The sequence below is a fragment of the Battus philenor genome, unplaced genomic scaffold (genome assembly GCF_028537555.1).
Source record: "Battus philenor isolate CCGP_79_NKW_IND1 unplaced genomic scaffold, ilBatPhil1.0.hap1 SCAF_7, whole genome shotgun sequence".
Classification (NCBI taxonomy): domain Eukaryota; kingdom Metazoa; phylum Arthropoda; class Insecta; order Lepidoptera; family Papilionidae; genus Battus; species Battus philenor.
The window spans coordinates 9,622,603-9,766,781 of NW_027181737.1; the positions used below are offsets into that span (position 1 = coordinate 9,622,603).

The following is a 144,179-nucleotide window of genomic DNA, read 5'->3' on the forward strand; positions in this document are numbered from 1 at the left end:
TTATTTCATTCCTAACAGAATTTTTACAGTATGTTATGTACAATAATCATTAATATAATGACATCATAATAAATTCGAGACATTATACGGAAGTGTCTTACAAAATAATACATATGACAGTTAATGTATATAAATAGTTAATACATTATATTTACTATTAATAACTGAAACGAAAGAAATTTGGTCATATTATTTTGGTCATAATTTGAAATATTGGTGTAAGAGCTTAATCTCTAATTATTAAATATCTGTAACATATAATTTTATTACTTTATTTTTCATTAATAACACTGTATGTACAGGTGAAAGTTATCGTATAAAATTTATGTACCTATTCCTAATTCCATTCATCTTCTTGCATCTAATTTCCACAGAGACGTCTAGGGAATTAACACATCCGTCATGTATAATACAACAGCAACATATGCCAGGAAAGTACGAGCCAACAAAATATTTTTCGTTTATGTTTAGTAGTGTTTTATTATATAGGGCAAATATAAAGATGCATCTTATCTGTATTCGTAATTTTAAAAATTTCATCATGTACTAGCTGTTCCGAAAGACTGCTCTGTTAGAACGTATTGGCCTGACGCATTCAAATAGAAAAATAAATTATACGTTAAATGTGTATTAAATAAATTTATTCTGTGATCTTTAAATGGTCAGTATTTATCATCTTTAATTATTAAACGACAATGTGATAATCCGCAGCAAAAAAACTACCAAACGCGCCAAATTCCTGTGAATTGTCAAATTTGTAATAGTCGTCGTGTTTTCTGTAATTTATCAGGTTTCTGCGCATGGTCCTTAATATTTTTGTTATTATAACCTTCTACAAAATGTTAGGAAACTTATAAAGAAAGAGGAATGAAAAGGGTTATAGTGATTCATCATCATATATATAGAACGAAGCAAAGTCATATATAAAGATGAAAAAGTATATTAACGTATCTAATTTTTAGATAATCTAAAATATTCCTTGCAATACAAGTTGCTAAGTAATTATTACATGTGTACTAGTTACTTTGATGGCTGAATATGATTAATGAACAAATTTTTATGTCTTTATTCCTTTGAAAGTGATAAATTTTATATCACTTTAACGAAAAAGATCCCTGTGGATTTTAAGACTTCAGACCGGCTGACAAATGAGATTTATCATTGAAGTATTTTCAATCCGAAGTAATACATCGTAATGGGACTTTTATGTTAAGAAATTTATTATCAATATATGAATAATGATAAGTCGTACAGTTACAGTTAAAACAAATTTTTATTGTACACAGTTATTGTATTGGTTTCCAAGGTATTCTACACGATTCATTTGCTATCATGCGGAAGCATATATTTTAATAAAAATTTGGACATATTTATGTACATATAAAGACCAACATTTCAATGCTTAAAAATAATTTAAACTTTCATATTTTGCTATTATTAGCATTTGTTACACTGTAGATGTAAATTTTGGGATATATATAGGGTAATTAATAAAATTATCTAATGTGCGAAAATTCAAACATGGCTAGTGCTTAAATTTTATATACCAAGAAGTATTATTCTGAACTATCAAATAAAAAAGCACGTAATTAAAGGCTGTTTATATTTTAATCGTGTAATTTAGTTTGTAGTATTTAAAAACGACGCTATACTATTAAATAGGTTGGGTATTAAATTTTATATGATAAACATCAACAAAAGGATATATTAACTTTAAGTTTTTTTTTAAAATATCGGATCAAAAATTTAGCCCTAACTTAACATTTTAGATTTTCAAAAGGAATTATATTAATCGGAAGAGTAACTCGGAGTCTCTGCGGCGTTTTTATAATTACTTTTGTGAAAATTTTATAATTTAACAAAAACTAAAATCAAGACAAATTATAAGTGCATTACTTCTATTAGTATTAAGGTTTCATGGTCGAGTATAATTTTTTAATATTACTTAATATTACTATAACTTACTTTTTTATTTTTAACAATCAAACAAGGTGGGACAAACTTTGAGAAAGGATTTCTTTAAGAGATCGAATAAAGAATGAGGATGTCCGAAAGGCGAACTACAGTAACGCCCAGAACAGATGGCTGATGGGGCCTTTAAATTCTCGAGTGCAGATAACTGACCGGTGAGTGCGTGACGTCTTTCCTATAAAGTTCTTCGATGACCTAGACTCGGTAGACAGACGACCTAGCAAAGGATTTAGGAAAGACGATGCATGCAGGCAACTTCCAACCAGGCCCATAGAAAATCTGTGAGAAACCGATTTTCAACAATAGTCGTTTTAATTCTATAATAAACATGATCTAGTGTTTCTTTTCCTTCAGGGAATTTATAATTTGTAAAGAAGTGCCTTCGTCATAAATTAAATCTGAACTGGTTAAGTTCTTTTTTTTAAATTAATGTGCCCCGTTTAAATCAGAGAGCCAATAATACAAATCATAAGCTAACATAATATGATCTTAATAAATGATATTAGAATAATGATAATAAATAAATATTGAGGAACAGAGTTTTGAAATAGTTACGCGCGCAATTAGACCCTCGTGAATTTACGCCACTTCGGTCATCAAGCCTATATAAAATATTATTGAACAAATTGGCTGAACAAAGGCTCTTTTAGTATCAACACGTTCACACATAATGCAAAAATATTTTTAAATATTAATTGTTACAGGTAACTTGTTATATGATCATTATTTTAATAATTTTGACCGGTCCATATTTCAAATACTACTTCGTCATATCCTGAAACCGCTAAATATTATTAATTAATTGGTTTCGTGTTATTTAAAAACATGTTGTTCGAGATTACAAAAAGAAGTATTGGAGTGTAAAATTAACAAAATTGATGTTGGTTATAATTGGTTTTAAGTTAATTGTTATTCAATATGAAATAAAATAAAATATTCAACTCGTAAAAAGTTATTGTCGATTCTGAACGATTTTCGCTATGGTCACAAAACTTAATTTTTAATGATATTACGGATTTCAAACTATTTCATTAGAAAATCTTTAAAATTATAAGTAAAAGTTAAAAGTTGTGTGACTATGTTTTGTTTAACTGACATTAAAAGTTAATGAAGTAAGATACAGCGATTTAATGTGCCGGTTTATCACTTAACCTACTTCAAATTAAGTCTGTAAGTTTGTTCTCTTTATTACTCCACACCGCGCAACTCGCATAGGTACATGTTCAGTGAACGACTGGATTAGAACTGCTTAATCTGGTGTTTAAAGTAAATGTTCGAACATGGGTCGCAATAATAAAACATAAACATTTTAGGAAAACTCAATTTCGGTATAAATGGATAACATCATACGATCACAAGTTTTTGATGTCAACTCGAGTTTCGAGAGGGTTAATCGCTTACAATTAGACCCACGAGAAATTCCAAAATGAGCTCTGCCGGAATGAATAAAAGGTGTTTGGATATTTAGTATGTTAGTAGGGATTAGATAGAAATTTGAAGCAATAAATATTAAAGAGGGAATTTCGCTAATGTGTTTGACTACTTTTGATTTGAAAAACATTTTATAGAATTACTATTTTAAAATTTATTACCGTACTCTTTAACACAGAAATATATACTCATGTGAATAAAGCGTAAGTCATATATCTTGTCGCCATATATCATGATAGATTTTAAAAAATATATCAGATATTGTGTTAAATTTTATTTTAAATAATATTTTTAAATTCACGTCTCCTAAATATAAGTACATGGCAACATTCGCTTTCTCTTTGGAATTACAGAAGTTAGTCTAAATTATACGGTACGATTAACAAATAAATAAATGTAGAAGTTGATCAGCTTTTACCTCAGATACATAAATCCGTGGAAAAGTCCATATTTCATTATTTACGTAAAAATTTAAAAAATCTTGGGATAAAATCTGTACCTGTGTAACTCAAAGTATCTCCATTTATTCTACCTCAGGGGCTTGTTTAATCATTCCTACCCGAACGTAACGTTCGTATCGCAATATATCCTTCCTTTAATATTTTATGATCATAATTAGATTCCATAAGTAGTCTATGAACATGGATCCGGAAGATTGGAGTTGCGGTGTAACTGTAATATTAATAAAGATACATGATACGGTATTAACGTACATACATATAAAACATTGCGTATGTTATACACAAGACAAGTTAAAATAATGTACGTAAATAACAAACGAAGGAGTATTTATGTCTTTTCCGAAAAAAATAACTTTTAAACTGTATATGTAAAATAATTAAATGTAACATGTTTTCAATATAAAATAAGTTATCTTATTTAAAGTATTCTTTAACAACTCTTTAAGAGTATAATTTACTTGTCCAAGAAATCATGCAATATTTTTAATTTTTGCATAACATATTTACAGCTTTCCAGGTATCATGAAATCGAACCATTTACTTGCATCGACTTCACGCAAACTTGCACACCTTTCATTGGAGAGCTTCCTTGTTGACAGTTGGCAAACACGAGCCTGCTAATTGAAAACCTTCATCTCTCTTTACCTGCCGACTTTGCGAGCTATGTGACGTCTCATTGATATACGCAAAAAAACTAAAAAAAAAACTCGCAAACCGCTTTTGACACGCCACTTATTTTGTTTGTACCTTAGTAAATACAAGTTTACTTCGTAGTAATTTTACTTATATGTAATATAATTGAAGGAAACATTAGTCCATATAGAAATCAAATTTACGCCGAACTATTACACTCTCTTAATTTTGAAGCGGAAAATTTCGCTCCGTATTACGCTTTACAGTGTAAGCCATGTTCCTCGTTAATTAATATCTTATAGTAATGCTCACGAATGGCTTTTAAGGATGCAAAACTAACACAAACGTCTATCTAAGGTACCCATGTATGTTGTGAATCGTTTTAACAATATACACAAATGACAGTAACACTTCGGTAACACTAGCGTTATGCGGGGCCAAATCGGACTGACAAACCCCTAACGACGCCTACATCTGTCCCTTAAACAATGTAATCCCACATTTGTTGACTTTTAAAACATAACGCATCCTACGCATTCCTCTTTTTGTTCAAAACTAGTGTCCTCACAATTAAACTAAACACAGTGACACTTTACTACGATGACATCTGCCCGTTCCTTAGCCTACCGCAACAACCTTGGGAGCAAAATGCTGAGAGACCTCAATGCCATCACCTTTCTGACCATGATATGACATGATTGGCGTCTTCCCTTGATATAAAGCTACACCCAATGCTCAGTGTACAGAAGGTGGTCATTGATGACCGGCAGTGGGTACGTATGGCTCTTCAAGACAGCGTACGATGTTTGACGGTCCACAAAACATGGCATACGTTCGGAAATGTGGTAATTTAGGAGAAAAAGCCACTTATTGCTGGATACTAACGTAAATGTTATTTACTTAACATTTCTAACAGTGAACAAAAAAATTTAAATGTTTAAATCAATTTTATATAACCTAAATATACCTTAGTATCTAACATAAGTAGTTTAAAATATTCTTAAGTATTATATTTCAGAGGCTCGGTGTGCTCAGTCATGCTTGCTTATATTTAATGGATGTTGCGTAATGTCTTAAAAAGTTTTGCAAATAATTGTGTCGTTATAGACGTTATTGCTTAATTATCCCGTTTACCTTTTCCTATTTCGAGAGGCATTTAATCTTAAATGCCTTCATTTATTGTTTCAGGTCACGTACTACTTTTATTTCTTGGTTAACTAGGCATATAGAATTTAAATTGTTTGATTATAGCTCTGACAAACCATTGCGTAAAATCACTTAATTGGTAATACCGTTGCAAGCATTCCTCAATCAAAAATCTATTAGAAATGTTAACAAAAATTTAAAGTCTATTGTACCGAAACATTATAATTATAAACAATAAAACAAAGTGTTTTTTCGATAAAATAAAATATTATTTTTACCAAATTTTTCTTTGTTCTTAATATAAAAATCCCTGGAATTTTTATAATACACTAAACATTTCCTTAAATCATTTTATGTCTAAGAATACATTTTATACTCCTTTTGTTATATGTTAATCTTACATATTTTTAAAAATAAAATTCAGAAATAAATAGAGATTCTATTCATTAGTGCACAAAACAAACGAACTTTTTATTATATAAAAATCATTAACGGAAGTGCGCTACAGCTGGTAAACCTTTTTTAATTTTGTAGCAAACATGCTGGTCCTAGAGTAGCATGTTTGCTACAAAATAGTAGATATGCTTATTGCTACAAAATAATAGAATATGCTAGAGAGTAGTAGAAATACTAATTCTTGTTGTAACAATGTGAAAAGTTCCCCTTTTTAAATAGAAGGTTGTAATAGGTCTTTCAATAAGTTAAAACATATTCTTTTTTAATTATAATTTTTACCCACGGTGTAATTCCTGCCATCGCCAACCGCCGACCAAACGTGGCGATAGTTATATCCCACCATAGATATCTATGGTGAAGCCTATTCTTTGCAGTCTGTGGATTGAAATGATGACGAAGGCGAGTTATTAAACCAAGGATCTAGTTACTAATTAACACATACCAAAATAGAAGAAAATAATATTTACATAAATTACAGTATTACAATTAATGTATACATAGTTAAATATTTATGTAGGTTTTTGACCACCTTAAGAAATATAAGCGTAAAATTATTTTCAATATCAATGCGATACAAAAATACATATTTATTGATAACACAAAAGACAAAATAAACTAAAAGTATATTATATCCTGTTCAATGAACGAGCAGTCAAAAATATATTTTCTGAACAAATACAACATCCATTGAAAATTTTTGTTCAAAGGACACATTTAAAATTGTTATTTAACTAAAATAAATGACTACGTCGCCGGTTGTTTGATGTTTTACATAAAAGTTGAAAAACGTCTGTTTACTACATTTATAATACATACAGGGTTCTGTACAGGCTTGATTGTTTTGTTTCTAAACTTGTTTTGCAAAACATTTACAGTACGTTAAATTCTATTATCCGTGGTACTTTATTAAGAACGAAAATATTTTCAAGAATAAATATTCCAACCATTACAAGTATATGAATATTATGAATCATTAAAAAAGCTATTTAAAACAGAAATAAAACTATAGTTTTCCACTATTATTTAAAGTATAGGTGCATAAAAGTATCCATAAATATAAGGAAAATCACAATTTAAAAAGGACTACAAAAAAGAAAAGCTTGTTGTACCTTCCTCTGGGCTTCTAAAAATAACTCTTTTGAGGCAATTGTGTAAGGAATTACAATACGCTCCCATATAACTTCTCTGAATAAACTTGGAATAAATCGAAGAGGTTCATTAAAACTTAAAAAGAATCCTTTTCGAATGTAAAAGACGTGATATTAAAGCTGGAGAACGAATTGCTCTAATAATGTGTTTAGGATGTGGTAAAAGTGACCACGTAATACTCGTCTGAGTTTATTATTAGTTTTTCTTAGAACAGGGCACTTATGGAACCCTCGAAAATTGTATTTGAAGGATAGCATTATAGGAGAGTGTGATCTGATTGTATTTTATAACAGATTAGACTCTTCTGGCATTCATCTCATGACTTGGGCTTATAAATCAATGAATATTACAACAAAATACAAAATGAAAAAAGTGAAATTTTATTGGTTTTTGACAATGATAATGCTAATCACTAAAAACTTTTTGTACGTGTTCTTTGAAACTTTGAACTAAAGTAAATAATTTGCCCCTAATTTACGACAAAGCGGAAGACAATTTGAAAAACTTTCTTTAAAAAATAACTCCGGGAACATCTCTAATATTAGCTGTTATCTTCTATACGAATTGTTTATTTCTATATGTACGTTCTTAATAATAGATTTTATATTATATTTAATTTTTATATATATTTGTATAATAGTATAATTTTATTTTATATATTTGTGGACGATATCAGGAAAGATCACAGTTTTATGTATGTAATAACACACAATTCAATATATCATCCATTTCTTTGTTAGCACTTTTGGCTTTTTAGTAATTCCAGCCAAACGAGGATAACGAGCATATACATAAGAAAAAATATTTCACTATCATAAGCTACTTCCCGAACGATATAAATACATGTTGCTAAATAAAGTTCATGAATCCCGTCTTTGACAAACATAATATTTACCCTCCATTAACGTAAGTACGGGTATTAAGTTACTAACCGAAGATTTCTAAATTGAATGAAGAGCGCGTCGAACTTCGGCTGTTTTCTTAAATAGCTGATACAAGCTAGTTTAATTTTAGTACGCATTTTTTTCACGTGTAAAAATTTATAATGAATATATTAAATGTTTAAATACGTTTACATTGCGCAATACATGCTACACCTATCACGGTAGCCATATGAAATAAATAAATAAAAAAAAATGAACGCTGCGTGACATGAGATACTTTTATACTTAAAGAACACTTTTATATTTGAAGAAAAGAGAAACAAATACACTGAATATAGATTAGTAGCTATAGTCCAATAATGACTACCGATCGACCAAAATTCGACCCATTATCGAATGTTAAAAGCGTCTTGAAAGACCGCTAATGCCGAAGTCTGCTCTACGAGGCTAAGGAGCGCATACTACATATAGATACTTACAAGCTTGATGGCCTCCTAATCAAAAGAACAAATTACAGAGCTGGGCCTCCAGAGCAAACCCTTGAGCATAGGTTTAGGCTAGGCAACTTCTGCACTCTCTCTCACCCTATCTCTGCATCTCTCTTCTTTGTAAATATCGACAGGTAAATAGCATTTATTAATGATTCTAAAAAGATAGCAAGAAAGACTGCACTAGATATTACTAAAAATTATTAAAAATATATTACCAAGTAACTGTAATCGTAAATTGATTTTTGTACTTTATTAACGGTTTTTAAGTAAGCCATAATTCTGTTTTTTTATTTTCCCATAACTTAAATTATGGTTATGATTTATAACTTAAAACACGTTTTGTATTAATATTTAACTGCAGTAATTTTTGCTGGCAACCGTAGTGTCTTCACGTGACTCATAGTAAAGAACGCCAAATCACTGCATCTATAACATTTAAAATATCATACAGTTGAAGAAAAATTTTGTGAAAAAATATAGATATATACAGGTACAATTAAAAGAACCCTAGCTATTGCAGAATAATATACGAAAAATTTAATGCCGTTGGAAGCGACTTGCATGTTACTCAATGTTTCATCGCAACAGCACACCTTATACAATAACAGGGAACTTTAAGCAATCGCAAATATAAATAAGTAGTCTCTAAATAATGCCGCTTAGGCATATTTAAAATTCTTAATAAGACAACGAAGACTAGGCGGCCCATACCACTTATGAGCTGGCGAACATCTTACTCGTCTTGTTCTCTCACTTATCACTTTGAACCAAAAATACACTGTAACATAAATTGTGTATTTTGCACGCTTTAATTCTATTTTCAAGGATTTTTTAGATATCAGTATGAATCTTCCAAACATATGCTGTTACACGGGTATGGGGTTGTGTACGATTTATACTGAATGTGATTATATTTGGGATGAGCTCTGATTATCACCACCCTGTAAGCAGTAGGACGTCCACGGCTAGACATTGACATGGGTCTTACCCATAGATTTCATTTAAGACTTATTTGGCTCTTGTGGTTAGTAATAAACACAAATACATGCCGCCTTCATTCTACACTATTAAAAAGTATTTTTACACTATTAAAATTCTATTCAGTTTTGTCGACTTCCATTTCTCTAAATGATCGAGGTCTCTACGTATAACAGCTGCGAATGGAAATCTTAATAGCTCCGATCGAATTGTTTGTGAATTAAACGTTTATTTAAAGAACTATAATTACTTTCTCTTATTTTATATTACTTACCGTTTTTGATAAGGTACGTTGAACGAAATATTTTAAAATGTTTTCATTTGTGTAATACTGTCCTTTGGCAAAATTTAAAAACCGATGATAAAATTTTACGGCAATAAAACAGAGGGTAAATTGAATCTGGCGTAATTAATTCTTTGTATTAAACCTTATTAAATTTTACAAATGGACAAGTGAATTTATAGTTCATTTGTCAAAACTTACGATCTCAATTAAATTGAATTTGAAAAACTTTGTTCCAGACTTTAACAACAATATTTACATTAATAACATTTGAATACACACACATAAATAAAAAATTTGTAAGTGCAAAATATTAAATGTAATCATTGTACATGCTATTTATTCATTATATAATAGATTATATTAAAATGTAAGACATCACCAACAGAACATTAAATCCTTTCTAAATACAGAGTTAAGACTATTTCAAGTTTCGTTAGAACAAGTTTTCACTTACAACCAAATCTTCAGCAATAACTGTATCTTATCCACGTACAGAATACAATTGAGACTAACTAGCGTTTTTTTTTATCACGTAGGGAGATTCTACATAGCATAAATTACCGTTGCGAGATAACAAAAGGGCTTTACTTATGCCCGACTCCTATCGGCTAAAACGTCACGGTCTTTTTTAAGATGTTTTATCAAAACTACGCATACTGCCTTATACTGCTATAGTTTTAACGCTAGTTGACTTAAAGCCTCAGCGCCTTAGGGTAGAGCTGCAACCCTCGCATGCCACCATTGACCATAATACAAATACAAAGATAATGCGGTGCATTATCCCAAATTTGTTGTGAAAGCTTTATTATAGGTGTTTGAATAGTGCATAACTTCCTCCGACGTCCAGATCTCCAGCTGCGGAGGGCGAACTCTGAGGTTCTTTCTCTCTCTCTTTCTCCGTAGCATCCTTTTGCAGTATTACTAAGATTAACCAATCTATAATTAATGACAGTTCATCTTTGATAGAATGTCATCTTTCGAACATTTTCAATCTTAGTCGAATACGCCGAAGGATTATTTTCTTTTATATTCTATCATTTATGTAAACCGAAAATTTTTCATATTCTGGTGTGCCATTTAGATAAATTGTCTCGATAATAAAGAACTCCGAAACGTTTAATGTGAGTTGGCTTCCGGAATGTAACATTGAGCAGTAAGAGAAATTATTGCTCACTAGATATCAATTGTAATTCAAGCAAAAACATTGTAATTAAGCGTATCTAAAAATTATCTTCTATTGCAATCTTTTGTGTTAATATGCATTTTAAGAATGAATAAACATGAGCTATTAATTGCGTTAAATCAAAGGCTCTTAGACTTTTTATTTATAGACTACTTTCAAAATTTAGCTGGTCCCGGTGGCCTCCTTGCAGCAACATTCTTACCATATTCTCAAAATTCGATAAAAAAGAAAAAAAAGGTTTAGATCTAACTTTAGAAATTTGAGTTGTATACTGAATATGCAAATTTTTACAAGTACCAGTCGCAGGGATTCTTAAAAAATAATATGGCTACGTTGGTAAGTGAAGTCAAGCCCACGTTTTAATTCTTCACTGTTGAAAGCAGATAAATTTTCGTGGACTCTTGCTTACGAAATATGATTCCCTGTTTTTTTGTCACACCAATAAAGATCCCGTCGAATCTACCATAGATCCGTGGTGATCCACCCTGACGAATTTACGTTAAATTATTTTTAAAATGAAATTTCCGGAAAATCTTCCTGGACACAATCAACAACATCTTTTTCATTTACTTACGTTCTTACGTTATAAACGTACATCGCCACAATGTTTATAATATTATGCAATAAATATCGAATGTAAATTTCCAAAACCGACACTGGTATAAATATTTTTTGATTAAAAGTTGCAAAGGTAATTTTATTTTTTTCATAAATAATTTAGATATAAATAATTATATATTAATTCCATTATATCATCGTCCCGACTACCGTCGGTCATCTACCTAGTGAATGCTATGTTGCAATTTACCGAATATTAACACCAATCCTGATAGAATAAAAACTTTTGATATCCGGCTCTGCTGTCTAGATAAGATATTTCAATGATATTAAACTTCAGACACAGACTGCCCGAGATGAAACCAATTTTCAGTTTAAGCGAGTTCGAGCCGAGTTTAAAGTATCTCAGGATATTTTATTGTTGGCATATAAAAAGTGGTGTTTATTGCCAATAACCGTATATATAACAATTTTTTGCTATTATTAATTATGACCAAAATAAATTATATGTACATTATGAGATTAATAAATATAAAATAAGCATGATGCTGCGTTCCGCGGATACCAGGTTTCTTATACATAAAACCTTATTGAATAAATTTTCCTACGATGTTATGAATATATTCGATAAACGTCATGCGGTCGAATTTTTACAATCACAGTTTTATAATATTTATCTCTTTGTAACACGCTTAAGAAAACTGTGCTCTTTTTACTTATAACTGCGTAATAAGCATTTATTGTAACGAACAATAAGTGAAAAAGGTTAGAAAAATCTGTTAAAAAATAAAAGTATCCAGATATGTTTATTCTTACAAAAAAAAATTATGAATTAGTGCCTTTTAATAAAATTATCTCTAATTATAAATTATTATTAATTTATAATATTATTTGAAAAAAAGAGATAATAAAATTAGAATTATCTCTAAATATAAATGCCAGTTTATGAAACTTTACAAAGGCAAATGAAAAGTTTTTCTACTTTGAGTAATCAGAAAAATCCAACAAGAAGAAAAGTTAACTTAAAAATGATTGGATATTACACATACAACAGATATGTTAATTATAAAATTATAGCTGAAAACAATATTTTGTGGAAATCATGTTGTATTAATTCATCTTCATGATAAATTCACAATTTTTATTCAGTTTAAATATCATCATTTAATAAGTACCAAAACATGAACCTCGCAACGTGTATTCACAACTCCATTGGGCATTATTATCTAAACAAATTACACAAATCCAGAGAAGAATTAGTATTGGTAAAATAAGTTATCGGAATACGAATAAGACTTCTAAGCTCACAAAGAGAGAACAAATTGTTCTGGTAATCCTAAACCTATTTGCGTACTCATTCCTAATTTCCACAGAGACGTCGCCTAAATTACGATGAATCATCCTTATATTATGCAGTAATTTTTTAAATAAAAATAATATTCTTTGCTAAATGAAGTAAACATAGCAGGGGGAATATTCGTATTATGAACGAAAATTTAAAACGGTAATAGAGCCGGGAAAAACCTGAGCGCTATTCAGGTACACAGATTTCCGTAGTGCAAAAATGAAAATTTTAAAACCCCGAATAGCGTATAATATATATAAAATTTTAATTAAAATGTAAATGGATTGCGGACGCAATTTGATCTCTGGCAGATATCACTTTGTGTTAATAATATAACATCATCAAATATCTCGATTCACAAATATTAATGGAAACCGGCTAAGGCCAATAATCTAATTCAATAATTAATTAATCTCAAAGTATGTTCGACCTCTACGTATTTTAGGAGGTATCTAGGTAGGTATCAACATTACAAGACTAATAGCAATAAAGAATCCTGTACATTTAATGCATAATAGTATATCTTGTTAGTTAGTAAGCAGTTCACAACTTTTCCCTCCATTGGACATACACTGATAACATAGCCAGGCTTCAGCTTGTAAAAAATTCAAAAACACCAAATCACCGTCATCATTACAGCCATAGGACAGTATCCAGCAACTTCCGACGACAATAACAAAGTCGTTTGTTCACCTTATGGTTCGACGTTTTACGCAGTGATTCTTGATCCTTGGCCTCCGCTCCAAAATCATCTATCTACCCGATAACAAAAAAGTATAATAAGTAAAAAAATATCTATGTAAGTTTAAATACATAAACAATACATCCTTTTCTTTTGACATTAGAAACACTCTTAATTTAAAAGAATACTGAGTTTATCTGCCTAATAAATCCCAAGTGCAGCTAGTTTAAATACTTTACCATGATTATTTAAGCCGTAAGACCTCCGTTGCGGGACACGGGCATCCAGCATAGACTTCCAATAAGACCTATACGAAGCGGCCTGCACTTAACATCTTCCGGCGACCTTAACGAGGTCGTCGATCCACTTTGGAACGTCCTACGCTGCGCATACTACTCCGTGATCTTTACTCCAGAACCTGAAGGCCCCATCAGCCTTACAATTTGTAAATTTTACCACAATATTTAGGAATATTAGAAGCTGGAAGGTGACAAAATTGTAGTTATAAAATAATTTTAAAACATTAAAAGTTTTTAATTTATTATTATACACGCATTACTAAACCTACAAAATAGATAAAAATATTTTCGACAATACAAATATTTCACTCGAACATATTTTTCATATCAACGCTAAGCGGAAAAATATAGGGAAAGTCATAGGGAGTAAGTTGTACAATATATAATAGTACCGAGCATACAAATAACGTCTCAATGTTATTCCGGTTAACTTTTAATACTCTGAATGTAACTTTCTGACAAATATGAGCGAAGAGCGAATTATTTTTATCGGCTTGTTATCGTTGGAGCAATAAATCGGAAACTGCCGCTTGCGTTCAAACATACTGCTTCATTATCGATATCCAATCGAAATATCAAACACCGTTGTTTAATGGATTATTCTAACTTTAAATTGCTGTAGTTTAAAATTGAACCGGTTATTTTATCAGCGTTTAAATTAAATAACTAATTAACATGATAAACGTTACTTTTAATATAGAAAAATCACGACTTTCGAGTTTATTGACTAAGACTGTTTTGTTTGAAAAGCTTTACGCAGAAGTGAAATATAATATTTTCCTTATGTATAAAAAGTCACATTTTTATATTTGATAATAAGCATGTTTCCTTTTTCCTTTATAGCAACCTATATTATAATTTTTTACTCATAAATTATAAATAAGAAATTGAGCAATATGAAATCGCATTTTAACACAAGATTTCGACTCCATTACGATTTAAGTGACTCGTGTAAAGTGATGGGCGACACTTTTTAGACGCAAAGTGTTAACGGAGCTTAAGAGCTTAAAAGCTTTGTAATAGAGCAATATCATTTTATAAACACTAAGATATAAATATAATTCACAAGTATTACAATTATTTATTAGTACATATCTGCCTAGAATGGCTCAAAATAAACAACAACAAATAAAAAAGTCAGAATAAATAGACAAATGAACGAGTGTTGGGTAAATCTCGTTTATTTGTCTATTTATAATAGCAAACGCCCACTCGTAGATTTTCCTCAACATTTTTCTCTCGAACTTACCTTACTTTACATAAACCACAACAGACCTCATTATGAATCGATATATATTATAATTTATCGATATATAGAATAATTTGCCTGAAGATGAATAAAATTAAGTCTGATATAGCGCTACGGAAACTGCTATACCGAACCCTGAAGGCCGAAATCGGGACCGAAGAAAATAGATCAGCGCCGCTGCCGCTGTTGATGGCGGACTAACAGAACGAAGCGACTGGTACTTCCTCCGTCGCGCCGCGGACATGCCTGAGGTGCGGTACAGCAGTTTCGGTACCACTATAATAATGACTATACCATCTGCTTAAGTACTAACTTGACCGGTATCGTGGACTATTAACCATTAACGTATGACTGCAACGGCTTCAAATACACGTGGCAAGATAATGAGAGTGTGAGATGGATAGTTTGTAATTCACCTAACACTTTTAGATAAGACAATTTTAATATTGTTACTAACAATCTGACCAACATAGGTGCACCAGAGTGAAGATAACTGAGGAAAAAACTCATGTTGATTTAGTTTAGTATACATTACACCATTTTAATTCGAGTCCACTGCCGTTATGAAATAAGATGTTATACTTAGAAGCTTTTTCAATTTTACACGTGTGAGGGGATCTGTTAAGACTTCAAGCACTATTAAACAATTCCCTTATCTATGGATTTAGTTTTACTGGTTTTAATCAAAAGTATTTATCTCTGTAACTGCAATAAATGCTCTCATTTTGTATTTATAGTTGCAACGAGAAATATTTCGTTTCGCCATCAACGGTAAAAACACACTTAAGGTTTCTCTGTCACTTCCAGCGATAACGCTTTTTGAAGTTGGAGTAATGATAGACGTCAAAGTTCCCCGATAATTAGATTTAGTCAAGTCTCAAGCTTATCCATCAAGCTAAGATATTCAAGGCGTCTAGGCTAAGCTCCCTTCATCAAACTCGGCAAACAGCATACATTTCTTAAACTTTGATCCATTCTCCTACATAAAATTTTTGTATAAAAAAAATAACTTTCAAAAAGATTCCTATACTGTTTGAAGGTAATTTAAATACATGTCAAACACATTTAATATGAAAATTAGTAAACAAAAGATAATACGAACCTTTCAGTTATTGGACGACCAACGCTTATGTCAAAGGATTTTAATATCTTATAATTAAATAACACTTGTATTACAAGGTACCTTATAAAAATCAACTCGATACTGTATAGAAAGCCTTTATTCAGAAAGCCTTCTAAAATATATCCCATCTATTAAACTTGGAACCCTCTTACCCTCATAAAACCATTACGCTAACCAGAAAGACATTCAACCGTGACCCTCGACTGTATTGAAGTACCGTATAAATAGTATATCGACTACGGTGGTATGTAATAAACCTCTTATTGTATCACACACGCTCATAAATATAAAAAGTGATATGCTTATTTTTTCTCAAATAATTAGTTTAAATTTTTAAAGCTTAACGCAAGAAAAGAGGTTCTTCATTTTAAAATGAAATAAGACTGTCATGTGAAGTAAAATGCATACGAAACGCCACAATGGAATGCTTGAATTTATCAAATGTCCACGGCTAATTTATACACCTCCGGGAACCATATCATGGAAAGTTCTCACAATCGAGCGGCGCATAAGTTATAGTCTTGTTATACTTCAGCCGTTGCTCGGAGTTCATCGTCTGTCAACAAAACGATTATTTTAGAGTCGGTCGTGACTTGTGGGTTAGCAAGCGGATAATAAAATATATAAACCTACAAAAGGCACTCAGAGTTGAAAACTTGGATTAATGTTCGTAATAAAATAAAAAAAGCGTTCATAACCTTGAGATGAGATAAATATACATAGTTTATTTGATTGATTTTGTTCGACCGCATACAACATGGCCCATAAAAAGACAAGAACGCGTAAGAGAAGAGCCATCTTTATACAACGGCGAGTATTCATAAATACCAGTATTATACAATGCACAATAAAACATTACGCATGGATCATGCGCAGCGTTGAAATTTCCTTTTCGCTGAAAAGTGATAATTAGTTAGAGTTTATATGGGTCGAACTACTCAAACACGAAAAATAATAATTACATAAACTCGTTTTCAGAATTTGTCACTAATAGTGGTTTAGATTTATAGTATTTATCCCTACATGACCGCAGGGATCATCGAAATCATGATTTATAAAGTTTTGATTTCTTCGCTATTTATATTATAAGATATAAGATATATTATATTATAAGAATAATACTGCAACAATTTACTTTTAATTAATCACGTTTAAATATTACTTAAAAATTTTGGGACGTTACTACAGACTACAAAAGTTTTTGAATGAACCAAAAATTATCAAAAACAGTATATCTTAAACCTTTTCTTGCTGCAGTCCGTTCGGATGAAGTAACGTTACTGAACATTGCATGGCGGTAAGATGTTCGAGTTATCTCATCCAAATGTTACATAGATTTTACTGGTATATTAACACATAAGCCCACATTACAATTTTTACATTCATATTTAAATTCTTGTCTTTTGCCATTTTCACTGCAAACATGGCACCTTCGACAGTAAAACATCTTTAGGTCAACCTTAGTAGATTATTTTTGCGGTGACACTTTTATGTTTAAAATTTTAGTTTCTAAATACATATTTTCGAAGAGTTGCTTTTGAGTAAAAGCACATTCAATAACATGATTGAACCCTTATAGGAATCAATGCAAGAACGCGAAAAACAACGAAACACACGGGGCGTCCAGTGGAAGCCGGCTAACTCCGGCGCTGGTAATGAAAAGATTAAATTAATGAATTCTTATATACAATAAAATTACGTTGGTAGACAATTAGCTTCATCATATAGGAACTTCATTGAGGCACGGATGCTAACCAAACAATAAAAAATCTTTGCTGTTTTTTTTAACGAATTATAACCTAAAACAAAAATTTTGCATTAAAACCTTTTGATTTTTTAGCGAAATTTTAACTGGTCATCAAAATTTATTGAATCTAATAATTTGCGCCTTTGGCCTACAATTGTACTATCTGATATCCTGACAAATATCATCAATTTCGATTCGTGTGCCTGCTAGTCAGTTTAAAATAATTTGATACATGTTATATACCGTAACGAAATTTTTACTACAATGACTTATATTGTTCAGCGTGTAACATTATTGACACAACGATGTTGCCAACTTTTGATGTATATAAATGTAAACTAATAAGTATATCTAAAATTATTAATGTAAGACAAAGAAAATTAAAGTAAAAGTAGTAGAGCACATCTCCGTGATGAAATTAATTTGCACGTCGAACATATTATAGGTAGGTACTGCGCGAACTACCGTCACATAAACTTAAACTAACTATCCGCAAGCAAGTCTTAACAAAGTTGTGCGATTAATTTGAACCGCTCGCTTTAGAGTTTCTCTCCGTTCTGCTCGTATTGTTAAACATGACTAGCTAAGCAAGAGGATAATGTAATTTTATTTATTAAAGTTCAGAACTACCAACTTCTCCAATTCAGACCTACAATACAACCCAAAAGTAACATAATTTGAATTTGTGGCGCAGTAAACAAATATAATTGCGGAATAAGTTTATCTACAGCATGGTGAAGAAACTAAAAGATTCTGAAAACGAATATCGAAATTAAAACGTCCAAAAAAGATCGATGAATATAAAAATTTCTATTTCTCGGGTTCTGCTTTCAGAAACCCGGTCGGTTTATTTTAGCTACTTGCAATATTAATTAAATATTGAATATTAATTTCTTTCGATAAAATGTCTAGTGCTGCGAGGTTTCTTTTGCCTGTGCTCAGATTTGGGGCATTTGTCACTCGAACAGGTGATATCCAGCATAACATTGAAATTTGATGCAACTGCCTTGTACTGTTAGTAAGGTGCATAAAATAAATTGTTTATGGATTCAAATATAAAAATTAATAATTGATATTCTCACAGTCAAAATCTATGCAAGATCGTTAGCCAAACTGTTATTAATACATTTCATTAATTTAGTCAACTATTTTGCAGTTTTAGTATTTCAACAAAATTTTAATAAAATCTTTTTAGATCTACAGAATTATTGTAAAAACTAAAGTTTATTGATGTTTATATTTTCCATAAAATAATAAGTATTGGCACCACTGCGATTTCTAGACATGTTTATTAGGAAAGAAAAAATTTAGAACTTAGGAAGTAATGTAAAAATATTTGAGGAAGGAAAAATTAAAAAACAAGTAATTAATTTTCTTTTAATTTTGGTTTAACCTCTTTATAAAGTACTATTATATATACATACTCATAGTCTTCACATTCACATCTGTTTATCATCAAATGTTTTGTTTTTTATTTTCAAATGTATGTCAATAACAACAGTCTTTTTAAATAACTCCATCAAGTCATTTCTTGTTCCTGACTTTATTTGTTGTAATCTTCCGCCACCTGCTCCACTTATTAATTTCGCTAACCTTTCCGAAGGACACTCCACAGCTACTGAACATACAATTTTTTCTTCCTCTTCCAATTCATCATAATACTCTAAGTTTGTTTTTAAATTGTATGGGATTTCTTGTGGAAGAAAATCTAAAAATTTTGCTCTAACAGTTTCTTCAATTAGTATCTCAGGAGTTTGATCCGTCCATTCATCCAAAGAATAATTAAGTTTTGCATGTTTTGCATTAGATATTAAGTATTCCTAAAATTAAGAGCATATTTATTAATAATAAATTTAATATATGATTACTATATTAACTTTTTAAAATAATTTGATGGTTTTAATTTTGTCTAAATCAATATTTCCTTAATATCAATATACAATTTAATCAAAATTTAGTGTCCAAGTCACTGAAACAAAGAAACTTAAAGCCTTTTTTAAAGTTTAAGGATTTATATCAAAAGCTTATTCTAATGGTTACTAGACAAAATAAATAAATCAACAATTTTTAATCATAAACAATTCTGGTTAAAAGTAAAACATTTACTTAACAACATATGTCTTCTAATAACAACCAATAATGAATATTTTGAGAAACATCTGTAAAGAATTTCTGCATATGTTCATTAATTGTTGATAACCTATATATTTTAAGGTTATATATGTTTACTTGTACATAAGTTTTGTTTTAGAGTTGCAGATGCAGCACAACAAATAAACAGACAACATGATCATTAAATCTTTTTTAATGTTTGCCAACTAACCTTTATCACACCTACACCATCTCCTGATAAAGCCGACACCAGAAACACATCAGAAAAATTACTGTAGCCTCTTTCAAATTTATTTTTGGATTCCTGTCCATAATTAGGCATTGGCCTGCCTGCTATTACTCCATTGGTCAGATTCCTTATCGTGGTCAGCAATTGCTTTTTAGATTTTAATTTATCGATCTAAAAACACATAAATGAATAATGAATTAAAATAATTACACAAACATTGACATTTACGTTATAAAATTAAATTGTTAATTTATAAATTTATTGATAATATTATATTGCTCATTAGCATTTCTGACATGCATAGGAACTGAAAAGGTATGTGATATCAACCTATCTAAACTAAGCCTACTACACCAAATAAAAAAGTGGCTCAGACATCAAAACTAAGCCTTAGCATATCAAAGCTTAAATGAGAATATGGTTAACACAATGTCCGATCAGTGGCGAAATCCATCCTCAAATAAAATCAACATCCAGGTACTTTAGCTAGTATGGAGACCATTGGACTAGAAAAAAGCATAGCAAATATCACAAGTGAAGGGATGATGTCATTAAAGTAGTGGGTTTAATTGGACCCTGCTAAAAACAAAGATAAACAGAGAGAGATGAAGAAGGTACAAAATTTGTAGCTGAGAAAGGCTGAAACAGAAAGAAAAAAAGGGAACTAATATTTAAAGCCTTATTAACACAGTACTTTAATTTTACATCAAAAAGCCAATTAGTACTTACTTTATTTAATATTAAAAAACTGGGTATTTTTCTAGTAGTATCAAGCATTTTCAATACATCCTGATGAATATTATCTTTAGTCCATTTATTAGACACATCATGAACCACACCTATAACATTTGCACATCTCAAGCTCTTTTCACAAGCACCTAACATTGCTAGAGGTAATTTATACCTAAAAGTAGTTCATTTTGATAATTCATATCTTCTATATAATGAGAAGAAATAGAGTATTCATTAATATTAATCCACTCCTACTGATATAATCAGACAAAGCATGCCATTAATTATTTAATACTCAATGTATAATAATCAGTTGAATCCATTGAATGAATGATACTATTGTAATTTTTTCTCAACTTACTTTCGTTGTTCCTTATCTGTTATAACACCAGGGGTATCTAGAAATATGATCTGTGTATCATTTTCATAGCAAATTGCTCTGGCAAGTTTCGTAGTTGTGTGAACTTTATTAGAAGCGGCACATATCTGCAAGTTTTTATTTTTTACAAGAGTAAATCTATTAGTTATCAATTTCTGTTAAATTTTGATAAATGCTATGTCCCAAAAATACATAACTGTACAAAGTTCAAATAGATTTTAATTACGCAAAAACAAATTGATATTTTTAAAAATAACTCACTAGTACATTAAAACATACCTTTCGGTCAACAATTTTGTTTATTAAAGTACTCTTTCCCGAGTTTGGTGCACCGATTATAGCTACATGAACCACTTTTCCTATATTCTTATTAATAGCATGTTCTGTTTGTGATGAAAAAAATAAGCATCGTAAATATTTTACAAAGCTGTAAGTGTTACGCATAGATTTCATAGCAGACGTTGGCATAATTAACGCACTAACAAGAGTAAAAGGTTTACAACTATTACGTTCTATATGTATTAATACTTCAATATTTTCGTTTTAATAAAGTTTTTCTTTAATACATACACAATCGAACAGAAATGCGAAGGAATATTTGACATTACTTTTTTTTATGATGGATTACAAGGGACTGAAGATTGTACAGCCCATTATGACTTGTTCCAGCTATAACATTAACAATTGTTGATTCCAAATAAAAGTATAATACATGTATTAGTCGACAGTTCCAATCGCGCCCTGTTCTTAAAAGCTCACAATTAACTTAAACGGAGTTTAAATTTTGTAAACACATCACAGTACCCTATGTAGTATTCTAGTCAAAATGCATTCCCCAGCTTTATTATTAAAAAATGTAACACAACAAGCTAATCTTATTTCTAGCGCTTACTATGGAAATTTGTTATACTCTAAATTGTATTTTTATGCACATACACCTGAATTTCATACATATAAACTATATGCTGTCATAATTTTTCTTATTAAGTTTTTCTCTAAGATTAACGGTAAAAATAACTAAAATAGACTAATAAAGCTGTGATAACATATTCAAAATTTCCGTTTGACTATTTTTTGCCTTACTATTTACTTACAATTTGACATAATATGCAGTGAAATTAAAAAAATGATATGTTTGATAACAATGCTTATATTTTTTTTAGTAATGATTCGAAACTGGCAACTTTTACATGGGTATATTGGTTCATTTACAGTAGTTTGTACAGTTTCACGTCGTACTGTTGTTTTATTTTTATTTATTTTTTTATAGTGTACTTAACAACTAAAATAGTTGTTTTTTATATAAAGTATCTCACAAAAGATAATTAAATTTAGCGGCATGATTTTGCTCAGGTACGTATACGCTTTTTACTCATGTATTACAAATTGTTTTAATTACAAAGTTTATTTGAATTTCAGAAATGTCAGAGATAAAGTATAAAAACCAAATTTTGGCAGCAATAGACCACTTACGCTCGCGGAAATCTCGACCAGATATAAACAGAATTTGCAAATTTATGCTAAAGTGTTACAAAGTTGCACCGAAAGAAACAAAGGCAGATCTTAAACGTTGTTTAAAAGAAAGAAGTATTTTTAAAGTTGATTATAAAGATAATGTAAGCTATAGAAACGCTGCTAAGTGGCGTAAGAAATCAGCACGGAGCAATAGTAACAGTAAGTAACTATATATGGATTAGAATATGTAAATATATATATTATATGAGGTTTAACTTAACTCATTTTATTGTATTATTTAGCCATGACTTCCGCAATTGCTACAAGTGAAAGAAGAATCATTACCTCTGCAATTGCAACTCTTATTTACCAAGATCAAAGCTATTTGGAAAATGGTATAGCTTTTGATGATCTTATTCGTGCAGCAGCTTCCCAAGAGTCCAGATACACAAAAAAACAACTTGAAACTATAGTTAACAAAGAATTGTCTTCAGGCAGTCTTGTTAAATTACCAAATGGTACTTTAGCATTAGGGCCTGCTGATCCTGATGGAGATAGTTCTGATAGTTTTAAATTTGAATATAATGATTCAAACACTAAGGTATGTTGTTGTTTATGAAAATTTAACATTATTAGTGAAGTAATGATTTTAAGACTATTAAATAAGATCCCACAAATATTTCTTTTCTCAGAGCTGTATTATTCTATTTCCATGGTGATTAAGTAAACATATTATTAATCTTCACAAAGTGTGATAATTATCTCAATGAACAAATGTAAATTTCATTGGTATTTGTATAGGCTAAACTTAACAGTAGCACACTGTTGCTATATAATTTTTAATGTTTTTAAAAAATTCAACTACTTGAACTATATACTCCAAAGAACATGTAAATTGCCTCCAAAAAATTTTCAAAGTTTATTGTATTATTTGAAAATATTTATAAGCTCAAAATAGAGCATAGAAAAGTTTATCATGATCATTATCATTCTTATATATAATGAGATATATCTAGATTGATATTATTTTTTTACTTATGAATCAAAATTTGTAATAAATAAAATTGATGGTTCTGTCTTAATATTATCCTTCTATCAGGTAACAGTACAAAGGCAAGTAAAAATCTAAGAATACTGTAACAACAAGTGTGTAATCTTAAAAATGCATCAAATTTCTCAGATTCACTCATTTTGGTAAACAGAAATCTGTACGAAACAACTGTTAACAGTTTTGAATTGTTTTCAAATGCCATCATATAACTGTTATAGAATGAAATCCAGTTAATTTTAATTATTAAATCTTATAGTATATCTGAAGAGATTTTACTTCAATCATTGCTATCCTCTGAAGATATCAAAAAAGTTTGACTTAAAAAAAGCAAAAATGTAATTTTAAAAAATAACACTTACAAAAATAGTATACTCAACAAACCTTGACAGTTGCTTAATAATTTTACAAATTACACCAGTTACCTTATTTTCTTAATATTGTCTGTTGAGAGCATTATTTTCCATATTATGGAATCTAAATTATATGATTTGTAATTTTATAAACAAATTTACATTAATTTTATTTTAATGATACTCAAAAAAGTTTACATAAATTTTCAATTGTATGATGACATAATGTCATATACTAATAAGACAATTAAAAATAAACATGTTACAGATGACATCATCTGCTAATTCATCATGTAGATCATCCCCACAACGAATGAGAGGCAGGCCAAAAAAGAGACCAGGTGCCACATCCAATAGTCAAATAATAAACAACCAAAACGCTGGAGTCAGGGTTGGGGAAAGGCGCAAAATGGCCAAAAAAGTATTTGATCCCTCTGACAATAATGTACCCAGCAAACGTAAAAGGGGAAGACCAGTTGGTTCACTAAATAAGAGCACAATAAAGAAAAGGTTAATGATAGCTACTCATCTAAAAAATGAAAAAGAAGGAACTCCACTATCAGAAAGTCAACTGTCATTGGATGGAAGTGGAGAAGATATTGAATCAGAAGAACCAATTCCACATGAGACCTCTGGAGGTGTTTGTTCAGTTTGTCTTATTCAGAAACCAAGAGGTTCTAATGACAGATTAGTTGAGTGTCGTGATTGCAATAATAAAGCTCACTTGAGCTGTCTCCAGTCAGGTTCTGGAATATTAAAACCAAGACCTGATAACACCTGGCAGTGTCCTCATTGCAAAACCTGTGTAGTCTGTTATGAAACAAATGATGCAGTAAGTAACCACTTGGGAAAAAACTTTTTATCTGTACTAATGTTACATTTTTTCTAACCTTTTTTACAAAAGCAAGCAATGATTCAATTTTACAGATATAATTATATTTTGTACATTGTATTTTTATTTGTTGAATAATAGCTTAAGGGTAGCAACTTTCAACCTGATCTGCCATTGAAGAAAGCCTTTATTAAGACACACGCCTTCATAACCCCTGGCACTTATAGTACAGAAAGAAACATTGTCCCAAGTACTGCTAGAGTACCTAACAGCCAATGCAGCCTTTTCTGGCGACCAGCTATATTTATTTTTCAAAACAAAATATGCACTTCGACATGCAGATACAGCTAACACACATACACTTGCAGTTTGCTAGTTTGATTCCTGGCAAAGTACATAATTTCTATTAACAAATTACTATCATCATTAGCCTTGAAATGGTCACAAAACACATTGTGAGATTACACAGCTATAGAAATTGCAAATTCTAATACAAATATTTTTTATTTTTTCAGGGAATATTAACAGTATGTAATATTTGTTCAGATGCCTACCATGCACTGTGCCACACTCCCCGTATACCGGAGCGACTAAAAGCTTGGGATCAATGGGAGTGTAATAATTGCTTAGAATCTCGCCCCACAATAGTTGGATCACCAGCCATTATTCCTTCTAGTATTGATTACAATTCTGAATCATCTACAGTAGATCCATTCTTAAAACCACATGAGTTAGATAGAGCACCAACAAAATTGATTGAAGAAGTGCCCTATGATCCGAGTATACCTGATATTACTAATTGGACCACTGAAGATGTATACAGCTATTTTTCTGAACATTTTCCTGAAGCTGCACCAATTTTAAAGGAACAGGTAAATAAATTGCAATACATTTTTTATGAAGTATTATTCAAATAATCCATAATATTCCATAACCGGTTTTCATTTTAGGAATTTGATGGACAAGCAATATGTACGGCAAGAAGAGCAGATATAGTGAGAGGTTTGGGTCTTCCACTGGGTCCTGCACTTGGATTATACAGAATTGTAGTTAAATTACAGACTAGAAAAGATGATTGGACCATGTGCTGGGGTTAAGTTGAGCCCCATTTAGTGTTAAGAATCCTTCCATATAGGATAAAGTTCTAAGTGAATATTATTTATAAACTTTGTAATGTAAATTATCAAATTATTTTTAATCACCCATGTAAGTTTAAAAACAATGAAGTTAGGAATTAATTCTGAAAAAGTAAAATAGGTTAAAACTTACAGTAGTCAGATTAGAAATAATACAATATAAAAAATAGCCTTTTTATACATTTTCTATTGGTTTTTATTTTGATCATAATGCTTAATAAATGATAGAAATATATTAAATATCATTGTTGCAATATTTATATAGAAAACTCTATAGTGTGTTGGTAAGTAGTAAAAGTTCAAGAATTGCACTGGAGGCCAAAATAAACAGTCACCCTGAAATACAAAAATGTTCATAAATATAAATATTTTTAGAACATCCTATTATAATATTAGATGTAATTTTAAGGCAATTAGCCCTGCTATTTTAGTTTAAAAACTACCAGATTTATAAGACCTGCGTTAGATTATATATAGCTCCAATAACCAAAAATGCTATTATCTACTGTTATGTTTTTGATCAAAATGAAGCCATATTATAATTACTCAATTTTGGAGTCATATACAGCAGGAGCCTTTTATATTCCTACAAGTTTAATGAAAATCTTAGAAGGTTAATCATGGAAAATTAATAAGAACTTTTTAATAAGATTATACCAATGAAATAATTATCATTTTGTCAACTGCAAATTAATTGAAATTGTAAAATAACATGTAACTTTTAAGTGCATCTAGAATATCTAGACCTCATAATAAGCCATGCCAAAGGCTATTACAATAATAATTGATTTATCACTTATGATGAGGTGATCTGTTTGTTATCTCTATACAAATATTAACTAAAGTATAAAATAATATTTGCAAAACTCAAATGAAAGAAAAATAAACTGGAAAATGTTGACAGCTTAAAATATTATTGTAGTTGAATTATATAATATAGCCCCTGTTCACAAATAAATTATGAAAAATCAGCAAATGTTATTATAAGACTAAAAGCATCTCAACACATCCTGTGTGATAGGTTACAACCAACAAACAGGTATCAAGATTGTATAAGCATAGTCAATAAAAAAAATATCAGTACAGCATATGATAAATATAGCAGTGTTATCTGAAGTGGTCAAAGATGTGAGAGAGTAGGGGACACAACAAATTTAAAGAAGAAACTTGTTGATTGTATTTACTTCTAATAACCATTTCACTCATTCATTAATTTGATTCAAAATTCCTTAGAACATCTCAATAAGATTGGAGAGTAATACACCGTGGAAGATTATGTTGAAATTGGGTTACAAGATCACATTATGTGGGCTGCCATACATAATCAAGTTCACTACAGATACATGAAGGATGAAATATATCTGCACTAAAATATATAAATGCAATAAATTATTTAAGTGTATATAAGATATGTATAAACAATCACTTTGTTGTAGTCTCTAAATCAAATTAGAATATGAAATAATTTTAGATATAAAGCCAAGTAATAAATGAAGGATGTGTGTATTAATTAATTTCATTCAAAACTTACAGTGACTGCAAGTAAAATGAGGTACTAGTGTCTGAATTAAGTGCAATTCTAAAAAATGTGTCTTATGAATAAAAATTATAACTTTTTGTTATAAAATTGTTTAGCGATTAACAATCATTTCATTGGTACTTTATATTAAAATTAGCAATATTATTCAATGTACTCTTTTTTCAATCTAAATATTTGTAACATAAATTCTGGCACAAGACAAAACAGATATTAATAGTATTTACCAAAGTACTGGGATACTAACCATGTAAACATAAATAAATTTTTGTCTAACTTCATATGTACTTTGTTGTAGAGTTTTGTTTTCTAATGTTCCCATTCCATAGAAAAAACATAAAATTGTTGCTGGTGAAGCAAACATCTGATCACATGCTATTTTCTTAGCGACTGTTCTAAAATCAGCATTAGGAAGCATCTTGTCCAAGTAAACATAATAATAGTGATGCATTGGGCCCATTAAAAATCCAACAAAGAACATTCTGGCTGAAAAAAGTATTCATATTTAGGTTAAATTTTTGATGATTAGTAGTGTAAAATTACCAAGTACCTATTTAATTTAAAAATAATGTAAATTACAGTATTTCCGCACAATTTAAGAAATTTAAATAGTAGTTATATAATACAAACTTCATAACTTAAGCAACATGTTATCATAATACTAATTTACAAAACAACTGTTTGTAAAAGCATATTATTAATGAGTCTAATATTAATCAGTACCTGTACGTGCCCAATTGAATCTTCTTGGTAATACATGAGATTGATATTCAATTCCTTGTTGTACTATGTCTCCAAATCCCATAAATGCACCAGAGGTAATACTATTTGTTAACAGTAAATTTCTTTTGAACAAAATGTACATTCCTCGATTAAAATAGGACTTCATTCTGTAGAAAGAATTGAAATCCAGGACATCGAAGTCAATATGAAATGAACGATGGTATTTTATATTTACCTATACATTTTTATTTCATTGGTTATACAATTTCTAAATAGGTATTTCCGAATAAACTAATTTATAAACAATGAAATATATGAACACATATATTTTTATTGCATAGCAATTTCTCTGAAAACTTACATTATTAGATAAATATCTATTAATTGTAATTTTATGCAAAATAATTTTAAAAATTGCGCTTATTGAAATAAACACAAACTCATTTTCTTTTACCACAGATTATATAAGATTAGCAATACAAAATAGCCGCGGTAGAAGAATACAATTGTCATAATTGTCACCACTAATACTTATGTGTACAGATAATATTGCACGTTGTATTATTAACATTACTAAAACATTTGTCCACATTACAATACAAAAAAGAGATCCAATTATACATATAAATTTAAAAGTTCAATTTGTTATTTCTATCCCGAAACACTTTTCTTAAACGATTCCTATGCTGGATCTACCTTTCTGAACTTGACCTTGCAAAATAAAGTGAGACTGTATGATAATTATATTACAATTTGTGTTTTATTTTTAAAAGAAAATGTTAAGTTAATTAGTCTTTTATATTGATCATCATTTAGTCTTACTTTTATAACTGGGATTCGTACAGTGTTGTTGTTTGATAATTATCAAAGTATTAATGAAATTTGAAGATCTTATTACCACAAAAATGACATTTTTGGTAATAATAATTTTTAAAATTTTGTGTTAATGTAATAAATGTGATTGCTAATAAGCGAATAATAATTACCAAAAAAAAAATAAAATTGCCATGAAATATTATACGTTAAACTTAAAATTAATACAAAATATGATTTGAATAACATTCGTTGCCGTTGTAGTAAAATATATTTTTTGTTTATTACAATGTAACGAATGCATCGATTCATTATTTATATTCATTTGTTGGACGCAAAAATAGGAAAATTAAAATATCGATATTTATTATTTTGCGGCACACCACTATTTAGAATTTCCAATACTTCATAACATTTTTCCGACTTTCCAAAACAAATAGACGTATGAAGATTTATGGTCGTGAAAAAATGCTTTTGAAGTGATAATATAAATAATGGCCATACAAAGTGAAAACCTTGATTTTTCTGGCTTATTTAAGTTAGATGTTTTAGTGCATCTTGATATTGTTAATCACAGTTTTTATGAAGTCGGTCTAAAAAAATTTCTTGCATTTTCAAGCGATAAAGAACTTGTTTTCTTGTATATCAATTCCCAGGCAGAAAGGTTTGATAATGTTTATGATTGGGATTTCGTTGATAACCCCGTGTATTGCATGTGTTTTGAACCGAGTGGTACATGGGTTCTTATCGTAAGCGACCAAAAAGTGTTACTGGTACCATTTCTTCCTTTATTTACTCCAGAAAGTTTATTTGATTGCAAATGGTCATCAACAAGAGTTACAGTTCTACCACTAGGAGACATATACCAGCCAACATCAGTAGTGTGGTGGCTAACAAAAGAGTCTGAAAATATAATAATCATTGGTTCAAAGGTACTTTTGACTATTTTTGGCATACTAGATAATAATTTAACAATAATTCATTGGTGTTTTAGCAATAAGTGTCAGATCCTCGTGAAATTTGGACCCGGAGGTCTAGTACATTGAAGCTGTTAAAATATTTTGCTTTAGACAGGATTTTGTTAAAATTTGCTTTCACTGCTTAAATCACCCTTTTCTTACAAATGTTATGTGAAAAGGTTTGATGTTTTAGTGTCACAAACACAGGTTTAATTATTCCTATTAATAGCCCAGTTCACTAATATTTGGCTAATAACAAGCGAATGGAGAGTTCCAAAAATTGCATTTGGGACTACTACATTGTGTAATGCTACACAGCAATTCAATTCTCTCTATCACCTACCTTCATTTAATATCATAAGTAATTATTACATAACTTGTACTGCAAAGGTTTACATTATTATTTTTCTGGTATTGATTCATTGGTGAGGGTCTTTCTAAATATGATGTGGAATAGGAAAAGAATTAAACAACTAAACAAGTTTTGATTGATAGTAAAGACTTACTTTTACTTTTACTGATATTTCAGACAGGATTAATAACGTTTTATTCATTGGAGACTCAGACAATAGTGGGAGAAACTAAGGTTACTGCAGAAATTTTGGATTTACAGATATGTTTTGATGATTCTTTGGATTTGTTAGCTCTCTTGGTGAGTTTTTTTGTATCTGACATGTTATGGTTTTCTCAGCATCCTCAGCAAAAGATTAATAAATTGTTCTTTAGGTGTCCAGAGGACAATCTCAACAATGGAAATTAATATTAGAGCATAGATCATTGGGGTATAATTGGCTTCAGCAAACTAGGGCACAAAATGACAAAGAAAAAAAAGATGGATTTATGTCCTATATTAGACAATTATCTAAAGATAAAATTACATTTTTCACACAAGGAGGAAGCAAAGGTATTACAAAAACATCTATATTATTATTACTTTTCAATGGCCTGATTACAAAAACCATTGTTCAAATTAAGGTTTTTTACAGTACAATGATAAAATAATTATTTTTAATAATTTATATTTAATAATGATCGTCATCTTTTCAGCTTTAAGATGACGATTTTAAGCCTTCTTCATAGATTTCCAACCAGTGAGAAAGGGCTTGAATCCAATGTTTTCCAACAACTTCAGCTAGTTTTGTTATTTGTTATTTACATCTCATTGCTAAGATAGTAAACAAGTTCTCTTAAACTTGTTACATTTTTCAAATTTGTTTCTAAATTTTAAATCTGTTTTAAGCTACACATTCAAATAATTAATATTTTTCTTATAGATGATAAATCACAAACTGTGGAGTATGTATTGAAACCAATGGAATATCTACCCATGTTTCGTAAGGGTTCTAATAATTGGGCCTTAACTGCTCAATATGTTAATGGAAGGCATTTCTTAACAGCTTTTGAATTAAATGAAGGTACATTAATTGTAAGTATAAATAATTGTTTTATTCATTAGACAAGACAAATGCTTTTAATGTTGAATGTTAATTGTGTATTGAAATGTAAAAATGAAATGTTTTTCTTAGCTCGAAAGTCCGGAAGGGGATACACCGTCAAGAACCCTCAGACCTCACATAAAGAAAGATGGCCTATATATCCAAGGTTTATGGTCACAGCGACTTATCTATTTACTGAGAAAGAATGAGCTTGAAGTGCACAGTGCTAATTTTTCTGTGCCTCAGGTAAACAAGTATAAAATAATATATATGTAGCCTATAATAATCCAATATCATTAAAGGGAAGAGCATTTTCAAGATACAAATGATTTATCATCATCCACCATTTGTTCTACTGCTAGCAGGTAGCTATGCTATTTATTTGGTAAAACAATTTATCATAATGAAGCTAATGATGCGGACTATTATTATTTATACTAATAGTTGAAATGATTAGCAGATCATTCACCTGCTAGTCTCTTTTTTCTTATTTTTTATGTCTTATATTTATATATATTATTCTTTATATTTATATATACTATTCTTTTGTTTATTTGGCATATTTCATACACCCTATATTGTTGTAAGACAAGGTTTGACTGGATTCGTTTATCTTTTTATTTATGTACTTTTCTGTTATTCATCGTATGGTCTATCTTTTCTCGTCTTTTATTCTACAATTTCTAATCATTCACTTTCATATTAATTTCTGTTCACTCATTGCCTCACTGCCTTTGCCTCATTTCTCAAATATTATCTGCTAGTCTCACAAAACACTGTAATCATCACCTTGAAACATTTCTATGGTCCAGAAATTTCGCTGACTGTAACAACTATATATTATGCAGAGTAATCTCAATCTGGTGAAAGAGTAATATATAGCAGCTCAAGCCGAGGTTCCTTTGAGAGTCCTTGAACTTCGATACCTTCAAAGAGGCTAAGCGCTCTTGGAACCCTAATGCTTTCAACCCATGGACACATCATGTGCCATTTTGGGTTGTAGTGAAAGTTCCCGTCTTAAAATAACACATTAATACGTAATGATACACAAATAACAGGGACCGGCCACTCATTGTTTTACTGACTTCATGAAGACATTCTTTGTCTTTGTCCTTAATTAATAATCCCTAACTCAATTTATTTCTTCAGGTTGTTCATTTATTGAAGTCCAAAAAAGAGCATACATTGTCATTTGAAAAAGGTCACATGTGTCAGCATTCTTTTGCAAAGCTTCTGTTTAAGACTATGATGGTTATTACTGTTTCTGAATATATTTCTTGAAGCATACATGCATCACATGAGTTATAATGCATATGTAAATTTGGTTATCTGCCAAATCATGTTTTTAAACAGTTTGGGACATTGTTTCTTTATAGGTTCTTCCATCTTTTCACTGACTAGTAAATAATTCATTTTGTCATAATTTCTTCACTTCACTTCAGTTATTTCAAATTCGAAATTTATATATATTCAGTAACTTTTATGTTTATTTTTAAATATATTTTTAAGGCATAAGAACATCAATAATTAATTAACTGTTAAAATTTAGGGAGATGGTCTGTTAGGAGCTAAAAGAGAGTTCTCAGAGTTATGGTCTGCTGAGCTGATAGGCGATGTACATCGAGCTTATTTAATGTCAACTAAGGAGCCCCCAATACCGGCACCAGGCTGGCGGGAACCTACTTTTATGTGTGACTTGCAACTACCAAGATTTCCACTTGAACCTTGCCTCATAATAACCAGCTGTGGAGCATACATTTTAAATACTGTGTAAGTTTTTTTAGACTTGAAAAATATATATCAATATTTTTATTGTGTACATCATATTTACAATATTTAATTAAATGACAGTTGCCATCTATTGTTTCTGAAGATGTTAATGCTGTTAGCCCTAAGGCTTTTACAGCGTCATCGGTACTGAATTCACGGAGGGGAAGGGTCCGTGAACTAGATACAGTTGATGAGATTGATATTTTGGATAGCATTATATTATATCCAGTGCAGTGTAGAGCATGTAGTGACTTTATAGACACTAAATGACAAATAAGGCCTTTAGTTAGCTAAAGATTAAGTTTATTATTATTTATTTTTTAATAGCTTTAATGGACCTACTGTTCAAATACAGGCACCATATTTATAAAACTTGATAATTGAGGAGCGTAAAGGGTTAAAAGATTTTGTTTTAAGTAGAATTTGAGCATATTCAGTCTGTACTTGCTAGGCATTCTCTGAGAAAATAAGAGGGTTTAGCGAACTTATTGCAGTTTGGTACATGTCATTTTTGAGATCTCTGGTGCTATAAGATTTTAGTTACAATATGTTTACTTTCTCTGTTTCTAGGTAGTCGTAATTCTATATGTTTGTTAATTAAAATATGTGCATGTATGATTTACAATTGCAAGGTATTGTCCTTTATTACTGTGCACTATAAGTTGTAATCCATTTACAGACCATTCAAATGGAAAATGAAGTTGGCCTTTGTTATTGAAAATATGAATTAGTCTTCATGGTTAATACAGTCCTCAAAAAAACTTCAAACCCTACTGAGTTTATTTTTCAGTTCGTCTTAGTAGGTGGCGCATTACGAACTGACGTAAACATCATTTTAATCTGACGATTATAATGATGTCATATAATTAAGCTGTTTAGACTTGAAATGAAAATACTTCTTGCGGATTCGATAAAAAAGTTAAAAAGATGAAGATCGACAAATCTCAGGTATACATGGATATGTATAGCTGGCTACTTCTGTAAAATAAATAAAAGAAAAAACTTTAAAACAAAGCTGTTTTTTTTTTATTATATGAACAACACGATAAGTTGAAAAATTTTTCCGAGTAATATTATAGGAGGAATAACTGCATAAAAATTACAAAAAAAATATCTCTTTCGCAGATGTGAGCCTAGCGAATGGCTGGTGAGTCTGATCATGCGTGGGAGCGTCGGTGCTGAACAATCGGCTGCTGCGTTGGGCGCCTGCGTTCCGACGTTGCTGCGAGCTGCTGCTGACATGGTTATGTCACGTGGGAAAATTGCCGCTGCACAGTATTTATTCTCTTTATCGCAGGTATATTACTTTCTCTTTCATCACTAATTAGCCCATCGGTATTTGCATCAGGTATGGTAGAGTGCTGAAGATGCCTAAACTAAGTCTCTTAGCTATATATAACTAAAATGGTACCTTGGCTTGAGGAGTAAAAATATGAGATCAATACAATCATTTATAATTGTCGGCGTAAATTTAAGTTTACGTTATTATGTAATGCACCATCAACAGTGGGGTCTGTAATTTTTTTTGTTGTTTTAACAATTTTTTCCTTTTTCCTTAAATTTAGAACAATTCATTAAGTGTTGTATTAAGTTTGTGGTGCCTATAGAGATGTTTGTTTTATCTGATTGTTCTTATCTCAAAATCGTAAGTTACCGTAATAAAAAAATTATTATTTGTTTAGATTTTTATTGGATGTATGTAAATCACTTGTAGATTAAATTCATTCTTGTTTTTCTTACAAAATAGTTTTATTAATCCATGCATACTGTCTAATATTTCACATTCAATATAATATTGATATTTCAAAATAAATTAAAACCTTTTCAGAGCCAACCTGATGGCTGGATTGCACGTCTAGGTGTGTTTGGACGCATGCACGAGCTATCTCTGTACAAACACGTGGGTGTTGTGGGTAGTCTTGGGAATGCTGCGATAACTGCAAAATTGTTAGCAATGCTGCTTAAAGCTGGTACTAACAGCGAAGAGAAGTTTAATATGTACGTATGAACTTTCTTTTAATATTACTATTACTACTTTTAATATTATTAAACGATTTAAAGAATTTTAAGGGACACTCTCATGACTAATTTATCTCTCAATTGTACATAATACCTGTTGGTGGGTTCCATGATTTTATTAAGTTATTCATATCCTGTATATGAAATCCTGGTTCAAAATAGGTATAAACGCTTTAAAGTGGTTTATTAATTAATGAATGGTATATGCTATTCAGTAATCTATGATTTCAGATAGAAAATAATAAATTCAAATTTAATCAGTTTTCAAAATTTAAATTGCCATATTTAAAAACAGTAGTTATTTACTGCAAACTTTGTACTGCCTGAAGTTTTTGACCTATAGCATTTCATTGGTTTCAGTTATCACTTTATACAGGATGATTTGAAATTGGTGTCAAAACATAGCTATGTATTTATCCTTTCAAAGCCCGTTCTATTAGCCATTTTCAATCAGGCTTGCACGTATTCGTAAATATAACTCCATACCTACAATCGTATAATTTGACTAACAGTATCATCATCATCATTTTAACTACGGGATGTTCTCTGCAGGACATAAGCGTCCTCCATAGGTTTACAATACTACCAGTTCGAAGCGGCCTGCATCCAGTGTCTTCCGAAGATTTTGTCAAGGTCATCTGTCCACCTTATGGGTGGATGTCCTTTGATGCCCTTGCCTAAAGCCCCAACGGCCATCTATTCTGTCTTCATTTACTGATAGTTTATTGATATTATTTATTTTAATATAAATTTAATAAATCTGGCCACATAGTAATTTAATATTTCCATTTTAGAGATTTGCAGTTCATAACATTAACTGCGGTAGAACTATTGGAGCTAACGTCTATAGCTGCTGCCATAGGTCTCTGGGATTTAGTTCCGTTGTTTAGTATTTACCAGGGTCACCCTCATTTAATGTTGACAGCAATAAAGTCAAGGAATGTTTTATGTAGAGGCGCGGTAGTTTGCTTATTGCGACATAGCTGTCTTGTTCCAATCTTACTGGAGGAAAATGGGCAATGGTTCTTTGATTTTATCATAGCGAAATGCAGTACGTTTGATACGAAACTATTAAAGGTAATTTTGAACAAGTTAGTCAATTTATGTCAAATTTTGTAAAACCTTGAACGTCCTAGATATTAAGATTGTTTTTAAATTTCAGTGTTTGTGTCTATGGATGAATCCTCTACAAGATCAATTGCGTCCGGTTATGAGAGATTTAAAACAGGGTATAACATCTATTTATGTAAGTATATATTATTATACATTGCTATATTATGCTGTTTTAAGGTTGTTAAACATATGTATCAAATTGGTAATTAAACAAGCGTGATATTAAAAAGGTATTAATTTTAGACAACAAGGATGCTCCAGTTTATATCAACTTTCATGCATATCGTATGTAACATCGAAGCACGAATACCTTGTCCTGACATTAATGTGGAGGTGACAAAGAAACCGGAGACATGGAAAAATCAGTACACGCCTAAAAGAGCCTTGTCATGTGGTCTGGGTCATTGGGCGATCGTAGATGACGGTAATGCTAAAATAATGATGACGAATACACCCGTCAACACGGAGATCATAGGCAGGGTTGTGGATGTTGCTTGTGGCAGGCATCATACATTAATTCTGACCGAAAATGGCGTAAGTGTTATTATTTGATATATACATAAAGTTTTATTTGAATTATATAGATATATATCGGGATTCGAGTATCTCGAGGTAAGACAGTCCAGCCAAGCTGACGTAAGTTAACTGTATATAGCGAGATAAATGAAAAACTACAGTAAATTACTTCTTTATATCACAGTACAGTTTATAATTTTTTCTATTTATAAAATTCTTCATTTTATATTATTTTTTATTAGTTTCTAGTATTTTGAGTAAATTTTATTTAAATTTTACTTGCATAGATATACGCGGCCGGGGACAACACGTTTGGGCAGCTAGGAGTAGGGTCAAGCTGGACAGGAGCTACTGGGGACGCTGCCAGTTCCGCGGGGGCGCTGCTCCACGTCAAGTACGAGTGGACGGCTCCTCTCGTGTCCGTGGCAGCCGGACATTACCATTCAGCGGCGGTGGACGCCGGAGGAAGGCTCTACATGTGGGGGTAAGTGGATTGTATATTTAGGAATACGACTTGTTTTCTAACTGAAGTAAAATGAGTTTGGTACCCCGTATGGCTTTTCCTAATGGAATGCTTCATCATCATCATTATATCAGCCGAAAGACGCCTGCAGCAAGGCATAGGCATCCCCCAAATGTCCCCACAATGACCTGTCTCGCGTTCAAAACTATGTCTACCAGCATCTGCCAGCATTTTAAATGTTTTCTTTTTAATAATTATTCCAGTTGGCATACACAGCTTCACCAGATTTGATGTGTTCGCCCTGAGGGCGTTTTACTTAAACCTCTTTGCAGTAATTGATCTTGAGAACTGCCACGGAAACCCTGGGTTCAGAACATTACATAGTTTTTTTTACCGTGCATCTACAGTACAGCAGTTTTGATCAGACTTATAATTATATATATATATATATATATATATATATATATTGTTACAGATGGGGTATTCACGGTCAGCTGTGTCTTGGCAATATCGACAATCAATGCACGCCTCAGTTAGTCACGAAATTTCAAGGTAGAAAGGTAAAACTATATATATTTTACAATGTTAAAAATAAAGATAAGCTTGTTATATCTGTCTAGGCTTTATGAATCATCTGTATGAAAGTAGTGATTATTTTGTAGACAACTGTGTACAATACAATCTCATGTAATGAATCTCAATGATCATATAATAAATGTAAGAAATTTATGAAAAAAAAACTTAAAAAAATTTGTTGTGTGAAGAATTTTTTAAGTTATAATAAAGCCTGGAAATGAGTTGTACTATATTAAAAATATTGTAAAAAGCAAAAAAAAAAACGTTTTATTATGGGGTGTTTGGAACCCAAAGAGGGTTTTAAAAGGACGCCATTAGCATGGAGCTCAATCTATTTAAAGTTTTTACCGAATTAGGATATTCTGCTATTCTTATTACGTATAAAAGTGGTCATTGTGAATGATTATTTCCATTTTTATTAAATAATGTTTGTGTGTGGTAGGTTCTAAGCGTGGGCTGTGGTGCGTGCCACACGAGCGTGCTGATGAAGAACGGTGAAGTGTGGGCGGCTGGCGCAGGCGTCTTCGGGCAGCTGGGTGGCGGTGCTCGTGACAAGAGCGCTGTGCCTGTTCGCGTACCCCTACACGAACCTGCCCGCCGTCTCGCCGTCGGATACTTTCACACCGTACGTGTATTTCACATTCAAAACAGACTCAATTAATAGATATTACCAAAAAAAATTCGTATCATCACTATTTTAGCTGTAGGCCTTCCACAGCCTCCTCCATAGATTACATCCAGTTTTTGACGATCGTAATAATGTCGTCCGTCTACTTTGTAGATGAACCTCCCTCTCTGCGTTGCGGTAAAAGTCACTTCCTTTTAAATATTTGTAAAGATAGGGTTCTGTCTCACTTGATATCAATATAGTATTACGTATAGTATGTACATAGAATACAAAAATAGTATTTTAAATACAAAAATATGAAAAAGTTATAAAAGCTGGACATTATTATGAGAATCTTATCTTGATTTTTTTGAAGCCATGTGTCCAGCAGTGGACTTCCTACGACTTTTTTCTATTTAATGTTTAATAAATAAGAAACCGCGATAATGAATGTCTATTTACAGTTAGCACTAACGGCCAAAGGGCAAGTGTGGTGTTGGGGCTCCAGTCCGCAGCAAGTCCGCGCGGTCCAAGCGCGCCGTGCCAACTCGCCCGCCGCTGCGCCCGCTACGTCGCCCACACTCTCACCCGACCCTCATCTGCTACCGCAACTTGTTGACACACGGAACGTACGCGGCCGGATAATACAGGTAGCTTCATCTGATCTTCATATCTGCAAGGCACGGGCCTTATGAAGATGATGTTTCTACTGTATATTAAATATTATTTTTTTATCGATGAATATTAATTTTTTTCATAGCTACTATCCTGTTGCGGACAAAAACAAGTACACACAAAAAAACCAAAATTTTTTTATTACTAAATTTAAAATCTTAGAGTAATAAAATAAATATTATTTAAAACTTTCCATATTTTCTTTCAGTTGGCAGCGGGTTGGCATCATTCATGTATACTTGACCATAAAGGCGCCGTGTATACGTGGGGATTGAACTTTGATGGCCAGCTAGGTAATATATATTATTGATTAATATTTTACCGGCATTTGAACAGTATACACATAACACGTTAAATTGATGTACCAGCGGGTTCGTATCCGAAATACCATGTCAATGTTTCGCGAAAATCTGCGATGGTCGGTAGATCGAGGTCTCTGTGAATACTGTAGTTTATTCAACGGGTTATCCGAAGCGTGAAGGAATGCTACACATACCTGGGACATGATCGGTCTAATACAGGTTCTGTAGATTTGTGTAAGAGATGGTTCTGAGTGACCAGAGTAGGTGATGTAGCTGCTACGAGAGCAGTTTGTTGAAGCCAATAAAACCCAATTTGATCACAATATTCTTGGGGATTCTTAACACCGCAAAGCCGTTGTAAACGTATTTTTTTACATTAATGAAAAAAAAAACAGAGGCACATAAGAATCTTATCTAAACCAAAAAAGTTTGAAATAAATTTTAGTCTTTGGTCTGTTTGCATAAGTTTTATTATATTTTTAAGTATTTTCTCACCTAATCTGAGTATCTCTCCAATCGACCTATTTCCTTGTCCATGAAAATTCGATCTTAAAAGCAAATTTTCATTTGCGGTTAAAGATAGCATATGGGGTGTGAAAGATTTCTCTTCGTTTGCCATATGAATTGAATGTTTTTACCGTTTTAATTAGCCGGTTGGGCCCGCTTGAAGATTGTTGTTTCATTATTATTATAGTGTCTAAATACTGTAGCAATAAATCGCTTGCTTTACACCAACCAATGAATTTTATATGTATTTGGGTCTTGTGCTAATACTACCCTCATACTGTGTGACTGCCTTAAAGTTATGGAAAAAATTATCGTCATAATTTCAGCCGTAAGACGTACTACTTAGCTACTCTATTAATTTCCAATAAGGCAGGTTGGAAGTGCATACTACATCCAGCGGATTCTGATCACTGGTAACACAACATTACCACACGATTAGTCATTGACCTTCATCTTTAGGCACTGAGGAATATTGGACGTGAAAATATGTAGTTTCACGAGCGCTGTGCATCATGATTACATAATTATGTTAAAATTATAAGTATAAAAATAAGTATAAATAATGTTTTTACAGGCAGTGGCGACAGAAAGCTGATGCTTATACCAACAGAGGTAAGAATACGTCCAGAATCTCAATCGGACAACTCTAAAGCATGTCGGTCGCCGGAAAACGAGGATCCAAACGCATGCACGAAAGCCCTGGTCGCTTGCGGCGGAGATTTCACTATCTACATCGACGACGATGGGAGGATTTACGCAACGGGGAACATGAATGCTCGCGTAAGTATATTAGGTGCAAGTCAAAATGAATTATTTTAACATTCTTCTATTCAAATTATTGAGAGGAAATCACCACCACCAAGACAAAATAGTTGCTTAGCATATATACTCAAATATAATCTGTTTGGACTATTATAAATTATATATTACATCAGCATGAATCACACATCTTCGGTCTCGAGAAAGAAGTGGCTTGCTTTTCTAAAGTTGTAATTTTACGAGGTGTTAACACTTTACATGCCACAGCAATTTTTGAAGATTTTCCATTAAGGCCGCGTGGGGCGTATTCGACCCACACTTTAAAAATTCAAAAAAAGGAAAGTCGCTTAAGACGTATGCTTTACATTTTTTCAATACCGCAAAGCTATAATTAGCGGGAAAAATTTTAACATGCATTACGTACGCGCATGCGTGATGTAATATTATCTGTATTCGACCCCACAATTCATTTTTAAGTATCGCATGTTTTTTAATGAGAACTGCAAATGGCCCGAAGATAAAAGTGCAGCGGGGTTCGTATACGGCTCATGGAGTGTGTTAATACACAAATGAAAATTAAATTGGTATAACACGTCCTATCCATGTCATAATAACGCTTTCATAGTTAAATTGATCTTTAAGAAGATCATCACATAACTAGGTTAGATAAGGAATATTTTATTCCTTCCTAAAAGTCAATAATACATTTGCAAAAATCGATTTATACTTTACCTATTAATAATTTATAGCATTGAGTGTGTTACGGTTTGAATACTGCTTGTTAATGTACAGTGTTAATTGATAAAACCAATACCCATCATCTCAAAATCTAAATTTGTCTTGCAGATTAATAACGAAAAAACAAATAATCGAATCATAATGATGAAGACAACGAAACGCGTGATAAAAATACCTGCCAGTCGCAACAACAACAAGTTTCTATTTCAACCAGTGGACCGAGTTGACATTATGTTCCCCTTCGATATTGACGATTTACAACGCAAACCTATAGAGACCGTGGTGAATCCACTAGAAACGATGAGAGATTTCAAAAAGAAATCCTGGGCTGATGATATCATTCTACTGTTACATCCATGGGTTAGTGAAGAAACAATGGTTGGAAACCCCAACATGGCAGCTAAGTTGGCTTACCACAACAAAATGTATTCTAACTGTCTCAAAATGTTGTTAAGTACTATGAAACGTGACATGCCAGAAGATAAGCTTTATGTCACACATCATGATGATCCTGGAGATATTAATAATTTGAACAAAAAGGATGAAATGAAAATTTTAATCAAAAACACAATGTCAAAACGTATTAAGGATATATCAATGTCAATATTAAATGAACAGCCATATCCGGTAGTAGATTCAAATTTTTACCAATCCTTGCCATGTTGCTGTGACGAGATGAATCTTTTGAAGGTGAAAAGTGATAGTCAATCAACCACAAAAGCATTCGTTAATAATTTCTCGGTTAACGCCGCAAATATTATAGACAAGTGTATCAGCATCTTTCCAGTTGATACTGGCCTTTGGGAAGTATGTTTCCGAATCTCTAAGGATTTCTACATAGAAAACCATCTGTCCATTCAGGAATTGGAAAATGTTTTACGTAAGTACATGGCCTCTAATGCCACAACTATGGCAGCTGCTATCATGTATTCTAATGATTGTGCTCAATACAGCAAAATTCTTTCGCCTAAATTCTATTTGAACATGTGTAGCCAAATTTTAGATACATGGGGATAATTATAAGAATAAATATTTATTAATGAAGTAAAGTCATGACTGTATATTACAGGGCGACAAAAGTAATTATATATTACAATGTCATGGAAAGGTATAATTTGAATTATTATGTTATCTAAGCAATACATTGTTTATTATTTTTATAACTAATAATCTTTGCAATAATATAATCATAGTCATTGTTAGAATTTATGATATTAATTGATCTTACTCTTGAATATGTATAAAATAGCTCAAAACTTATGATCAGATTATTGTTTTTTATATTTGTTACACAGGTTATTATTTTAGACTTTATTTTCTGTGGTGTGAACTTTGCATAAAAACCGGTCACAACTTATAACACGCACATTATTTTAGGTGTTTTTATGTGTCCTTCGTTCTTTAGTTATGGAATTGTATACTTAACCGTTTGACAGCTACGCAGCGCTATCGCGCTTTCAGATTTAAAATCTGAACGACTTATACAACGCTATCGCACTTTCAGATTTCATGTCCAAACAAGCTATGCAATGCTATGGTGCTTCCAGATTTCAAGTCCAAAAAGCTAAATGGCTCTATCTTTCATTTTAGTATCAATGCGCGTTGAGCAAATATTCAGCCGCTCTTGGGTTTTCAAAGCATAAATAGCGTTTTCATTCCAAAAAAAATTTCTTTAAATTAGAAAACAATATCAGCCAAATGAAACATTTAAAAGCGTAATCAACGATATTTTAATCTTTTTTACGTGTTAACGGTTAAAACAATAAAAATATATTTTGTGTATATTTATTTAAATTATCTACCTATATAGTAAGCACTCTTGGAATGTATGAGGATTTTGAAGGATTGCTGTCAAATGGTTAACAGCTATGGATTTGTTTATGCTTTTCAAGGATAATCACTAGAATCGATAATGAATGTTTGAAATAGTTAACGGTTAACCAATTCAATATTAATTACTACAGTAAAGTCTAATTTTCCATTGTTGGATTATAAAACTTGTATAATTAGATGTTTGTTATTTTAACAATTTTTTAGGCTTTGTTAGAATTTGTTCTAGTCATTAGACTAAGAGTTTTTGTTATACAATAATTCCGAATTAGTTTTGTACCTTTTTAGTATTTGGATTATTTCTAAGTAAATATGTTTCCAAGGTTAGTTAAAATATTATTATATTGTGACCTATTTTGTTGTAGTTCCTGTGCAGCTAATCGAATGCTTTATATGTAATGAAATATATTCAATGTGTAGTATTTTCAATGTCGATTTTATTCAATAAATAGTAACATGATTTTAGTGATTTCTTTAAAAGACCATTTTCCTTACGTGACAATCTCTATGACTTATTTTTAGGAGAATGAGACAGATAAGATAAGTTCACTGATTATTTTGCGATAGTAATTTGATCTTAGTGCCAAATGTTTGTGTAATGTGATACTTGTTGCCCAAAAAGTAAAATATTTGATGTTCTTTAGCAAATATTCTATGGGTATCAACATTATGTATTTTTATAACTGCAAGGAATAGCATTAGCAATTTTTTCTAGAACAATAACGTTTACCTTTACCGTAAAACATGTTTATTTAAAAAATTAAGCCATGATTCATTCATCTCTAGTCAACTTGTTAATATAATATAAAAAATTCAGAGAGTTTCAAGTAGTCTGAAAACACTGGATGTAGACTGCTTCTTACCAGTCTTATTTGAAATTTATAGAGAAGGCCTATATTCAGCAGTGTACATTAATTCTATAGCAGATATGTTGATAAATAAATTACATATTGGCTTTTCCTAGTTCTGAATTTCTTGTATTTGGTGAAGCCGTATTTTATTACGAAGAAACATTGTTGTGGTTAACAAGACATTCCTGTTCAGTGAAGGCAATTTTCTTTAATTCCTTAAAATTTTATGAAATAAAACGAATATTTGAATTTGTCTGAGTTATAACTTATGTACAACAGAAATTAAATACAATATTATACATAACTTTTACTTGCAGATAATGCAAGAGGTTTTTTACATAACGTCAAATTCGGAATGATCTTTTTTGATCAACAAAAGATATATAGCTTCATATAACCTTTCACAATTTTAACCACAAATAAACAAAGTGATGATAAAACAACTCTAATTCATTTACACTAGTCACGTACAAGATTCTTGTGGGTTGTTTGCAATGCACAACAATTCAGCATAACATTTAATAATTCTTGTTTTATAATAGTATCCAATTTTAGAAATTGATAGGCTTTCCGAAATATGCTGCCAAATTTGCTTCACGAAGGGCCTCGGCGCATGTCTGAAAAAATGTTACCATTGTTTTAGTAATAATAATCGTTGGTGAGAAGAAACCGTAAGTGTACAGTTACATTGTATTCATAATAAATATTATTTATTATACTTGTAACTCGATAATAAAAATATTCTGTTTATTAAGCTAAAAAGAATATCTTTATAAAAATTTCACTCGGATCTCTATGGTTCTCTATTAATTATTTTCCAATATGTCTCAAAAAGAAATTAAAATTCGAATTTAAAAACTCAAGGAATAAGTTAAATTAAATGTGCTAACCATACAATGTCAAAGTTGACAATGGATTAGGGTTAAATAATTTAGTTATTTAATGATTTCATTGTAAACCTAAATATGCAAAGTAAATATTTTATATAACCCTTGAGAAAAATGCACCTTAATAGTTTTCAGCTAAGGATCCCTTCCATCCAATGTTTAGTGAATTCATTCGATTGGGGGTATTCATCTTAGTAAGTATAGTGAAGTTATTATCAATTAAGTTGAAAAAAAAACAAATAAGATTTTTTTTTCATTTGCTATAAAAAACTGTGGGGCTTATTTTCGAGGATAAAGTTATCTATATTAGCGCAAAAAATAACGATGATGGAATGAAACATGTTAAGTTTTCACAGTAATTTCAGTATGATGAAATAAGAGAATTTTTTGTAACAAGGGCCTTATTTTAAATAAAAACTTACAGGATGTGCGTGGCAAACTCTTGCGACGTCCTCTGCTGCGGCACCATACTCTTGCGCCAATACCGCCTCGTTGATCAATTCTCCACCGCCCTGTAACATAATCATTAATTCATTATCATGTCAGCTCATAGACACCCACTGCAGGACATAGGTCTCCCCAAAGATAGCTGACTGGTATTGCGCTGTCTGGATTAAGCTACTTTCCACGCCATGTCTACTGGCTCATGGTCACTAGGAAATCTTTTGGTTGCAAATTCCAGGAACAATGTGCCCTGCTCCCTGCTACTCTAGCCAAGAAATCTTACAAGCTACATAGGTGATCTTGGTTCTTTGCGGACCTCCTCATACCTTAGATTTGCTTGAATATATATCAAAGATATCTGTAAACCTTTTTTGGATATGAGACAAAAATGATGTACAATATTGTATTCAATATAAAACTACATAGAATAATATTACACTATTAAACATATTTTTGTTATTAAAAATTTATGTTTGATAGTGGTATTAACATGTACATAATCTATACAACCCTATATTATTAAAATCTGTGTAGGAGGTTTAAGTCATGCAGTGGACATTTTATGGCTGAAATGATGATGATACAGATGAATTAATAGTGAAATAAATATGTAGTCATTTTCATGCAGAAGCATTTTTATGTTTATAAAACTACCGGTGATAATAATAGGTCCATATCTACTTAATTTCTAACCTTGGATGTATAAAGAATGTATTATTTTTTACTGAATGACGATGATGAAACAATATTCTCATAGGGAACTAAATTAATTTTAGTGGCATTGTCTTGTCAAGGCGTGTATTTTCCGTGTCGTAAATTGATACACAGTGTTTAAAATTATTTATTTTATTTATTCATTTGAATTATTGTACTTATTTCATTAACACAAGGAAAATGTCATCTTTATTAAAGACACCTTTCATGTAAAACAATAACATAAAATTAAAATAAATTTGATTGAGATAAAGGAAAAACATGATAAATGTCAAATAAATACTAAAATAATAACATGCAGTAGGCATGCTATTATTTTAGTATTTATTGGACATTTATTAGCAGCACACGTTAAAATTGAATTTAACTTTAACAAACAGTTAAAATTAAATATCTAATGGATCCAGGCGTTACAAAGTCCATCCTAAGTGAGAAAAGGACTAATATATAGCTACTTCCGCAATGTATGCACGACTACTGCTACATAGCGGAAGTAGCTGTATATTAGACCTTTTCTTAGTTAAAATTAACATAATTTAACTTATTGTTGTTATTGTTTGGGCAAATGTTAAAATTATTCACTTTTTATCCTGTAAATACCATAGATAAGAGAAAAAAGAAACAAAGATCATTTTTCATCTTTTCAGCTATAAGACATCCAATAGTGGCCAAAAGCTTCTCTCATAGATTTTTTTAATGGCCACCTATTTTGGGGCCTCTCATTACTCCTACCGTGTCTGGGGCAATATTTAGATTTTTTTTTAATTTTAGGCATTCTTCTTTCATCCTTCTAGATTTCTTATATACTTTCCTTCTGTCTTACACACTTTCTTTTTCTCCCATTCAGTGTTTATTAGCGATCAAGATTTTTATTATTAATAATTAATTACTTACGGGGCCAATAATATGAGTGCCGAGAATAACGTCTGTAGATTTATCAGCAAGAACCTTGACAAATCCATCAGGCTCTCCATTGGTCTTAGCACGAGAGTTGGCTAAGAATGGGAATTTACCAACTTTGTATGCTCTGCCCTGAAGTTTTTACAAACAATTTAATGAACTTCATAAGTTAATAAAATAAATTGAATATAATAATCATATATCTTAAGACATACCTCCTTCTTAAGATCTTCTTCAGACTTCCCAACCCAGCCTACTTCAGGAGTCGTGTAAATAACTGATGGAATGGCGTCATAGTTGAAGTGTACAGGCATGCCCTAAAATGAAAACAGTAATAAGCAACTTTTGTTTTAAATATTCTAAATTAGTACCAAATTATGGAAATTATAAATACTCAAATTAATAAAAAAACTTTCGTATTAAACAAATTTGAAAGTCATTCTCACCTTTATACCTTCTACACATACAATGCCTTCATCTTCAGCTTTGTGAGCCAACATAGGGCCATGAATGCAATCGCCGATTGCGTAAATTCTGTAATATGGTTTGATGTTTTAAATTATCACGAAAAATAGTCTTAAAATATATCAATTTCAGTAGATGACAAACAATTAAAAGAGAGGAAAAAATACCAGTTAAAGCAGGGAACAAAGTCTGTGAGGGAATTAAATGCATAATAGTGTAAAAATACAAAAGATAAAGCTTTACACATTAAAAATGTGAACAGACATTAAATAAAAATAAAGTTAAGGTTTATGTTTTTTTACTCAAGTATTAATTAACATTTTTAAGTTCTAATAATGTTTTCATTATGTCAAAAATGAAACGACGAATTAATACATGTTACACAAAGACATTATATTACCCAGGAACTGTGGTCTGGAATTTGTTGTTGACGGGAACGCGACCACGATCATCCAAAGCAATGCCCACTTTATCTAATCCCAGATCTTTAGTGTATGGGCGACGCCCAATCGAGATTAACACTACATCACAATCCAGCTACAAAGATAAAAACTGGTAAAATAAATAAAATACACAATGCAATTTTTTTAAAATATATACATTTAAGTTTCCTACTATTGATATATTTAATAATTTATAATAATTATATTTATTTCAGGCAGAGCATTTCAGTGTTAATAAATTGGCAAATATATATATATACATATATATATTTATATATGTATATTTATATACATAACAATAATTAATTAGGTTGCAGTGTTGCAACAGCATGAATTTGTTTGTATTCAAATGATTTGTGTCATATGAAACAATTTGAGATAACCTTTCAACTTTCAAGTTATATTAAAATACTTACTGTTTAGTATTGAGTATATAGAATTTAAAATGTATGTAGTGAAAATGATGGTGAAGAAATAATTGCATGTAATGAAGATTTGTTTCAATAATTATTATAAAATCTATTTACATTCTTTTAGAAAAGGACACAGAGTATCAAACTTGTTCTTAAAACTGGACTGGAAATGTTAGGGATTTATATTACAATACTTGCAATTGTTTTCTTTAACATAAAATTCAAACACTTGCCTTTATGCAATATAGGTAATTAATTGAAGGAAATCCATATTGTTCTTTGGTGACTAAAGTAGCAATTCATGCTTAAACTTTATACAATGAAACAAATTACCGTTTCCTTGTTACCACCTTTTGCTGCTTCAACTTCCACTTTAACAACATTTCCCTCTTTCTTAACACCCATCACCTTTGTACTGAGTTTGAATTTCATTCCTTCTTTTGCTAGAATTTTCTGAAGGGTCTTAGACACTTCTCCATCAATACCAACACCTATAGAAAATAGAAACAATGTACAATCATCACGATTGAGCTATAACACATCAACTGCTAGATTTTCTGTAAAACGAGTTAGGAACAGCCTAAACAAGTATCTTCCAATAACCTACACAAGTATATCTGTCTGCCTTGCAGGTGGACATTGTACTAGGTGCTTACCAGTCTATGATTTTCAGTCCAGAATCTTTATGCCCTGATGGCCATTTGTTTTGCATACTATGTTGCCTGCCCACTACAATATTAAGTAAGTAATCTGCTGGATTATATTGGTTACTTTCATTTATCATATTGTCTCTGCTAATAAGAATTTAAATATTTACCTCCTATGGTATCAAGGAATTCCACAGCTATAACTTCAGCACCAAGTCGTTGATACACTGAGCCCAGTTCTAAACCAATAACTCCAGCACCAATTACCAACATCTTTTTAGGTACAGCTGGTAAGGAGAGTGCACCAGTGGATGTTATAATTTGCTTCTCATCAAACTGTAAACAACAAGAAATAATTTAAAAGATTTTACTAAAAAACTATGTTTAACTCCACTATTATAGTGTTAATTAATATTGCAAAGTTTTAATAACACATTCTACTTACAGTGACTCCTGGAAATGGTGTAACTTCTGAACCTGTTGCAATAAGAATGTTTTTAGTGTTTATTGTCTCAACACCTTTTGCTCCCTTTACCTCAACTTTGTTAGGTGCCACAATTGTTCCAACACCTCGTACAAGTTGGACCTGAAATGACAAATTTTATTTTTCAATATAAGTTTTATGTAAGAATTATAACTTTTAAACTGTGAATGTTAATTAATCATTAGGGTAAGAAAAGTGAATTACATGCATATTGTATTTCTATTTAAAAGCCCAATTAATAAAACTGAAATTAAAAATGTTACAGTTGTTACCTCTCAATATTATTTTTGTTCTTTATTTCTCTTGTTTCATAACAGTTTTAACAATAAATATCATAATTAGAATTAGTGATGACAAGTAATCTTGTAGATTACTTGGACTTTATGCAGCTTTACATACCTTGTTCTTTTGAAACAGCATAGCAATACCACCAGTCAGAGCTTTTACTGCATTACTTTTATATTTCATCAGTGTTTCAAAATTGTAGCTGACATTTCCCACTTCGATACCACGATTTTTAAAATCATGTTTTGCCATGTGATATAAGTGAGAATTATGCAAAAGAGCTTTAGATGGGATACAGCCTACATTTAAGCATGTGCCTCCTAGAGTTGGATCTTTCTCTACAGAAATAGTCTGAAAGTTTAAATAAATTACAATCAGTTATCACTAACAATATACTTATTTAATGCCAAATATTTGGCTTTACCTTCATACCCAGTTGAGCAGCTTTGATTGCTGCTACATAACCGCCAGGGCCCGAACCAATTACCACAATATCAGCTTCATGGGCAGTAGCATAATGTCTTGATGCAATTCGTAAATTTCCTCCCTAAATGTTTGTTATCAACAAAATTATAACATTCTGAATGATAAGGTTAAAGGATCGAAAAATAATTTTTACATTAAATATTCATCTATACCAAAATATTTGTTTTTAATTATCTTTTTACATGCATTCATGTATTTACTTTAAAATACAGTAATAAAGATAAAAGGATACCATTTCTTAAATATATTGGACAGTAATTTGACAGACAGTCACATGTTGAAGGTCGACGATGGAAGCTTTTACAATAATTATGAAAAATTAAGATACGATAGAAAAAAAAAATCTTTCGAAGCACTTGCTTATTTTATGCATCAATTTTTTATGACGGTCGCGTTGCATAACAGGGAATCCATTACTAGATATGAGGTGTAATATAAGGGCTTTTTACATACCTTCACGGACGAAGTGGCAAGTTTTAAGAATTTGTAGCCCATAGTCGAGCAGGTGTAAGTACTAATTAAAATATTAAAACGAAATTCAGATCCGGAACCCTGGCGATCCTTTTTATCAGATTATAAGTCAAAGTCAAAGTCACAAAAATTTATTTTACATTTTACGCAGTGCTGCCAGAACGAATAACGAATAAAAAGTATAGAACGAAATATTATTTAATAGTTTCAAATAAAGCATATAAATTTTGCATTAAGTCATAATAATTATGGCTTATTGTATCATATTTGTCTAAAAAGATTTTGTCTTATATGTTATTGTCGGATTCAAGGTTATTTTACGGTAATGCACTATCTATGGAAAACAACATTGTTTTATTTATTATTTTATAATGAATCTCATTTCATTATTGTTATATCATTATTTTTATTTTGTTTTTGGGACTTGCGATAATTTTATTAAATAGACAAATTTATCAAAGAAAGTTAATCTACAATACTTTATTTCTTTTGCAAGGGCAACACCTAAATGCGCGCGCTGCAGCGAACGGAAGTTTGTTTATCAATCAAATCAACGGATTGGTGCGAAAGGTCGCGGTGGCGTGTAGTTTAAGTGGACTTGCTTCGTAGATTGATGTTTATATTTTCCAACTAATAAAAATATTTTTTGGTTGATTTCGAGTGTTAGACACTGCATAAAGTGAATTTCTATTCTTTAATTACACTGAAGAAAATTATTTTGTGAAGAATACTCTGTTTCGGTAAGTAATGTGGTACCTCGTACATTAATTTTATTTATAATCTTGACAACTTATGTTTAAAACCAAAACATAGTTTTCATCAATGATATTAAAAATGTTTATAAATACAATGTTTATTAAATCTTTGGAAAAATACTTTTAAAATAAATATTTAGTGTTAAAATGGATAAAAGATGAAAGGAAATTAATAAAGAGTATTAAATGCAATACGTTCACCAAAAATAATGTTTAATTTTGACATAAACGGTTACTAATCAATTTTTATGTTTTGGTATACATAGGTCAAAATTTGCGAAGATGTATAAATTCTTTTTTAATTTTTTCATACTTTGACTCTCATAACCAAGTTGTATTAAATTGAAAATCGGGGAGTAGGCCGTAAAGGAAAACTGTTGTACAATATCAGAAATATCTAATTAGTTTGGTTTCAACTATTTCTCAGTACAGAACAATTAAATATTTAAAAAAGGATAAAATAAAAGTTAATGCAATAACGATAACATTTATTTGAAGCTAACACGGATCAGTTATCCTCAGTTATTAAAATTTTTGGATAAACATTTAGTTAATATAACATAAAATATATTGTAAAGTTTAAACAAAAATACGAAGTAACATACAAAAATCATATGGTGGCTACCCCGATGTCTAGTGCGTAGTTACAGCGAAATTAAATATATGAACTAAAAGAATAACATTAATAAAGTAATATTAATAAGATTTATATAGTTTTATATTGTCTTTTTAGACAAAATTATAAAATAAATGTACAAAATTATTTAAAAAAAAATCGTTGTACGATACGTGATACGTTTTTCCGTGGTATAACCTTTGCATTCCAAAGGCATATGTCATAAGAATACTTCTAAGATTAAGATAAAAAGTCGTGATATCATATTTTAACCAGCTTATTGTTAGGTAATAAATTAATAAATATTTTTTAGCCGTAGCTTTAATTTTTTATAATATATTTTTTTAAAGTTTTCATTTTTATTATATCATATGCAATTGTTTACAATTTTCTTGACATTAAACGTTGTTGTATGCGTGTTTTTTTGGTTCTCCTATACCAAAAAATTATAAATTAACTTAATGTTTGTAGTTGATAACTTTTTGGTTTAAAAGTTATATCTACGTTAATAATTTATAATAGCTTAACAGAATAGGTAGACAGACGACCTTGTGAAGGACGTCGAAAGACGCTGGGTGCAGGTCGCTTCGAACCGGTCTTATTGAAAATCTATGTTGAGGGCTGGCTGACCATTTGTGGGCGTCTTAAGGTTGAAATGATGATGGTGATGATGATAGTTCGAAAATGAAATTTACAAAAAATATTATTCTAACGTTTGTACTAGTTTTTAAAAGACAAATATAAAATTCATTTATTAAACATTTGAACGTTTAACAGACAAACGTTTGACTTTATTTTATTTTTGTCTATCTATCTGCATGGCATTGTGTTACAGTTCTGATAAATATGCAGGAAGAAACTGCAACGACACATCTTTTAAAAAGCTTAACAACACCGATACCTAAATGAAAATAAAATAATGTAGTGACGTCACAGCTAAGGATACTTAATTGTCATTTAAATATTCGTTTATTAAATAATATGCCTTTTTCATCAATTTACTTTTAATATGCGTTTTGAATTTTATAAATTGTTTCCGTTTGTTATAAATGGATTAGAGATTTATAGTTTATTGCACGAATATTATTCTTATATTTATTTACATCTTTTTTGTAAACAATAGTATAACTATCATTTCATGAATATGATCCCTAATGTAACAGGTCTCAAGGCGTACCGTCATTTGTAAACAAATAGTAGCGCCCAATGTGCAGAGCAAAGTAGAATAATGTAATAAATGATCGTAACAAACTAAATACGTTGGTTTGTGAGATATTATTTGTATACATGTGAAGTAAAACTGACTTATTATATACTTGCGTGGTCTGCTCGTAGAATCAACGCATCCTTGCTAACGGAAATCGAAGTGAACACTCATATTGTTTCTGATGATGTTTACACTGCTAACCCGGGGGCTTTTACAACTTCATCGGCGATGAGTTTAACCGGAAAGGTTAAACTTTAAGATTAGCGTCCACTCACCATTTCTCTACATGCAAAAAGCGAATTTTTAAAAAGAAAAACTTTTCTGGTCGGATCTTCTTGGTAATTCAGCATTTGAGCCGGTGGTGCTCACTACTTATAATATGAAATAATCGTCGATTCAAAAGTGCGTGAAATTTCTGCTCGCATAAAAATGTTTCGAATTATGACGGCTACCACAAGGCCATCGGTTCTGAACTATACTCGATACCACTGCAGCCGAAGCAATGCAAACCGGCAAACATCGACATGCCAGATGTAACATAGAGCGCCAAATATTTTTCAAAAAGGGTCACAATCCTTTTTTAGTAAGGGACCCTACCGGGGGGAGAGTTGTTTTAAGTATTTACGTTGATCATCATTATGGTTATGAAAGTTTTAAATTATATTAAAATATACATAAATATTTTCCGATAGTGAATTTCTAGTCAGTATATGCATAGTGGATTAAATGCATAATTTATTGAGCTTATGCAAAGAATTAATGGCGACGCTAGAATTAATTAAAAAAAACTTACATACTGAATTATTACCTTTAATATTTACATTTATTAATAATATAAATAATTAACGTTTTACAAATAATGAAATTATAAAAAAAATTAAAAATAAATTGTTTTTTTAATCGTGTTTCCATCCAAAGTTTTTTTTTGTTAGTTTTTATTTATGCTTACCTTTTTATTTAATTATGATTGAGTGGAAACTACCAAAATCTATGTACCGTGCCTTGGAAAAGCGCTATTAAGGGATCGCGGAAAAAAGAGTACGAGTGTTGCCGTCACGAGCTTTCATGACGGACTATAGCGAATCGGCAAATAATACCCCCCGTCTCGCCGCGTTCATACCTGAGGCACGGTACAGCGGTTTCTGTAGCACTATATTTTTTCTGTGCATTGCCACCACAACTCCGGTAGACAACTCGCAATCAGCAAACACATGTTTATGACGAAAAATTTAAAAAATAAGTAAAGAAACTGATGTCTTTATATGTTGAAAATATTACGTAAAAAAATCTACTGTACAGAACTCTCCGACTCTGTGCACTAATTAGTAAAGTAGTTATAACATTTTAATTGGGCACTTATCGTACACCTATCGAGGTCATTGCGAGAGGATACAGGATTTCCCAAAAAATTTTAATGCGATTATTAATTATTCTGTAACAAAAAACTAATCGTATTGTAAGGTCGATTCTGCTGGCCATGCTTGACTGTGGTTATGTCCCACCATTATAATCCGGTTAAGTCGCCTTGTAGCCCCTATCTGTCGTTCAGTCTACCCGCGCAATGGAACAGGTAATCCTGTTAGTTGGCCGTGACACGTTGCCCGGCTTCGATGAGACATTTAGTCAGTGTGGTCGCATCCGTACTCGCGATGTGCGACGCTAGGACTCGCAAAGCAGCTCCCGCCATACGGGAGAAGCTTGCCTTATATGAAAACGGTATTCAGTTTGCTCGGTGTAAAATATCATCTTTCACATGCCTTTTTAGTGATGAAATGCTGTATGTTTAAAGAATGAAAGTGTTGCTAGACTTTATTATGGCTGTGTGTTTTTATGGTAACGTTTCACTGGCTAGTTGGCATTTGGAGCACGTGCTTATAGCAATAGGTTAACACAGCACTGTACACATGTCCAGTACTTTCACGCCTCGCGATTGCGATATCCGATCTCTTTGACACACTGCACCTGGCTGTTGCAAGCTGATACTCATTAGTATTTGCTTAATGTAATTTTTTATTCTTTATAGTTAGTATACAGCTTGATTTTCAATATTTGACGCACTAAAATAGTTTTACCGAGATTAATTTTTAAATGTACCTCCGATGCTTAACGACAATACAATGTAATGTTTACTGCATTTCGGAATATTATTCTTTTGGTTACTACATTTGAGATTTTGTATGCTGTATTATGTACAGCTAAATCTCAAAATTGGGTTATTTGTGATGTAAATACTTGCACAAATTTCGTATTGCGTTACGTTCAGTCTTAATTTGTCTGTCCTCAAAAACGGAATTTTTATGGGTAGTTTATTACTTGATAAAAGTATGATGAATTTTTGTCTTGTGTGACGCGACATTGCCGAAGCCGCTGTAATCGGTGCCGCATGGCTTTGTTGTTGGAATATAATGAACAATTGTTCCCAGGACAATCCATGTAGTTAGCCGGGGTAAAGTGAATATGCAGTTGTTCCTTTTTTTATTTGTTATTTGTGACGAAAATTTTTTCATCTCTTGTTATTGTATACAATTGCTTTATCATTACTATTATTTTCTATAAGAAGTTTAAATCCTGTTTTTTTTGTTATTCAATTATTGCAACATGGCCTTTATGTTTGTGATTTAAAAACAGTTTTGTTTATAGTAAAATACAGTACAGCGCAATTAGTTTGTTTTACTCATATAATTAATCTGGCCAAAAACACTGTTATAATAAAAAATATGTAATTTTTGAATCTTGTTTTAGCCTCTTAATTATTATGCAACAAATTTAAAAGTTTATTAAAAAATTATTAAATTAAACAAAGTTAAAAAATCTTATTAGTGTTTGGTATGCTATTAAAGTTTTTAAGTGATAATAAGATTTGGGAGCGAATTGTTGTAACTATTGGATAAAGGATATTTGTGTGAGTGATCGCAAGAAAAAGAAACCGAGTTTCTTATGGGCTCTTATCGGATCTTCTCAGATAGGTGGGTTTGGATGTGTTGTAACTACATATTTCAACTTAAAAGATGCCATTGTAGAAGAGCTTAATTTGATTCTAGTTTCTACGAAGTTGGACCATCGAGTATTCTTTTAAGGTATAATACCTCGCGAGTGTTGATTGAATGATCTTCATTGAATAACAATTTCATGAATCATGATTATTCATGATCATCGTTTGGCACAAATGCGTAATTAAAAGAAACCTTTTTAAGTAACATTATTTTTTTATTCGAACTATTAATTGACAAGCTTTCTTATTGAAGATTGATGTGCGCGATTAACGTAAGACATCGTGGACATCTTTGGGGGAGGCTTATGCCTTGCAGTGGGCGTCCATCGACTGACATGATGTTGATGATTAAAGATGCTTTCATTTACTGGCTGTTAAAGTTTTATAATTATGATCACTAACACGTTATTTTTGCGGACGTATAAAAATATTTTAGATTCGTCACCGCACGAACATTTTAACAGGGCACTATGCTCACAGCTGTCGTCGTTTATACTTGAATATTTATAAGTATTTTTTTTTCATTATGCTACTCGTATAAAAAGTACAATGCGTGATGCACTATTTCGATGCCGACATGTTGATACGAAACAATTTGTTCTTTTATACGACATCTTGAAAATGTACGAGAGAAACCACAAACACTTATTCTTGCTCTTAGACAACATCTCTCAAGAACTCATCACATGTCTTAGTTCCATACAAGACGAAACGAGCTGTCGCATGTATGTACTTATGAGCGGAGTATTTCATATAATTTCTTGTACATTATAATCATAATTGAATATGGTGTAACAAAAATCACTTTATATTATAGAAAAGGTTACAGTTAATGTCGCAAAAGTTCTCAGACCAATATACTATTTACTAAGGTTGCTGTGTTTTTTAACTAATTTATCTCTTGAATAAACAGCATATTATTTGTAGGCCAAAATTTAAAAATCTTGTATTAAAATAGTGTCAGACACAATAAATACGAGAGATGAAAAAAAAACCAATGGCGCTAAATTCCTCCTAAAAAAATTTAGCTAATTCTGTATAGGTCTAGTGTACGCATATATAACGAAGTCCCACAAGATAAAATAGACTTTCCTTTTTTATTTTTAAATCTAAAATTGAAAGTGTATTATTAAATAATAACATTTAAGAGTTTTTGGTTGAGAGTAACTTACTACTTATAATGTTAAAATGATCGACGATTCAAAAGTGCATGTAAATGTATTGTAGAAAAAAGGTGTTTTGAGTTTGAAACATGTATAAATCTTTCGGGGTAAATGCCAACACGTTAGTGAAATCTGGATCGCAATAGGGTTAGTAGCGCTCGTACGGTAAACGGAAAGACCTTGTTTTTTGATATTATGTGTATACGGAATATAGATGAAAAATAATAATATAAAAGAGCATCTTTTGAACTAACCAAAAATGCACTTTTTTGGTTCTACGCCTATTTTTTTTTCATTAGTTCTTCGTTATATATTTTGTACAGAAATGTTCTTTTGATATAATATACAGTAAGCGATGTCACGAAAGAAGAATACCTGTGAATAAAATCATTCACTTTAATAAACCTTTCGCAGTATTCAATCCCTTAATATTTTATATGTTTAAGTTATGTGTATTTTTTTTATTAATTACAAAATAAGTTTTATGTAAGATGTTGTGTTCCTTCAAATTAATAAAAGTTTATAACACTGTTACCTTACTTTTTACACGTTTCATATATACTTGGAATTGTATTCGAAAGCATGGGAACAGTAAGGTAATATTTTAATTAAAATTGCTAGGAATGGTGTAATAATGAATTGCATATGAACCGTAATCTACAAAGATAATTGCTATTTAACTGTTATTTTTTTCTCTAAATGCAACTATAAAAGATTAGGATAAATTACGTTTATTCAGTATTGGAAATTTTGACTTGACTTTTTTTAGTCGTAAACTTTTTTAATTCAATTTTATTTTTGATTCTACTCTGGTTTGCAAGGTGTTTTAGTCGTGCAAATGAAGCAGGAAGAAACTCCAAGAGTCTTTATAATATTTTTTTTAATATTGATTACTTTTTATCGCAATTGACAAGTTGAATGTAAATTAACTCGTGTTAAATTCATACAGCTGTCCACCTAGTACGACGTAACATCAGTTATTTTAGGAGAAATTTCTAAAGTCCATGTTTGCTTCACATTAATAATGGTGTTGAATATGTATGAGACGTTGCAAGAAGAAAACAGAAAGGTCAATGTCACATGTCTTCAGGTGAGGAGCGCAGAAGTTGTGTCGGTCTGCTATTTGTGGGCCCTATCGATAATCATCAGCCCTGTTCGTCTTAGCGCTTCTGATATATATTATTAAGAGTTTTGTGATACAAATATCTTCGTCGTAGAACAAAAGTTCGTAGGACGTTTAGCCTTTTATTACATTTATTTAGATTTAATACAGTACTCTGAGGTAACAAGAAGTCGTCTATTACCTTAAAAAAATTAACCCGATAAGCGATCGAGCCGTGGTTTTGGTATTCTCAGGCACAACGAATGGGGATGATAAAATCGAACGAGTGAGAGCCCAAGTCTCTGAGGCCCTTGCGCCTAGTCAAATGAAGAGTCCGTCATCGATTTTGTGGAGTATGTACCAGCTTGAGACAAGACTTCCGAAGGAGCCCTCGAGCTTAGTTGTAAAGAGGTTTATACTAAGTGTAGGCACAATAAAGGTTCAAAAGATATCATAGATCTTTTGTTTCGTAGTTTTAAATCTAAAATGAAAAGTATATTTGACATTCAAGAGTTTATAGTGTATAATGTATATTGTTAAAACAACAGAGATTCATAAGTGTGTATAAATTCCTACTTAAATAAAGATATTTTGAATTTAAACTCAGCTTTGTTAAGTATTCAGGGTATCCTTCACATTTTTACGCACTACACCGCTGTGTCGTTCTCGAAGCTATGCGGAACAACGGTTATAAGTTTGTGTATCGCATTACAAAACGAGTTCTGCATTAGGTATGCGGAGCGCGGCATTTGGCACGGGAGCCGGACAAAGGGATCGGGATCAGGATAACCCGACGCCTTGGGTGGCAAGCCGCTCCGTGTCTGTTTCAATTATTTATGTGCTCTCTATAGCGGCCGTATTACTATTTATCTATTTTGATTTACCGGTCGCTTTAATGTTTGACTACCTTTTATTTGTTATTTTTTATTTATACACATCTTATACGTTGTAATACGACGAATTTGATGCCGAAGGTATTTTCTACCAGTTGACCTTCCGAGCCGCGCCGAGAAAAAATAAATTTGGATGAAATAGGTTAATATCATAAACGACAAAAAATATGAATGAAAATGAAAATGCAAAGTGCAACGAATAAAAAATAAGTAACATTAAAAAGAACTGATATTAATGTAATAACGATTATGAATTACGATATCACAAATATATGTGATATATAAATATATTATAAGACATTAATTTACAGTACCTGGCGCTAAATATTGCACATCGACCTTTGGAAAGAGACAATTGGCTAATTTCGGCTTCGTAGTGTGCTTCGTACTACCCATGTGACGTTTTGTCAGACGTGCGACAGGGAAATATTTCTTTTTCTGAATATACAATTTTTTTAGGTTAAATATAGTTCTGGTAAAAATGTATCAATTAAAACATTGTTCGATTATTATATATATATGAAACTAATATGGAATTCAGTCGTAGTAGAAAAAAACAAAGTTGTAAAACCCTCGAGGAACGTTTAATTACGGCTTCGATTCCAGGAACACGCACTTTAAGTCTGTTTTTGTTAGTGCTGTTGTGTTTTGAAGTAGTAACAAGAAAGAAAGTATCGCCTTTTTACTAGCTCAGACTTGTGATGTGTGGCTTGGTTAGAAAAATATAGTAAATACTATATATAGACCCTATGATGTTGTAAAACACAAGTTTAAAAATTCTGTGATACTTTTTGAAGAAAAAAAAGTTGATAAGTAACTCTAGTATATATATTAATTTAATTACCAAATATTCCATTTTAATAACGTGCGTAGCGTATTTATCGTAAACGGAATTCCGACAAGTAGTATTTGTTCGCGTGTTAAACGAATCCACGTCAAATCAGTTGAGCATATTTACTGTTATTAGAGTCACAGCTACTTGCATTCGATAATTAAATTATTTCCTATAAGAGAAACCATACAGGTAATGTGTTGTTTATTAAAAAAACAACTCGATTACGCGTAAATTCTTTGATATTTCTCAATATACGTTATGTCGTGAATAACAAAATTCGAAAAAATTAATTCGTTTGTTTGCCTACAAGAAACTGTAAGGAATATAATAAACGGTTAAGTGCCATTCTTTGGAAAAGTCTAATTTTTGAATGATGTTGAACCGTAACATCCAGAAGAATGAGGTAATGGAAAAAAAATCGTGTATACGTAAATTAGCAGATAGACAAAATAATTGATAATTGATGTAAAGTAAAATTTTAATACTGTTTTTAATACTTACAGAACCGCTGAATTTTGTTCTCAGCATTATTTGGATGACATTTGTTTTAGAAAAGAAAACACAATAGTATTGTATTTTAACTAATTTAGTTGTATAGTCCAATCTGGTATAATAAGTAATATAACGACCAGAATCCCGGCTCCCGAGAGAGCATTCAAGTTTGGTTACAGTAGTGTTTTAACCGTTCTCAAATTTACTCCCCTAAAATCTTGTGAAACTAAATATTAATCGGCAAACAACGTCAATATGTAACAAAAGTGATACAAGCTTATTGTGGTTTCTATATTTATGTCATTACTGTCGCCATCTCATCTCTCATTTGCATAATTTCACTCTACAGAAACAGTAAAAAAACTAAAACTCTGCAATGTTGTAAATTATTTTTGACTAAAATCTTCGATATTGATTAGATTTTTTTTATGTATGGTTATACCTAAATAATTGGTATCTGAAATTAATAGTGGGTATATTTTTTCTGTATTTGAATATAAGACAAGCAGGGAGTTCTTGTGGTATATCAAACTGGCTCTTTCATAATGTAGTGGTTTTAATCATTATAATATCAGCCGTATAACGTTTTCTGCTGGACATAAGCCTCTACCATAAATTTGCAATAGGACCCATTGAAATCAGTTTGCACCCAGAGTTAACGAGTTTAAAAAGTCGTCTGTCCACCTTGTGGGTGGACATCTTATGTTGCGTTTTACGGTACGCAGTCTCCACTCCAAAAGTAAACTGCTTAGGGCTCCAGCAGCCAGCAGTATGCTATATGACCTGTCCACTACCACTTCAACTGGTGTTGATGATAATTGTATTGTATGATAACCCTTGTAACACTTTATCTGCGATTATCCACCTAACATATGAAACTGTATGTCTCTTTGGCTCAGTAATTAATGCCAAAAAAAGAAAACATACCCGCATCTTGCAAGCTACAAATGTAGAGTGATAATTTGCTTATTTAAGTTGTGCATAATCTCGTTTCGTGTGCTCTGTTTAGCAAACACAGTTCAGTACGTAATTTTTACTATATAATCCTTAATGAAATATTTATTAAAACTGTTTGTTTTGAAAGTTCTTTACGTTAGAGATATTAACGCAAATAATGTCTTTAAGAAAGTGGCTGAATTGTCGACGGTTTGTTACGACATCGCCATTACGCATTTGTCGTAACACCGTATGAGAGCGAAGCAAACCAGCCGTTCGAGATAATCGCGTTACTTACTCAAACCTGTTGTCATTTTATCTGCCGGTAAAATACAGTCTTGTGGTTGTTGCTATCAGTCAACGTCTATCTTGGAGAGTTTCGTTCGTAAAGAAATTTTAATACTTTGTTTTTATAGATTCATTCTAGTGATAAACAAGTACTTGATGGTTGAATCTATATATTTAAGATAAATGACAAAGTAAGATTTATTAAAGATGAAATTATTGAAGGTTGTTTCGTTTTATGCATTTAAATACTATGAATTAGTGTTCATAGTACAGAAAAATAAATATATAATTTAAGTGTTTGACAACGTATTTGATTTAATTAGAAGGGAGTCGTAAAGGGCGTACTTTTATTTTTTATAAATAGTGTTCTCAAAGGATGTCTCAAAGAACGATCTTTAAGTCCACCTAATGTATTGACTCTCCCGGGGCATTGACATCTATATCGATTTTTGTCATTAAGTGATGAGGTAAGCGGGATTTACACCTGGTAGTAACACCGTATTTGTGGATATCACTTTAATACTGCAGATTTTTAGCGATTAATTTGTCTTCGCTTACCGTGTCGATGGTATATACACTACGAAAAAAAAAATAAAAACTAAAAAAGTTCATAATAATAAAAAAAGAATAGTTATTAATGAACATTTATGTATTTTCGATCCTACGCATTAGACATCCTATATCCGTATAAGGTATAAACTTTGAATAAGGCTAAGTTAGCGATTGCCGATGCGGCGAAAGCGAAAGTGCAATGAGGTGCAACGTTTCATGAACAAGAATTTTTCTATCTGTACTTATATGGATAATATCCGTTGCGATTGATCGGCATATTCGTACAAGCAGTTTATACGTATCCACTAAATATTACTAAACGTTTATTTTTAACATGGCGGTTTTAGATTTCATAGATCTATATAAAATATTGCATTTATTGTAACTAGCATAAAATGAGGATATATTATAATATGCAAGAACATAATGTGGGGCGATACACTCGACATGAATGACACTTATTATGAATGAGGTACGGAAATGTGATACTTACATACATAGGATGTAGTGGCGCTGCTATCTTACTTCAGCAAGAGTTCGTTTCGCATTTTTAACAATGCCTGTTTTACGAGCGCTACTTATAAACGAGTGTTCCGTCTATAGAAAGTCCTTGAGCACGATTTTTGGCAGCTCGATAAAACAACTCTTGGTGTTTTATGTCTAAATTTCTACTGCTGATCCGTGAAATTTATAAACGCGTTAAGCAGAGGACCAGTTTATTTATCTAGGTTTTGGTGTCTGTTTTCCTTGCCATTATAAAAATACTATTAATCGGTACGACGTATATGCTAAAGTAATATTACATTTTATTAAAAAATTCAATTATGATTTTTTTATGGTACTTTAATAAATTGGCCTATTTTTTAACTATGTTACAAAATTACGTATATTTATGCGTGCTGGGCGGGCGGCAAGTAGGGCGAGACGCGAAAAGCTTCGTCTGCCGAGAGGGGTCATCGCCCTCCGAGCCCTGCCCATGAACATTCTGAGGGATGTACTTCTTGCTATCGACACTTTGCTAAAATATTAGAGGGAGGGACCTGATATATTGGTATAAATCAAATATTAAGTAATAAAAATATTTATTTTAATCTAAGGAGATTAAAGTCTGTTGTTAAAAAAATGTCAAGTAATTAATAAAAAACGGTACATAGTTTTCTGCGGTTTTATTTTTCCTAAAAAACTGATATTCTTATTCATTTCTTTTGTCCGCTACCATTTTTCTCTAGGCTTTTGTTCTTTGTGAAGTTTTAAGGAACCGTGTGTGTTTATGTTGCACGTTTTAAAAATGCGTTAGTCCAGCGAGTAGGTTCGTGTAAGTGGTCTATCCTTTTACCATCCACCTCCTTTTACCTTACTCCTCCGAGCAATATGGCCGAAGTAATTGAGGATGCTACGCAAGCAGCCTATCTGTGCTGAGCTCTATGAGTAGTAGTTAGTGCAGTAGACTGGCTAGTTCGGCGCGCTGTCCATGGAATTCTTAACAAATGGCGCTACCATCATATCTCGAATGCATTTATCTATCCGTTCCCTTATATAAGACTTAAGCGTCCAGGTTTCGCATGTACAATAATTATGGAAAAAACAAGGGCACGAATTAGTTTCAATTTGATGCTTCCATGAATACCTCTGTTTTTCGATGTTTTTATTATACCTACAGTATTATACAATCGAACAAGTCTTACCAAGAAATGTACAATTTTTAATTAAATATTATTGCGTTGATCTTTTGTCACATAGCAATGGAAACTAGCGGCTTTGACGTAGTTTGCTAGCCTCGTATACGACACCAAGTGAATAAATATAAGTACAATCACATGAGAATGCGAGCACGTTGCAGCAAGTGCGGAAATGCTTCTCATTTAGTTTTCATTTTATGTTAATATTCCAACAGAGTTTTGAGTCTTTATGAGCTCTCAAAGATATCCGAATCGATAAAGATTTAATTCCAAGAAACTTGTTTGAAATATTCACCGGGTGATTGATTATTGGTGTTAAAAGCTTTAAAGGGGTGAATGTATAACACATTTGTTGTCAGTCAATTTACAGTACAACGTCTCCAAATATCAATGGTTTCAGAAATAATAAATACAATAATGACTATATAGTAAGTAAAAATGCGTTTTCTAACTCGAAATTACTACCTGCAGACTTAGTACCGCCAGACGTACTGGTCAGTTGTCGCATTTCTTTAAAAAAAAATATATTTCACAGTGATCACTTAATACATGATGATTGGAAATAAAATTGTAAAAGCTTTAAACCTTTTTGCTGACAAATAATCTAGACATCCATCCTTTTAAAGTTTTTACACCTATAACCAATGTGTATTTAATTGGCATTTAATTATTTATTACTTGTAATAAATAGTTTTTATTCAATGATTTATTATCGAGATTTTACTAACTAATCAAGATAATTAATACTGTATAAATGTAGTTCATTGTGCTTAATAGTGATATTTGTTAGTATAAGGATAACCATAAAATAATAATAAATTTATGTTTTAATGAAATTAAATGTTCATGTTCATGCAGTTTTAATCTGATCAGAAATTTATTATATAAACATAAATATTTTATTACTTAAAGAGAACTTCTACCAAGAACAGTTTACAGTACAAATTTTTCCAACAGTTGTACTATCGATAATATTAATGTTTCTCTGTAAATTTCATGCGAAAATTGTTTACACATTTTAGAATCGTTCTAGGATCTTGATAAGCGAAACGTATCGTATCGTCTTCAGCTTAATGTTAATTTTTTTATTAAGGGGTTCCTTAATTAATAGAAATGACACGTTTATATAATACCTCGCTTTGCGTCGTTTCGTTTTGCGTTTTTTTTCGAAGTTGCGTCGCTGCTTTATTAGTACTAATTTTAACTGTGCGTCGTTAGATTTTCGAGTTTGCGTTGTTTTGGGTTCGAGTCTAATTTTTTTTTCAGAAATTTACTTTTTTTTCTAAAAGATGGCAACACTTTTGTTTCTAATTGCGCCATGCCATCAAAACTCGGGGATTCCCTTTCTAAATAAAAACAACTCAATTTTAATACAGTTTTATTGTCACTTTGTTTTGCTAGTTTTAGAGTTCAGTTTCGATTACGTAGTGTGTTGTCCTTTTTTAAAAAGATAATAATAAATTTATATAAATCTTTACGTGTTGTTTCTGGTTACAAAAAAGGTAAATATTTTTCCAAATTATTTATTGGCAGAGTTATATTATTTTTGTTTTTTAAATGTATACTTTGTTCAATTTTCTTTTTAAAAAGTAGTATTTTCGTAACCCTGGAACTTATCTTCGATCTTTACATAGTCTGCTATAGAAAATCTTAATTCACTTTGCGGCGTTTTAATTTGCGTCTTGTTTTTTTGGAACGTAACTACGACGCAAAGTGAGGTATTGCTGTATTTGATCATACGTTGTTTTTATTTAATTTATGACTTATTTAAAACTTTTAGTGGATCATTAATCACAACTATTCATAAAATATACGGGTCTACGAATTAATGATCTTTTTGTCTTGAAAACCACATACGCAATACACATCTTCACGTCCATGTTGTAGTACACTAGCCTTGTTCCAGATTAGAAAACGTTGTGGCCGCCGATTACTTGTCAAATGAGGCGTATCATCTTATGTTTGATATTAAAGAACCGAAGGTACACGCAGCATTAAGCAATAATTAATATAAGTTTAGAGGAAAGCGTAGGACCGTATTATGGACAAGAATGAATGACTATAATTAGAAGTTTATAATGTTTTCACCTTATGCCATAACGTCTTACGAATTTCTTTATTGCACAAAAAAAACCTTTCTTAATATTTACATTCCTCTGTCCTGCGCTGAAAAACGTAACACAAATGTGTCTGTCCGGCTTGTAGCCGGCCAGCCTCTCTAGAAACAGCTCGTTTTCAATGGCCTTACCATTCAGACATTCTCAACAGTGCAGAATAAACACATGAAATAACTTATAATATTAATATTGTGAACAACCCTTAAAATTTAAATTAAAAATTTAATTTTTTATTACAAATGAATTTATATTACATCGTGATGACATACATATTTAGTAATAATTTACAAGCATAGCGCAGTGATACTGTTTGAGGTCAACATCTGTGAAGTATTGTATATATATATATATATATATATATATATATATATATATATATATATATATATATGTATATTTAAATATATTTGTTTATGAATAAATATATATCTGTATGTATATATATGTATACATAACTGCTATATATTTATATTTATATATATACACCTTGCAATGAGCCTCTACAAGCTGAAACGTCGCTATAGATTATACTCCAAACTATTTTAGAGTGGAATTGATAATTGATTAAAATATATATTATTAAATCATGTCTTATTATATGCAAAACTCATAAAACGGAGAGGAAAACAAAGTTTCTAAAGAATATTATATTTTTTTAATAACATCTTAATGTAACAGATAGCCTTCAATATACTATTGTTCTGTTGTGATTCATCTGTCCATTAAGCCTTTAATTAAATTTGTTTAGCGCTTTTAATTATTCAGCATCGAAAATTATAGAAATACATCCGTCACTGTCTTACGTATGTTGGTTTTGTATGTTGTTGACTTGCCAGTTGTATTCCTTTTTCGTAATAGTTTGTTTATTCTGTTTCATATCGGCCTTGACTAATATTATTCATGATTGTTTCACATTTGCCAAGTAATACCTATTCATCTTATATGAATAATTAGTTATTGTAACATTGGTGACATCTATGTAACTAGGTGATATTTTTGGAATAGATTTTTTATGCCCTCAATCTCGTCTATTCATTTATTTTTATCTGGAGCCTGTTCAACCTTTAATTTTTTTTAATATTGTCGATCTATTAATACAGATACGTTTTTTCTTTCTAATTAAATGAAAGTAAAGACTTTTTTCGGGTCATGTTTTACGCTGTTAAACATTCCAGTTTTATCAGAGTAAATATTCTTCTAAGAGTTAAGACTACTATTTAATATTTAATATTAGAATTCTTTATCATCATTTCAGCCGTAGGACTCCCACTTCTGTAGATTTTCTAGTGGGTCAGTTGGAAGCGGCTAAACCACCAACTTCTATCTGTCTATCTTGTGGTTAAACAGCCTACCCTGCATTTGCGACTCCGTGGTTTCCCCTCCAGAGTCTCAAGAACCCAGTAGCTATCTGTTCTGCGCGATATGTGGCCTGTCTACTGTTACTTTTGTTAGTCTACCGATCTTCTCACTCTGATCTCATATAGAAATCAGGAACATAGCCCTATTCATGGCTTTTTTAACGACTAAATTTGCCAAAGTGGCCCGAAGTGAGTGACCATGTTTCACTGTCGTAAATCATAATTCATAAGTCAATGACACATTGGTGTTGGAAGAGATGTTGAATTTGGATTAACAAAAAAAATTGTTATAAAATAATGTGCTTGTTTTTAGCATTGTTTAAGAGGGGCAAGGTCGATTTGTAGCAATACAGGATGTGCGGTTGTGCAAATATTTTAGTAAGAAAACTTTAGCATAAAAATAATAATATATGATTTAGAAATCTGCCATTTCAGTAAGTGTGCCTGATAAAGATATATAGATAATGTGATAATATATGTTGTAAGTCATTATATCATCTACTTACTTCTTCTTATTGGTTAGAACGTTGTTATTACCTTTTGTGATCGTGACACGGAGATAAATCTTAAATAAAAGATGCATTTCTTGGATTCAAAGGTTAACGTTTCTTATCTATAGTGGACGTACTTATTAAAAGAATTGCTAAATGTAATATTATATGAAACAACTTTCAATTTTTTTAATTGCGATTATTTCTCGTAATTTTTAATGCTAAACATTTACACTCGTAAAATAAAAACAGCAGTGAGACTCTTCGCGGTCAGTGAATATTTATATAAAGGGGAGCGTATGAATACTACATGCTAATATCAACGGTGATCAAATGTAGGGGACAATCCCCAACAGTTTTAACCCTTTCTCCTCTAACCCTAGTTGCTTTAAAGCAGGCAATAATCTGTAACACAAAGAGACGCGCTAAACCTATTTTAATATATATCACTTTCAAGCTCTTATTTGCAATCATATGGTATCATTTGGACCGTTTCGGTTTTTAGTTGTATTGGGTTAAAATGCAATATATAATTAGGTGATTATAATTCGCAATAAATATTAAAATAATGTTAAACTATGGATCGACCGGAACCGATGTACGGCGCGTTAGGAAAGGGCGAATACATCACGCATTTATGCAAAAAGTTTCCAAGCTGAGCTAAAAACAATGAAATTGAAAAAAAGTTTCATTTGATTTAATAAATAAAGTAGAAAGTGAACAATAATTCACATTTGATTTGGTTAGTATGTATATCTGATTTATTTTAATAATATTGTGAGGTTATTTTTAAGTTTAGATTTTGTTTGATGCTATAATGAATATTAATGACATTGTTTCCAGGAGTTATTACTTTATTCATGTATTCAGTGTTCTTCGCGACGATGCGTTAAGTTTCAGCTCAATTTTTAATAATTACTGCTAAAATACTCCTTCATTTTTTGTTCGAATATATAGATGGCGTAGATACTATTTATTATGTTAGTTTTTATAATTTCAACTAACTTTATTATTTTCACCTATTCAACGAGAAACATGTTAAATATACGACAATTGTATTTATTTTGCTTTCTTTGTCGATTTAAGTTTTGTAATCTTTAATAATATTAAGTTTTCTCTGTATTTATAATTCGTTTATAGTATCTTGAAGAAACTATAAATTTATAACATAAAATGGCGGGGAAAGTATTACTCAAACATATGTACCATATAAACGGTCGAAAGTTCAATTAGTAACTTCACTTTAAACGATAGAGTTCTACGAGTTGTAATGAACTATTAAGCGTTTACTTGCGCATCTCCTTTGGTTGAAATAATTGACCTCTTCCAATGAGGCACACGGGAAAATGTTTCATTGTAGTCATGATTGTAGTCACTTAAGCCGTTCGTATAAGCCCGCATGAGGAAGTTGCTTATTGATTGAATGATGTATTCATAAGGGACGATTATCGCAGCCGTCATCACCTTGCTTCAAGTCGTGTTTTTAAATGTTTTTGAGTAGTAACTTATATTTTGTAGCTGAATCTGCTATAGGTAATTTATTATTGTTAATGCACATGTTTTTTGTAGCATCACAAAATCTGTATAACTTCTCTCATTTGTCTAGTTATTGGAGTTTTGTCCTATAACTCGAACTCTTTCGTAACAAACCGTAAAGCTTATGAATTCCAGTTGAAATGACGTAACGCTAAATGCATAGCACGGTAGTAGCTTTAAAAGTGATATGACCCCAATACAGAAATAGGGTAAACCCTTTTAAATGCTGTACAAAGTTAGTGTGCGTCTGAAATATCAGAACTCTTGTGGTGAAAGACTGGAAAACAGGAGATATTTATGTTGATAAAAACTTTGTTTATCATTATTTTTTAAGGTGGAGCGGTTTCATCTATGCAAACATGTTATTTTTATTATCGATTTAACAAATAACATAAATTATAATTTACCTTACCTTATGTTACCCTAATTAAATAACATAACCACAACGATTTGCGGTGATTGTGATACACTTCTGTGATTGCATTATATAAGATCAAAGTTATGTATAATTTTGGAATAATGTGAATAAATAATTAGTGAATGTGAATGAGAATGCTTTTTAATTCATACCAATAAAATATGTTAAATTTTGTTTCCTCGTTAATAAGTGTAAATCCAGTTTATTAACAAAATTTTGGTATTAATTAAAAACATTCTCATTTATCGTTCACAGTTTCACGGTTATCTAAATTTAATCAAAATTTAGAGAGGTGCGTTTTTATATAATTTTGTGAAATATTTGTACATGACAATTGTGATTATGTTTACGTCAATACACGATTCATGATTTTAAAACAATTGCTCATTGCGTTTAGTTGTCTATTGTATATATAATATGATACATTAATAAGAATCCTAGATATTCTTAAAAATGCTATGGAAATTACGCATTGGGCAATTTAATTATTGAGATCGTGGCATTGAAGATGAGTGTTCTTTTTTAATTTATTCAGAGGTTGAAAAATTGCTAGATGGCGTAAATGTTAATTTGAAATTAATTTGAGATTATTACTTAATACCAATAAATAAACTAATGTCATCCTTTGGAGTGGACAAGTATAATGAACTCTCTCTAGTGTTTCTAAAACTCTCGTAAGTAATGACAGTCCGTTTATTATTTCTTTGGGTAATGAATGATTGGTACATTTCGTAAACCTAATCAGTTACCTTAGTTAAAACAGTATTTTTTTCGTAACAAAGCCAAGGCAGTAATAGGCATCGTGTGCCCTGTGACCAAGAAAGATTTCCTTTTTTTTCAGTAGCATGAGTTCAGTTTACTTTGAAGAACATGCGATTCCTTTTTAACGTTAAAATTGATAGTCGCATTAAGCGTCCACGTAATGTAACGATGTGCTCCGGTCAATATAATTCTTTTTAAGTAGTCGAAGCCCAAAAACCCTAATTATTTCCGTGAAATTACTGCGTAAATGTGTTTGCCATCGTACGCGACACACTAGGTCATTAAATTCAGTATACATGTATAGGTAATACTACTGAGGTACTGTTTAATCGTAGACGCTAATTTTGTGCGCTACTAAATTTGTCCTAACTATTGGATACTATTATTATTGGATATGAAAAATGGCTACTAAAAGTTTCATTTATTAGTTTTTTTCAAAGACTTCTCTAAATTATGATACATTTTTATGATACATTTACTTCTTCATTAAAATAAGGCTATCTAAAAGTACAGATTTGAAATTATTATGGCGGTTAGTTAGTCATTTAGTAGTTGATAAAAAATGTGAAGTGGTCACATAGTTAAATCTTACAAGTGGTATGACGGTGTGCTACGTCAGCGGATACTTCTGACTTATAAATGAATCATATATAAAATTTTAGAGTTGTACTAAATCATAATCAGTACACAATACAATTTGATAATATTTATATCTTAGGTTCGTTAGCATGCAATCCATATTTGAGTCATGGTTATAAGATCTATTGATTTGCCAAAAATGTAAATTTTAGGAAATGTTCGAATTCCTTTTAAAAAATAATTAAAATGTGAACTTATAAATTCAATTAACATTTGTACTTGGATTAAAAATATAACAAGAACTATCAAAAAACCTTCTAAACCAGGATATCTCGTTTTTGTTTCAATGTCTGTTGTTTCGGTTTTCTTTATTAAACATGGCCGCTGTTGCTCATCAATGTAGCAGAGGCCCTGACCGACAAAATTTCGGAAAATCTTTCTGGCATTGTTTGCTCTGAGCTTCAGTGTTGTTCATTTTTGTTCCGTAGAATATTCAGAAAGTATTGTTTGTTTTACAAAGTAGTACTATCTGCAAAACAAGTGATTAAAATTATTAAGTTAACTAAAATAAATTTTAAAAGGTTTGGTCTTTTCTTAAAGAATAACAGGTTATGTAAAATTATTGTCTAGTTGTTAATATAGGACATAAAGCAATCTATACAGTGAGATTTGATATTACACAATTTAAATAGAAACATTTAAATAAAATCTTGAAGACGTGATAATTAATTAATTAACAAAAAAGACGGAATGAAGTTTAAGTGTTAACGAAGCTTTCAATCGAAGCGCAAATTGATGGCATAGTTATTTATTAAAGTTAGAGTTACAGTTAGTTACGTTGAAACATTTTGTTTTAAGGACAAACAACTAGTTTGTAAAAAATGTTTTCCCGGAATTACCATATGAAAATTTTGTTTGTAAAATCAAACAAAATACTCCTAAAGTGTTGTTAGCAAGTTTCGCAGAAAATTTAAAATTTAATATAAAATTACAAAATAATGAGTTTCGTGTATTTAAGTACACTATTATAGTCATTCTTCGCCCTTTTAAAAACACATGGCGAGAGTTCCCAACTTTTTATAAATGTAAAAAAGCTGCAACAGGACCAATTTTTCTGGATGAGTACTATGCTAAACATTTTTTTACACTATACAGAGTATTAATTCTTTTATACGTGGTAATTATACATTTAGGATGTGAAACAAGAACTAATCCCAGTTGGTTTTAATGAAATATATCTTTTTGTTAATATATTCATATTCGTATGCTTCGAATTAATAAAATTATTTGCAGATTGTATTTTCTGTGTTAAAATCCTCATATACAATTTTTCTATTCATTGTACATTTCTACTATGCTGCGCCTTCTGTCCACGGTAATGCTATTAAAAGGTTAACTGCTAATAATCTTGTTTAACGTCGTTTATGCGAATGCCATGGATAAATGCGATTATTTATTAAAGCGGAACGACTTACAACTCATTAAAACTTTTTTGTCACTGCTATCAAAACTTTACTTTTTTCAGACTTCGCATATTGATCTTTCTATAAATAAAATGATTATCCTGTGTATTTGTTACATAATTAATTTGAGTTGTGCATAATTATTAGCAATAGCAGAGCGCTGAAAACATTGGGTCTATGAAAACGTATTAGTCTTCTACACGACACGAGTGGAATAGCGGACCTTTTTTGTAATTAAGCAAAATTTATCAAATTGTTCCTAATTATATCCGATGATTATTTAATAAAATATATAATTTTATTTTTTAAATTAATTTCATTGGGTTCAATTTGTTCAAAAAAGTATTAGAGAAAACATAGATGCATAAATGATCACAGTAAAGAAGATAACAATTTCTCCTTGTACTTTTTTCTATATGACTTACGCAAGTGTTTAAAGCTGCTTAGCGATGTTACGTAGGGATTTCCCTAACATTTAATTATATTAACTTTGAACCTTACAGCAGCGTTATCTGATTAACGGGACTTAGCCTTCGAGCGCAGTGACGCAAATTGTTTCAGCGAACGAGCTACAAAATGACCTTGCCAGTGCGAAACAGGCAGATGGGATCTATAAATATACGTAGGTCAGAGGTCAGATTAACTTTTATCGATGTGCGATGTTGAGTATTACGTAACATCTTTAGATTAACTATGAAAATTCTAAATGTGTTTGAGGTGTATTTATATTTATCATTGCTTTGTTTAATTACCACTTAAAATCTTGAATTGAATAGTCTGCGGTAATTTACTTTACCTATGTACTTTTACTGTACCTATACTTTCTGCTTTCCCAAGGCGCTAAATTGTCTATACATGAGTTTTTATAATATTAATTTCTCTTTAATGCGATAGTTATTTAATCCTCAGCTATATAAGACCTGATTGATCTCGAACTTTCACAGCCATCATCATTACATTAATTCGAGAGTATATTAGTAGAAATATTATATTGTTTTACGCGTAGGCTTTTTACAAAATTTCTTCTTGCTTATTCTATCATGTACAGATATAATGATTTTCCCTCTACACACAAGCCGACCTTTAGAAACTTCATTAAGAACGTGCTAAGTTTGTTCAACATAAATATCGCATAAGGCCACTCCTTGAAACTGTATTTGTAATAAGATATGCTTACATTTATCAATAACGCAAGTTTAACATAAAAAAACAGTTAATTAACTATTATTTTAAATGTTCATTTATTACATCTCTACGTGTACGTGTTAGCTAATTTTCCATTTTTCCTTTATCTATCCACATTTGAATAAAGTTGTGCGGGAACGCCCTGCTACACACCTTTGTACATTTAATTTCTATTAAAAGTGTTTTATCCGTTTCTGTTATGATTGTGTAAATCGTCGGTCATTATGTTATTTTCCGGACAAGCAATCGTCTAGGGTTTGACCATAATATATATAATTTTACTCGTAATAAGCCAAATACCGACATTTTTGTATCACAACAATAAGTGTTAAACGCAGGTAACAATTTACCACTTCCTTTTCTTATACATTTTTTTGATACAATATATGCATTTATGTTTTTTTTTTCTATGACGGATTGTTCCTATTGCCCATTTGTTGTTTACGATTTTCGCGGGTTTAAAGGTCGCGGATAGTGCGTCCCCAGAATCTTGTTTAGTAGTAAAGCTCGAGGTCACTCACAGAAACTTCGGCCCATGCCGTAGATACAGTTCTTAGATTGGTTGGACAATGGCTATATGGCGTGATCGGATGCAAGGGCCTCTGAGAAAGAATTCCAGCTGAGGATAAACTCTTAAACATAAGGCAAACGGAAAGCGTTTAGCATTCTTATCCGGCGTCCAAGAGGGCTGAACTTTGAATTGGCCGGTTAGTATTGCTTGGCAAATATTACGTTATGTTTTGTTGTTTAAATTTATGATGAACCGATTCACCATTACTAAAGTATATAAAGTAGATCTTCATCAGTAACAAACTATAGTACAGATACCTTTCATTAAAAAATAGATAGCGTCGCGCGTTAGCTTGACGGATGATCAAGTAGTAAATTTATTGCGATGTATCATTGTCACTGCGACGACCTTTGTTTGATATCGTATAGACTACATCGAGTGAAGGTACAATGACATCGTATAAGTATTTTAGCAAATGTTATGCACTGATAATGTATCTACCGACTATACGTACTATCTCATTTTTATTTGAAAATTAATTGACTTATAAGAAATGCAAAATAATTTAACACAGGTAAGCTTCTTTATATAAGTATACGTATATTGTTTGGTGTTGAAATGTTATATTTATCAAAATCATAAAACTTGTTTCTTTAATTTACTCCCAGTTTAGGATATCTTTGCAGAATGTAAAAAAGTTATGATTACAAAATATAATTTTTAGATCAATTTAGATGACATTGTAGTAAATTGAAACGAAATTAGTTTTTAACAATATGTATATTATTTTATATACTATGTATATAATGACCTTTTCCTGAACTGATTTGACTCATTTGTATCACCACATGAGCACTGTATTTTACAACCTGTAGAATAATAAAGATGAGTCACTCAATAGGTTTCAAGTAGTAAAGCGTCGTCAAAAATAGATTCATGTAAGACTCCTGCCAAGTCATCGTGAATGGAATAAAATACCAGGTGTTTATTAATATAACGTAACTTCGCGTGCTATTCACCAGTAAAATTTATTGAAATTAATGTCACTAGAACTAGAACATTTATTGCAAAGTTTTTGTCAAAAAAATTGACTATTATATTATTTTGTGATCATGAAATCATATGGCCCGAAGAAAAATTATATCGGGATTATTTAAGATATCGATAACTTTAGATTAGATTAAGAAAATAAATAGTATTTTGTTTTAACGGGAGATTTAGTGGCCTTTTGCAGAGTATCGCAATAGTTTAGTTGTAGTTCTACCTAAAGTATTGTACCCTGCGTTAGGAAATCGCAGTGAGGTGGGAGCCGACAAAAAGACTACGAGCGCCATCGCCACAAACGCTAACAGACTGACAAAACGGAGCGGCCAATACACCCTTCCCCCCGTCTCGTTGTACTCATACCTAGGACGCGGTATAGCGGTATCGGTAGCACTAATTATAATATAATTCGCAGCGTAGGTCATTTAAAAGTGCGCCCTCTGTATGTATTTGCATCATATATAAACAGTTGCTGTAAAAGGTGTATTGTAAAAGGTAGAGCAAGTATGGTTATGGTTGCAAATAATTTCATCTACTTTCGGGGATTTCGGCCATACCATATAAATAATAATAAAAAAGAAGGTCATCTGTCCACGCGGTAGACAAACAACCTTGTTAAGGTTGTGGGAAAATGCTGGTTGCAGAACACTTTCTATGAGGCCTATGGGAAATAAAATCTAGAGGAGAAGTGTAGCAGTGGACATCCCACAGCTGAAATGATGATTATGAACCAACGAGTTAAGTTCTATATTTTCTGGCGTTATCTGTGTCTAAATACAGAATAGGATACGTTATTTTCCTCACGACGTCTTTGTTCAGGCATGAGAGTAATTATGATGTTTTAGTAAATATAAAAAAGTTTGCATCTGTTGAAAATATATTTCGCAATCTACAAGCGTGAGTGGGTCCACTAGGCACCAATTGTTTCTTTAGTATGTATCAGATATTCTTTTATTAATATAAAACAATAAATACTATAATTTTTGTGTTAAATTTTTTTCACAATATTATTTGCACATTTCATAAAATGAGTTATGGTAATACCGTAACCTAACTTAGCGGCGATTGTGATATAATGACCTGATTACGAAACGAGACTGAATCTTTTCGTTATTCCTCTTCGAACTATTACAAAATTTTTAAAATTTGTATATGATGTAAATATTTACGCCCGGCTAGAGGTATTATGAAAAAAGAAAGAAATTATATGTTTTTATTGTTGATACCAGCGACATCTTTGTTTCCTAATGTAAAGTTAAAACGTTTTAAAACTTTTACTTTTTATTGCTCTTAAAAGTTTCCGTAGATTAAGTGCACTATGTCGAAAATTTTTGCCCGTATTATTGTGCTCGGTCAACTGTCTAATACTTCCTTACATCTAATAATCTTTTCCATTGATTAATCTTAAACATTAGGATATGTACCTACGTAACCTTTTGGTCCTAAAAGATTTGTTAGCAGTGGTAATGTTATATTATTCACGCATTATGTTGCTTTTCGAAAATTAAATTCGGGACCTACGATTTTAAGTCGCAGATCTTGACTACTAAGTACTAGGATTAGCAGTAGTAGTGCTATCTTCAAAAGAATTGCATATGAATTTGTATATAAGAATATGTAAGACAGGTTCTATGAAAATCCCTTTACGTTCCACATAGATCCTTAAACTTAACATAGACTTTCTATAGGCTTTAGCTAATGTGTAGTAGAATAGCAATATTTATGTTAAATTTTCGAAAAATACATACGTATGGTCTTCTATAAACATAATGAAGACGAAAAATTACGCTTGCTAGCTATTCATACACTTTTATTAAAACCTATTTATTGCGTACCTACTAAATTATACATTTTTTCTTACTTGATTTTAATTATATACAATTTTTTTACATATTTTGTACAATAGTTCTTCAGTAATTTTATTTTATTTAAAAAAAGAATTGAGACGTTATAGAAATGCATTTGTCAAAACGGTAAAACTTTTCCGTTTAGTTCGCAACTTTGTCGAGCCTGGCAGTGGATATTAATTTAAAAAAAATTCATAACTCCTCACTTCCCGTTTGTCTAAAGTGCCGGAACGAGGTCGCTGCGATAACGAGCAGGATTTTTTATTGACTGAAATGTAATAGTTCCACGGATTTCATTTCAGACAAAAAGTCACTGATGCGTACTTTTCAAATTATATTTACCTTACATGCTTTGTGCTTAAGTGTTGTATTATTTTAATAGTGTTAATATCTTTGTCAATGTATATCTTAAACATATTGTTTATAAGCAACAATATTTCTTAATTATAGTTTAGACAAGCATTTATTATTGCATAGCTGCAATTACGCTGTGGAAAATTTTGATGTAACCATTAAGAAAACAAAACGTTATGCCTTTTAGACAACCGAATCAATTATGCTCAAGAATTATTCACCTTGAGAGAGCAAAGATTTGCATGGAAAACGAATATTATGGATCTGATAGTAGTCTGCATCTTAATCAACTATGTTTCCTAATATGATTAAGTTCAGAAATGTGATTTTTTAAGTGACATAATTTTTTGCTGGATTTATTTATTAAATCAGAATACATGTCTACTAAATGTTAAATACGTATTAATTCTTTTGTCTAATATATATTTAAGAAAACCACAATCTCTGTATTATAGGCTAATAAGAAGAATAATATGAATAATTTAGGCATTTGTATTCGTAACAGCGAGGCCAATAACAAAAGTACAATGATAATTTTTTGTGTCTTAAAGCTACATGAAAATTTGTATTATTACGACGAAGCTGATAGTTAGCAGAAAAATTGATTTATTATTTATGTTTGCGTAACATAATCTAAGTATGAAATGATTGACTAGTCGGCAGCATATTACGGAGAGTTTTGTCTGGTCTTAATCTTAGCTGGTAGAGGATGGACTAAAGTACTTGTGTTACATGTCTTATCATTGTTACTTTAAACGGACATCAGCTTTACATTGTAATTATAGCGGAACAGGAGATCGTTTTATATGAACAACGGCCTACATTGTTTAACAGCAATCATTTATCTATGAAACATACCCGTGCAATCGTAAAGCTTATCATTATTTCGAAACATATCAGCATATATTAACAAACACTCAAATGTATATCATGGCACTTTTTATTATTAATTGTATTACGAAATTAAATTGTTATTTAGATCATCAAAAGAACCTGGATGCAGCCCGCTCCGATTTGGTCCTTTTGAATTTTTTGGGAGAGGGCTACGTTCGGCGGTAAACGAGTTACGGCTGATACGATGATGATATCACGACTTTAAAATTTTTTGTTAGAAAAATTTGAAAGTGGGTCTTAAAATATGGAAAAAATTGTTTGTTATTAAACGTCGATTTTATGTTATATTTCAAACCTTTTATATCATTAATACAGGCAATAAATTTGTAAAAAATCTGCCTTTCTAGATAAATTAATCAGTGTCAATGAATGAAATATTGAATATGAAAGCTGTTATTGAATTTGGTGTTACGTTTCTAAAACAATGACATATTTTATGTTTACTTTAGGTATAAAACACAGACACGTATTAGACAACTCGTTTGGAACCTTCCCGGTTTTGGTTATAAAAATTCGAAACTGCGCCACATGGTTGTATCTGCATGTGCACATATATATTTTCTCTGAATCTCCTTTACATATCTAATGTCCTTTATATATCTAATAACATAAATGCTTATGTAATTAAAATTAGTGAGTTAATCTTTGTCATTATATTCTTTTTTCTTGTAAGAATGAGTTTTTTCCTTTCCTTCTAATTAATATTATTAGAAGAAGAAAAAACTACGAGAACATACATAAGCTTTTGCTGCTCTAGACACGTCTTTTTGCATAGCCGTCATAAGAAAAAGGGAACGTAACACGTTAAAACAAGTCCTAGGAAAAAATCTGTTATTGAATGCTGGTCACGTAACTCGCCTGTGAAGGACCGGCTTAAAAAATTCCTATGTAATTATTTTTGCATGTAATTAATGTTTTTTTTTTATTGCAGTGACAAGTAGCGACGCGTTGGGCGCGACCAGTGGCGTGGGGCCAGTACCCACGCTGGTGTCGGAGTTAGTCCCAGGCGAAGTGGAGATGGTGCAGGAAGGAGACGGGGGCGTGGGCGAGGGCCTTATCGCGCCTCGACGGCTGCCCAACCCCTGTCTAGAAAGCCCACAGCGTATGGACTTGCACCGAGAGCTACTGTTTAATCAGAGGATGTAAGTGATAACGTTTAACATTCACTGGACTCTTGTTCATTTAGATTAAATACAGCTTTTGTTATAACTGTCGAACAAAGTTTTTACTATTATTATAATTAATTAGTACGGTGTAACAGGGTTATTGATACGAGATTCGATGACCCGATTATAATGTGGTTACCATTAAAACGTGCGGTTCTTGACTTTAAATTTACGTAAAATATTAATTTAGTTGGTTGGTAAATTATTAATATTTCACGCCTTACAACTATTTAATAGTAAAAAAAAATTGCACTGTATTAAAGGTAATTTCTGTTTTTATTGATTTTGTTGTCTATATAAATGTATAAACATACATTTTTCTTGTAATAAAAACTAAACGATTTTTTACATAGAGATTTTTATTATAAAACGTAAAAAGGACCACTATGTCATAAAGCCTAGGGTGTTTAATTCCAAATAAATTTCAGCCAATCAAGTCCTTAACATCTTTGGTCTTTTGTTTTAATAAAAACCAAAAATATGAAATTCAACTTTTAATTATCCCTTATAAATTCTTAAATAAATATATAAGTCTCATTTTTGCAGATAATTTCAGGCGCGTGCGAATTCAGAGTTGTTAATACAACTGATTTCATTAGGCTGAAGATCACATGTCATTCAGTCATTATTTATTTTTCTGTAATTACAAAGCGTCACATATAGATTATCAAATTATTCCTTTTCAAAGATAATGGGATTATGACCGAATTCCAACATATTTTAAAGTCAGATTAGCTGTCTTTTTTTAATACTGTATCATTTGAAATCTGTTGAATGACAACGTTATTGTCAACAAGGTTGTTATTTACTTTTGTTACATGGCAATACTTCTTTTATATATTTTGTTTCTAGTTTACTTCTATACAGACAGACTTTGATACTATTTGACGTTTCTTAATAACCGTGTACTTTATATGACATAGAAAGAAATAAATTGTACAAGTAGTGTTTAAAATGTAAGATCTTTGATTTCAACGTCCTAGTTCTTCTTGAAAAAAATTAATTTCATACTGCTTCGTATCTTTACGACGAGATGAAGCTTCTTTATTGAAAATATTGGCTGGTTTTTCAATGATCTTTCTGTTTATAATAAGACTGTTGTGTTTCGTTAACAAGAAATGGGCTTTCTTAGATGAGATTATTTCTTGGCAGACGGCAAGCCGAAAACAAAGAATAAATATCAAGAAGTTATTTTAAGGGAATTTTTCAAGATATAATAGACGATGTACAATATTTCATGGGCCATATACATAATATGGATATTTCTTTTGAATTATAAATATGTTGGCCATTTGTCAAGAATGTTTCGATTCGTAGAAAAAGTATGTTTTTTGCTAAGCCGTCATTTGGTCGGGATATCTAAAGGCACAGGTGCACCGCATCCTGTTAAGACTCCTGTGAACGCGTCGTAATTATTTAACATCTGCCGTCTTTTTATTCGCTGGTTCATTCTATTTGAGAGTTACACAAACTTGTCGATAATATATTTCATAAGGTAAACACGTATGCAACTATTTATTATAGACTTTTTCGTTATATCAATATTTCTATCCTTTCTTACTTTGAAGGTATATATCATCAGTTTTGGCTTTATTGTGATCAATTGTAATAGGATTCTGAATTCTTCGAAGCAAATTATTTTTTGAATCAATAATGTTCTATCGTTAACTGGTTTCTTTTAAATAACGTCTGAATAGTTCAAAATAACCTTGGGTGTAAATGTAAAATTGCTTTGCACAGTTGACCTGTTGATTCCGTTTATTTCCTCCTCATTTGCTCCAGTCAGCGGCGCCTCGTTCCAGTGATTTCCGCAGCCGCCTGTTACCAGCGACGGAAGGAAACAATTCCCTGCCATGCTTCAACAGTATTACGCGTTTTTGATTTAACGACGTAGATTTATAATTAAATAAACGCGAAAACTCTACTGCAGTTAAGATATATAACTATTAAAGGACCCGCGGATAAAATTTAAATAATTAAAAATATATTATCTACTACAAAGAGTCGAGGTACTCCGTTAAATTATTTATACATTGCGTGCAGTCATTCCGTGTAGCATCTCGGTGAGTTACACAATTCATCTTACAGAGTCCATAAAAAAATACTAAAAGATTTTGTATTCTAAAAAAAAAGGAGCCATTGAATTGAATATCGTCGTTTCCTAATGATGTAAAAAGTGGTAGGATTATTCCAGAACAGCGCCAAATTCAGGATAAACCCATGCAATTGCAACCGGGTTTTTTTTATTATGTTTTAAGTTGAAGGTTTATTTTCTCTTTAAGATAAAAATATTGTAATTGAAAAGGAATAGTAGTGAATGGCTCGTATTTAAGAAATTGTCTTTTATGGCCAATAGCCAAATAGAATTATAAGCAAAAGTCAGCAAAAACGAGGTCGAAGTAGTTACGGCTTCCATATTAGTTCTTGTTAGCTTCGGAGAATTCGCTGATTGCTTCCTAGATTTAGTGCAAGATATGCCGACAGATGGCGGCCTGAATCCAAAAAGTAAATAGAGTTACATTTCAGTTACTGGATCGATAAGTGCTGAGATGATAGGGAAGCGAGCAATTAAGCTTAAATCGAATCATGCTTAAGCAGAGTAATATCTTCGTGATTTTGCGCTGACACTATCTCGTTTAAAGTTTTAATCGGAAGCATATTTAAATGCAATATCTAGTTATTTATTTGTTTTGGTAAAGATGTAAATTTACTTCTTTATTTATTTACTGATCATCCATTAGCGACCATCAGTCTCACACATGTTGCAAGTCAACGAAACAATATTATTAGAGTTCTGACGTCAATGGGACATACATCCTAGTGCACATATGGTTGTGAAGTCCAAAGAAACAATATTGTAGGCAGTATTTAATTATAAATCAATAAAAAAAAATATTTACTGCCAAAAAATAAATTACAAAAACGTACAATAAAAATTATCAAAACATTAGTAGAGGTAAATTAATTCTGTAAACAAGATTTACATACATTTTAACGGGAATTTATGCCATTATCATTTGAAATAAAACATTACCTTATATGGTAGCAAAAATCGAATGCGATAAGATTGCATGCGTCTACTACGTCGTAATATTAATCAGAATAGATAGCTATTCGTTTCGTAACTAAACAGCCGGTTCTGATGACTTCAATATTTATTTCACTATGAATACAAATGCTGTTTAAGTAATATTTAATTTATAGGTTCTGTTCGCTGAAAGTAAGTTGTAGTCAAGCCATGTATGTTTATATTGTCACAATTAATAATTATTTTATTTACAAAACCGTCGTCAGTACATTACTATTGATTCTAATAAAACATTTTTTATAATTACTCTGAGATAAAATTTTGTTACTTTTTGTTACATTTTAATAATGATGCCTGTAATTATGTTAATACAGAACTCACTAAGCCGTCTCATGTTGTAATAAAAACAAGCTAATAATTTTATTAAATAACTACTTATATTATAAACTAGACTTTTCATATGTAAGTTAACGTATTTATAAGAACGTGTCTGAAACCTGATCTGGCCACTAAAATTACCTTTAAACATTCTTAACATGTACTGTATTGCAATATTAATATTGTTATTGATGGAAATGATTATCGTTAATGAAGTGTCTGATATTTTTTTTCTCTTAATTGCAGAGGTAAAAACGTTCTCAACCAAAAAAGTGAACTACAAAAGGCCTTGTCGAAACACAAAGAAAAGCAGCTAATGAATCAAGTAAAAGAGCACAGAGAAACACCAGGTAAATGCGCCATCGATTTAATTACTCATAATCATTTTGTTTAGGACGTTACAATCGGGTTGAACCGTAAATGTTTAGCCTATTGGGGCTAACAGCGACCATTCGACGCCAAAACAAAAACAATTATTTTTACACTGCGTAAATTATTTTTAATACAAATCGCTTTCTTCATAAATCTTACGAAACTGTTCTTTTAAACCTAATTAGATATTTTTGACTAGTTGCATTATGCAATGTAGATATATAATATTTGTAAGGTGACGCAATTTTAACCTTTGCAAAAAAATTGTTATGCAGCACATTACATGTATGATTTATGTCGAAATATTTTTATAAAGTTAAAAATCTTATACGGAAATTGTTACATTAATTTTAATCACTCAATAAATAAAAGCCATTGTAGATGATATTGGAAGATTGACATAAATACATAAGTTGCACACATGTTTATGTTCAATAATATATTACGTCATAACCTGAGTTTAATGGAGATAAACTTGTAGGTTGCGGTACACTTTACAGTCATAGTTGGCTTTATAGTTACTTATTTAGACGATACATGCGAAATCATAAATAACACAGATGTAAATGAGACGTGTTTTTAATTACACATCAAGGCTGAAAATAATGGCTCTGCGTAGTTATTCGTGCTGAGTAAACGTATAAGCTACTTCCATAACGAGAGATGGATTCATACAACACAATGCTTGCAGTACATTGATAGAATGGCCGACTTCGACACGCGTCCGGTGAAGTTGATTTTGTAAACATTTTCTGTTCAACTATTATGCAACAGGAAAATATCAATTTAATGAATATAATTTTTGTGTTACACTTATTTTTAATAACTATAAATGCGAAAAAATGGCTATTCATTTAAAAGTTGTCTTTTAAATTGATAAATATTTTTAGGTTGTAACAATTCAGAAATCGAAATCAACTTGTTTCACTGTCATATCACTTTATTTTTGACTTCCACTGCATTGACATTAGTTTTGAAATGAGATATATTGAAATGTTTAAAAAATCGTGTCAGTGAAAATGCGGTAGTAAATAGTAGTAAAATTTTTAAATCTAGGGTCAATACTGATATTAAATGAAAATAAAATTATTAGCATTTCGATCAAAGTTCAATATAGATTAATTTCGTTTAGTTTACCCCTTACACGGTTATATGTTATTATCAGAAGTAATCCTAATAAATAAGTAATCTTAATTAATTAAAATAACAATCGATAATATTATATTTATAATAAAATTCCTCGGCAAGGTCGTTGCGAATGCTTCTTCACTATAAAGTTATTTTTTTCCAGTCGTCGATTCTATTTTGTACAGTCGTCGTCAGGCATTCGCAACATATTTCGCGTAAGTCGCGCAGATGTTTTGTTTTCGTTGCATATTCGGGCGAACACTTTATCCGGTCCTCGCGTCGCAGGTGCACGTACGTGGTCCCACGGCCGACGACCTCATCAAAACGACTACGTTATTGTTTTAGCTCGGACTCGTCAAGGCGCTTTTTTCTTTGGCTTTGAAATATTTTGTAAGCTATTGACTGGGTGTTGTGTGCCTTATACGTTATTTCACGATAAGCACCTTTATTCAATTATTTTAAAGCACTATTTTTTTATTTCACTCGTCAGTCGCGATATATATATTATTAAAAACATATTTCTTTAATTATTTTCCCGTTCGTTACAAATAAGCTGTCAAATGAATCAACGTCAAGCCTTAATCGGGTGATAAATGGTATGTACGGGTTATTCGCAGAAAACGATTAAAAACGCAAAATTATATATTTTTTAAACTATTGTCACGAAAATAATTAAATGTAGTATACATACATGCCTGTTGAATGCACCCTGTGTTATGCTTTCTATAACTCTATAACTACCAGCTTGATATAATTTAATTCTTATTAACTTTGAGGTTACCATAAGTAACAGAAACGATAAATGGCTGACTAAGTGGCCTGATGTTGAAAGATATAATTTTTTGTTAAACCATGTATTGTAAATTATTATCATTCGTAATTTTAACGGACTGTGTTTAATAAAAATACTTAAAATACATTATTTTTTTACGTTACCTTTAAAGTTTGAACTTCATCCTAGTTTTATCTTTGATTAACGAATTTGGGCCATTAAATGGTATTGGTTTACAGAAACTCAAAAAAAACTTTTTCTCCGTCTAATACATGGTATTTTCATTGACTTTTCTATTTATAACCTGGTGTGTCCGCATGTCATTGACAGAGGTTGTGATGAAAGTGAAAATGCTTGCTCGCTTCCCGTTTATCCGAACGACTGATCGTGGGAGAAACGTCTAAATGGCACATAGATAGAAACGCCCTAGTACAATCGCACGGGTGTTTAATTATTTTTGCCGCTCCTCAGGAAGTTTTTACAGTTCCCGCAGCTCACTTCTATTTAAGATAACATAATAAGCTAGTTAACTGAGTTCAATTTTAGATCTCCGGGGAAACGTTAACAAACTTTGTACTTTGTTGTTGTAAGAGTTAAACCGTAAATGTTTGTGGTCGTTTTGTACGTAAGTTATAGTTATATATTCGTTAAAATGTTAAGTATACAATACTTCCTACTAAAATTACCAAAAAAAAAACCTCCTTAACGTTATACTTTCGGAAGTTAAAATTTTACGTTTAATGACGTAAAAACATTACCGCAACCTTATACCCTTGTTAGTGTTATATTATATCACATATTATCTAATCTGAATGCGATGTCTGTTCGTATAAAAGCTATCCGTGAAAAGATAATGTCATGTTTGTACTACTTGTAACGTTAATCTCTAGTATATTCGTACGTTGTTTCCTCTTCATATTTAACATCCTTGACTACTTTTGTGTACGCAATTAGTAACACGTAACGTGCGCAGTGCTCCGTATAACGTTTTTACTCTTAAACTTTTATTGTGAACAAAACAAAACCGTAAACATTTCTAATTATCTTTTATTTTCGTTAAATAATAATAATGCACTTAATTGAACATCTGACCAATATTTCATTGACAAAATAGAAATAGTACAATAAATAAACACAAAACCAGGATTTGCCGTATCGCATTCCGCGATTTCTTAATAACAACGTTTTGATCGATTTTAAACTCTTTAAAATATAGGATGACTAATACGAATAACATGTATTACAAAATCTAAATAACGTTAGCTTAAATTAAAAATACAATATATTTTGAAATCAATACTTATTTTGTTTTGTTAAACGAAACTAAAAACTAAAAGAGAATATCGAGGGTCTCTCAAGCGTGGTCACTCTTTGAAGCGTTCGTCGAAGCGAGCTAAGACCTTCCAATTCTAAAATAGTACTAGGTAGCGGCTCGAGCGGTAATTATCCTCAAGAGAACTCTCGTGCTTTGGTACCTTAAAAGAGGTCTTCTGCTAGGCAGCCTCTGCGCCGAATCCGCAGAATTTTCAAATACCACTAGAGCAAAAATGTACGTCCGGTCCTAAATAAGAGAATTTTTAAATAATCAGTATTAAATATAAAATATACTAAGTCTATGAGGACATTTGAATACAACGTTTCTCTTAAAACTCTTGTCTTAGAAAAATTTTAATTAGAAGTCAGAGATTTCCACTAGAGGCAATCCTCATTCAAAGGAACTGTTTAAGTTTTTTCGTTTGCTTTTCACATTTATTATATGAAGATATAAAAGCTTTAAAGGCGTGAATGTTTAGCTCATCATAGCCAAGAAGTTTATGGTACAGCTATAATATATAATGTAATGGTAATATAGTAAGATTAATATTTTTAATAATTCAAATCGAAACATATTAATATGAAACGTTGTCGATAATGTTACCCTGCAGATTTTATAATTTTATTGGCATTCCAATAAAAAAAATAATTAATGTAACCTGTTTCAGAGTAATCTTATGATATATACAGGGTGGTTGGAAATAGATGAAAAAGCTTTCAAACTTCTGCTGACTAATGTGCTATATATATGTCGTGAAAGTAATGTCGTGTAAACGTGCCTTAATTTTACATATGTAACTGTAGTTATAAATGTAACGTATAACCACTTCTGTATATATTATATATGTACATAAACATGAATCACATCATAGATGTCAAAGCACAGCCACATTTGGCGCAATTTGTAAAAATTAATGCATGTTCACATTACGACATTACTATTGCGCCTCCTGTTATAACCAATGAAGCTGTATTGTGTATCGTAGCCCACAGATCTTAACTTTTTTTATATTATTTTTATATTATTCAGAAATAATAAATGAAAGGTTAAAATGAATTATTGTTATCTGTCCGTCCCTGCAGAATTTATATTGCCAAAATTTATTGGCCTGTCGTGTTCCAAAAACAGGTGATTGGAAATAGAAGTAAAAAATTCGAGCCTGTGCTGACAAATGACATACATATTTACCTCTTTAAATCTTTTACACCACATATAATCAATTAACCTGAATGTTAATATGCTAATAAGATCCATAAATGCAGGTTGTAAATTGGGTTGATTAAAATTTTTTAAAATGTAATTTTTAATGAAAAAATCTTTATATTCCAGAGCTTGAGCGGGCAATAGCAGAACGTGCACGTCGTCTAGAACAAGCTGAGCAAACTGCAGAAGAAATAGATCCCGCAACGAATCCTACTTTGCAAGAGATACGCGCGCGCTTGCGACACGCTGCGCCAACAGCTCCATCTCCCGCCGCATCTGCTCACTAAAGCCACAAACTTATGTTTTATTCAGATATTTATGAAGTATATTGCTTTAAGTAGCCTTCTAGAAACCATTCAATTAAACCCACTTGACTAACAAAACTATATATTATTTTTTTATAGAATTGTAGTTTACTAGTAACATATTGTTAAAAATATACATCAATGATAGCTGTCAAAGTAGTTTAGGAGATTGTTTATAATGCCATCTAACGTTGATATTAGAAAGTGTTCACTCTTTTCACATCTGCTCTGCAGATGGTGAAAAGAGTGCTTACTCACAGCGACTATTAAGAGCTGTAGATTTTAATAATGTTTCCAACACTTCTGTTATATTTATAATAGTTTAAAAGCGAAAAGTAAATATTTGTGGGCGAGAAATGATTGATTGTAATGGTTCGTATAGGAAACACTACGTTGTATATTATTTATACGCAATGAAAGAAGTGCGTTTATTATCTAAATACCAATGCTTTGTTGACAAAGCTTATAGGTAGACATCGATCATTTTTTTATTTTTTAGTTTGGATAGTATTGTTTATATAGCAAGTAATCAACGACGATCAAACTAAGTCACTAAAAGTGTCACAATGATATCAGTTTTACGGTTTAATATTTGTATAATTTTAACTGTTTTTCATTTTTTTATTGTTATGGGGCACATCACGCGTGAAACCTGTGGTCGATGGGGTCGAAAGGTTCTCGAGTGACGAGCCGGTGGAGGCGGCGCGGATAGGCCTCCCATTAGGTGGACCGTCGGCGTAGTTAAGGTCGCGTGAAGTCGCTGGGACGCGGGCAGCGTCAGATCATCGGATCAGTTGTCGTAGCGATTTTTTGAGGGAGGCTTATGCTTTGCGGTGGGCGTGTATAGCCTGAAAAGAAGAAGATTGATTTTGTTGTACCTTATAGTTTTAAGAAACAAAACGGGAGGAGGGCAAAGTGTTAGCTAGTTTGTTACCATTTTACATTGAATCCGAAATCTTCGTAACTAATCATTGACTGATGAATCGACTGCTTGAGCTGTACTAAATATTAAGGGTAAATGTCGACTTCAAGAGAAAATATTTTTCTAAACTTTTAAACGTCTTACGTCACTGTCGTAGATTTCATTTGTATACATTTACTATGTTGTTACACTTCTTCGGTGTAGGACTATATCTCAAATAGTTTATTATGTATTTAAATGATTCATCTAATTATTTATAACAATAATAATTCTAGATAGTAGTTACATGTTAAATATTTTCAAATACGATTTAGATATTTACGCATGGTACTTTCATATTTTATTAAAAGAGTAGAGATCTTACGACATTGATTATTAAAAAAAAATTAATAACATTTAGAAAAATATTTGAACCCCATATTAATTATTTACTCGCAGATTTATAAATATTACAATAACCCTATTACAATCCTTCGATCGTACCAAATACAAGATAGTTGACCAGTAGCGATGTTTGATATTGAAGTGTTCATTAAAGTGATAGATAAAAATATTTTTGTAAATTTATGAAATATCTATAGATTCCCTATTGTATTAAAAAGTAATAAATATTTTATAGACGTTCAATAATAATTCATTGTTGTTTCTGATACTTGGACAAGAGTCTCTAGCTGAATACAAATCGAGAAGAGATATATCAATTTTTTTTACACAAGCGTTCATGTAAAGCGTTAACATAATAATTGATAAACATATTCTTTCTTACGTAACGTCATTTGACGAAACAGATTTTAATATCAGTGCTGTCAGCAAAGTTGACTCTTGTTGAAGTTAAAATAAATCCTATACACTGAAATATTTTTTAAAATTTAATCACTGTAGTACTGTTTGTAACAAAAAGAATCTCTTATATATTTCTACTTACACGTAAATTTTCACAAAATGTAGTAATAAGCATCATACAGACTTATATCTTCCTCATTGTCTTCTATGATATTTTAAAGCTTTTGAATTAACAATTTTATATATTATGACTAATTAATTATTCTGTTCTCTCCATCGTGCCTATTTATACTGGTGTTGTTGATTTTCATAGTAATATTTGACTTAAATAAAAATGAAAAGTATGTGTTAAGTCAAGTAGAAGAGATTTATAGTAACTGTAGTCTCGAAGTTGTTTATTTCAATTATAAGTGACACAATGATTTTTTTTAATTTTTAACTCTGTTTTAGATTTGTAACTTCAATGAAATTATTTACAATTTGAATGTAAGAAGTAAATTTTGTATTTAATGGTTCTGAGACATGTGAAACATTGTTGGATTGTTCTTTGGGCATCGGTGATAAGTGGCCTATGTGTATAATTTAATTGCTTTTGACGCATGATTATCTAAGTTATACATCATTCCACCTGTGGTTTATCACCTCTCAAATATATTTCCTTCCAGTGTTTAATTCTATATGTTAAATGTGTTATAGATAAGTTTGTACAAAGCGACGTCATTGTAAGCAACGGTTTACGGACTATAATACATCGTGGCCATTGACATTGATATTTTAAAGAATAAACACTAGAATCTTAAAAGATTTACCCCGCATAATAAAGTCGACGAAGTTAGATACTGTAAAAGATTTTGGTAATTTACTTAGAGCAATAAAAGTGTTTTAGAAATATCGTTTTTCTTTTACTCTATGGTTTAAAAAAAATGAATAACCAATTATACAGATTTACACATGCATTTTTACATTTTTCCTTTCGAACGTAGTATTTTTTATTTTTTCCTCTGGGCTTCGGTTATCACAAACATATAGTTGTGAATTACGAGTTTCTATAAATTTACACTCAATGATTCGCGTCAAATCTGAAAATGAAACGTAACGGCAATTTTATATGCCAAATATTAATGAAACTATGATTTAAATCAATTTACATGTCAATTTAATAAAATAAAACAATAGCGAAAAATTCGTTATTAAAAATAACACGAACATGACAGTTACGCATTATGTTGTTACGTTGAAAAAGCTACAACGTTGTTTCCGCAAGGAAAGTTTTAATAGAAAAAATCTTTTACATAATTACCTAATGCATTTTGTGAGTATGAATGTATATATAAATAGGGTAGACAGTGTATGATATAAATTAAAAATAATTACTGATTCATTTTCTGCTCTAGGTCTCTTTAAAGGGATGAATGTACATATAGCACATTTGTTGTTAATTAATGTTTGGTCAACCCTATCCAAAATTGGTTTCCAAATTAATAAAAAAAGTAATGATAATAAAGTAAAAAGGCTTTTCAAACGGTCTACTACCTATTAAGAATGATTATTGTTTACTATCTGTCCCTACAGACTTGGCACTGCCCAAAATTATCCTTGCCTGTTGCATTCCAATGGAAAAATAAATTAATCACTTTATAAGTAAAAGCCTTAAAGCTGTTTGCTGATAAGATAACAATGTGGTTCGACAGTTTCTTAAAACAATCGACGATGTAAAATTATTGTCATAGATTAAAAAGTTTTAACTCAAGTCTAAAAAAAACAAAGGAATAAAGAGTAGAATGCCTTAAAAGTATATGATTAAAGAGTGTAAATAACATGTAAGAAATAATTACGATTATAGGCTAATGACGGAAACAATAAGTAACCACGCAACTTTATAAATTGTCGTGACAATTAGACACATTGAAATAGGCTATCAACCGTTGGTGATAACTATCGTTGGAAAACTGTACGGTACGTGAAGCGTGAACGCTTTCGTTTTCGCAGGATGGTCGGAGCCACGTCTCGACTAATTGGAACCACCACCAACTCAAGAACGCACGTTAGTTCAGTCGCTACCAGAACATCGGATTATCTAAACGCACACGAACGATGTTCATATAGTTTGCAGTTTTTCAAATCCGTTAACAAAATGTTTGACCGAATTTTAAACTATTTATTTATTTGTCTTCTACTTTTGGAAATTATTGTGGATGGAAGAAAACAGACGAAAACCAAGCAATCTTCCGAGATAGAAAATCCAGTTCTGCAGCCCAATGTGTTAACATATTCCACTTTTGGATTTAACGACGTTGGGTCATACGATGGATTCGTTCCTACTTCGCCTGATTACGCAAATCAACCCAATAAATATAAGGAGAGTTCAGAGAAGCTATACGCTCCGGCATTCCCATCGGCGCAGGATTCTGATTTCACAAGTAACTCACAAGCTTATAATAGAGAATCTTTAGTTACTAGCGAGAAAGAAGAGCAACCAAGTGTGATACGATACAACACTGCAAACGTTTACAGTTCTTCGAGTCTCCAGTCGCAGGATATTTTAAATAAAAATTCTGCGTCTGATTTAGAATACGCACAAAGTTCAGTAGTTAATGACAGACCAGTATATGGAACGAAATTAAGCTCTAATAAAAAAGGTGCACCTTTTGATGGACACAACGATACTGAATCTAATAGCGGGTCTTATCAAAATGATAATAAATATCAAAATTTCGACGAATATCAGTCTTATAACGATAATAAACAATTGTACAGCGAGTTAATTAACAATAAAGAAAATTTTAATAACTACCCGACAACTTATCCAACTGCAGACATTGAAAACTCAATGAAGGCAGCGCCAGTTCATTCCCGAAATTTATTTAAATTTCCGAAGGTTGTGGATTTTACGAATAATAAACCGATAGATACTATGGAGACTGATAATAAATATTCCGCTATGGCAGCGAACTCTTTGAATACAGTTAATTCACTTACAAACAGCTTTAGCGATGATAAGCATAAATATTTCGAGGAACAAAATGATAAATTTAATAGAAATTCACCAAACCTTAAAGACATTACGGAAAATAAAAACGGTGAAGAAATGATGTCAATGCAACAAAATTTAAAATCATATCAAGGACATTACAACAAATTTTCAAACATGAAAAGTAATTCAAAAATTAAAAAAATGAATTATGAATATGCAGACGAAGTAAGAGTGAAGCCATGGACATCAGAAATTAGCAACAACGACAAAAAACTAACAAAAAATGTTATAAAAGACTATGAATATAAAACTAATGTTAGCAGCACTCGGTTTAAACATAACGTCAATGATCCCAAAAAACAATTTAATTACAATGCCGATGAAATAATTTCATCAAGCAGTAATAATATTCATTTACCGAACTTTCATAGTTCCGAAAATGAATACATAAATTTTAAAACGAGGCCTAATGCTCAAAATGCATATAATCATGACGACAATAATGATTCAACACAAAATATTGAAACCAAATATAACCCTTCCTTGGAATATTTAAATAACTTTAAACAATCATATAGCCATATTCCGACAACCTCCACAAATTGGGGAAATATTTTTAAATCTACTGATTATTCTTCCTACAAAACACACAATCCGCAACCTGTCTATAAAGAAGAAGAAACTACTGACACAGTACATATACCTAAAAGACCAAACGGTTATAGGTATGGAAAAAATTCTGATTATTTAGCCTTTGATTATTCTGCGTATAATAAGAAACCAAGTAAAAATAATAATCTCAAAACCGAATGGAATAAAGAAAATTATTCTCGATTCAAATCCGAAGAAGATTTATTAGGGTTGAGAAACCACGATACTTCGCATCCTTCATATTTGCCAACATATCAGTACAATCCAAACGAGAATCCGGAAGAAAATTTTAAGACCGCAGTAGAAAAATGGAGAGAAGAGTATATTAAATCAAAGTACCGAGATGTTGCGTCCTATGATTACGAAGCTTCTGAAGCAAAACCCGCGCACGCTTTGAATCCATACCAAGTAAGTAGCACTGTTTGATAAATAGAATATGGAGTAATTATATAGTTAGAAATGTTCGTTATCTGCGTTTTGATGTTTTTATTATGTAAAAAAACATATGGGACGGAATGCGGATCGGTAGCCACCGATGCGCGTCTTGCAGTAATTTTCTCGCGTCATCTTGGTCATTAACACCACGCGTATTAGCCAGTAAGAGCGATGAGTGAAATCAAATAATAAAGTAGACGAAAAGTTTGTTCTGTGGTATCGGTTTTGGATATAGTATAACAAGTACCTGGGCTTTTATATTAATATCTATACATGTGAGCTATGAATTTATTATAAAAGTTATCAGCCCAAAACACGATTGTGTAACGAAGGGTAAATTTATTGAGTATTGATATTACACGTATATTCGACAATTAAATTAAAACAAAGACCTGTGTGTGATTTAACTTCATTAAAAATTATAACTTAATTGCTTTGCATGACAATAGCCCGATTAATTACATTTGCAAGCGCTTAATTATTTCCGATGTACTATAATTACTATTAACTATGCAAAAATATATTCTTCAGGGAAAATTACTTTCTTTTGCACATAATGGCTTGGGATGGGTATATCTTCCATGAATAAATACTTTTACAGATAGAAGTTCCACAGCCGGTGATAGTGCCAGTGCCTCAGCCTTATCCAGTACAGGTCCCAATAGCAAAGCCGGTCGGAGTGCCTGTCGTGCAGGAGATTACAGTACCAATAGAGAAGCCAGTACCGTACCCAGTCTACAAAAAGGTTCCTTACCCCGTTGAAAAATTGGTACCAGTGCCTGTTTTAAAACAGGTAGTGTGTGAATAGATCGTCTTATGTTATTTATTAGACCTCCAGCCCTGATAACGCGGGATTACTTTCAAAAAATATTTAATTTTTAATTTTCACTTAGATATACAATTGAGCTAATGCGGACCGAACTCTTCGCCAATATATAAATGTTACTATTATCTAGTAATAACTGTGGCTAACAAATTAAACTAGAAACGGTTTTCGTGATTTATTCGTTAAAAAACTAACTAATAATTAAGTCATTATCTCCAATTTTGGGACCAGCTTATTGTCGATGTAGCTTCTTAGAAACACACCAACGTTTACGATTCCATTATAGGAATTTTATAACAGGACAGTAGCTGTTTTCAATACTGAAACAAAGTGGCTGTTTAAATTTTCGTAGTTATACTCGTATGTGGTTGGAATAATGATGTGATTATAAAACTTTCCAGTACCGTAGATTCGTAGATTATATTAATTTCTAGTAGCACAAATCTAAGTAAATGCTTACTTACACTACAATTAAAACGGCACATTAGATTAGTAATGATCTTTGTTACATTTGTTGTGACAATTATTTTCATTCATTTAATTTTTCTTGTAAGCCTCTCCATACAAAATAGCTTGTGGGTGTGGACGACCAATTACATAATTGCGAAACCGCCATGTCCGGCACTCTCCCCGCTAACGCTTTATGAAGCAGTGCTAATACTAGTTATAAGTTTTCACCCTACAATATTAACTGATCAAATTGAAGTTCAGTCTTAGCAGAATCTCTTGACACTGAAATGTAATCGCGTTTTGAGTGAAAACCCAAGCCGAGGATCCCATCCGGAGGTCTGATATCCAGTCACTTCATTGATCAGCGATTTAAGAGTTTAAGACTCTCTTACTGGTGAAATTAATACAGCAACGGTCCGTGACAAGGTTTCTAAGAAAGCTCTCAATATTAATTATTTTCAAAACGTTTAGCCTTTTTCTCTCTGCCTCCGATAAATCTGATCTAAATCCGAAGAGACCATTAGCACAAAAATGCAAATGGCAGTTCTTATAAAAAATAATTAATGCTAATTATTTTCAAATAAATTATTAAATATGGTGTAGGTAAAGATTCGAAGTTTTCATTTATTTCATTTTATTTTATTTATTAATGATTGCCAACAATATTACATACTAATAACAAAACATTTTTTAAAAAAAATCAGATCAGCAATAAAATCAAATTAACTACATAACTTAAACTAATTTAAAAAGTTACTAGGCAATTATTAATCTTTAATTAACTATTTATTAATTTTTTATTTAATTGTGGATTCAATATTAAGAAAATTTTATGCACGTCTAATATGCTCTAAATCATTTTGTTTGAAAGAAGAGAGGGATCGTGGTAAATGTCTAAATCATAACCATTTAAGGTTCCAGTGCCCGTAGTAAAGCCTTACGCCGTACCAGTTCCAAAATTGAAGTCTGTGTTTCATCATCCGCGTCCCTACCGCGATGAGTACGATTTGGATCATGACGAAGATGAAGGTGATGACTATTTTCCGCGGCCCGAAAGTAGTAAGCTTGTATACAGCAAAAGACCTGTAAGGTAAGTTATGTAAAGATTTTTAAAAATGAAATTATTCTGCAACGAAAACGTTTATTACATTTACGAATTGATTAGCTGTTTTGTATTTTGAAATTTGAAATCGCTTTAAACAGTTTATGCTGGGCTTAATTTTGTCCCTAAAATTTTCTTAAGTGAGTAAGGATATTGAGATGTCTCTAATGACTTTAAAGTAAGTAGTTAAAAAATAAATAGTCATTTCTTATTTTTTTAATTCAAAATCATGGCAAATAGATATAATTTTCTACATAATTAGAATGAAGCAAAAAAACTAAGTCAATTGTGTTTAACTAATAGGATCTAATGCTGTAAATATTTTCTTTTATTCTTTATTTTTGTGTTATGAATACAGTACGGATATTCACAGACATATAGATTCTCTACATTTGCCACTCACAATTTTTTTGTATCGATAATTTATGTTTTACAAAACATTTAAAATTTTTTCGTAATGTTTATGATCTCTTTAATTGTTCACGAAAAGTTTGATTTACACGTATCTTCATAATAATTGAGAGAAAAATTGTTTTATTGAATTTTTTTTTTTGAGAATTTAAATAATTATACTACATAGGGATATATATGAAAGTTTATTACTTTTTAACTTTTTGTTTTATTAAAGATCTTTATCGAAGTCTTATAAGATAACAAATAGGTCATATTATATCTGTGTACATATGTTATGAACAATTAAGAAATAATAAATTTTCTATGGTCAGCCAATCCTTCTAAAATTTTTCATTCCAATTATTCTTTTAGTTATATTGACTTGTGATTGACTGTGGTTAAAAATTATATAATTCTTTAACATGATTTTATTGTGTAATGTTCGTTCATACGAAAACATAATCCAATCGTGTATTATATAAATGTATATAAAACGTAAAATATTACGACTATTTAACGGTGGAATGTTCTCGTTTGTTTATTGATTATTTCATCACCAACACATTACATATTTATAAGTTTTTTGAATAGTAATGATGTTTTCGAATTGCACTGATCGATGTTATATTGCCGTAATAATTAATGTGGTTATACAAGTTTATATCATTTAATTTTAGTACACGGAATCGTTCACGAAAACCTTCCCGTATCTCGCACCACGAACACAAAAAAAGTAAGAGACAACAGCGCCGGCCAAACAGTTCACATGAAAGAGAACAACATCGTTATGCGAAACCTTTTTCGGATTACCACCGCTTCAGATACCATGACGCCGATTCCGATGACGAAAGGGAATACAGTGGCTATTTTTCATACTGCAAAAGAATTGGCAATTGTTAAACCATGACTCAACAAAAATGTCTAAGAACATCTATTCTATGTTTATATAATTTGTTTCATTATTATTAAGTTTTGTGGTTTCGTGTATTTAATATCTAACATTTGTTGATATGGCTTCGGCTGCGGGACATCCTATGATTAACACGATGGAAAAATATATTGATGGGGTATACGTTTGTTTAGTTTGATACTATAAATAAAACATTTAAATTAAACCAGCTATTTTTGATTACATCATCATTATTGTAACCGTAGGATGTCCACTGCGATCATAGGCCTCCTCTGTAGATTTTTAATAGAACAGGTTGGAAGCTGTTTGCACTTTAACAGGGTCGTCTTTCCACCTTGTGAGATTAAATTGTAAAATTAAATAAAATTTTAATTTAAAGGCGGGTTTAAAATTTCCGTAAATCAGATAAATGTTTAAAAATATATTTTTTTAAATTCTTAAAATTTCATAAGTTTATGATAATATTGTAATTAAGTAATAGAAAATTTCAACTGTACTGTAATTGTCACAGATTATGACAAATATAAACAATTGTAAACGGAAGGTTTTGAGAAGAGTCTAGACTCTACGACAAATAAGATACTGATTAAATTATCCTGTATCACAGTTAAGAAACTCGGTACGTTATACAAAATCATTAAAACATAGGTTGTTATTAGTTTCAACCATCTTTATCTCAATTTTATATTATCTATCTTATTTTTATGTAAATATTGTAAAAATATTTTCACGTTATTTGTTATTTAATTAATTGTAAGTTATAGATCTGTTATATATAATTTAGGTTTTATGGTTATAGTATTATTAATTAATGGAGTAAATTGTTTTGTAAAACCATGAATTTTTTTTTTTTACTTTTTATTGAAGTTGAAAAATGATTAATCAGATCATTATCATTTCCTAAGCATTTATTAATTTCTCTATAGCGTCGAATATTAATTTGTATGTTTACTTACATTTAAAAACCCTTTGAGATAAATTTTATCCATAGTTTTTTTATGTCAAACATTACAAGGCCTAAAATATATTTGTTTTTGTTATGTTTAAAAGCTGTTTGTGCGATAGCATTTATAACTATACTGAGTTTGAGATAGGAGACCGCAGAAGGCGATTAGCTACTCCAAAATCAGCCTTTAGTCAATTCCCTTCATAATAATAAACTAATTGGCTCTTTCGGAAGGGTCAGCTTTAATTGTTACATTACATATGTAACCACAAATGTGTACCAGTCTGCGTTACATATCCACTAGACTAAAGTGTCAAGAACAAGTTTTTCTATTACATTGTATAAAGAAAGGACATGGAAAGTGTATGGTTTAATTACTGGTGACTTATCCTTTTGTATGGTTGTCCATGTTGGTGGGTATCGTTACACCGCCCATCTCTATATTTTCTTTCTTCTGGTACGAAAAGCACTATAGCTAAAGTTATTACTCGACGAATGGGGTGTATGACATCAGGTTTCATAATGAAGAGTACATCGCACTTTGTTTTGCATTACAAATGCCTGTGTAACATTGTATAAGAGAGTTAACGCCCTGATCGTCGTGTATAAATGTTTAAAAGTAGTAATTCTGTAACAAAAATGCGAACGAAGTCCTCAACTGTCGCAGACTTAATTGTTACGGTTATGATTATGCATTAGAGATAATCTATGTGAGTAATTTACGCAGCGTGTGAGATGCGCGCTCCGTTGCGCATGGACGCACGCTTTTACCAACGCTCTGCTAAGCAAAGTGCATTTTGCATGTACAACATAAATCAAACTGTTATTTCCTTTACCTGGTTTTTGGTTTTATGTTGGGAAAAAATTTTAAAACTTCCCAGGCGAGGACAAGAACAGATTGTTTCAAAGTTTGATGTTCTTAATTTCGCGCTGTGTAGTAAGTCCGCGAAACCTTTTATACGCTGCCACAGTCCCGCTAGGGAGCCATCTCCTCCTTTTTGTCTAACACGCTTCGTTTCGGCAAAGGAAGAAAGTAGGCAAGAAGGAAGAACTACTCTAAATCTTTTACAGCTTTGCTGACATGCACTTGTAAGGAATGACTTAACAAAAATGAAGTACTGACAAGAAATGCTCCTTGGTCAGAAAAAAAAACAAGAATTGTGGTGTTTCTGGTGTAATGAAAAGCGCTAGTTTAGGAATATCTAACTAAATAACATGTTAATTTGGAGTTTTAAAGTTTTTAATTCCATTACCAATTAATTAAAATCTATTTTATTTTTAAGGCACATCAATTTCAGTAAACACGATCATATAAGACAAACCTTACAATAATTCTTACAACTAGTGCATACAACATTATGCACAGTATGTCAAATCAAATTAGGTACAACAAAACATTTGAATCTGAATAAATCTATCAGTAAAACAAGAAATAAAACATAATGATAATAAGACAGTACTATATAACAGCAAGAGAGCAGTAGTGTCCCAGCGGTAAGGATTGAGTCTTGCAATCGTAGTTCGCGGATTCGATTCCCTCGATACAATATTATGTAATTAACACTTTGTGCATTAAAAATATAAGATTGCCACGGACTACACAAGTTTCCAGATAATGAGCAGCGGCGTCCTCTGCGTACCTTAGTTGTATCAATCAGCAATCCGCTCGCCAAGCGTGGCGATTATAATATTTTCTTCATAGATATCTTTGGGGGTGGCCTATACTTTGTAACGAGCGTCTATGGGCTGAAACGCGAAAATAACAATAATGAAGGCGAAACGTAAGGTAAATAGCCATACAATAGGAGCTATGATTATATTAGGCCAGGATTTTTTCTGGATGACATGGTCCGGTCAGGAAAAATATCCAGGTCAAGCGTGTTGTATTGTAGACATAATTTTTTTCTGACTCCTATAAGAGAACATCTATAAATCACTGAGTTCGATACTTCAATTAATTGTCATATACAACAGCGGTAAAATTTCTCTTGTGCCAATTAGGGAGTTACAAAATCTTTGAGTCACGAAAGTAATGAAAATTTTAGGTGTCATAGAAAAAGATTCTTTTATAATAGTGACAATATTGCAACACATGGTTATGTTGAGCGATAATAAATTAAATTATAATATGATGTATAATTTATTAATCTTCATAAGTATACTAATGTTACAAAATTATCTTGACGTCGGTAAGGTATTTCCTTGTAAAAAATCTTTAATACATATATTTAATCCTTGACAAAGATTAACCTTAAATAATATATTAAAAATTATCTGTTAATGTAGACTAAATTATTCAGTCATATGCAAATTTCGAGCATTGGTAGCCCAGCGGTAGAAGGCTGCGACTTGCGGTCGTAAGTAGCGAGTTCGATTCCCGCGATTCGATCGTATATAATTCACACTTTGTGCATTAATCATACAGGATTGCCACTGCTTACAAAATAAGTTTCCAGAGAATGGGCAGCAGCGTCCACTGCGTACCTATAGTACCTCACTGCGATCGCCAACCTACCAAGCGTAGTGATTATGGTATTTCTCCCATAGATATTTTTGGGGGAAGTCTATGCCTTGCAGTAGGCTATCACTACCTTGTGACCATTGCGCGCGAGTACAGATAATAAATTTTATAATACATGAAATATCACAAGCCTAAATGTAGCACAAAAAATCTCTAACGAAACGACAAAAGTAATTATTGTTTTGCGGGTGTGAGAAATAACGCAACGTACACAATAAATATACCCATATAAGTAATAATTGAATTACGTACCTTTCGTGAAGTAACAATTGAAACAGTAAGAACTAAATATGAATCGATATAAACGAAGAAGTGGAAATTACGTATATTATATTTATGTTGGATTTTAGGACCATATATCTCAAGATTTTATTATTCATCATAACTGTTATTATATAAAAGGATATTGATTGCTTTTTGTTAATTTAAATAAATTAATACAATAATTACAATTCTATTTAACATTTAAAGTGGTTTTTAGATATCAAATATCTACAACAATTTCCTTAAGACATCTCACAATATGTATTAAGAACATAACTGCTCATTCAATATTATCGTTTATGACTATAGTTGTTACTAAGTCGTATAAATGTATTTTAATTGCTTTTTATGCAGTAAATTATTTAAAGCTGTGTTTGCTACCACTTTGGAATCATTTATTGTAATTTATTATTTTTCCATAATCATCAATACATTTTCTTTACATTTACATTCTACGTACATACTGCGTAAGCACACAACGCAATTTTTTTAAAAAAAAAAACATTAATTTGTAAAATAGTTTTAGCAGTATTATAAGAAAATAAAAACGGTTGTCTTTTATTATTTACAAAAACAAAGACGTGTTTAAATCTCGTAAATAAAATAAGTTATCCTCAGTTTCTTCATCATTCAGGGTTAGTATGTAGATATGAGCAAGATTAATGAAATTATTTTATCACATTATGTTATCATCATAATTTTAGTTGTAAAACGCCTACAGCTAGACATATGCCCCTTCCATAAATTTTCAATAGAAAAGTGCCTGTAAATGCTTACTTGAATAAATATATTCTGATTTTTAATTTTACCGGCTAAAAACGTCTTTCAACGACCTTAACAATATCATCTGTCCATCTTGGTGGAAGTCATACGCTGCGTTCGCCGGTCTGTGGTCTCCACTTGAGAATCTATAAACCCCAGCTGCCATTTATTCTGCGTGCTAATGTCCTGTCCACGACAACTGCAACTTGCTAATTCTCTGGCATAGGCCAGTAAATATTGTTCGTCAACGTATCTCCTCATCCTTGATTTGATATCGTAGAGAAATCCCGAGAGTAGCCCTCTGATGACTCACTCAGCCTTAGATTGTGTGATACATATACAATTTTAATGTGCTTAAAAGAAATAAATATCTGACATAATTTAACATATACATGTTAAAAGAAAGTCGTATTAAAAACAATTTTTTCCGAAATTGCTTTAAATGGGCATAAATCATTTAGTTTTGTATAAAGACCTAAAGCAAGTGCATGCAACAAACTGCAACCCGTAAAGTCGAATCCGTGAGCCAATTAAAGCCCTCAGAAAGACAGTTAAAAACTTGGTTACTGAGCCTTTTCTTGAGTTAAAATATAAGAAATGAAACCTTTTGCTTATGAATAGTAACTGGACATCTACTTGTTACAGTTAGAATCTTCATACAACATTCTCACAGACCCAACGTGTATTCGCTCCTAGAGAAAGTCTCTCTAACGTTTAATGTGCCAATGTGCCTCTCGGATTTATTGCGTTCACACATAAAGCTTGTAAAGGAATATTTAAGTTTAAAATATAATTAATTAAAGCGAGAATACTTTATTTGACTTGTACTAATTTAAGTCGTATTTTTAAGTTGATAAATAAACCCATTGATTAATTATGTGTAAAAATAAATACACAATTGTTTTTATTTTTTTTTCACGTACCTACTTTCTGTAATTGAGGTGTGAATCTGTGAAAATAGTGTGAACTTATTTAAACGTACGTATTCATATATACATATTTAACATAAATCGCTTTCAGCAAATTACAGTAATTTGCTTGAACTGACTACACAAAATTATTACGCATTGTGTGTGAAATTATTTGAACAAAATTAGATGTGAAAATTTTAGGTATAATAACATGAAAACATTATGATTCAAATAATTCCATTTTCACCAAGATTTTTTTTATTTAATTATTTAAAAAGCAATATTCAAGTCCATTAATATTAACGTCACTGCTGCTTTGTAAGTATGACAGTTACATGGTTATAAAAACAATCATCAATATCATCAGCACGTCAGATACATGCCTACCACAAAGCTTAGGCCTCCCCCAAGAAGGGCGCCATTACCGGTCTTGCTCTGCGTGTATTCAGTGTCTTCTCGCAACCTTGATTTTATCATCGGTTCACTTGGTGAGGGTAGCGTTGGGGATAATTTTAGCGTATTTTTACTAAGCATATATATATGTCTATACATATACATACATACATATATATATATATGATATGAACGACCGTGGCCTCCTCACCAGAACGTTAAGGCAACAGCGGTCATCTTTTCTACGCGCTTTGACCCCTGCCCTCATTTTATTAAAAGGTTACCACCGAATAAATCATCATGGACATAGAATAGTGTTCATTTTATAAATAAATAGTATTACTAATTCGTAGACTTTTTTTGTATGCATTACTGCTGAGAACCGTGACCCTTTCTGAAAAATTTGTTGCGCACCATAACTTGTACTGGTTTTAGGGAATATGTATTTCTTCGGGTACTGGAGAATCGAGCGTGTGTCGGCTCTGATCGAATCAGTTGATAGAATTAAGTTTTTAATTTCACTTTAAAAAAGTTGTATTTGTAAAGCTTCCGTTTAAAAATGGTGATATTTTTAAATAATTGGTTTGCAAACGACCGTGCCAGTCTGTGTTATCAAAGTGCGTAAGTAATTTGTGTGCTGGTTTGATACATTTTGTAGTTACGGAAATTACTGAGCTAATGTAAGTCCAAACAAAACGAACACAAAAGCGTTGTTTCTTTTGTGTTTCAAAAGCCTGAATGACCCCGCAGAGGAATGACGTGTATTAGATAAACGAACAAGCCTATTTTTATCGTTTTAAAAATAATATTTAAACAAATATTATTTCTGAAGCAGTATTTGATAAAACCTGTTATTATGGGAAATTCATATTCAAATAAATGACCGGTTTGTAATTAGCAAAAGAAGTCCTAGTTCTCAATAGTCCTTCTATTGATAAAAATTGTATAATTAATATTTTTCAACACAAATTTTTAGTTGTTATTTTTCTTGTAAATAGCTTATCTTGGTAGTAGCTTAATATAAGATAAATGGATATATTACAATAAAATGTAGCGCAATTAGTCTTAACTTGTTTTTTTTTTAAATATTTTATGTGTCCATGGAAAATAAAATTTTATCAATGAGTTTCTCCCAGATAGTTTGTTTATAAGAGTTGCTACTGTGAACTTTGGTATTCTTCCAAAAAATCAAAGACTGCAACGTTGAAGAATGATTATAATATTTTGTTTTTCGTAGTTTGTGCTTTCTTTCCTTATGGAAATTCCCAAATGCAGTATAATCCAATGGCCATCTTTCTGGGTTGCCTGTTTTAGAAGCCTGACTCATCTGTAAACTTGTTTATTTTGTGAGTTATATCTAATATTTATATTTAGTGTGTAATTCTACTTGTATAAGTAAAATTTCATGTATTTTAAGTTATAATTATTAAAACAATTTTCTTTCATTTCCTCATTAAGCCTTCATGAAATTTTATAGTCTTTGTTAATTTGCTCGGATATTTATCATTCCCATATCAGTGATTGAATACTTTCTTTCAAAGGACAAGTGCAGATGTCGTCCAAGACAACAAAATCAGCTTAGATCTGTCCGTCACCGGTGTCAGGTTTAGTCATTGCTATTGGGCCATCTATCTTCCTTAACTGACGAAAATAGTAAAGTGTCCGTCGCCTATGAGATATTATACTTTAGAAATTATTAATTTTATTTGTAAGTACGAGCGGCGATAACGACGTACACAATCCTGAAATTTTCGTTTACTCCAAAGCGTATCACTCATAGACTACAAATCATACAGAAGAAATTTGAGCGCAGGGTCACCGGTCTACAAGCGATGGAATTTGTCCTGTCACTCCATGAGATTTCAATAAAAACATTCTATGGATCTGCCGCAACGCACCTTAGCGTAATTATTTTTAAAAGGCGCTCTAACGTTATTTTTTTTCTTTTGCCGTTAATGACAAGAATTTGAATCCGCAGTACGATCCAGGTGTACAAATCCAGATCCAAAGTATGTCGTCTTCCCGGATGATGCGAAAACGATACCTTATCGGGATTAAATTAGATCAAATTTACAATAGCCCCACATCATCATAATTATTATCATTTTGGCCTGACGATTTCCGTAGCTGATCATAGGTTTCTCGGTTATTTCCAATAGGATCGGTCTTAAACGGCCTGTATACTGTGTTTTCCTCTTCCGAATTTCCACTTCGCGGGTAGACGGACGTCCTTCGATGCGCTGTGCCCACTGCCATTAAAATCGCAATCTTTCTCGTATTAATAATGTTTATGGAATCTTTAGTGCCACTTCTCTCTGCACAAACGCTGTCTTGCGTAGTAGAAATTTCGGCTGTAGTACTGTTCTAGATTACAGCAACCGATTGAGCCAGGATTCACCCTCTCGAACATTTAGAAAATATAAAGTTCTTTAATAATTATTATGAAATAATCATCTGATGGGACCTTCAATGTTCAACGACGCAAATATGCAATCAGAGATTGTGAAACAATTTGAGGTCGTTTTATTGTATGAATGAAAAACGGATGTGTCACTCGCTTGACAATTACTTGAGTAGAATTTTAGCGTCGCTTTCGACAGCTTTAAATTTTACGTAGTAATAATAGGTAGTTAGTTGTTAGTAAGTTGATGCGGTCAGTTACACGAAAAGCATTTAATTTACGTTTTCACCCAACAATTCTAATTAACAGTCAATTTTTGTGCTAAGTTGTATGTGTACTATTTTATAGCTGCTTAATTCTAATTCACGCATTTTTTAACTACCGTTGTTTTAGTATTATGTTCTTAAAGCTTAAAAGAGTAATTAGAAAAACGTAAAAAACTATGAGACATTCGTTCAAAAGTGTTGGAAACGTCTATTTCGCTAACACTTATTTCTTTTCCTAAGCTATAGTTCCAAAGCGAGATACTGTGCTTCAGTGCCCCAGAACACAGTATCGCTTATACAGGTTGTCTTATGGCAGATCTATGTATTAAAATTCGATTATTTCAAAAAATAATAAACGATGCGGGAGAAGGTAGTGCCACAGGTTGGAATCACTGACCGTGCAAATTTCTCAGTCACGATGGTGCAGTGATCGAGTGAGCATCTCGCGTTTGCCGACGTGGCATTTTTTAAGAGCCACAAGCAAAACTGCCGTTACTGGTCTCCAAGAACCCGGAACTCTCGACCGAAACATCAAAAACTATCGCCAGAGTAACTGTGGGAATAATGATGCGGGAAGGGTTGAAAATACGTCGTACTCGCTTTTAGGATATGCTGTGGCCAACGAGTTCACCCGACTTAACTTCAATGAATGGTTCTAAGAGAGAGTTAACAACAATCCTTGAACTTTTGTGAATTTAAAAGAAAATATACGTTCACAAATCAACTCAATTGAACAAAGTTTACTACAGCGGACGGCGCAGAACACGAGGCTCCGTTTTGAATAGTCTGTGCAATTCGAAGAAAGATATTTGAATATCATACTCCTTAAAAAATAAAATCGGCCTTTTTATTCTATCGTTCGATGCTTTTATTAAAACTATGTATTAAATATTACATTTTTTTTATTAATGATTGATAATATATAAATTCAGACATGTATTATGGTGAACTATATCTGAAGCAGAGAAATTATTTTACTATTCGCGAAAGGAAAAATAGTGTAACACCAAAAATTGTTATGGCAAAAGATATTCCTCTTCTTAAATTTTGTTTTTAATAGGGACTAATTGTTAATTCGTATATGTCATAAATTGGATGAAGCAATTCCTGAAGTTGGTAATCCAGAACGATTTGTGAGAATAGAGTCAATTAAGTGACATCCGATTTTCAAACGTACAATGCGTATTGTATGTAGAACTAGTAGTGAATATATAGACAGTTGACACGTCAATTTGTTTAGTCTGGCTCTGCGGTCTCGTTCCACCGGTCGCGGGGTGACCTCGTGTTGATCCTTCATTTAGACTCTCACGTAAGTTTAACGTGTTATATACTAAAATACTATTAGGAATTTTACATTTAAATTTAATATAAAATAATGTTTTACAGAACCGTAACACGTATCGAGTCTCGTGTATATTTATTTATCCTCGGTTAATAGTAAAAAGGTTAATTTAAACGAAGAAAAAATTTTGGAGCTTTATAAATATAAGATACTTATGAAGTATCGAAAAGAAACTATATAAATACTGAGTATTTTTAAAATATATTTATTCTTAAGAAACCATTATTTTACTTTAAATTATTCGATTAGTAACATTTTTCCATAATTAAATAATAACAATCCACTTTTATTAGTTTTTATTTAGATTTTCGGTTTAGATAAATGTGGGCACGACCTGTGCTTTGCAGTGGACTTATACCAGATGACATGACGATGGTGAAATGTAAAAACAAATGCAAAATTTCGAATAATTAATTTGTTAAAACTACTGATCATTTAAATTCATTAGGTGCATTCGCTTACCGACCTTGGAACTAGCGGCAAAAACTTATAACTCGATACATTCTACTCTATCACTTCTTGCCTACTAAACGACCTTTGAATCGGATGTCTAGTTTGTTTTCCGTCGACGCCTTATATTTTTTATAAATTCTTCGAGTAAATTAACATTGTTAAAGTTATAAAGTGACATGAACTTTAAGGTAAATTTCGACGGATTAGTATTCATCAAGTACAGCTTCAGCTTCAGCTTCTTCAGATTAACTATAAAATTGGATAAAGAATGCCGTAATACACTAATTACGGAAGTGTCACGCTACGTTTAAAATGTTGCTGTAGGGCACAATTTAATTTCAATAAATATCAGTTAACTGTTTAATATGTTAAAAATACATGTGTTACTAGGATCGTTTTATGATAATAATATACTACTTTTGAAACTACGGGAATAATTGTATTCTTGTAAACACAGAAAAATAAATATTAAATAGAAAGAAGCACATTTACATAATAAAATGTAAAGATATTTTCGATTTAAAATAAATATTCTCGGAATGTATCTTTGAACATCATAAATCGTTAAAAATCAATTTCCGAACCAAAGTTTACTAAGATGTTTACTTATAGTATATATGTTGTTATAAACATTATGTTTTGACCGTCTTTGTATAGAAGGTATTAATTAAAATATTTTCACTGTATTACTATAAGGGACACAGCCTAATTCGTGTGTCTCGCTTGCTCGCCGTGGCGAGTGAGAAAGTATAAAAATTAATGAAATAGTATTTCCTTTTCATGCAATTGTTTAGCCATGAAATAACCAATTAAATATCAGCGTGTAAAAAATTTACTGCTGGAATGCTTCCGGATGTTTCTTAAAACTACTGTTTTTTTAATACTGACAAGTATAGTACAGTGTATAGTACAGTGATAGTTTACCATATGAGTGTGGCGTTGACATAAAATTATTACCTGTTTATTACCTGGAATAAAGATACCTAGTTTCCAAACTGAAAAAAATATATATTTTCGCGAATAAATATGGCTTGGTAGTTTTGCTTTGTTCATAGACTCATGAAAGTTATATTGCCTGAAAAATTATGTCTGTAGTAATGTAATGTAATGTGAAAACTCACTAATGACTAATTAATAATAAAAACTAGAAGTAGTGTATTACAAAATGTGTACATTAGAGAATGAATGTCCATAGATTTAAATATATATATGTACACAAGATTTGTGAAAATGCCAGATATCGGAAATCTTTCACCATTTTACATGATCATTAACTAAAATTTTGCTGGCGTTATCGCCAAGACGTAAAACCAACTTGTACTTATATATGGCTATTAAAACCAACGTGCCATATCAAATGCTGTGTCCTGTACATATTTCGTATATACAGAAAAAAATATTTTACGTGTTCACACTGCAATAAATGTTATCACCTGTAAAAATTTCACAGTTTTTTTTTACTTTGCGCTTTAAAGTACATCTCCACTTCCGTCGATTGTGTTTGTTCGGTTTTTCCACTGTATAGAGGAAGGTACCAGTTTTTATTTTCCTTATAAAGCACAGCCTGTGATACTTCGGATCATGGTCTATACATTTATGTTGAATTAATAATTTGTCACTGATGCAACTTGTAGGTTTCATGAGCTAAATGTTACAACTTCCGCACAAATATCTATTTTTTCAGTCTTTAAAATAAATATGTATTTATATTGCCAGTGTCGTACAAAATAATCTAAGAAAAAATAATTTACCAAACATGTATTATTTATTAATTATTAACAGATTCAAAAGTCGTAATGAAACGTAACGTTGTCCTAAATTTTAAATAAATCATATTATTCTAAAAAAATATAAAGATGGTATGACTTGCTAATAAATAATAATGAAACCGAATATATACTGGCGGGGCTCGTTAAAAATGGTTGTGTAACGCACCTCGTAACAGTTCCCAAGCTATCCGAATGCATAACGTGCTAGATAGAAACTGATAAACAAGGTTTACCATCTCGTTACCCAATAATAAGATCATCCGCAAAAACGTGAGTAATCTTTATTGTTCTTTATAGTTCTTTATCTCCATCTCACAATACTTTTATTATTTAATAACATCATAACGAATAACTGATTTGTAAGTCTTTAATGAAATGTGTGAATTCCAAAACGACTCAAGCTGTCCTGCACATTTTTCTTAATAATAAATAATGTTTCTGAAAAATTTATGGTTATGATTATTAATAAACACATATAAGGAAATGATATAAAAATTATTACACATACATGTAATCTAATGTTTTTCTGCTAGATCTTTATACGGACAATATTCATAATTGGTATTAAGTCTAATAATTTGATTACAAATGATTTTAGACACTTTTGCGTGGTTTTTTTTATTAGATAGTACATTTTTATTTTATAATCATCTTAAGCTTATTTTATTAAATCGATTTTCATGATATACTAATGTTAGTATTATTTACAATTTTTTAATAATAAAAAATAACAATAAGACAAAACAAAGGAAACTCCCATTACTTAAAGATCACGAAGTAACGGTGACCTTTGACGACAACATCACAGATACGAATAAAAAGGCTATTACAAAGTCATTCCTTTTACTATAGCAAATTACATCAACAATAACGTTACAGTAAAAAGACAAAGAACTATATTAAATTGAAAATGTTAAATGTTTGTTCCTGTAGCCTTCTAAAATAAAGAAAGCTCTGGAAACTCATTACGTTAATACGTCACCTGCAGCGAAAACGCAGGCAAAACCATTCTGATAGGTAATATTATCAATGAATTCAATAGTTAATATTTTCCGTTATTGGCAGGTTTCATAAACATTTATAAAATGTTGCTATAAATGATAATATTAGTCAACATTTGCACTTTGAAAACTAATAACTACAAAGTTGTTGGATAATGCTATTAATCATTTAGTACCCTACATTATAGAGGCTATAAAACTACGTTTTCAGGAAATTGAATAAATAGAACAGTTTATAATAGTATTATAATATATTTAATACGAACTAATAAAATATTCAAAGTCATTACTACCCAACGTATCACGTTAAGCAAACGAAGGCTGATGAAAGGAATAAATAAAATATTACCATTTATTAATTTTCTACTTTTCTTACAAAAATAAACATCTGTTTGCATTAGCCGCCGACCAGTTAGTTAACAGTACTGATTTTTAAAAGCGTTACTTGTAAAGCAGCAACTTACCGATTATTTTTATATATAAATTAATATTTTATATTAGTGGATAATTGCGTAATTTTTTGTACCAGTTATTTAGTGTACGGTTCCGTTTGCGTGAACAAAGATCACACCTACCCAAGATTGTTAAGTAGAAGTCTAATGATGTTATTGTTCGATATCGGAACAATAGCGATATGTCTAAACACTTTTTTAACTTTGTATTTAATATTTTTGTACTAAACATTTTTTATTTTTATTTAGATATAATAATGCGGGTGAATGCTCTTATCTTCCTCACGGCCCTCACGGTGCTATCAACTTGCGATGCTGCTACACCGAAATTACGTTTTGAATGGAAAGAAGTAGATTACGTGTGGGAATCACCGGCCCAAAGAGAAAAGGCTATTCGGGAGAACCAATTTATTCCTGCGCATAACCTACCCTTAGGATTAGGACGTTGGAAAAACAAATTGTTCGTCACTGTACCTAGGTGGAAGAATGGTGTCGCCTCTTCCTTAAACTACATAGATGTAGATGGTCCTGTGGAACAGCCTTTGAAACCATATCCATCATTGAAAGATAATTTAGTGCCGGACACAGCGTCAGCACTTCCGTCAAACTATTCCATAATTTCAGTGTTTAGAATCTTTGTAGATCCTTGTGACAGACTATGGGTTATGGACTCGGGTTTGGCAGATATTTTGGGTGAGTACATTTTAGTCTTAATCATTTAAAATTCAAGAAGGAAAACAATGAAATTTCTTTTAGCTTTCTTAATACCGAAATCGATCTATTCTTTTATAGTAAATGTAAATTAAATATATATATTTACGGAATATAAATTTTATATTGATTTATATTTGTTTCTGATCAGTCAATAATGTTTACCATTTCCATGGAAGTTGTTGAAATAATTACATTTGACACTGATTTCAGTATAACATTAATCATTGTTAAAGAAATAATTAAACACGCACCATTTGATGCGTAATTGGTTTTACGACAACTTTAGTGAAAACCAGGGATACATCATGCTTAAAAATAAATTAATTGTATCTTAAATATAAATATGTTTTACAGGTTCTCCAAATCAAGTGGCAGGACCGTCATTAGTAATTTTCGACTTAAACACAGATCAACTTCTTCACAGATATTTCTTCAAAGTTACTGATATGAAGGAAGATTCTTTCTTTGCTAATGTTGTAAGTGTTTTTATATTAAATTTTTGGCAATATTTTTTTTTGGTATCTGGGAAAAGTGTTCATTAAACACGTTTCATAAAGATAATTGGGTGGAACTGTTATATGTAACAGAATATCATTTAGATCTTAAAAGAGCCTTTCCTTTATAAGAAACCGTAACTTACCCAGAGAAACAAAGCCAAAATAAATGTTTATAATTTTAAATAAAATTGCACTAATTTTCTACCTTAAAATGAAGTAATGAAAATTAATCAACCCATGTATTTAGGTGGTCGATGTTGATAAGAACACTTGCGATAACGCTTTCGCATATGTGCCTGATTTGGGTGCCTATGGCGTCGTAGTATACAGCCTGAAACAAGACGATTCGTGGCGCGTGTCTCATCACTATTTCCATTTCGAACCGTTGGCTGGCTCATACAGAGTTGGCGGAGTGGAGTTCCATTGGACCGACGGAGTGTTTGGATTAGCGCTGTCGGAGCCCAGAGAGAACGGGTGAGTTAGTCACGTAAAAGTAGACCTTGACGTGTTTTGTGCATATTGAACTATGCAACCGTGTTACAATCTACAAACGCTGAATACAAAGAGACTATTTTATGTCACGGCTCACAAACCGTTCAGGAAGAAACCGCGTACTGAGTTTTGATACATTTTTTTAAAATCCTCACTAACATTTCTATAATTTATCCATAAACTATTTCTAAAAAAAAATGTTTCTAACACAAATCTACCTGAACTTACTGTGTTATTTTTTGGAATAAAAATCCTCATTGTTTTTATCCACAAAATTAAAAAATATATATAAGAGAAATATAAACTGTTCTTTTTTCACTGAACCTTAAAAATTTGACTCTTCGCAAATAAAAGTTGGTTGACATTGACCTGAAATTAAATTACGTTGGTTTTTAACCAAGGCCATAGATTGTTTGAACTTGTTGCATTGTATTGGATTTTTAACATTCAACGAGCGTAGTGTGCACGGAAATTGATTGTAAAAAATCCGTTATGCTTGCGGTGATGTTTGTATTGTTATATATATTTAGTGCAACAGATCCTGTGAACTTTCAGATTATTTTTACATGTTTACAATGTACATATTTATGTGCATTGTAAACATGTATGAATATAGTAAATACTTATACTTATTTTGACACCAGTATGCATGGAAAAAAAATTTTTGGTGTTACATACGTAGCGAACTATAGATTGTTATTGAAATTATTGTTATCGTAAAAGTTTTATAGTTTGTAGGTTTGCGGGCCGCGGAAGACGAATCATGGTGGCAATCTTTGGTGCAGGCTTATGCCTTACAGGGAGGGTGCAACTGCTGATACGACGATGATATATTAAAACCATGTCACATTATTAAAATTTAAGCGGCAGTAATTAATTTTAAATAAGCAAATCAAATAACTTATACTTTTTTATAGATATCGCACCATGTTCTTCCATGCGTTCTCCAGTACCAAAGAATTTTGCGTTTCTACCGAACTTCTTCGAAATTATACATTCATCGATAAATCAGAAGCGTTCAATGACTTTAAGGTATGTGTTTAACGGTGTACGATTATTTAAAGATTTTTATTTTAAAACGCGGAAATTTGACGAAACATAATATATTACCACTTTTAGTCTGATTAGATCGTAATAATATCACTTAAACAATGAGTACTATGAATCAATTTTTTTAATTGCGACACGGATGTAAAAAATGGCGCAATCCTTTGTGATCGTGCGCAGTGGCAATCTGAGATGTTATTTACAAAAATTAATTAATGCTAAAAAGTTTATTTAATCTGATTTCCTCCCGATTAAAATTATTCTTATATTCACTAAGGATAACAACCAAACTAAAGTCAATATATACTTACAATCCTTTTTACGAATAGCTTTTATTAAAGAAAACAAATAATGTCACTATATCTACAATAAATATGTTATATGTAATTCAATATAAGCACTAGTAATTATGTTATTCTCATGTGTCCTTGTAATTTATTATGCATAATAATTTTTGTTTATGTGACAATATTTATATTAATCGGTGACAAATTGAAACTATATTGTCTGAGAGCAAAATATTTCTTTCTGTTGACTACTGGTTATTTTTAAAGATGAACAAGTTATGTCAACTGATCAGAATGACTTATTACAACAGAAATGACTCATGAACTTTGGTATTGACCATGAAATAAGAGAAATAAATATAAAAAATCTTGAAGAACATTGACAGAATTATAAAACATGAGAAGTTTTCTAAGCAATATAAATAGTTATATAAGTTGTGTAAATAAAAAGTGTAATCGCTGAACAAATAATTCAAATTTTTGTCATATATGTACTAGAATAACGTATTTATTTTCTACGAGATCGATTCAGAAATAATATCAGTGTATAAGCGCAAGTCACTGACATATCCTAGTGGATTGGGAATAGAGTAGACGTGGCAGTGGGAAAGTCACATAGCGCGCAAAATAGCCTCTGTAGGCTTAATGTCCTAGAGTGGAGAACACAGATCGGCAAGCTCAGCGTAGGGCGCTTACCCACGAGGTGGACAGATGATTTTACCAAGTAAATTGGAAGGTTGGATGCAAGCCGCCCCCTACAGGTTTTATTGGGTCTATAGGAGAGGACCAGCAGTGAACGCTATATAGCTGAAATAATAATCATGATAATGTATAATATATATTAGAGGGACTGAAAAGTATTGTTGTTCCTGTCAATATATTTTACAGAAAAACCGATTGATTTTTACTGCTTCGGCATTGAAAATTTATATACTACATGGCAAAAAGTTGTTGATTACGAAGAAGAAAATATTGTTGATTAAAAATAAAAACTTGTTAAAAATGTTTTCTTGTGAATTTAATATAAATCTGTCATGTTTAAAAACAGAAATGAAGATAGTTAAAGATTTATTAACATACTTTTCCGTTTTACAGTTATTAGGCGACAGAGGTGAGAACACTCAAGCATCCGCAAGCTTCTATGATGAGAAAAATCACGTGCTGTTCTATACACAGGTAAATATTTTTTCCAGACTCAATATTCGAGCGCACTCTAACCATTGGGTAAACATTTACAAATACTTTATGTGATTTTTTGTACATTAAGTATTGATTCAAAACTTTGACACATCCGTAATAACGTGATTATTATAAATAATACTTATATTTCTTTTAGCGGTACCAGTGATTAGTTATTTTTTTTTAAATGATTTCTTCATTGCGAATTTAATTTTTGTACTTTTCACGACAACGTCAATAAATATAAGACGCTTAATTTATTTTTGTGTCTTCAATCGATTCTACAGGATATATAGATAGATGCCATTTATAAACATTTTAGTAGAGAAAGAGAAAAGCTTGCAATAATTAAGTAAATTAAAAAACCAGTTAATTCACACAAATAATTAGGTTCCAATTTGGCAAAATAAAAAACCAGATGTGGCGATTATTCAAAAACTTAAACCTAACCAAATGTTATATGCTATATAATAAAATACGCATGAGCAATATTGTATTCAAAAAAGTCGGAAATTCAATTTTAAATATAAAAGTTTTAGAAACAGTAAATGTGTCATTTCTGTCATATTTTTTTCCTTTTTACTCACGTGTTAACACAAGTAGTGCGTGCATTCATACAAAAATCATATTCAATAAAATCAGTTACTCATTTGACTGTGCACGTATAAAATGCTTGTTATGTTATAAGGAATCAAGAACAATATTTTTCGTAACGATTCCCACTTACTACTAAAAATAAAGAAATAGGCACAAAAAACTTTAATAACTTTTTGTGACCACATATGTGATGAGTTCACTATTTTATAGCTTTGTAATAGCTTTTTTATACACGGTCTATTATCATTTGAAGCGGCCACATTTCTGAGAATCAATTTATTTTTGTCGTAATTGTTTATTGTCTATCATTTTTTTGTTACGATTTCATACAACCGGTAATTAATAAACGAACTCTGATGATTTATGACCACGATTTAAACTAGATTCTCGTTTTAATATATACTCTTAATAAATATAGTTCTAAGTTATAGCGTCATAATCATAATATTGACCAGAAACATCTTGTATGATTTGAATATAATAGTTTATTCACTCGAAAACCCATATTTTTTTCTCATCTGTAGATGTAATATATTTATATGCAAGAAGGACCTTTACCACAATCTATATTATATTAATAGATTTACATCTATTTATGAATATGCATTGCCTCCACTATATCGCTGACGATTCTGGAGATTTAAAGAAATAAAAATTATAAATCATTAATAAAATTATCGGTCATCATGGCGATCTTTGGGGAAGACATTTACCTTGCAGTGAGCGTCCGGCTGAAAAAGAAGAAAGTTATTAATGTTAATTTCATTGCCAACTAATGACACATAATTTAAATGACTTTTGGAGTCTTCTTTTAAGTGTATAACGTATTCAAAGATATGTCCAAAAATGCACATTCTATCGCATCTATCTTTAGTATGGTGTGAACGTGAGCTCTTTCTTCTTTTTATGTCGAGTATTCCTATTTACGTCTCGATTTGGCGAATTTTAGAACTGAATTTTATATAAACTGTACTGAAACATAACTAGGCAATTGTAAAACAAAAAACGTTGAAACATGTAAGTGTAACATGACAATGACTGAAAATTTTATATTTATATGTTTTGTTTTAACTTAATTTATGTGGTTATGTTTTAACTGACACTGAATCATGTAATAACGAATTTGTGTATGTAATAATTTCAAATTATTGTAGCGTACCTTTTAAAAAATAAACCATGCCACTTCTTTAAATTTCTCTATAATTTTTGAAGAAAATTAGTGGAACTATGTGATTTATAGTGCTTCTGAAACCGCTGTGTCGTTCATACTTATGCGCGGCAATATAGGCAGCGGTTATACTCTCATTTCCTGGGTTTTTTCTATCGAAGTGGGGCACTGTGCATTCCTAAGACGTGGCACACCGGTTTCGATGGCATTATACTCTAAAAACGACAAAACGGTACAGTAACGGGAACCCAATAATTTAGCCAGCTAGGGCGGTTTTGATATCGTAATACAATAATGTTTACATCCAGCTAAACCGTCTACCCCAGCAAGGACAAAAACAACCAATTTTCAATAATATGAAAGCAATACTTGCAATTTCTAAGGCCAATTATTTATAAAATTCATCATCTGTCTGTCATAGTATAAATAGTATCGTATAAATGTAACGAAGTATAATTATACTACATAGGTGTTATAAGAACTGTATTTGTTTAATGTAGGTTAATCGTGACGGAGTAGGTTGTTGGAATTCAAACAAGCCATACACACCAGAAAACAACCCACTTCTATTTAACGACACTGAGCGATTGGAATTCCCTAATGACTTGAAGGTAAGAAACTTTTTAATGAACTTGCTACTTTTCTAATAATATATATATAACTAGACAAATTACTATTTATCAAGTTCAACCTGTAGTTGCCTGGAAAAAGTCGCATTTAACAACAATTCGGTTCTATACACACAATTGTTACCTATTACGAATGATTTCTTTTTATGTTCTGTTGGTAATGATATAGAGTAAATAAATAATATTAAAAGTATTATGATTGTTGTAGCCAAAATATTTATATTTTGAGGATTAACTCTAAAGAATAAACAGTAAAATTTAAGTATAAAAAAACTAAATGTTTATTTGCAGTTCTACTTTTGCTGATGATTCCGAAATTGGAATTGAATAAAGAATTTAAAGTAATAAGAAGTAATCAGAACATACCGTTTGACTTTGAACCCTTCGTTGTTTTTAAATTCCTAATGCAAATCTGTAGAACCAATTAACATTGCTCGAAAATTTTAACAGGCACTTCGTGTGCAGTGTCTAAATCTTCATGTTATTCGATTTTTCTCGAATCTATAGATTAGCTAGAAAAATAAAAGCACTATTTCGATAAGAAATTGATAACATTAACTTCCTGCGTAAAATACTTTTGGAATTCTCGTAGTATCCTTTAGATTAAACTTTAATGACTTTTACATTATTTTGCAGATCGATGCTGAAGATACACTTTGGGTTTTAAGTGATAAGCTGCCACGTTTCGTTTACAAATCCTTAGATCCTAATGAAGTCAATTACAGGATATTCAGTATAAACGTCTCCGACGCCATAGAAGGAACTACCTGTCAAGAATAGTATTTAGGCTTACCCCAGAAGTATTAAAGTTTTATCAAAAATCTGTGATGAGGCATTTGCAACAGATTGTGTAGACAATAGTAATCGTCTGATTTTTTTGCATGAAATGACAAATTGCAGGTTTTACAAAATCTGTATTAGGATTAAAATATCTTCGTATTTATAATATGTCATGTTATGTTTAGATCAATAAAAATATTTCTTATGCTAAAACTCGTTCTTTATTGTGGACTAGTAACTACAGAGTCTAAAAACTTAAAAATATAAAGGGCTTAATCTGAATGGAACTATACATATCTCAACGTAATTAACTTAAACTTTTTTTTAGTAAGTGGTGAAATTATAAATCGGGACAGCCATAGGTCCTAACAAAACAAAAAGTTATGCACAAGTACTCTTATTGTTTTCATAATAAAATTTTAAAGCCTATTAATAGATTATACATGTAAAGTACTTATGACATTCATTGTTGAGAGTAGATTACTATTTATCAGGATTAGAGTTTAATTTAAATCTTTGTTCTACTATACTGTGATGCCGGTGCGTAGAATATTGTTTGTGGGGCATTATTGATAAACTGATATCTAAGTAGATAAGCTTTTCTGTACATTACATACATGAATAAAGTATACAATACTTTGTTGGAGGAACAACGTAGCAAATGTAAAATAAAATCTCAAATCGAAACCCGTATTACTTAACGTGAAATTAAGAGTCAATTTCGCATAACTGTTTCCTTTACAGTTGGTAGAAATTAAAGATAGGACCTTACTTTCAGTAATTTATAATCTAAAAAGACTGCAAAACTTACATGTCCATGTTTTTTTTTTAGTTTCTACAACATGTGAAACCTAAAATTAACCTTAATTTGAAATGTATATTTTTATTATGAATTTTTAATTATTCACTCACATATTGTATTAAAATATATTATTTTTAAGTTTTTATAATACGTTTTCTTTAATCATTGAAATTTATTAGTTAGATAAAAACAAACGTTTAACGTTACTAGTGTACATGTTTTAAGGCGAATTATTTGTATATTATGTAATCATATTATCAACATTGAGATGTTGCTGTAATATAATGAAAGGTTTTATCTTGTGTTCCAGTATAGTTTATTGGAAATGGCGTCTTTTTAATTTATTTTGCAAGACCGCTAATTTGACCAACTCACTAATAAGATGTATTAATAATTTAAACAAATTAAAACGATAATTTTGTTTTTTATATTTTACTGTTAGTTATTTCATCATTGTACATCTACAGATATTAAAACATAATACTTAAAATGTTTACTGAATGTTATTACAGTGGAAACGAATTGTTGAAGCTAAAATAACTAAGGAAATAATGTGGAATAATCTAAAGTCGAATAAAAATATATGAATTATGATTAATCTTTTAATGTATATTTTATTGTTGTTTTTAACACTTTTTATTTTTCTCTACACACGTTAATTTGCGAACCTTAATTTAGCGATTCCAAAATAAAACTATTGTTTAATTATAAATTTATAAAATAAACGATTTATATTTATCGTATATCATCCACTTACAATCTTTTATAAGGACCACTTGTATTCGTTATGAGAGGAAAGCCAGAACAGTCCAATTTTATAGAAAATAATTAAATTAACGAAGTGTGTGATCACTTTAATTACCCTTAATTTTTTTACTATAAAGAGGCTCTATCTAAAGTTTTCAAAAAGTTTCTCCTGGGTTGTTCTTTGACGTCGCTAGTTAGACAAATCTGTTTAAATTGTCATACAATCAATAAATGTTGAAAATAGAACTTTTTTAATATGACTGTAGCAGAGAAAAAACTCTATGGTATGTTGTGTTTTCGCCAATTTATTATCATCGTCATCATTTCAGTCGCAGCACGTTTGATTCAAGACGTATTAGGCCATCCCCATAGATTTCCAACGAGGCAAAGAAACGACTTATACAAGATCGCCTATCTACCATGGTTGGACATACTCTGTTGCGCTTGTCGATCCATGATTTCTAATTCAGAACCTTAAATTTCGGTCAGTTACCTGTGTCCATAAATTAAAAACATAAATAACTTGTTTTTTTTTTCGTACGGTTACCAATTTGTTTTCTTTGGCACATGGGGCGTGGTGACCGCTACGTTATGCAATAATTATGGTTTCATGTAAATTCGTCAAAAAGATGAAAATGTCGATTAACTTATTTAAAAGTTCACAAAAAGTCATGGATAAATAAACAATTAATTAATTATTACCGGCCGTGTATATAATAATATAAAAAATATTAATTATGTTTTAACGTCGAGAATGTGATATTAAAAATCTTGGAGTATATATTTATTATGGATGAGAAATATATAATAATAATACAACTTATTAATAATGTCGTTTAATTCAAATAGATAATTAGGTCCACTTTGAGACAAGTTAGACAATATATTTGTGATAATAACGTAACATCCTATACTATCTAATATCTCGTTACAAATTGTTTAAAGAATAATTATGATCTACTTAAGTAACAAGTTTGTTTTATATTGTTGTTTAAAATGTACCAAGAATAATAAACCGATACAGATTACACGTTTGGCTTCGGTTTTAATATGGCTCTCGCGCTGAATAATGCTCATTCTGCGTTGAGCTTCTTGACGGTTGCACGTACGAACTGAATATGTCTTCTAAGAAAGAAAAAATTGGAATCGTTGGCAGGTAACTGTTTTATTTCTTCACTACTCAACATTAGTAACGAATATTTTTTGTTGAATATTATATAAGGCTTAAAGTTGTACATAATTTGAATAGTTGATTGACGAGAATCAGTTACGAATTATGTCGCACGGCAATGTTAAGAGGGAATAATATTTTCCAATAATTTATAATAGTTTCCTTGGTTTTAATTTACTGTAATTTAAAGAAAACATTTATTACCGCTATAAATCTTTAACCTGAATGAGTTAATGATGAAATTATGTATTGTTTGTTTTAAAAATTTGCTTGTGAGTAAAAAATCAATTTAAAATCGTTTAAAATTATCCTGCATAACTCGTATTGGTGAAACTATTTGTTATACTTAACCAGTAATAGTTAAAATAGTTTATTTTTGCCACTCGGGCACTGTTGAAAAGTTTTTTTTTAAAATTATATATGTTGTTAAAAGTACATATCCAATATAAAATTTTCAGAATTTGTCAAAAATATTTTTTTGTAGTTTTAATGCTGCAAAGTAACAATGTTTATTAAAAAAGGTTTTTCTACTTTTTTAAACGGACTTAAAAACTTGTGGACTTAGAAACAACAAGATAGACCAAAAGTAAATGTTACTATTAATATTCCTATCAAGCTACGGCCTTTACCTAGATAAACCTTTGTTTTGTTGCTGATCTCGCGTATAGTATATGAGTGTCTAAAATCCGTTTACAATATAACTTTACGAAAAAAGTGTAAAATGATTGGCGGATTTTATATCAAAGCAGTTCAATTTGTAATTCATTATATTTATCGGTTTTAATTTAATAAAACTAAGCAAGTGTACTTTATTGACGCCCTTTCTTTAATATTCCATAATAATACAAGACAAAAATTGAATTCAAATGATGTTAATTGACGGGACCTACCCGTAATATTGTAGTTTGAACATCATTTCGAAATACAAAATCCTTTAGTGAGAAATTACCTTTAGCCTTGAGTCACGCGACAAAATAAGCCCTGGAAATTCACAAGTCTCTTGGATTTGAAATCCAAGCGCTCTATTACGTGATAAAATAGGCTTCGAGTACCAGCCTAGACGATTTCTAGCAAAAGAGATTTATCAGCGCCATGTTTAAATGTTATAATTGATAACACTATCTCAGGGCGAGAAAGGTCGATATACGACAGCGATCTTGTTGTAATTACTTAACCATCTCAATCGAATCTTAGAGATCAAGGTTAATAACAGATGTCATATTTTGTGGAAAAGAATCAGAATTGTTTTGTAAATAAAAGTATCTCATACCAAGTAATTTCTAACTGCCTATTGACGATTGAGTTCTAACATGATACAACTAAATTTCCAGTGGCTTGATTGGAAGATCATGGGCGATGCTATTCGCGTCTGTGGGTTACCAAGTGACAGTGTTCGATATTGTGCCTCAGCAAGTCACAGATGCTCTTGAAGATATCAAAGTCCAACTGAAGACTTTGGAGAAAGACGGTCTCCTGCGAGGGAAACTGAACGCGGAGCAACAAATCAAATGTATCAAAGGTATATTTTTATACTTTGCGCTCGTTATTATATATATGTAATATGTTAACTGTATGTATTTTTTCGAAGTAAATACTTGCGTTGATTTTAGTGTTGCAATTAGCTTTGGTTTTTGGAATTTGAAGGGTAAATGTAAAGCTCATATTTTTTTAATTAATGTACAGAACCCTATTCAAAAATCATTGGTATCAGAGGTATCAAAGATTTCTTTTTTTTAAACAAAAACCATGTTCATGAGATAAAAATACGCTTGCCATTTTTTAAAAATTGAGATAATTCTCGAGTTAATTTGTTACGTTCTTTATACACAAGTTCTTTACGCATTTATTTAACATTATAGTATTATCTACTTTTGTCGGTAAAGATGACACTTATACGCGATATATAAACAACTAATACAATAAATTGGTTAGATTATCAAAGAGTACACCGCGTCCCTGTTGTAAGTGACGGTTTAGAAGAGGGAACATAAGGTCAAAGGATCAACTCCCCGTATTAACGTGAATAATCATCTAGAATCATCTCCCAAAACAATTTCACATAACTAATCTCGTAATAAAATTGCAGCCGTATCATACGACGATTATATTTTATAATAAATCAATATAATTATGAAGTATGATTTTAAGATAAAACCTATACAATTAAATCGGATAATGACTAAATAAAATTTCATCTTAAGCAATATTTCATGCATAAAAAATAAATCACATTATGTAATGTCCATGATAGTTCAGAATTTCGTTATCTGAAATAATATTCATGTTCTGACATTATATACATAAAAAGTTTTATATCATTGTTAACAAGACTTTGAAAACAGAATTTATGTAAACACAAAGATATATTTGAATCAACGCTTAATGTTATTATGTAAGGTGTCACTTAAAGATATGTGTTTATTTTTCGATCTTGTGTTTAATTTAAAAGAAATGTGCCATAGCGGTTGGTTGATCGACCATACATTATTAAATAATCTAGATGTTTATCAAAAACTACTGTAAACTATTAATATTAAACTTGAAATACTTTTTAAACATTGTAATTTTGCGGTTACTTTTCAGGATCTACGGATCTTGCAATAGCCGTGAAAGACGCTATCTTCGTCCAAGAATGCGTACCCGAAAATTTAGATCTTAAGAAGAAAGTGTTCCAAAATTTGGACAGCGTTGTGAATGATAACACAATTCTGTCAAGTTCCACTAGTACAACTCTTCCATCTTTATTTTCTGAAGGCATGAAACACAAAGCACAGGTAATTTTTGATATTAATTCAGTTAAATATTTATAAATGTAGAAATTATCATTTTTATCTTTAAAAACCTGTTAGGGCTGAAAAAACATATAAACAAATACAACTAATTAAATTGCACAACACCATGACACGACCAATTACAAACCGGATTTCAGAAACTAAATAAATTAAAAAGAAAAGTAAATGAATTTCTTGTGTTTCGTACCGGAAGAAATGGTTTTTGCACTTACAAAACTGAACCATTTATCACAAATCGTGAATCTGGTATTCAACCATAGGCCCAGCGCGGACGAGTAGCAAAAATAATTTTAATAAATTATTAAAAAAAATATGTAGTGTAATAAAGAGACATAAAGTAAGAACCTTTATGTACACAACAGTAATTGGAATAAATGATTCCAATTATTTACATTGCTTCAAGAGATCTTATTGGGAATGAAATTTTAATAATTGTTGTCATTTTCACCACTTCGGTCTGAGCGTCGACTACTGTCAACGGCCACAGGTGTATGCGCACAGCCGGCTCACAGCCCGTTTGGATCTTTAACACATTTGTGATGAGAGTGGTTTACATTAAAAGCGGATACAGACAAGCATTACGTTCACCTAATGTTATTTTAATTAACTGTAATTGCAGAGATAGACTAAAATTTCTTGGTTTATGACTGTAGTCGACGCTCAGTCGTGCGCGTTCATATCACGACTGTATGTATGGTTTTGTGGCCGACAAGCACCGTAACGAAAATGTTAAAAAAAGGCACTAGTGGCATAGTATCCAAAGTTCTGACTTGACGCGTCGCGAGTAGAATAATAAAGCTTATATATACTATTATTTATTTTAAAATAATATTTTCAATTTTAGGTCATCGTATCACATCCAGTGAATCCTCCTTATTACGTGCCATTAGTTGAAATAGTTCCAGCTCCTTGGACAAAACCTGAAGTAGCGAAGAAAACAAGAGAAATTATGATCGAGATCGGTCAAGAGCCCGTATCTCTGTCTAGAGAACTCGATGGTTTTGTCCTTAACCGTATCCAGTAGGTATTTTCCAATAACTAAGATGGTAATCTTAAAAATAATAATTTTATTTGAAATACGAAATGTAATAGAACACCTTTTTAAGGTTTTATACTTTTTTTTTTCTATTTTCAGATATGCAATTCTTAATGAAGTGTGGCGTTTAGTCGAAGGAGGTGTGGTTGACGTACAAGACGTCGATAAGGTTATCTCTGAAGGTCTCGGCATGCGTTACGCCTTCCTTGGATCTCTCGAAACTGCTCACTTAAATGCTGAAGGAATGAAGAGTTACATTGAAAGGTAATACCAAATATTAATCGTAATATAAAATATCTAATTAAAATTAGTCGTCAAAAATAGACATCATTAAAATAGATCAATATTCTTTAATTTTTATTAAATTGAATAGTGTCAGATACGTCATATGGCACAACCTGTTGCCTGTAATTAAAAAGTAACTATAGCTGCAAGCTGAGGACTTTCTTCAATTGCCTCATTCATCTAAGTCATCGGAATACACATTTTGGGATTTGATCGCGTGGGTATCGCGTAACTAAATGGCAGGAAATATTTATCTTTATTCCAGATTGAATCAATTTGAGTTTATAATTTTTGGATTACCATGAGTTGAGGTGCATTGCTGCCACTTCTATTTGTTTGTGCATGGGTCGTCTTACTTAAGCAAATGAACCGCGTAAATAAAAGACTGACGAGCTTTCGTAAAGTATGATCAACACTTTATACGGATAATAGTTTTAGCTATCTGATGAAATATACAAACGTAAAACAAAATATTCGTGTTTCGCGCGGAAACCGGTAATAAAAAGGAAAAAATTATAGCCGTGTTGCCATGTAAAACAATAAAGTATCCCGTTCACGTGTGGTAGTAAATTACATTGACAATGTGACTTAGTTGTCGTAGTTAATTCTATTATCGCCGTTTTCTAAACACCTACTAAATAAATTATTTTAATTCGAACTATACATTTTTACGTTAAAGTGAGTTATACAACAAAATGCAAAATACTAAACATGTCCTTCTGCATATTTTTTTTTTCATATACTATCTATCATATGCTGCCCTATGGAAATATAATGTTATTCGTTTTGCTTAATATGGTACACAAAATACGAAATAAAAGTGAATGTATTGTTTCAGATACGGAGAAACTATTTATCATGTGAGTACAACAATGGGCGAAATTCCAAGAATGACAGAAAGTAAGAGCGCGGGTACAATATGCGATCAGCTGAATGCCATGGTGCCAATAAACCGGCTTCCTGAAAGACGCGCATGGCGTGATGCATGTCTCACACGCCTTGCATTACTTAAAAAAGAGATGAACAAAAATTATAAAAAATAAGTGTGCAGCAAAGAAATGAAGTGCAAGGAGAAAGAATTTGACTGTTGTAGTCAAACCGAAATTATTTTATAATGTATTTTTTTATTTCTCAAAAGAATGTTAAATAAATTGTTTTCTATGTTACCTAAATGTTTTTAATTTTTATACAGCAAGGATCAACCGACGTTCGTGGTGTTTTACTTTTTTTTTCATTTAACTTCGCTTCACAAATACTAAATAAAAAATATTTCTGTTATAAGAAATTTTGCATCCGCAAGAACAAGTGTTTTTTTACAAATTAATATGAAAATTATCTACCTTAATTATGAATGTTTTACAAAAAGGAACAGGACAATCATGGGTAGATCTCGTCAATGAAAAACGAACCATCTAGGTCGAGGAAGTCCAATGTCCTAGCATATGTTTATTTATTTATACTTTATTGTTCACCAAAGACTATAAAACAATACTTGTAAAAAAACGCAACCAAAAAAAACATAGATAATAAAAACATAAAACAATTTATGTAGAGGTACAACAGGCGATCTTACCGCTCTAGGCGATCTATACCAAAAAACCTTCGGAAGGAGATAAATAACATAAAGAAAAGGGCAGTTTAGGGTGCATATAATAAAAAATAAAGATATTAAATCACACAGCACATTTTAGAGTATAATACTCTTGCACATATACATACACATACATACATTACAAGACACACCTACAAATATTTTTAGAAACATATACAATACAACTTATAAATAAATTGAAATATTAAATCAAAACCGTGATAATGTAACGAACTGTAATGGTACCTATAGCAAACTATGGTCTAGGAACGAAGTAGAGAGAAGGAAAGAGAAGGCAGATAATTTGAATGAGAAAATAGATGAAGATTGTGGAGGATGAAATGAGAAACTAAAATAAAAGAATAAAAATTAACCGAGTTGTAACGTCTCTACTCCACACGTAACAGGAGAAACGAGAAGTACCAATAAGGGGCTATAAATGAAATAAATAATTTACTGAAACGTAACATATTGTTTAGCTTAAGCAAAAGTATATTATCCTTCGTGCTTATCTGTGAACAGTATTTAATTAATTATTGTTACATAATAAAAGTTGATTTGGAAACCATGAATAAAAAAAGTATTTCTACATCTTCTGATATTAGTTTTAGTATTAACTAAAAGTAAATGGGTCATTAATTTTTGTTTTATTGTTTATAATATTTTCTTGTATTATGATATTTTGGTGCTGTTAGTTTGATGTCTCTAATAGAACAGACTAGTTGTTGATTTAAATATATTGTGTTATTCATTTTGTAATTATATCATTATATACGTAAGAAATGAATTAATTCAACATAAAAAAAAAACAAAAAAAATTTACATCTTATGCTACATCGTCAAATTGCAGCAAAGAAAATTGCATTTAAAGAAATAATTACTAATTTTTAATATTGTTCAATTCAGGATATAGTCTAAAGACGTTATCTGTTTTAGTTGACGTCTTTATTATCTGTATTCGCATTACGATGTTTCAATTCATATGGATTCATAAACTTATTTACTTTCAATCTTTGCAAATAAAAGCATAATTTTTATAAAAAAAATTAATCCGCCACGTATGGACAGAATATTTTTTGAGAAATGTGTAAATTTTTTTTATATTTTTCGTAATTCGTCTCGGCAGGAAGCCTTCTAGCAAATAGATTCACGGATAATTTTCCAAATGTATTGTTTTGATAGATAATGGATCCAAGAATGTGTAGGCAGATCAGCAGCAGTGAAAGTCTTCCAGATGCAAAGAACGTGGAGTTCAGGGAATCGAGTATCGTGCCGCAAGAGAGCGATGACAATTTTTTGCTGGACGGTAGTCCCGAGCCACATTCTGTGACTTGGCTCGATGACGACCAGATCGATGAGTTAGATATCAATTTAGACCAAAATAATCTATTTTTTCATAGAGTCGATAGTGCAGATATAATATACAGAAATAAAAAGAAAAAATGTAAAATGGTAGGTAAATATGTAATGGGGGACGTGTTAGGCGAAGGTTCTTATGGAAAAGTAAAGGAAATGTTGGATTCAGAGTCATTAAGTAGGCGAGCTGTTAAAATACTGAAGAAAAGGAAATTGCGGCGGATACCGAATGGTGAACAAAATGTGCAGAGGGAGATTCAGCTGCTGCAAATATTGAGACATAAAAATGTGATAGAACTAGTCGATGTTATGTATAATGATGAAAAACAAAAAATGTACATTGTTATGGAATTCTGTGTTGGTGTGCTTCAGGTAAGTATTGCAACTTTGAAAGCAGTACAAATTATAGAAAAACTGATTAAAGCCTGACTAACTTTGATTATTAAACTTATGTTAAATTTTTATTTTGCAATATTGTTAATGAATGAATTTGTAGGATATGTTGGAGGCTAGTCCTGGCAAAAAGTTTCCCCAAAGGCAAGCCCATGATTATTTTACTCAGCTATTAGATGGATTAGAATATCTTCATGGGCAAGGAGTGGTTCACAAAGACATTAAACCAGGAAATTTGTTGCTGACTCTTGATCAGACCCTTAAAATAACAGATTTTGGAGTAGCAGAGGTGAGATATTGCTTTCCTGTTAATTTAAAATTAACATTACTCATCAAAATTTTGCATTAATCATTTAATATTGTAAAGTTCACAAAAACATGATTTTTTTTTGATTTCTTCATGTTCATGTTTGAAATATGTGTTTGGAGGACAACATTTGGAGAAATTTAAATATATGCAACTATCAGATTCACAAAAGGTCATGATTGAAGGTTTTTCTTTAAATTTAATGTTTTACAGCAGTAGTGGCACTTTCTTAAATATTGAGTTATAATAAATTGCATAATAATACTACTAAAAAAAGTTCAAATAGTTTAATGGATATATAGTTCTCATCTACTCTCTCACTTATTGTTTGGTTTTGGTATACAGTAATTTCTGTGTCGTCAGCCAAAGCCTCTACCATAAAAAAACTAACATTAGGAATATCAAATAGCTTAAAAGCTAGAAAAGATAACCTTAATACTTATGTTTTATCAATTATCATAACAGACTTATTTAACAGATCTAAACAAGAAGCAAGTACTTAAAGTTCATTTTTCATTGTCAACAAAAATTTGTGTGAATAAGCACCCAAGAATTCAACAATCTGGAAAAGTATTATCTATGCTTTACCATTGTTTTAAGTAGTCTTTGGTGGCTAATACTTTTTAAACATGTATATGTAATAAATATTAAAAATAGAGCATTAATATGTTAACAGACCTTAACATAGCACAATCAATTTGATAAATGCCTACTTATATCATGTTGCAGGCATTAGATATGTTTTCACCAGAAGATACTTGTTATACTGGGCAGGGATCTCCAGCTTTTCAACCTCCTGAAATTGCTAATGGAGCTGAAAGGTTTTCGGGAACTAAAGTTGATATTTGGAGTAGTGGTGTCACTTTGTAAGTATCTTTTTACATAATGAATATATGCAGATTGGATTATGGGTGTAAAAGCTTAAAAGGGGTTGATGTGTAGCTCGTTTGTTGTTTTGTAAGAAATTATTTGCAACAAAATGCATTCTCAAGATTAATTTTTTTTTTGATAAGACTAATTAAAACATCATTTCTTGTAGTTTATAATTACTTTTGTTCAGCATATCAATTTTTTGTGAAATAATACAAAAGATGTTTTTGCATTGAATGTTGTAAATGAAAAATATGTATTATTATCATATGAGATAATATTACTTTAATGTAATTATACCAAACATAAAAGTTACCATTATATTTCTTTAAAGTTATGTATGTAAGGTAATAATTAGATGAAATTTATTTCATTTTGGATTTATTTGTAATATGTAATGTAGTGAAATTTATTTGTAACTGCAACATGTCATGATAAAAGAAGTTACAGGTGTTTCATTTTTTCTCAGAGACAAAGTGTAAATAATGTAGTGCATTTTTAATTACTTCAGGAATATGATGTTGTTTTTTCTCATGCATTATTTGATCCTGCTGTAGTATATTAATATTTAATGCTGTTATTGTATGTTAGGATGGGTTTTTTTCCACTGATTTTGATGACACACTTTGAACTAGGTTATTTGGATATAAATGAAAATATTGCCATATCTACTACTGGTACAGTTAGCTGCACAAAGTTTCATGACAGTAAAAAAACTTACCAATAGTTTATTAATATTTACAAAGTCATTTTATTTTTCATTTTCAATGAAGGTAGTATTATTATGAGATAAGAAGAATCCCAGAAGAGAAACTAGCATCAAATTGGGTTCTTATATGGAAAAGTATAGAAAATGTCAAAGTATTCTATAAAGTTATATATGTGTCCTTATCTATAACAAGCATGTAATTCTTTTTCAACTTCATCATGGTCAACTTTGTGGATGTTTTTCGGTGATCACTTTGTCATATGTTTTTTTTTACAATATTATTAAGAGTGATTCATACCCTAAATAGATTATCAATGAAATAATGCTTTAGTTAGATTTCTTTTATCATCTCTTATTATCAAAGGTTTCAATTTAATATATTACAGTTACCATTAACAGACACAAAATATGTGTATTTAGATAGTATGTTTCTGTTGCCAGATACAATATGACAACCGGCCGTTACCCATTTGAGGGTGACAACGTGTTCCGGCTACTGGAGGCAATAGGTCGAGGGGAACCGGCGCCTCCACCAGCCTGCCTCGGCCCTGCCTTGCACTCGCTACTGACAAACATGCTCAGCAGAGATCCAGCTTTGAGACCTAATGTGCATCAGATACGACGACATGCGTATGTGCATTTTTATTTAAATTTAAAAACATTACATATAATACATTTAACCTTAGATAATTCCATTTTTATGAATTGTAACTAAATTACCAATTTGATATCACGTATTAAGAACTTTTTAAGCATGCTAACGTTTGTTTCGCGTAGAATATTTGCCCGTTGCTGCCATTAACTATTTTGCCTGGTTTGAAGTTGTATAGTGTTAGCTCGAAGGTTCATTCATAAACCTCGGCTCCAGTCGCCACATTTATACCGTCACCGTTGGTAGGCTGCCAAACTCTTTAGGTTTATTACATGGACGCATTGTGGAATGGCTGGCCGTAAGGTCACCCAGAATGGGCTGTTACTTTACTGCTATTAACGTAAACGCTGTACTGCATCTTAGGAAACCACAGCGAGGTGGGGACCGAGGAAAAAAGCACGAGAGTTGATTTAACGAAGCACCCTATATAACTCCCTCCCCCTGTCTCCGTGCGTATACCTACGGCGCGGTATATTAATTTCGGTAGCACTAGAATCGAGTTAATTATTCTTTGATCCTTTGATGGTCGTTCGTCTGAGAGGGCAGAAACTTGAATAGACCAATTGATATTGTTTGATTTATTTTAACTTTTGTAGAGTCCATTGACATTCTGAATAATTTTAGTTTGTAAAGAAGTATAAAAGCACTTAATGCTTTATTTACTTATTAAATTCTACGACGATTAAAATAATAAAATTTTAATGTTAGCTTTATATAATTTACGCAGTGAAAACAATTCCCAGAAACTGTTAGTCATTTGTCTGAAACATCGCCAAAATTATTACTAATTTCATGCTCCAATGCCAGTTTGAAATCTATACGTCGAAAAGAGTTATTACCGGAAAATGCAATAAAGACGTATGAATAATTTTACATGCGTGTATCGTTTGCACGGTTCAGAAGTGTTTCCTTGATCTTATGTTACCAGTTCCTGTTTGTCTTACAACTAGGCGTAGTTAATGACTGATTTTTATTGTACCCGTAATTTGGCGTTTTCTTGCACTTTCATATAAAAATACTGTTGAAAGTGCTTTGTTTTTAAAAACCGACATCTACGCTACGTATTTTATTATTTTATTGCTATTCTCCCCTGCATCAGATGGCCCTTTACGAAGCTACATGCTTAACAAATTTGTTAGTTTTTGTTGTCCTTTTCACTACTGCTACTTCGAAACCGTAAACTCAGCATTGCTAACAGAGCTTGTGTACATTTTTATTATGCATCATAAGAATTTACCACATACTTGTAATTCTAAAAAAGTGACACCTACGATATATGTTTTACAAAGTCTCATTGTATGTAGATACAATAAAAATCTATTAAACTGAAGAGTTTAAAAGATTATCCGATTAAAATAACAAAACCTAAAACAACATTAGCATTACAGTAAGAATTGTTAACGTAAACGCATTCAAGTCGTATAATAAACTGCCGAAGGTCTACATTATCTTCTCTGTATTGTTTACCCTTCGACAATATTGCATGAATCATTTCAAATTGTTTGTTTTTAAGCACGTACATGTATTATGGGATTTAAATTGTTTTCCTTCGTAACAATTTAAAGCATTTATTATCTTAATTATTATTAAATATCTTAATTTTTATCAAATATTCAACATCAGTTATACATTTGTTGCCTTATATTTTCAATGTTTTATAACTTGGGTCTAAGAATATAAATATTGTCCTTACATTTTATGATAATGGTGTCAAATCAATACGTTAAATGTCTGTGGACAGACGTGACTTAAATTTTACTATGATGTTTTACCTTGAATTGAATTTGTCCTTTCATGAATTGAGTAAACGTTTGTTATTAATATGTAAATTATTTATGTAGACACTAGACATTCTTTAGTAGTATTTTCTCTAAAAACGTCTGAATAACTTATATTTAAAAACATCGTTCTATTTCGAAGTTGTTTACGATATGCCCTGATGGTAATTGTCGATTTAATTATAAATAGTGTCGGAAGGGTCGAGATTTCTAAATTTTATTAGCCCATAAAACATCAATTTACACCTGGTATAATGAAACCATCAACATAAGAATAACGATTGATTATTTGCCAATGAGAAATTTATTACTTTTATGATTTCTCAAGTACTATTGCCAAAACTTTTCTACTTTAACAAATAACCACATATACAGAGTAATTGGTGAAATGTGTATAAGCTTTAAAAGTGTGAATATATAGTTGATTACTTTTAAATCAATTTCTAACAGGCCCTACTTAAAGTAATGACTTCAATATGTTCCATTAATTTATTTTTCTTCTAGAATGTGACAGGCCAATAATTTCTGGCAGTACAAAGTCTGCTGGGACAAATAGTAAACAATAATTATTGTTTACTATCTGTAAACATAATGATACGAATTATGATATTTATTTTTACTGTACTATCATTTACATACGTTATTACGATATTCATTGATTTTCAAAGGGATTCTTAAAGCTTTTACATCTATAACCAATCTCTGTTTTTTTTTGTAGTTGGGTGCAAGCTACGCCTCCGTTAGAAGCTGGTGAGCGTCTAGTGAACCCACGCTCGCGTCGATCTGATGAACATCATAATTCCACCGTCATACCGTATCTCGTCGAGCGCCATTACGCATCTGCCCAGGAGTATTTCACCGAAAGGGATTTAATGCAAGGTGAATATTTCAAAATGTAAACTTGAAACACGACGAAACGGAATGCTAAGCGGGAATATTGAAGAGTGATAGACCAAGCTTGGGTCCTCTAGAGTTAGCTTAGGAGGCGGCCTAGTCATTCTAGGAATTGTATCCTAGTATATCCTTATCATCTAAGCGCTAACTTAAGGAAACTGGCACGTAGCGGGTCGAGCCGAAGTTCCCTGCGAGCCAAGGTTACTTACCTTTACAGAGGTTTTAAGCTAAGCGCTCTCTTCGCCCTGCTCTTTCAAACCCGCAGATTCCCCAAATGGCCCTTAGACAGCAGTATAAGCCAGGCCAAAAAAAGCTGACACGGTGGTACATGAGATTTTGAATTCTAAACCCCTCGGAAGCTCTGTTTTATTAAGAACAACGTATACAGACTAACGCCAGGTCAATGGCCTACACGTTTCGGCAGTTTATAGTTTAAAAATATACACAAGTTCGAACGGAGTGTATTTGACTTCCAGACCGGTCATTCATGAATATTCATTACGGTTTATTGTTTTCGCGCCAATCTTTTTAAAATATTTTTTCGATAATAAAATCGAGTGATGTTTTTCGCTTACAAGTCAAAGCGTGACTATTTAAGAGTATGTGTTACATGGTAACGCTTTTAAACAAACAGTTTTAAAATGATGTTAGTAAATGAAGTTTCACCGAGTTCGAAAAATCGGATTAAAGCGTGGCGGACGGTCAATACCAACCAAAGTTAACGTAGATATAAACAAGAATGCATTTTTGTAATTTGCGTAATTGTACCGTTATCGATATATTAATAAAACCCAATAAGTCTTAGAGTTTAAAATAGCATATAGCGATGTGCCAGTATGATATATTAATTAAATAATCCACTCTAAAAATACCTTATCTTATATAAAAAAATACATTACCATTAACGTCTTATATCTCACTGAAATGATAATTATTTTTAGAAAACATTTTATCTGAGCAAAAGTATATTTAATTTGGGAAACAAACGTAATATGAATTAAATAAAATATGTGAATATGTAAAAAAAACGTATAAAAAACTCGATATACAAGTAAAGAAAAAAAAAACGAACTCTCGTTGAGGCGACATAAAGATGAAAGCATTAAACAAATACCTTTTTCACGATATGTTTTCTTTGCAGAACCCGAGCAAACCCTCGTAATGGGACAAGTGCGAGCTAGAATTTGCTCGCTAAGTTAGGTTTGTTGCATGGAGTGATAACGATTACCGATTTTTGAACTGCAGCTATATAGGGCTTTTGACCTAGCTTTGGCGTACCTCATATTAACTAATTTGCTACAGTATGCTATCCAAATATGCTAAAATTTTAATTACTTTTTCGACATACTCAAACTCGCTCTATAAATGCGATGTAGTTAGCTAATTTAAAAAAAAATGTTTGAATTATACTGGTTTGTGATGTTTATAAGTATTTTTTCATAAATAAAAATAATAATGTAGTTCAGCAAAGAAAACACTTAACGTTTAAAATTATGTATAAGTTGATCTATTGCGGATGCGTAAATTTTAGCTTAGAGAAACATCTTCAGCGAAGGCAATGACGCGTTAAGTTGTACTTGCATCGCCTTTGCTAAGCGCTAGCCTCTGTCTCTTCAAGTCATTTTCCGAAAGCGAATAGTTAAGAAAACACTGTTGCCGCAGTCTATTGGCATGTACCTCTTAGGATTTTTATGCGAAACCATATCCCGAGCCCAATAAAGTTGCGAAAAATCTTCCAGCGAGTGATCAAACTACGATTAGTTAATTTCATACAACTACAAAACCAGACGGGAGGTACTGTGAAACGAAAATTAAGAGAGTTTTAATATAAGTTTCACAGGCACTATATTCTAATAAAAAAATTTTTTTGAGAGAAATTTTTAGTATAGAAGTGTTTGTGTTTGGGCATAATATTTCAGCGCAAAAAATTATTTTAACGTAAAATATATTTAACTCCATTGTCGCTATCGGGCGTGAGTACAAGGCTGATTTATTTATAAATACGAGTCTTATGTTTTTAAGACTTAAAAGTACTGTTTTACTTACTCTGACAATATTTTCTCAAAGCTGCGTAATAAAAATTCCAATATTAATTATTCTGCATTCAAAGCAAGATTCAGTTAAAAATATATAATTATACCTAAAATTATTGCAGTATTAAATAAACGGAGACTTATATCATCATACATATATCAACGTAACCTAAACACAAGTACGAGCTGGACGACAATTAATGAAATATCAATTCGTTCATGCTTCATAATCCAACAACAGACTTGTCGAATCAGGGTTCGACCCTTTCAATTATCCGCAATCTCGAAGGCAAATGCATTTCGAGTGACAACCCAATTATTATCACCTCTCGGAAGGCCTTGCGCCTTATCACTCCATTGGGGGCTTAATTTATGACAACCTAATGATTTGGCGGCCTCCTAATCTATTTTATCTGATGTAACGGCTCGAGCCCAATTCCTCAAGGAACACAGTTTACAGTAAAGATGTTTGCTCAAACGTGGTGAAACTGATTGATATGGACAAACTTCAAAAAATTCCTTATTGTCTTACATTATTATTGTTGTCACCAACATCCGCTCAAATAATATAGTTTGCACCGGTTCATGTTCCAAAATTTGTGAAATATTCAAAATTCGCAATACCAATATTTTGAATTCGTTCTCAGTTACTGATTTAAGGAATTTGTTTGTATGTTTGCTGATAATAAATATAGTAAAAAAACACATTTTGTATAATATATATCTTTAATTTTAGAGCAGCTTGCAGACGCAATAACGGAGAAAAGTTATTCATTTATTCCTAAAATGTTAAACCATTTATCGTACGCGCTTAATATAAATAAATATTTTGTTATTAATCAGTTCTTATAATGTTTATTGAACAATACCTACCTCGACCTGCTGATATTTAATATTTAGGTGAAAAAAACTTAAAATTACATACATACTATTACATACTTATTTTCCTTACAGGTGAGGAAGTATTGGGTACTAATAATAGTAAATAATTATTTTATTTAAATATGTAAATGCAAAGTTTCTTCTTATATTTAAATATACTCAAGGATTTAATTCGAGTCGTAGTCAAAAAAAAAATTAACCGCAGGATGAAATTTATAAAATATTTAAGTAAAAATTGTAAAAATGTATAGTTTAAAAATAATATTATTTAAAAACCAAATAACGATGCAGTAATGTTAAATTATTATTGTAATGTTAAGAAAGTAAGTTATTCCGCATAAGTTTTAATTCCATATTTATAAGATTAAGAATATTACGCATGGCATGTAGATTCCGAGATGTCGCCAAATTGCTGGGAATATTTTTTGAATTAATCAAAAAAAATAAGGTGATTCATATCTATCATTCTTTGAAATATCTTAAAGAGAAAAAGTCAATGGATTAATCAGAACTACGTAGGGGCTGAATTTACGTAATTGGAAAATATCTTCTAGTATTTTACACATTCATCTAGAAAAGATCATTGACTTGTGGTCAAGATGATTTAGTAGGCACTAAGTAGTAGTATATTAAGGAGCTATTTTATGGCTAAAATTATGAAATTCAAAGAATTAATTAAAGAAAGCACGTTAAGTATTGTAAAGACCGCGCTAGTTGACAATACGACAGTGTATTTAGAGCAAATGACACTGCTAATTGATTTGGTAGCCTGTGCTGAGAAATATTTGGCTTTTAATGTAAAAATAAATAAATAAAACAGCGAAGGTTCGGCCCTCACGATTTTTTTTCTATTGTAATGAAAATATATGAAAGTAATAAAAATAATGGTTTTTAGGCGTTTTTTCACCTAAGAGTAGTGAATTTACAAGGTAATAGGTTTAAGGTCCTCACATCGATGTACATGAACCGTACTGTACCATCACACTTATACTCATGATTTCGCAGCCGCTCCCGCCTAGCCCGCGTCCAAGCGAGGGATGTCAGGAGAGGCCTGTTCCTCTCCCGGCCGGCGAATAGTCCTCGCTTCGTACAATACACCTACTCGGGTATAGTCCCTGTTCGTGCGCACGTCTTCGATGTAACTGGGATACGATTACCTAGCGTAAATTTTTAGTTCGCGGACCTAGTGTTTCCACGCATTAAATTTCCATGAAGCTGCACAAAGCCTAAATTGGCTAGCAGCACAAATTCAAACACATCAGATGCAAATTAATTAAGGTGGTTATCCAATCACTCTATGTATGGGGCAAACCAAACTATGCATTCTTATTTTAAATTACAATTTGATTTATACATTTCAGAACGGGGCGACAATGGGTCAAGAACAATGTCGACAGCGGAGTTATCAGATGGCGAGTCCACTCAATGCAAGAGGCGTTGGCACTCGTCTTGTGGAAGACTACCATCTTGCCGCCTTACGTGATCACCGTTTTTATTCTTTCACACCGGTATTCTGCAATAATTCAGTGTTTCGTATTGATCCACAGTAATCTGCAATATTTTACAGCGCTCCATAGTGATTTACAGAGATCTGCAGCGGTCCAGTCAAACGATTGTTCGTTACGGTTAAAACAACACAACCGTAATGCGCTTTGATATTTCGGCGTCGATTAGAGCTGTGACCAATCTCACAAAACAATTCTTATTTATCTTTACTTTTGTTACTATATATACACACTGTGCGTTGATAGCAAAATTTCATTAACTATTTTAAAATTTAAAAAATGTATGGCTGCTTCTATTCTCGCTAAATTGTAATAAAGAAATTAAATCAAAATGTTAGAATGAAAATTAATAATAAATATTTTCAAACATGGGATGACAATAAAATTTTAATGTTGATAAAGTATTATTGATAGAGCAGTATGATGGTATCGCACAGTGTGTCTTATCCTAAAATATAGTTTATTTTATTGTCTATCATTTGAATTGATTAAAAGTTTGTGTGGTACATATGTATATACTTGTAATAATAATTTATTAACACTGTTTACAGTATCTGAAATATAAAAAAATATTTTCTTATAATATGTATTACTGACAACAAACTTTTTTTCAATTTGTGGTAGAAAAACTAGGTATGGTTTTATTATTTTTGAATTTCCACCATTGCACTGTAAAAAAATTCTGATGTTCTTGTTTGTATCCTGTATTCTAGAGTAGTGAGATATTTTGGAAGACTTCACTTCTAAATATTTGTTACAAACATAACTATGGTAGTTCTATTAACAATTTTATCCTGAAATTAATGTTGATGTTGAAGGTACTTTTATTTTTGTTTCTCAATTTCACGCAAACAAGCCCTTGCTTCATATTTTCATACAGTTGCGTTGCATGCGTGTTTTATTTACAAATGTTATTTCGTAAGCTCTATTATTTTGTGTAAAATTGCTTTTTCATAGTGTATGTAACTCGTACGTAGTAACAAGTAGTTCATTAATGCACATCCCACCGATTATAATCAACTGCTTCTTTCACAATATGTCAATAGTGTTTCCACATAGAATTTTTTAACATAGACAAATTGATTCAACAATAATAACTAAACAAACAAAGAATTACTAATATAGTGGTTCTGATTTTTCATTTTTATCACAGCTTTCGAAATAATGATAACAAAAAATGTCATTACGTTTTATTCTTATATGACGTTTAGTATATATAAACAAATCATCTTATGGAACGCTTTTTGAAATTGTCTATAATATTTAGATTAATTTGAAAATTTAACAACTAAAGAAGGAATGTTGTCTCGTCGTATCAATATCGAGTTTAAATTTCTCTGGTGGGTTGCCATTATAAATCGAGGCTTCATAATAGTGATTAATATAGTTTGGAAATAATCCTTGTGATGTAAAGTGGGTAACAATGATTATGATGAAGGTTGTATTTGAGAATTGACAGAAGAAGACATGATAAACCATGGTCTAACATTAAATAAAAAAATATAGGTTTTAAGCTTAAGCAGGTTTTTTTTTTAAATTTCAAATTGTGATTCTTTTCAAATGTATAACTAAAAATATCCTGTTCTAATTCAGATTTGTCAAAAATATTATAATTTGTACCAGACTTTTTGGATATATCATATTTAACTTTCAATGTACGTACCAGGAATGTATAAAATATATCATGTTTTGTTCGAATTTTGTTTGATCTTTCTTTTTTTTTTGGATAATTTTGTTTACTAATGTTTTTATGTATGGATAAATCATGATTTTCATCAAATTTTCAACTTCAGAGGCTATTTACAATAACAATTTGAACCGCAACGGTCTAATGGGAGACTTAATTTTATGGTAATCTGTGGAGCTAACTTTTTGCCACAAAAAGTAGAAATATTATGTTTTCTTCTGTCACTTCTTAATTATTTACGCGTGTTTTAAGACGGTGCTTTTTCGTTTACTGATCTTAACTTTTTTTTTAAAACTTGATAATTTTAAAAAATTTGATCAAAAGTTTTAAGTCTGTTTTAATTTTTCACACAATATAACACATGGAGCCATTTAAAAGTACCATGCGATGTAAAATTTGTTTTAAAATCTTAAGAGTTAAAGCCGTTGTTAGTTGTTTTACCTTCAAAGCCGCAAGAATATATGCAATTTCGAGTTTTCATACAATTTAGTATACATTTACTGTAAATTCAATAATGGGTCATGTGAATTCAAAATTTATTATATTTTTGTTTAAAATAATATATTAAATTTCATATACGATGATGTATTTAGCTGTTTTAAAAGTTTTATATGATAAGGGTGTTTGCGTGAACGAAATCTATATAACAGTCACATAGATGCTTCCCTTATTAAAATAATGTGTCGTTAAAAAATGAAAACTAAGTACAATTTTTAAAGTTATTCCCCAAACATTTTAAACAAATGTAACATTAATAAAGTCGTTTTAAAAACATTTTTAAATATGTTCCAATGTCTTTCCTAATAGACCTCACTTTTAAGATTGTTGAGAAATTTTAGACGTCCATGTTAAATGTATTATATGTTTGGTCTTTGAGAACTGTCGGTTAGTCAAGTTTTTTTATTAACTAACAAAGTCGTTCTGAAATACTTCTTGTTCAAGGAGAAATCTAAGAGAGCTTTGGTTTCCTGTAGTACCCCTTTTGAAAAATTAATAGTTCTGTGACTTTTTCTTGTCGGAAAAGCGTTATATATAGTTCTGAGGGGTAACGACAGACTTTAATATTTATTCGTGTATGTGGAAATGATTTTGTAGTGCATAAAGAAATCTCGGCTAACGAATGACGGTACTTGTACAGAAAATTTTTTTTTGTCTTTGCATTATGTATTTTTCGGGCATTGATGCCTTAAGAGCTGTTCTTAACTCTTACCACTTTCTATTAGTTAATGTATAAAATATTAAAGTGCTTAATTATTGTTTATTTGTGTTTTAATGTGCAACGTATTTGAATATTGTTCTAGTTGGTAGCTTAGATTTAACATTTACTTAAGCCATATTGTTACTGAGATTACTGATCAGTTGATCTCCTGTCGCCAAAGGCGTTAAACTAAACCTATTTTATAATTACTTATAGTTTTCCATCTACTTACAAAGTGAGGTCTTTGTGTTTCAAATCATTTTGAGTGTTAACGCTTGGAATGGATGTATGGTCAGTGCCTGATTATAAAACAATGTGGAAAAAATATGTGAAAAATAAAAAGAGAATATTAATATATTGTAAATAAAATTTCAATGCAAATAAAGGTATTTTAATTGATTCCTTGTTTCACCCGTGAAAAAAATACTAATGGAAATATTTGACGTATGGTGTTTTTTTTCCCAGCCGTAATTAAAATTAAAAGATTATTCTATATTACGAATGTCAGTTTCATGTATGCTCAATTCAAAATGACGGATTCTGAGATTTTTTTGGTCTTGAAACATTGATTTTGAAAAAAAATTGTAATGTATTGCATAAATTTTATATTGTCGGTGGAAATTATGCCAACTGGTAATGTATGTAGTAAATTACTAGCAAAATTTATTGAAAAATAGACGTAAGCCAGAAGTTACCTCAGTTACTATTATTTCCGTCATTCAATTTCAAAATTAAAGTCTTTTCGACTTACGATTGTTTGAGTCTCTTATTGGCATCAAGTTGAGCCTCCCACTTGCACCGATGGTAAATTCCTTCGATCCTGAGAAGAACAGTGGAAACTAACTCGGAGTCATATGCGCATAAATATATTTAAAGATTTTCATGTGTAATAAACAATTAAATAGCCTGGCGATAGAATGGGCGAACACAAACATGATTTCCAAGGTGGTTATCTTCTATTAAGTAAAGATACAGTGCATGCAACTCTTATAGTACACTAACGTTTTTTTCATATCTAGCAATCGAGCTTTTTTAATAATATATGGTTTCATATTATTAGAGCGTATATATTACCCATAGAAAGATTCTTAGAAGATTCTTTGTCTTGGACATAAAATATTTTTTTGCTTCTTGTATTTACAACGTGTATAGCACACTTCCTGGAGGAATACCGAATTGTTTTCACGAATATCTTCATTCTCATAAAATTGAATGCTCATAGCGTTCTCTAGGTAAATTATAGGACTAATAGATTTGCTGTCCCGAGAATATATCAGTGGGCTCAATTTTAAAAGTAGTCTCAGCCGATAATTTTTTTCCCAAAATAGGACAGTGTCATAGAAAAGATGTCAAATATCAGTACGTAAACAGTAACTTTATACATGTTCGTTGCAATGTAATAGTCAAGTAAAAATATTTGTTTTTATGAACACTGAATTTTTTTTGCTAAGGATTGTTCTTTTGACCCAAGTCAGAATTTTTGTTTGTTTTGCACCCCATATCACACTACGTACAATTTCAATAAAACGTAGGGTACGTGCTTGAGGGAAAAATATAGACCACGATATATCACCACAGATTAAAGAAAGTCATTTAAAACCAAGTGCAGTAGTTAACAAGTAAACCCCCAGGCTGCGGAGTATATAAAAAAGTTCTACTAAGCTTGGTAAAACGCTTTATCATATCCATTCTACTTGTCCAGTAGCTTTCATTGTGACAAAACCTAGTTTTAATCTCATAATCCACCGGTGAGGATGGCCTACTAATTATTCACAATACCGCCACACGTCTGGAGGATTTTCCCCTAATGATAGAAGCGTTGCTGGAGTTTCTTACGTCACTGATTTCTCCACGCTGACGCTTTTCGAAGATAAATAATAGCTGTAGTTATTCTCCTGAAAATCCGATAAAATCAACCAATCGCCAGTCGCGTTCGCGTTCAAATCGGAATGCTTGACCGTACCTCGAGTCTATGCCACTAGGTGGCCCTCGCGCACAGTTAATTAAATATACTTCGGCCTATGCTACTCATGAGTTTTGTGTATATGTAACATAATAGGTGATATAACAACCCGTGCCGTGACTCGCGAGTTAACTGAAGCTATAATACGTAATAGGTTTAAGTTAAACCCGCTTAGGAGGCAGGTTCTGCATTCGTATTGTGTTGTTATGGTATGCAAAGGATACTAATGATCATCGTCTGTTCCAGGAAACTAATTCCTCTGTCGCCTCGCATGATACATTCGGAGGAAATGGG

The 144,179-nt window shown here is 31.2% G+C and overlaps 10 protein-coding genes across 11 annotated transcripts; 7 read left to right on the top strand and 3 right to left on the bottom strand.

The window, feature by feature from the left end:
• Positions 1 to 19,468: 19,468 nt before the first annotated feature.
• On the bottom strand, positions 19,469 to 22,088 carry LOC137931032 (GTPase Era, mitochondrial). The gene is made up of 5 exons (XM_068774427.1): positions 21,804 to 22,088; positions 21,507 to 21,631; positions 21,143 to 21,317; positions 20,396 to 20,584; positions 19,469 to 19,892 (listed from the first exon to the last, which is right to left on the bottom strand). The coding sequence occupies exons 1-5, from the start codon at positions 21,990 to 21,992 to the stop codon at positions 19,512 to 19,514; spliced, it is 1,059 nt and encodes a 352-aa protein (XP_068630528.1). The 5' UTR covers positions 21,993 to 22,088; the 3' UTR covers positions 19,469 to 19,511.
• Positions 22,089 to 22,755: 667 nt separating this feature from the next.
• On the top strand, positions 22,756 to 28,204 carry LOC137930833 (uncharacterized). The gene is made up of 6 exons (XM_068774166.1): positions 22,756 to 22,877; positions 22,944 to 23,198; positions 23,282 to 23,580; positions 24,649 to 25,212; positions 25,728 to 26,084; positions 26,163 to 28,204. The coding sequence occupies exons 2-6, from the start codon at positions 22,946 to 22,948 to the stop codon at positions 26,307 to 26,309; spliced, it is 1,620 nt and encodes a 539-aa protein (XP_068630267.1). The 5' UTR covers positions 22,756 to 22,877; positions 22,944 to 22,945; the 3' UTR covers positions 26,310 to 28,204.
• LOC137931179 (mpv17-like protein 2) lies at positions 26,535 to 28,947 on the bottom strand. The gene is made up of 4 exons (XM_068774586.1): positions 28,844 to 28,947; positions 28,609 to 28,709; positions 28,133 to 28,371; positions 26,535 to 26,684 (listed from the first exon to the last, which is right to left on the bottom strand). The coding sequence occupies exons 1-4, from the start codon at positions 28,849 to 28,851 to the stop codon at positions 26,535 to 26,537; spliced, it is 498 nt and encodes a 165-aa protein (XP_068630687.1). The 5' UTR covers positions 28,852 to 28,947.
• A 947-nt stretch (positions 28,948 to 29,894) lies between these two features.
• LOC137931229 (uncharacterized) lies at positions 29,895 to 42,993 on the top strand. Its single transcript, XM_068774639.1, has 18 exons — positions 29,895 to 30,353; positions 30,910 to 31,032; positions 31,107 to 31,284; positions 31,655 to 31,806; positions 31,907 to 32,062; positions 33,366 to 33,586; positions 34,712 to 34,883; positions 35,415 to 35,584; positions 36,400 to 36,682; positions 36,768 to 36,851; positions 36,962 to 37,252; positions 37,522 to 37,718; positions 38,173 to 38,257; positions 38,716 to 38,898; positions 39,345 to 39,530; positions 39,764 to 39,848; positions 40,939 to 41,144; positions 41,970 to 42,993. The coding sequence occupies exons 1-18, from the start codon at positions 29,916 to 29,918 to the stop codon at positions 42,876 to 42,878; spliced, it is 4,119 nt and encodes a 1,372-aa protein (XP_068630740.1). The 5' UTR covers positions 29,895 to 29,915; the 3' UTR covers positions 42,879 to 42,993.
• A 1,981-nt stretch (positions 42,994 to 44,974) lies between these two features.
• Positions 44,975 to 51,307, bottom strand: LOC137931230 (dihydrolipoyl dehydrogenase). Its single transcript, XM_068774640.1, has 12 exons — positions 51,164 to 51,307; positions 50,649 to 50,771; positions 50,339 to 50,575; positions 49,901 to 50,041; positions 49,626 to 49,791; positions 49,142 to 49,299; positions 48,353 to 48,489; positions 47,934 to 48,021; positions 47,703 to 47,804; positions 47,482 to 47,619; positions 45,852 to 45,941; positions 44,975 to 45,159 (listed from the first exon to the last, which is right to left on the bottom strand). Exons 1-12 carry the CDS (start codon positions 51,203 to 51,205, stop codon positions 45,094 to 45,096), a joined length of 1,488 nt encoding a protein of 495 aa, XP_068630741.1. The 5' UTR covers positions 51,206 to 51,307; the 3' UTR covers positions 44,975 to 45,093.
• A 439-nt stretch (positions 51,308 to 51,746) lies between these two features.
• Positions 51,747 to 91,497, top strand: LOC137930903 (protein FAM107B). Its single transcript, XM_068774254.1, has 4 exons — positions 51,747 to 51,921; positions 80,182 to 80,392; positions 84,069 to 84,172; positions 88,739 to 91,497. The coding sequence occupies exons 2-4, from the start codon at positions 80,268 to 80,270 to the stop codon at positions 88,897 to 88,899; spliced, it is 390 nt and encodes a 129-aa protein (XP_068630355.1). The 5' UTR covers positions 51,747 to 51,921; positions 80,182 to 80,267; the 3' UTR covers positions 88,900 to 91,497.
• Positions 91,498 to 92,756: 1,259 nt separating this feature from the next.
• Positions 92,757 to 98,353, top strand: LOC137931312 (GATA zinc finger domain-containing protein 14-like). Its single transcript, XM_068774767.1, has 4 exons — positions 92,757 to 94,655; positions 95,284 to 95,475; positions 96,873 to 97,048; positions 98,131 to 98,353. The coding sequence occupies exons 1-4, from the start codon at positions 92,757 to 92,759 to the stop codon at positions 98,351 to 98,353; spliced, it is 2,490 nt and encodes an 829-aa protein (XP_068630868.1).
• A 9,687-nt stretch (positions 98,354 to 108,040) lies between these two features.
• On the top strand, positions 108,041 to 119,453 carry LOC137930824 (dopaminechrome tautomerase-like). The gene is made up of 8 exons (XM_068774156.1): positions 108,041 to 108,136; positions 112,094 to 112,537; positions 112,913 to 113,034; positions 113,303 to 113,529; positions 114,465 to 114,579; positions 115,977 to 116,057; positions 118,326 to 118,436; positions 119,091 to 119,453. Exons 2-8 carry the CDS (start codon positions 112,102 to 112,104, stop codon positions 119,232 to 119,234), a joined length of 1,236 nt encoding a protein of 411 aa, XP_068630257.1. The 5' UTR covers positions 108,041 to 108,136; positions 112,094 to 112,101; the 3' UTR covers positions 119,235 to 119,453.
• A 2,377-nt stretch (positions 119,454 to 121,830) lies between these two features.
• Had1 (beta Hydroxy acid dehydrogenase 1) lies at positions 121,831 to 127,233 on the top strand. The gene is made up of 6 exons (XM_068774127.1): positions 121,831 to 121,939; positions 123,286 to 123,473; positions 124,538 to 124,728; positions 125,591 to 125,766; positions 125,882 to 126,046; positions 126,906 to 127,233. The coding sequence occupies exons 1-6, from the start codon at positions 121,902 to 121,904 to the stop codon at positions 127,108 to 127,110; spliced, it is 963 nt and encodes a 320-aa protein (XP_068630228.1). The 5' UTR covers positions 121,831 to 121,901; the 3' UTR covers positions 127,111 to 127,233.
• A 1,402-nt stretch (positions 127,234 to 128,635) lies between these two features.
• Lkb1 (Lkb1 kinase) lies at positions 128,636 to 142,289 on the top strand. Of its 2 annotated transcripts, XM_068774098.1 has the most exons (7): positions 128,636 to 129,386; positions 129,511 to 129,696; positions 130,444 to 130,580; positions 131,735 to 131,923; positions 134,442 to 134,602; positions 135,759 to 135,817; positions 138,894 to 138,947. In XM_068774098.1, the coding sequence occupies exons 1-6, from the start codon at positions 128,844 to 128,846 to the stop codon at positions 135,815 to 135,817; spliced, it is 1,275 nt and encodes a 424-aa protein (XP_068630199.1). In that variant the 5' UTR covers positions 128,636 to 128,843; the 3' UTR covers positions 138,894 to 138,947. The 2 variants fall into 2 exon arrangements, with proteins under 2 accessions (XP_068630199.1, XP_068630198.1); XM_068774097.1 differs by lacking the exon at positions 135,759 to 135,817 and having other exon boundaries at positions 138,894 to 142,289.
• Positions 142,290 to 144,179: the final 1,890 nt, after the last annotated feature.

What these genes read in the sequence shown, in the direction of transcription:
- LOC137931032 (XM_068774427.1), bottom strand. Translation starts at nt 21,992, where the DNA reads ATGCCAACGTCTGCTATGAAATCTATGCGTAACACTTACAGCTTTGTA. An exon ending in ACAAAATTGTTGACCGAAAG is followed by an intron (nt 21,632 to 21,803) that starts GTATGTTTTAAT and finishes AAAAACTTGCAG; the next exon opens with ATATGTGCCGCTTCTAATAA. An exon ending in GTTTTTTAATATTAAATAAA is followed by an intron (nt 20,585 to 21,142) that starts GTAAGTACTAAT and finishes ATGTGTTTTTAG; the next exon opens with ATCGATAAATTAAAATCTAA.
- LOC137930833 (XM_068774166.1), top strand. Translation starts at nt 22,946, where the DNA reads ATGTCAGAGATAAAGTATAAAAACCAAATTTTGGCAGCAATAGACCAC. An exon ending in AGCACGGAGCAATAGTAACA is followed by an intron (nt 23,199 to 23,281) that starts GTAAGTAACTAT and finishes TGTATTATTTAG; the next exon opens with CCATGACTTCCGCAATTGCT. An exon ending in GTTATGAAACAAATGATGCA is followed by an intron (nt 25,213 to 25,727) that starts GTAAGTAACCAC and finishes TTATTTTTTCAG; the next exon opens with GGAATATTAACAGTATGTAA.
- LOC137931179 (XM_068774586.1), bottom strand. An exon ending in ATTCAATTGGGCACGTACAG is followed by an intron (nt 28,372 to 28,608) that starts GTACTGATTAAT and finishes TACTTTTTTCAG; the next exon opens with CCAGAATGTTCTTTGTTGGA. An exon ending in AATTTATTTATGTTTACATG is followed by an intron (nt 26,685 to 28,132) that starts GTTAGTATCCCA and finishes TTTGTATTTCAG; the next exon opens with GGTGACTGTTTATTTTGGCC.
- LOC137931229 (XM_068774639.1), top strand. Translation starts at nt 29,916, where the DNA reads ATGGCCATACAAAGTGAAAACCTTGATTTTTCTGGCTTATTTAAGTTA. An exon ending in CACACAAGGAGGAAGCAAAG is followed by an intron (nt 31,285 to 31,654) that starts GTATTACAAAAA and finishes TTTTTCTTATAG; the next exon opens with ATGATAAATCACAAACTGTG. An exon ending in GAACTTTGATGGCCAGCTAG is followed by an intron (nt 39,849 to 40,938) that starts GTAATATATATT and finishes ATGTTTTTACAG; the next exon opens with GCAGTGGCGACAGAAAGCTG.
- LOC137931230 (XM_068774640.1), bottom strand. Translation starts at nt 51,205, where the DNA reads ATGGGCTACAAATTCTTAAAACTTGCCACTTCGTCCGTGAAG. An exon ending in TTCCAGACCACAGTTCCTGG is followed by an intron (nt 48,022 to 48,352) that starts GTAATATAATGT and finishes ACCATATTACAG; the next exon opens with AATTTACGCAATCGGCGATT. An exon ending in TATGTGTAGAAGGTATAAAG is followed by an intron (nt 47,805 to 47,933) that starts GTGAGAATGACT and finishes TTTTCATTTTAG; the next exon opens with GGCATGCCTGTACACTTCAA.
- LOC137930903 (XM_068774254.1), top strand. Translation starts at nt 80,268, where the DNA reads ATGGTGCAGGAAGGAGACGGGGGCGTGGGCGAGGGCCTTATCGCGCCT. An exon ending in CTACTGTTTAATCAGAGGAT is followed by an intron (nt 80,393 to 84,068) that starts GTAAGTGATAAC and finishes TCTTAATTGCAG; the next exon opens with AGGTAAAAACGTTCTCAACC. An exon ending in AGAGCACAGAGAAACACCAG is followed by an intron (nt 84,173 to 88,738) that starts GTAAATGCGCCA and finishes TTTATATTCCAG; the next exon opens with AGCTTGAGCGGGCAATAGCA.
- LOC137931312 (XM_068774767.1), top strand. Translation starts at nt 92,757, where the DNA reads ATGTTTGACCGAATTTTAAACTATTTATTTATTTGTCTTCTACTTTTG. An exon ending in ACGCTTTGAATCCATACCAA is followed by an intron (nt 94,656 to 95,283) that starts GTAAGTAGCACT and finishes ATACTTTTACAG; the next exon opens with ATAGAAGTTCCACAGCCGGT. An exon ending in CAGTGCCTGTTTTAAAACAG is followed by an intron (nt 95,476 to 96,872) that starts GTAGTGTGTGAA and finishes TAACCATTTAAG; the next exon opens with GTTCCAGTGCCCGTAGTAAA.
- LOC137930824 (XM_068774156.1), top strand. Translation starts at nt 112,102, where the DNA reads ATGCGGGTGAATGCTCTTATCTTCCTCACGGCCCTCACGGTGCTATCA. An exon ending in AAGCGTTCAATGACTTTAAG is followed by an intron (nt 114,580 to 115,976) that starts GTATGTGTTTAA and finishes TCCGTTTTACAG; the next exon opens with TTATTAGGCGACAGAGGTGA. An exon ending in ACGTGCTGTTCTATACACAG is followed by an intron (nt 116,058 to 118,325) that starts GTAAATATTTTT and finishes TGTTTAATGTAG; the next exon opens with GTTAATCGTGACGGAGTAGG.
- Had1 (XM_068774127.1), top strand. Translation starts at nt 121,902, where the DNA reads ATGTCTTCTAAGAAAGAAAAAATTGGAATCGTTGGCAG. An exon ending in AAAATTGGAATCGTTGGCAG is followed by an intron (nt 121,940 to 123,285) that starts GTAACTGTTTTA and finishes CTAAATTTCCAG; the next exon opens with TGGCTTGATTGGAAGATCAT. An exon ending in GCATGAAACACAAAGCACAG is followed by an intron (nt 124,729 to 125,590) that starts GTAATTTTTGAT and finishes TTTCAATTTTAG; the next exon opens with GTCATCGTATCACATCCAGT.
- Lkb1 (XM_068774097.1), top strand. Translation starts at nt 128,844, where the DNA reads ATGGATCCAAGAATGTGTAGGCAGATCAGCAGCAGTGAAAGTCTTCCA. An exon ending in TCTGTGTTGGTGTGCTTCAG is followed by an intron (nt 129,387 to 129,510) that starts GTAAGTATTGCA and finishes ATGAATTTGTAG; the next exon opens with GATATGTTGGAGGCTAGTCC. An exon ending in TGGAGTAGTGGTGTCACTTT is followed by an intron (nt 130,581 to 131,734) that starts GTAAGTATCTTT and finishes TTCTGTTGCCAG; the next exon opens with ATACAATATGACAACCGGCC.